The sequence below is a fragment of the Podarcis filfolensis genome (assembly GCF_964270895.1).
Source record: "Podarcis filfolensis genome assembly, chromosome: 2".
Classification (NCBI taxonomy): domain Eukaryota; kingdom Metazoa; phylum Chordata; class Lepidosauria; order Squamata; family Lacertidae; genus Podarcis; species Podarcis filfolensis.
In genome coordinates this window covers 50615831-50760009 of record NC_139605.1, presented here as the reverse complement: position 1 = coordinate 50760009, position 144179 = coordinate 50615831, and the positions used below count along the sequence as shown (strand labels likewise).

The following is a 144179-nucleotide window of genomic DNA, read 5'->3' as shown; positions in this document are numbered from 1 at the left end:
CCCCATAGTAGCCATTGACTGGACTAAACCTTCCAGGGGTCCTTTACCCTTTACTTTTACTCAGACCATAGAAATGCAATTGGTTGAGAGGGCTCAGTATGATGTCGTTTCCCTTCCTCTCCTGTAGAGGAAGGAACAGATAACCATGGTTCATGTCATGGAGGGGAGGGGAGGGTAGAGCCATGGGCATAGCCAGGGGGCGGGGGGCAGCTGCCCCCCCATCAATAAAAATACATAGCAAACTTGGGTTTTACCCTCCTAACAAAAGGCCTGCCCCCCCCCAAAAATCCTGCCCCCCGCCCAACAAAAATCCTTGCTATACCCATGGGTACAACAGATCTGTGCATGAGAGAAACACTTTTCAGATGTTCTATTGGTGCCTAAAGGCTGGAAAGGAGCTGGGCAGATCTCACCTCCTTGTGCTCATTATAGCCATACCTCAGGGAGTGCTTCGCCCATTATAGCCCTACCTGGGCCTTACAATCGTCATCAGACGTGCTTCTGCATATGCTTCCCCCAAGGGAAGGCAGCAAAGGAAAAATGGACCTTTCAGCAGTAGCCTCTTAGCCGTGAAATGCTCTCTCCTGAAGGATGCCCACCTGGCACCAGCAAAGACATTCTTGTTTTCCAAGGATCTTGCTGTGGTTTGGTCAGTTCTTTGTATTCCTTTTTTTGGGTGGGAGAGGGTTTTGTCCTTGTTATAGATTGCGAATGGATAAAACACTTTTGGTACTATTTGTTGTTTTATTCCTTTTGACTTCATGGTATTTTTAATTTGTTTAAAGGCACTTTGAGAGCCACACCCCCCCCCCCCGCAAATTGCATGAATTTACGGGGAAAATTGAATGAATCCATAAACTGAATGAATCCATAAAGTCAGAAAGAGCCCCACTCCCCTATCTGTATGATTATATGCACAGAGGGGCTTCTCCATGCAATCAGGAACTCTGCTTTTCTTGTATTCCTGGTTACATGCAGTAAGTCTTATGTTCATTGTTGAATGCACTGCCCCACCCCCTCCAGCCTGCGTTCAGCCAGCTCCCACCTGCCTGCCTTCTTTTATGCCCCCCAGCTTCTCCCTCCATAGTCTCAGTGCTGCCCTTGCAGAATTCAGCAGGGAGGAGGATGGAACAAAACTAGAATTAGTTGTCTCCACCTGTCATTCGCTCTGGCTCCACCTACCCTTCGCCTCCCTGCCTGCCACCCTATTACTCTCAGTGGGCATCAGCCACCACTGGCATACAATTGTACACGTGGGACCTTACAATGAATATTTGGGAGTCAGAGATGCTCCCTATTATATGTTCACAGAAAAGCCCCCTCCCCACAGAAGGCTAGAGAGGATCCTGGGGAGGGACAGTGTCTCCCCGCTTTAGAAATGGGCAGTGGTCTACTTGCACTTGCATTTATCCTAAAGTGGCTGTATGCATGTTTGGCAGCAGGTCTGGGTCACTACAGAACAGCTGTAAAAGCTGGCTCACTACTTTCTCTGCACAAAGTTGGCTGCTCCTTGGCTTCTCAACGCAGGTAGGACGCAGACATCCACTCTGCTCTTGTGTGGTTTACTCTTTTGTTCCACCCGGAGCAGTCGTCTGTGCCCTGCCAGCTCCAGCAAGCTGCTCTATTCACGGCGGTATTGGGTGCCAACAGACGGAAGAGAACCAAACAGACATGACCCCCAACACCTTCCTGGCGCCTGTGTCTTTTTACTTCCTGTAAAGTAAACTGTCAAGTTATGTATTCATGTCTGTGTTTACCTGAGCTTGAGTCTGGACTAAGAATTCTGAGCTCCTAATTTGATACTTGGTGTCAAATAACATTTCAGGATTTGGGCCTCTGCCATTGGCCCTTGAACTCAAGTTTAGACAGCCAATCATGTTGGGAGTGGGAGTGACCCAGGCTTTCAGGAATGTATATAAGCAGTTGTTTTGCACCTGTTTTCCAGTTATGTACAGTGGTACCTCGAGTTAAGTGCTTAATTCATTCCGGAGGTCCGTACTTAACCTGAAACTGTTCTTAACCTGAAGCACCACTTTAGCTAATGGGGCCTCCTGCTGCTGCTGCGCCGCCGGAGCATGATTTCTGTTCTCATCCTGAAGCAAAGTTCTTAACCTGAAGTACTATTTCTGGGTTAGCAGAGTCTGTAACCTGATGCGTATGCAACCTGAAGCGTATGTAACCCGAGGTACCACTGTAGTTCAATAAAAATGCTTGCTGTTATCATGGTGTCTTGCCTTGTGGGATCCAACCTACACTTCATGTCAAAAATTTAAAAGTGAACCTGGAACCGGTAGAAAATTGCTTGGGGCAGGCAAACAGTCAAGAAGCATTCCAGACCTGAGTTTTCTCTGTGTAACACTTTAGGCCACATCTACACCACTTAAAGGACATTCATACTATTTTAACAGTCACCAGGGCTTCCCCCATAGAATCTTGGGAACTGGAGTTTGCCCCATACAGAGTTAAAGTTCCCAGCATCCTTAACAAACTACAGTTCTTAGGTTACTTTGTCAGGGAGCTATGACTGTTAAAGTGCTAAAGGAGTGGTTCATATGTTTGTTGGAGATGTGACATTATTATCAATAAATCAGCATTTGTCCAGATGTTATTGCAATCAATGGCAGCTTGTCTACTAGGGCTACTGGATCACATCCCCTCTCAGTGAGACTGTCTAGCAAATATGTTTATGTCTAGCTTTGTCCTCGGCCTCTGAATAGTTGGGGAAATGGCACAAGATGTGTGCATCTTGGTCCAGCTCCAGGCCACAGACAGACAGGCTTTCACATGTGTATCTCTTGTTAGATAGAACATAGCTTTACAATTCCCCAACTCAATCCAAGGCTTAATTTAAATGCTCAGTTGGTAGAGCACGAAACTCTTAATCTCAGGGTCGTGGGTTATAGCCCCATGTTGGGCAAAAGATTCCAGCATTGCAGGGGTGTGGACCAGATGACAATGACCCTTGTGGTCCCTTCCAACTCTACAATTCTATGATTCTATATAAGAAACATGCAGTTTCCCCATGCAGCGTTCTCCTCCAAGTGGCCATGAACTTGGGCCACGAAGCCCTGCTTCGCTCATGCTGCATGAAGAAGTGAGACAAGGCAGTTTAAATGAGATAACCATTGTGCGGAATGTCGTGGGGAAGGCTGCACTTTACATGTCCAGTGACACATTTCATTGAATCCTAGCTGCTGGGACTGTGCATGTGCAGCCCTTTTATACTGTAAATAAGCCAAAATCTTTCCAATCAGCTCTTTCAGTGGTGAAACGGAACTGAATCCAGTCTCCCAGACACAGTTCCCTCCTCACCCCCTTTGGAGAATTTTTCTGGCAGCTTCGCTTGCCCCATGGAGTCCACACGCTTCCCTGCGCGTGTCTGCTGAACCCTCCGGGCCCCAGCTCCAGTTAGCAGAGATTAGCACAGCGTCAGAAGTAAGCCTTGTGTGCAGCAATAAATCAGGCAGACGCTCGGTGTCTTCCTTATCTTACAAGTAGCTTTAATCTCGTACAGATCAACAGATCGTTAATCCCGGTGACAGCGCACTCATCTCGTGTGCGGCTAGACTCACACTGCGTGTGTCTCTCTCTCTCTCTCAGAGATACTGACCACTCCCACTTCAGTCAGTGTTCTAAACACGCCCCTAAGAATGTGAGGCGTCACTCAGAACTTCTTAACCCTGTAAGTTCTGACTCTCTCAATACCCCCTCTCGCATCACATTCTGAGAGGACTTGTGAACACACCTTTACAGACCTCTGTGTGTCCCGCACCTTCCCACCTGCCTGTTGAGTCTCCTCACAAATCTCTGGTTCGCACTGTGCGAAACCGACCCACGCATTTGTGACTCGAAACCTCTCAGGTGGAATTCCCTTTGTTGCCCGTGAAGACTGTCTGGGCACAAACTGGGGTCCTTCTTCTGACCCACTGGGGCCAGCAAGTGCGTCTTCTTCATCAGACTCCCCCTCTGACTTGACCCGTCTGTGAGCTTTCTCCATCACTCTAACAGGAGATGAGGGCTCACTCTTGGATACTCCTTTCACAACCTGTGGAGACGCCTCCCCCTGGTGCTGATCCTGATCATCGACCAGATCACCATTACCTGGCTCTCCCTCCTCCTCAGATTCGGACAGACAATCTGAGACAATGTCATGGCTGACTTTGCGCCTTTCCTGCTGCTCTTTGAACTCAGCATGCTTACTGACCAGAAGCTTGGTCTGATCACCTTCTGGGTATGCAAATCTCCACCCCTTGGTAGCGGGCTCATACCCACAGAAGATCATTTCCTGGTACCTTGGACCACCCTCTTGCTGCAGACACTTTGGTACAGGCACCATGGCCCTGCAACCAAACGAGCGGAAGAAATGCACCTGAGGCTTCTGTCCGTTGAGCAAGAAATACGGGGTGTCACCTACCACTGCATTGTAGCACCTGTTCATCGTGAAATTGGCCGTTTTTACTGCCTCCCCCCAGAAACTGTGAGGCAACCCAGAGTCACCCAATAGGACCTCTGAAACTTGAACCAGAGCCTTACTCCTCAGCTCTGCCACGCCACTCTCCTGAGGCGAAGTCACCTTGTGACGTATCCCCCTCTGGCGAAAGAAACTCTTTAGAGCAGACCCAGTGACCTCTGAACCACGGTCAAACTGGAATCCCTGCACCTTGGTGGAGAGCCTCTGTTCCACCTCCGCAACCCAATCTTTGATCAGTTGCGTTGCTTCCTCCTGCGTTGTCAGCGAAAAAGCCCAGGAGTTCTGAGTAAAATCATCGATCAAAATCAGCAGATACCTGGCTTTGCCCAGACTTGGCTGAGGCATAGGCCCAAACAGGTCTGCGTGCACAAGCTCAAAAGGCTTTGTGGTTACCCTCTCCACCCTGGGATAACTGTATCCCTTGTTCTTGGCTTTCCTGCAAGCCCTGCAATTTAGGGTTTCACCACATTCTCTTACCTTGCACCCTTTGGTGCATTCTGATAACATCTGCAAGTCATCACAAGACCCATGTGCAATCCTCTTGTGCCACACGCATGCACATGAAACATGAGTGTGAATGTTTGCTTTCCCAGTTTTCCCAACATTCCCCACTCCCTTTTCCTCCAGTGGAGTTGTTTTCAGAACAAAGAGGTTGTTCTGATTTCTCTCAACACGTACCAGTTGCTTCCCCCCTCTGGAAATTGTACAGACATTGTTCTCAAAACAAACCATGTACCCCTCCTGTAAAAGACATGGTACAGACAAAAGACAACAATTCAGTCCCGGCGCCACGTAGACTTCTAGCTGCGCCTGCAGGAAAGAAAGATAAATATTCCCAGACTTTTTTACAAGCCTTTGTGACCCATCAGCAAAACACACTGTTTTCCCAGCTGAAACAGCTCTGCAGTTCTTTATCTGGACACCAGGTGACTCAGGCACAAGATGTCTATTTGCAGCAGAGTCAATGACCCAACGTAGCACATTGTCCTTCGTTGCCTTAGCAACAGAGTTCCTTCTGCCCCCCTCCTTAGGGCCTTTACAGGTGTCTTTCAAAACAGCCATTGACGCAAACAGCTGATAAGCACCTCCTTCCCCTTCCGGCCGTCCCTGTGCCTTCCCACGCTGGCCTCTTCTCCCGGGCTGGTTCCCATGGGAAATGTCCTTGGGAGTTTGCTGCCCTTTCTCTGGACAGCATCTGCGCAGGTGTTCAGGGGAACCGCAAACAAAACAGCAACGAGTGGAAAACTTTACAAACTTGCCTTTGGACTTCTGTGCCCCCCCCCCACTCTTGCCAGCAGCTCTCCTTAAAGCTTTTCTTTGAGGCTTGGGGACGTGGCCTTTGGCTTCCAGCTCTGTGGTTTCTCTGCAAACCTTCTCCAGCTCCTGCCAAACAGCCTGGCACTCAAGACCCTTGGACTGGCCTTTCTGGCCTGCACCCCTAACACTCCTGGGTGCACAGCTTCCAGAGGAACAGCTAGCCACTGCTTTCCTCTTCCCAGCTTTCAGCTGCTTTCCAGCACACGGCTGCCCATCACGTTGGCGTGTCAAAGCATCGCAGCAGCTTCCTGACACGGCTCCAGCCCCCCTTGGGCTTCCTGGGCGACCCACAGCCCCTCCTGGACTCTCTGGGCGATCCCCAGCTTCTGCAGCGTCTGTGCAGCATCTGGCCCCCTCTGGTGTGGCTCCCACTGTCTTCAGTGCCTGCCACTCGACCCAGGGCTCCTTCCCGTCCATCTCTTCAAAAGGGACTGCACGCGACTCATGGCTGTCTGCCATCTTCTCCCCCGGGGCCCAGCTTACTTACGAACAGTAGTAGCTCCTCCCGGCACCCGGTACCAGCACAGCTGCTTCCCAGCGAGCTCCTTGCCTCACGATCAAAGGCACAGCTCCCCAGCTGGCCCCAGCTGTCTTCAGCTTCTCGGCTCTCAGCTTTTCTCCACTGCCCCTCTCTGGCAGGAGATCCAGCACACACACCGGCACGGACCTGGCTTGCTTCACAGCGTCAGCTGACCCCCATAACCTTTGGAGAATTTTTCTGGCAGCTTCGCTTGCCCCATGGAGTCCACACGCTTCCCTGCGCGTGTCTGCTGAACCCTCCGGGCCCCAGCTCCAGTTAGCAGAGATTAGCACAGCGTCAGAAGTAAGCCTTGTGTGCAGCAATAAATCAGGCAGACGCTCGGTGTCTTCCTTATCTTACAAGTAGCTTTAATCTCGTACAGATCAACAGATCGTTAATCCCGGTGACAGCGCACCCATCTCGTGTGCGGCTAGACTCACACTGCGTGTGTCTCTCTCTCTCTCTCAGAGATACTGACCACTCCCACTTCAGTCAGTGTTCTAAACACGCCCCTAAGAATGTGAGGCGTCACTCAGAACTTCTTAACCCTGTAAGTTCTGACTCTCTCAATACCCCCCAAGAGCTGGCTGGTGAAATTTCAGGTAGTAATTTGGTTTCGTTTTGTTATTTTTTAAAGGGGTGGGCATGTGCTGACTGCTTCTTTCTCTCTTGAATTGGAGGCTGGCATTACTAGAAACATTATTTTTTTATTCCCATTTACTAGCATCAATCACCAGAGGGCCAACAGGTGTCCAGAAGTCCCAGTAGAAAGGAAATGGCCATTCTTAATTTATGGGTACAGTGGTACCTTGGTTCTCAAACCCCTTGGTACTCAAATGCCTTGGTTCCCAAACACTGAAAAACCAGAAGTGTTCCAGTTTTCAAATGTTTTTTGGAAGCTGAACATCCGATGAGGCTGTTGGCTACTGTTTCCAGGACACCTACAACACCAGAAGCTGCGCCTTGGTTTTTGAACATTTCGGAAGTCAAACGGACTTCCGGAACAGATTAAGTTTGCTGCTTTTTTTTTTTTTTTTTGCTATTTATTTTGAGTTTTTGTTTTTGAGGCTTTTTCAATAAATTTGTTTTTGTGACTGTGTGGAACCCAGTTCAGCTACTGATTGATTGATGGTGTGACTGTGGAAATGGATAAAAGCCCCCCATCCAAACAATGACTATCATCAGGGCAAGTAAGGGGAAAAAAAATTGTTTATCATCTTCAAGACTGTCTTATTTATTTTATAGTACAGTACATTGATTATTGCTTTCATTTTCTGGATCAGTAGTCTCATTAGATAGTAAAATTCATGTTAAATTGCTGTTTTAGGCGTTGCTTTTAAAAGTCTGGAACAGATTAATCCATTTTACATTACTTTCTATGGGAAAGACCGCCTTGGTTTTGGAACACTTTGGTTTTGGAATGAACTTCCAGAACGGATTAAGTTTGAGAACCAATGTACCACTGTACAGTGGTACCTCAGGTTAAGTACTTAATTCGTTCCGGAGGTCCGTTCTTAATCTCAAACTGTTCTTAACCTGAAGCACCACTTTAGCTAATGGGGCCTCCTGCTGCTGCTGCTGCTGCCGCGCCGCCGGAGCATGATTTTTGTTCTCATCCTGAAGCAAAGTTCTTAACCCGAGGTACTATTTCTGGTTTAGTGGAGTCTGTAACCTGAAGCGTATGTAACCTGAAGCGTATGTAACCTGAGGTACCACTGTACATGAATATTGACCTATGTTACAGCATGAACAATTAAAACGGATTTTGTCCTAATAGTGAGGTGGTTAAAAAAACACTTGAGGGCTGTATCTAACTAAATCCTACCCAGAGTAGGCCCTTTGATGGTAATGCGCCCAAACTAGTCATGGTTATTAATTTTGATGGATTTACTCTGAGTAGGACTTGCATTAGATACAAAACTGAATGTCAAAATAACTCTATTCAAATGGATGTAAAAGTCACCAGGTAGGTCACTCTCCCACCCTGAATTAATTAATTCATCTTCCTCATGCTGCTAAATTTACAGCTTGACAATGTTTATGGATCTCTCGCTGTTCTTTAAATGTGCCCCGAAACTTAAATTGGTCTGAAATGTAAGCAGCCAGACATCTAACTGGAGTTCACTGCATGGAGCATATTAACTCCTGATATTGTTCTAATTGAATTGGTTACAAATTTGTTTCCAGGCTAAATTAAAAGTGCTGGTCCTAACCTTTATAAAGCCATAAACAATCTCGGGCAAGGACATCTGAAGGTGGCCTTTCTCCACTTATCTATTCAAAACATTTATATCTCGCTCTTCCAAAAAGTTCAAGACTGTTTATAACAAGGAAAAAAGGGAAATGTTGGATGAATGGAAGGGAAGGAAAATAAAAAATACAATAAAACACAATCAAGATACAATAAAAAAAAAACTAAAACCTCATTACCTAAGAGAAGCAAAGCCCAGAAAGTTAAATCCATAAGAACAGCCATACAAAAAATACACATTAATCAATAGTTCACTGAAACGGAGCAGTTATTTGAGCCTTGCTGTTTATAGGCCGCCTTCTAAGCTTGAATTGTTTGGTATGAAGATACAAGTACCAGCTGAATTTCTTTCCACGCTCCCAGCATTTATTTGATTCACAGAGTTCGCCTCATGTGAATTTCTTGATGGGAAGTAAGTGAAGGAAGCTTTTTCCACACAGAGAGAACATTCATATGGTTTCCTCTGTGAATTCTCTGATGATCATTAACTTTGTGCACTAGCTGAAGCTCTTTCTACTTTGGTCAATATCTGCTCCTTGTTCCCCCATCTTCAAGGGTAAGGTGGGTGAGGAACAGGGACCGGATTTTCTGAAAATCTCAACATCAAGTTTGTATATTCAAGTGTGTGGTTTTTTAAATTCTCATCTTCCTCCCTTGATCTCGATGAGATGTGAAGTGTTCTTTTTTTTTAAAAAAGTGGTTGCACTAAAAATATGAAAAATTCTCACATATTAAATTATGCTATTATGCACATTATTATACATATCATATTATACACATATACATTCCAGGTTTCCTAAGGTATCACAGGGGCGCCACTGAGGCCTGTGTGTGTGTGTAAATGCGCATGGGGTATGTGTGCCAAACTGGGTCTTTGACCCGGGTGAAATAAAGCCTAGCTTTGCCCCTATGTTTATGTATGATTTTGAATGTAATTCCTTGGGTGTTTTATTAGGGAAACCAACAATGCATGAGCGGCGTGGAAACAAGCAGGCACTTGATGTGAGAGATGGCCCAGTCCTCACTGGCAAAGCTCCATTGAGTTGGGGCCACAAAATTCTGAATATAAATCCATCTAAAATAGATTCCTTATACTATCCCTAGTGGGATGCCCTACCAAGTGAGGCCCTCCTGGCTCAATGCGCTCAAAACTCGGCTCTTCACAAAAGCTTCTGGAGAGAGTTAACATGGTTAACTCTGCTTCTGGACTGATGCACAGCCTTATATTTAGTGTGGTGTTTTCCCTTTTGACTGATGCAGCTATGCTGCAGTGTTTGAAATGGTTTCATTGTTTGGTTAACGCTGGAGTCCCTTAGGACCAAAAGCGCAGAGCATTCCATTTTGTAGTATTTTGTGAGGGCGAACCTCTAAAAAGAGGCAGCCTGTGTCGTGTCCTTAACTTGGTACAGCGCCATTTTGAAGGAAGCCAGCTCCAGGCTAAAGGAAAGAGAGATTTTTTTGCCTTCCTTGGAAGCAAATAAACACAGGTGAGATTTGAATCCTGCTGCTTTTCATACCTGTGAGGCACCAGCAGGAATCAAACAGAACAACAAAGAGAAGAGGCCAAGAAAAGCACCCCACAGATCTGCTCCACTCTTTCTGGCCCGACACTCTCAAATGTGTCATCCGCAGGAAGAGTTCCCAACCGACTAACAGCTTGTGCAGGCGACACTGAATGGTGCAAGCTGGCCTTGGGGAAGACATTCTTATTCCCACCCCCACCCCCAAATATCATGTAGATCAGTGCTGGATATTGGCTTTGTCAGAGGTGCCTGAATGACGCACCAGTGCCTCACAATAGACGCAGCGTGTGCAAATGAGAGGCGGTGGGGGCAAGGAGGGGGGCACCATGAATATTCATGAGAGAGAGTTCCCTGATCAAAAGGCATAATTCTGTTTTCTTTTATAATATATCTGGTTAATACAGACTTAATGAACGAATGAATAATAAATTAGTCCAATTTTGTTTTCTTTCTTTTCGGAAGTGCAGGCTCGAAGGGGGACTTTGTGCGAGTTTGATTGATAGGCAAGGCTTGCTGGGAAATCTGCCACCCAATTGTTTATTAAATATGAAACAAATGATGGTGCAATCATTTTAATCTTGTTGTGGCAGCACATGCTGGTGGCGATAATAAGGGGAGGGGGGAGGGGGTTCCTATCTAGCGTGATCTCCAGTTCCCTTTTATTTTCTCCTCACAGAAAAGCAAGCAAAAGGGGGCAGGCTGTCCTGAGACAGGGCATTACAAAACCAGCCTGGCTAGTTAAACACCCCCCCCCAAAAAAACCCTGCCCAGATGGCAGCCCTGAAGTGCTGCTCCCTATCTGGGACTTTTTTCGAATTCCCTAAAGCTCAGAACAACACAGCAACTGTTTCCTTATTAAACAACTCAGGAGCAAGGGTCATGGTCCCAGGTGTGAGAATATTTAAATACAGATCACTGTGCAGCACAAAGAACAGTCTCTGCGCCATGGTAGATTTGGGGTGTGTGGAATTAACTGGGGGGGGGGAGACCTTCAGGGGCTTCCACTTACTTACTTATTTGTAGTATTTCTTACCTGCCCTTCACCATAAGGTCCCAGGGCGGATTACAGCAACAGCATATACAATTATAGAAGCGCAGGGGGGGGGGGGACTGTTCCAGATGGAACTGGGCAATATAGGCATTTAGAGTGGCATTGCCCCCTTTCCTTCGCTCACTTTTTATGGGGCACCCACACAATGTCCTCATCAAATCACCCAGCTTATTTTGAGAGCTTGAGGTATGAGGTGAATCATAATGATGGTGATCGCCACAATCGGCATCATTGTTATATAATTAATACTAAAGTTACCTTTCTAGTTGGCGCCACTTTAACCTTCCCATCCATGTCTTAATTACAGCTAAACTGCTTTCCTGGCTATATTACCATATTTGCACAATAATGCTTTAAGGAAAGGATGTGATAGGAATAATTAAATAATTGATTTTAACATCCCATTTTCTTTTTAACAATGTGGCTTTCCTGCTCCCCTGTAATTAAACAGTCTACACTTCCGATTAAAACAAATCACACTTAAGTGAATAAGCATCTCTCTCTCTTTCTCCCATACAGTGGTACCTCTGGTTACAAACTTCATTCGTTCCAGAGGTCTGTTCTTAACCTGAAACCATTCTTAACTTGAGGTACCACTTTAGGTAATGGGGCCTCCCGCTGCCACCACACGATTTCTGTTCTCATCCTGAGGTAAAGTTCTCAACCTGGGGTACTATTTCCGGGTTAGCAGAGTCTGTAACCCAAAGTGTTTGTAACCCGAGGTGTTTGTAACCAGAGGTACCACTGTATACACGGTATTTTTCCGTGTATAAGACTGTATTTTTTCAAGTTTAAAATTGAGGGGGGGGTCGTCTTATACATGGATAGTGCATATGGGGGATTTCTTTATTTGGAGTCCAAAAAAATAGGGGTCATGTTATACAAGGGGGCGTGTTATACACAAAAAAATATGGTGTGTGTGTGTGTGTGTGTGTGTGTGTGTGTGTGTGTGTGAATGAGACACTCTGGGAGGTGGGGAGACCTTGAGAAAGAGCTGTTAGGTGAAATGAACCTTCCCCACCCACAGGGGCTGTGTCACACCTGCTCTTGTCTGCAAAACATAGCAGGATGAATGCATGAAAAGGCTCAATATTTCAAACGTCATTTGCAATTCCCCTTGTAGCTTACAGCGGGAGAGCAATTATTAGGATTCGCCTGCCTAGAAGTACCCTTTGTGCCTGCCCTTGCCGTATTACAGGGGTGGGAAACCTTTCCAAACCAAGGGCCACATTCCCTTCTCCAGAGGGCCCACATCATGCCAGTGGTAGGTGGAAACAGAGGCAAAGCTGGTTAGTTTCACACACATGCTCCTGTCTACCCTCTGTCAAATAAAGCAAGAGACACTGTGAAAACTCAAGGGCACATTCCAGCCAGGCAAGAACATTCAGGGAGAGTGTCAGGCCACTGGGGGTGGGGGTGGAGACTGGGGAGTGTGAGTGTGGCTGAGAAGGAAGCAGAGCCCAGAGAGTTTCCCAACGGTCAGAGGGCTTATGCACATTCCCTCCCCTTCACCCAAGGAAAGCTGCTCTTTAGAGCTCAATCGCAACAAAGAGCAATTCGGGTTTAACAAAGAGCAATTCGGGTTTAAGTGTGTACTTAAAAATTGAATTTTGACTGCATCCACAGGGGAAGCCTTTATTTGCTGGTTGGCCTTCACACTTTCCCCCAAAAAGCGTAAGAGGAAAATGATGGCACAGATTTGCATAGAATTTGCATATGCTAGTATTGCAAAGTAATAGATACAAATTTAGGAAATAATTGCTGATAATTACCTGAACCTTTATCATCACAATTCTGCCTTGTTGATCAACATACAGTAGTACCTTGGGTTACATACGCTTCAGGTTACAGACTCCGCTAACCCAGAAATAGTACCTCGGGTTAAGAACTTTGCTTCAGGATAAGAACAGAAATCGTGCTCCGGTGGCGCGGCAGCAGCAGGAGGCCTCATTAGCTAAAGTGGTGCTTCAGGTTAAGAACAGTTTCAGGTTAAGAACGGCCCTACGGAACGAATTAAGTACTTACCCCGAGGGACCACTGTATTTGTCTATCCGTTTTATTTCTCTCTCATTTATATAGCAATAACCTACAAAGAGAACTGCATCAAAATGGAGGTTCGGTGGTATTAGACTTCATGGAAGAAATAAAATGGTAAGTAAAGCAGGGGATGAAAAGTGTGGAATATGCCATGAAGATGAAGGCAAAATCCCCCCCCCCCCCAATGTGGTGGAGGTGCAAAAAGGCAATGTCATTTTGACACGTGGTAATAGGAACTCTCAGGGACATGTTCCAAGTAGAGCTAAATGTGAGACAATTGATATGCTTATTAAACTGCACACAAGGAAACAGTATCATAAGAAAATGCCAAACACAGATTTTTGTGTAAAGCGACTATTATAAATGTATTATATGCTAAAACATGGAAACAGAGTTAAGCTGTTTAAAAGAAGCTTGAACTAATTAGAAAAATCTGGAAACAATTAGAAATAAAAAGCTAAATGTGATATTGCTTGCTTATAAAATTATCAGAGAGGAAATGAATAGACATCATCAATTTTATATATTAAAAAATAATTGGGTGTTACAGATATAAGTATAGAGTGCTTGCTGCCATAAATGAAATTTTAAAATGAAACTGACTTATTATTGTATATGAAAATACTGAGATTTAAAGAAATTTAACCACATAAGGATGCAAAAAAAGATATAAATGAAATGTTTAGTATCTTCTTTAGTTTCATCCCATATGCTGTTTGATTGTCTTCTTCCCTGCTGTGCTTCAACACTGCATTAAATAGAGAAATATTTACATAACTTTACATAGTATTTATATAAATTAACACTATTATATAGTAACATTGTGTTATAACGTCAGAGAAGTATTTTGTATTGCATTTAGGTTTAACTACTACTAATACATTTTAAAAGAAAATAAATGCTTCAATTGTTGACAGAAATGCAATACATCTCACCACAATGGGGAAGCCTGTGATCAGGTGACTTGTGTGCCTGCTCTCCCAATGCTCACTGTTGATGGGCAACTTCACGGACCCTTCTGTGCTCTCTTCTTTGACACTGGGGGTTCAAAGTGGCCATGCACACTATGGAAGCTGGGCTTCTATGGCCTCTGCCAAGCCCTTCCTTCAGCCTTGCGAACCTGGGCAACTGAGCAAAGCCCTACTGAAATCTATGGTGGTGCCACACCAGCAGAGAACCAGCATAATGCTCCATGCTTTATGTTCTTCTGCCTTTTGCTTGTACTTACAAAGTGGGAAGGGAGCCCTTTGAGCTCAAGTAGCATTCTGGTGGGCAGTGCAGAGTGTTTCCATTCATTTCTCACCTCCCAAAGCTTCCAGCTGCCGAGAGCCAGGATCTGAGTGCACCTTCCCTTAGCTCTGGCGCACAATTTGCTGAACCCGCAAGCTGGTTCCAATTCCATGGCTCATTAAAACCTTTTGGTTCATTTAACACCCCACCTGCAGAGGTGAAGTGGCAATGTCTAGCAGGCAAAGCTGTGGAGGCTCATACTGATGAAGAAAAGGGGCTTTCTTGGCCTGTGGTATTGAGATAGTCCTCACCCCATTGAGCATAAGAAATTCACACCCCATATTCAAGACAATGCAAGGTAAGAGGTCTCCTGCGACTAAACTGGGTGGGCAGTGAGAAGCCTAATCCAAAATTCCACTGTAATTTTACCTTAAGATGTTGTTGTTGTTGTTGGCAGAATACCAAAGCTGTCCAGCCATTTGGATATATTATACTAACACTGTGTCTGATTACTTTGGATTTGCAAACTGTCCACTAAAGATATGCTGCAGCTAACGTAGGCCTGTGTAACCAGTAAGTTCTTTATCTTCAACTTGACTTTTCCATAACACACTTAGAGGCAAACACACATTATTATACACTCATCAGACTACCTACATTTGCTTCAGCTCCCTGTCCAGCACATACAGCACATTCTGTGTCTACCCAATGAACCAAAGTCAAAAAAATCCTCTTGCGTGCCTATTCTTGAATTTGCTTTGTATCTTTGACCATTATTATAGAATCAACTTGAAAATCCTTCCTGCATGGTATCAGAATTCCTGGCAAACTCGTGTGGCTTTCCTGTTCCCTTAAACCAGTTTCAGCAAGTCTACTCTTATCTCTCCCCACCCCCCCACCCTGCCACAAGCGTACATGCTTTTCTGTCTCTTCTTTTTGACGGATATATATGCATAATAAGCAGCTGCCCTTGCCCAAAATGTCTTCTGCTTCCCTGATTTCTCTAATCACTTAAATTATCCAAATCCAGATGCTCCCAGCTCTCACACAAGGCATAATTGCCTCAGTGTCTACGAAGCTATAAACTAATCCTTTTCCTGGAGCTTACGCCAGCAGAGTGCTTTGAAGACAGGGCTGTCTCAACTTGTAGTACTGTTAGTGTGGTTAGAAGCTAGGAGGAATAATAGCTAGTATAACAGGTCTGCAGATATCCACTGAAGTCCCTCATATGGGCATTAAGACCACAGAAGAAAGAGGTGACTTTGCATAACCATGTTGTTAATTCTATCCTGTGGGCTTGGAACAAGTTAAAACCTCAGTTAAGACCTCAATGTGTACCCTTAAAAAATCTTATGTAGCAAAGGAAATGGGAATAACAGTGGATGCAGCTTAGAGGAAATTATGGTTTAACCAAACTAGTAGAGGAATTTTAAAAACAAAATTCCAGTAATGATTTATCATACAGACAGACAGTTTTTCAATGCTTGGCGATTAGCAATTTGGTCACGGAAATGAAAAAATGGAGGCCGATTTAAACCTCCAGTGTACATGGCGCTTTCCAGAGAAACATAAACAAAAAAAGATAACAAAAAAAGAAACAAAAAAAACTGCCCCAAGGACCTTGCAAGTCTAAATTTCCACAAAAATGGGACAACGAGGGAGCTGAATCGAGACAGTGGAAAGAGTAATGGGAAGAACATGCATCAATGTCCATATCTATATCTATCTATCTTGTTTTGAGTTGTTGTTGGGGGGGGGAGTAGTTGAATGCTGAGACCCTTCTAATACCTGAGCCCCCCTTCTAATTCTTGGAATAGTCAGGCTAGCTTCCTGGTGGGGTAATGGTTAAGGTAACAAAGGAAGGGGCTCTGTGTGAGACGGCAAATGGGTGAGACCCTCTCCCACAACTTGTGGATAGTTAGAAGGACAAAGCCAGAGTTTTAAGCAAAGAATTTTGGAGTGATGCGAGCTAGAAGCAAATCAGCAAACTGGGAAGCCAGAGAGACAGAATGGTGTTTGATTTCTGCTTGGCTCCAAGACTGCAGCTATGGGGGAAGCATGGCCCTCTTGGGGCGTAGCTGTCAACTTTTCCCTTTTCTTGCAAGGAATCCTATTTGGAATAAGGGAATTTCCCTTTAAAAAGGGGAAGCATGGACAGCTATGTCTTGGGGTGTTGATGCTGTGAGCTCCTCCATCATAGGCTCAGGTTTTATGTGTCTGTAAATAAACCACATATCATAAAGACACCACAGTCTCCACTGTGCCTCACCTAGAACCCCTAGAATCTCACACTTCTGTCTGCTTTGCATGCAAAAGGTCCCAGGCTAAGTCCTTGGCACGTCCAAATAGAACTGGAATGTCCCCTGCCTAAAACTCTGGAGAGCTAAAGCCAATCAGTGTAGACAATACTGAGCAAGGTGGACCAATGGTCTGACTCAGTATAAGGTAGCTTCCTATGGTCTTTCATTATTGCCCAATTGTCACCTCTAATCTTAGCAGTGGAGTTGGGTCTTTAAAAATGATAGCAGCGCCACTGGATGATGCCGCAGAAAAGCACCTCGCATGCCACTATGGTAACTTCTATAGGACATTTTACGGTGTAATATGAGGTTTGCCTACATAGAAGAAAGTACCACTGAGGTCAGTGAGACTTACTCCCAAGTAAGTGTGTATGGAATTCCAGGCTTCATGAGCAGTTAAGCTTCTCTCAAAACTTTTGAGATGAATCTCATAAATTTGAATTGGATTGGTGAAAACACTGTGATGACTGGACAAGGGAACTTCAGCACAATCCATTTATTAAGAACATTATAACTTTCAGAATTACACTGTTTTGGCTCATGCTGCTCAACTGTGCCAAGAGATAACCCTCACTTTCTAAATTCTGTCTCGCTGGAAGGCTTTGCTACCCTATGTGCTGTTGAACAATACTTGTTTCCTTAATGCCTTATCTTTACCTAAAAACCCATTGTTGAAAGTACTTTAGCACCACACCTACCAACAGGGTGGAAGCTGAAAGGAACAGCATGTACAGTCTGAATTTTGATCAGACAAAGGGAAAGAATTTTGGGTTTTGGAGCCAGCAGAGAAAGGTTGCTAAGAGGTTTCTGGCTCCCTTACCTCCCTTTAGAATCTTGGGATGCTAGAATAACACTGCTTTTGGATTAACAGCACCAGTCTGTGTGCCTACTGGGTTCCCACCTGCTCAGGCTGTATTTTTGTAAATAAACAGGTATGACACCACCACAAATATCCAGTACTCTTTCCCCACAAACAAGGATACTGGATCTGGAAGGCTGCCCTGAAATAAGGTCCTTTTAAAAAAGTATATATTTCATGCTCGCCACTTTCCCAAGTCTGCCAGTAGGTTAAAGTGAGATCCACAAAACATATACGGTATGTACTTCTTAAAAGCTTTTTGAAAGAATAATCTCTCCCTCCCTCTCTCTCTCTCTCTCTCTCTCTCTCTCCAAGTTATGCTTAAAAACAATGAAAGTAGCTTTTTTCTTTCTTCAAATGAATATAGGACTGTCCATCAGTCATGCAATTACTCACCTCCAGAATGCAGGTTGTCCCAATCAGCCCACAATTTCAACGTCTCCTGATCCGTGAACTGATCCCCATTCAGATATACATTTTCTGGCTTGTTAAATAATAGGTTAACAAGCTGGAAACAAGCATTTGGATGGCATGCTTCTCCTTTCGCCTCCTCGCTTTGTGTCCTGGGGTGTTGGTGTGATCATCCTAGTTAGTTTATTCCCACAGTTTGAACATGGTTTTAGATCCCCATTAGTTAACCAAAAGTTAAACCAGTTCCCCATTTCGTAAACTCAGCTCTGCTTTCACTTAGTAGTATAAACAAAATTTAAGGCTGCGTATCCTGTTCCTTTAAGTGATACTAAACCATGGTTCCCAGAAAATGTACACTTGAACCAGGCCATAAATTTGTGGAACCTAGCCCAGGGTGTTTCATATTATTATTATTATTATTACTATTATTATTATTATTATTTTCATTTATATACCACCTGGTGGGACACAAGGCAGATTACAGATAAAAGCAAGAACCACTAAAAACATAGAAAAATCAATCATTAAATACAAATTCTATATGTATATAGAATTAAAACTACATACATATAACAAAAACTGTTTTAAACATGCTAATAGTTACAATAAAAACAGCATGGCACCAGCCCTTTAATTAAAAGTAGTCAGTTCCCAAAAGCCTGCTGGAACAAGAAGATCTTCACCTGCCGGTGGAAGGAGAACAAGGAGGGAGCCAGCCTAGCTTCTCTAGGGATGGAGGTCCAGAGTCTGGGAGCAGCTACCAAGAAGGCCGTTTCCCACGTCCCCATCAAGCATGCCCATGAGGGTAGCAGGATGGAAAGAAGGGCTTTCCCTGATTATCTCAAAACCTGGGCAGGTTCATATGAAGGAATATGGTCTTTCAGATAGCTTGAACCTAAGCCATGTGGAGCTTTATAGGTGAATTGTGCCCAGCAACGGTGTCTTATGCACCCTATAACCAACCCTGGTCAACAATCTGGCTGCAGCTCTTTGAGCCAGTTGAAGTTTTGGAGAAGTTTTCAAAGCAGCCCCATGTAGAGCACGTTACAGTAATCCAAATAGGATGCAATTTAGGCATGTGATTAAGTTCACTGGTTTCTTTTTAAAAATTCCAGTGTGGTTGCTTCATTGTTTTCCTTAGCATTTCCTAGGCCATTACTACTGCTGGGTCAGGACAGTGGGTCAGTACCTGCCCCTTCATCACCTCATACCTGTAGCATTTCTCTGGTTTATGCTCCTATTCATCTCCTGCTTTTAACTACTGAAACATCTTTGGCCTCCCCATGTCACACCTCAGTCCTCTCACCTCTATAGGGAGAGCTTTTTCTGTGACTTATCCAGTCACACAGTCCTCCTCGAATCCCTACCCTGCTTTTCCTTTCCTTTCACACACTACACAGACTCATTGTCTGTCTTTAAGGTTCTTCACACAGCCTTTTTATGGGCATAGTCGGGGGGGCAGGGAGGGACAGCTGCCCCCGCAAATCAATAAAAATACTTCGCAAACTGAGGTTCTGCTCCCCCTCAACAAAAGGCCTGTGCCCCCCCCCAACAAAAATCTTGGCTATGCCCATGCTTGTTCTCCAATATATTCTCTCCCAGGACTCTCTGCCCTAAAGTCTACTGTTCTCTCAGTTGACTCTGCCCATTGTCTCACACTGGCCCATATGCCTGTAACTCATTTCCACGTGTTCCTCTTCAAAACTCATCTATTCCATAAGGGCTTTGGCTTAATTCTTTAATCCTCATCCCCAGCTGTAAACAAGTTTAAGTACGTGTAACTGCATTTGTTCACATTCATCAGTTGTTCACATTCATCCCCCGCTACCCTTATCACACCCTCCACTCCTTCTGCTGTTTCCCCCACTTGTTGATTTCAAATTGCAAAATCCTTTGGGGCAGAGCTTTGTCATTTAGTGCCACGTTTGCTGATGGCTAGTACCCAAGGATCATACCCACCCAAAGGGCTTGCCTATAGGGTGTTTTTTTATTTTAAGGAAGATTACATTGTGCCTCTCAGCTTTAGATCCCTTTGTTTAGCCTCTTTGCATTTGTGAGTGGCTGATTTGTATTTATGCCTAGACACATCCGTAGGGTATGTTATATACATGCCAACACCTTTTGTGTGCCTTCCCTCTCCCTAAGTGTATCGGTTTTTCTACACAATTTGGAAACCAGAGGCCCAGCGGCAGTGGAGCGATCCAGACATTGTGTTGGGCTGGGGGCAGCAGTGTTGGATTGGGTGAAGGTGTCCCTTTGCTCAGCCCTGCTGGCCTCCTGCCAGCTGCTGCCCGTGGAGTGATGCCAGTGACACTCTGCTGGTACAGTACTCTCCCTTCCACTGCTGAATGAGTCAGTGGATTGGCAGAACTGCTACCATTGGGAAGTCCTGAAATGGGCTTTTCCAGGAATGGTGCTGAGCCAGCTTAGAATCTGTCAGATCCTGTGCATGCCTTGCTTCCATCGCATGATTATATTGTAAAACAACCCTGTGATCCTTGGGTGAAGAAATTTAATAAATAAAACAAATTAATAAAATGATGGAATTGAGCCAGATCCAGATGCAAGAGCTACATCAGCTCCAGGCTGGCACAGCGCCCCCTCACCTTTCACCCCAACCAAAATGTGCTGAAGGGTTGCAGATCCTGCGGTGGCTCTGCTGTTCTGTAATGCCCTTCTGGGCTGGGGAAGAGCTTAGGATTGCTCCCTAATTTGCTCATATATGTTCTGGGGCCATTAAATTGTATCAGCAGCATGGGCTGGGATCATAGCGTCTCTGATTATGATGGCATCTGTCGCTTCTTCCTACTGGCAGTCAAATGCCACACCCTTTGGGCTTCCACCTACCTGCCAAAGGGAACTGTGGGATTTGTAGTTCTTCAGAGTGCATGTCATAAATGGTGGTGCACCTCTACGTTGTTTGAACTGTAGGTATTAGAGCAAGGCCTGAACCAGAAACTCACTGTTTAGAACTGTTTGGCTCCAGCAAAACTCATAAGATCTGTATGCTGGTATAGATAAGGGGAATTAAGTTTGTATAAACTTCCCCAAGCATATTCTGAAATATAGCCTCATTTCTGTACCTTGTGATAGTGAGCTTGCAGACTCGAGTGTCCCCACTCCACCAACCTAAGTAAAGTTCTCCATTGTGCTTGGACCATTGTGTTAATAGTACTGCACAAACAGAATTATTATTAGCATTTGGTCACCATCACTAGCCCACCCTGTTTCCTGGCTAGTGCCTGGAGCATGTGAGCGTTGATGGGATAGTGTTTTGGTCTCCAGGAGAGAAGTTGCTGACATGTTAAAACTGGAAAAATATAGGCCAGATTTAGCCTCTAGGCAGAATCAGAGGAGAGCCTGCAGCCAACTAATATCATTAGATAAGGAGAGTTATGGTGCCCAGGGGCAAAGCATGTCAATTATACCCCCAAGGGCTTCACAATTAACTTCTGCACGGTTTGTATGGCCCTTCCCTTCAGCTTGCATTGCACTAGTTTCATCCTGCCCCTTCTCCTATGGGCACACAGCTAACAGGGTGTCCCAGATACAAGGGTGCAGTCCCTAAAAGCAGCAACCTGTATACTGTATGTCAGATGTAAGCTCTGCGATTGAACTCATCAACGGTTATGGGCTTTATCAAAATATAATTATTGTAGTTCTTCCCACTTGCAGATCAATGGTAATGATTAGCACAGGAAGCTGCCTCATCCCATTGATTCATCTGTTATCTACTGTGCAGGATGCAGAGTGGTGGCAGCCCCACAGGTGTTCACAGAGCTCAGCCTGGATAGCTCAGCTGGTTAGAACATGGTGCTGATAGTGTCAAGGTTGCAGGTTCAATCCCCGTAGGAACCGCTGCATATTCCTGCATTGTAGGGGGTTGGACAAGGGTCCCTTCCAAATCAATGATTTTATGACTTGTATGACCTCACAGCTGCCTTTTGCCTTCCTGGTGAGCACAGTGGCACCAGCAGAAGGGTGCTCCTGCCACTCTGCCCATTTATGTGCCGCTGCTGACACTGACTATCAGTGGCTCCACAGAGTTACAGAGAGAAGCCTTTCTCAGCTCTACCTGGAGATGCCAGGGACTGAACCTAGAAGAACTATTTGCATGCAAAACATATGCTAGATCACTGAGCTACAGCCCTTAACCCAGTCATTGCAGTTAACTCCTTTTTTTCTTGTGGACATGTCTCTGAATCACCATATGTGACAGTTTCTTGTGCCCTAGCCAGAAACCGAGGGTCCCTATTTTCCCAAGCCCTGAGTCAAAACACAACATAGATCCTCACTCACACTCATTCTGTGGAAGCAGAGGACCTATAAAAGGATGGGTAGAGAGGTTGTGCTGCAGAAGGAGAACACTTTTTTTTTTTACCCGGAGATGCACTCCAGGTGTGCAGCTCCAGTCCCCCTATCCCACCTTCTTGGAAGCAGGAGACACCAGAGAGGACTGGAGAGACTTGACACATTCCCTATGCATCCCTATCTGAGATTAAGCAGAAGGTGCAACAAGATCCACACCTCTCTGCAAAAGTAGATTGTGTCAACAATCACAACTGCACCCATATAAGAGTTACAATACCTGGAATCAATAGCTACAAAATGTTCACTGGTGTGCAAATTATGTTTTGAACCCGCTGTCTTGAGTTTTCATGTGACCAGCACAGTTTATTTAATGTTGGCATTTAAAACATGTCTGTTAACTGGAAAAGAAGGAATGAGGGCTTTGGATAGTATTTTTCTCCTTTCTGTTCACCACATTCTAAGTTTGCAATTTTCAGTCCAAACACCAGTGAATGTTCCATGGAACTCAGTTGGATTTCTTCAGAGTACATATCCTTACGATTGCTCAGCACATGCGTTTTCAAGGATGATGTACAAACTGATGCTTAAACTTGCCACATCTCTCCAATATGATGAACACCACACTGTGAACATTAAACAGTGTAGTACATTCCCACGAATAACTTCCAGCAATGCTACACTTCAGATTGGGAGCAGCTGGATCCATGTCCCCAGGCATACCCAGCACTAGGCTCAATCACAGGCGAGTGAACAAAAGACCAAACAGAAATGCAAGAGTGAATTAAAATCGCTCTTCCAACCAAATCTACAATTAATGAATTTACATGAGTCCCTAACATGTGATATGTCCCTGCTGCATCAGGGTAGCTAACATGGTGCCCTGCAAATGTTGTTTGCCAACAAGTCCCATCAGCCCCAGCCAGCATAGCTGGTAGTCAGGGATACTGGGAACTGTAGTCTAAAATGTCTGGGAGGCACATTTGCTATGGCAGCAGCAGCAGAGTTGCAGCAGAAAGGGCTAGCCTTGGGGCTGGGCTGGGGAGTGAGCTGAAGTGACTAGTAGTACAAAGTTGTTGAGAGGCAGCTCATGACTGTTTTTGTGGACGTTCCTGGGAATGTCTGGGAACAGTCAGGCCTCTTACACTGCTAGGCTTTACAATCCCGCACAAGCCACAAATTGGCAGCAATGAAAAAAAATGAATGTGTGTGTGTGTAAAAGACCCTCCTTCCCAGAATGCTACTTATCCTTAGACTGGTAGCAGTGATCCAGTAAAATGGTTGGGGTGGGGGATGGACTTCAGAGACGCTGCTGGTGGTGACACCGTGGGGAGGGGATGCCCCCCTGCCTTTGCAGCTAAGGAAGGGTAGTTTTAACTTAAGCAACTTCTTTTAAACATCTTCCTAGAAGGGAGTTTCCACCGTGAAGTTTCCACAGGCTCCTGTTTGCCCCCAATACTCCCCTCTTGAGTTGGGACAACCAGTGTAGCTACTCTTGTTTCCCACCCACTTTATCTGTCTTAAGCTTACCATGATTTAATGGGGGAGGGGAAAGGGCCCTTTTCCAATGAGTAAAAAAAAAGGGGGTTAGAGCCACAGGACTACTAGCTGGGTGGGAAGATTGAATGGATGGGCAAAGGGTGGGTGGGTAGGAAGCGAAACTCATTTCCAATAACCTAATTCCACCCACCCACCCCCTTCAATAGACACACACAGCATTTTTCCCTTTTAAAACGCCGTGTGGGGTAACTTTAACGAGCTTGTGTATATTGACATTTACTACATGTTTTATGAAGGGGGAAGCTTTCAGGGCAGGCAGCGTTAAGGCAAGAAGATTCCTCCCTCCTCATCTCTTCTTTCCCCTCCCGCGGCGGACTTGTCCCTTTGTGGCTTGCAAATGGGCGCTTTCAATTAAAAAAAAGAAACCTAGAGCAAGAGGAGGAGGAGGAGGAAGGGAGAGAGAGAGAGAGAAATGGCAGACATTCCAGGGCGAGCCATTGGTTTTGTTCTCCTCGCTGACGGCCTTTGTCCTGAACTCCCTTACCCCCCTCTGTTACCACAGTAATGAGAAAGTATGGCCACCCCGGTCTTATTACCATATCAATCTCCTCTTGCCCTGCCTGAGTCAGCCGAAGAGGGGGAAAGGGGGGCATAAAGGCTGCGAGGAGGCGGGGAAGGGAGAGGGGAGCCCCTTCCATAATTTAGGGGGTATCCGGCATCACTTTTGCATTGACACCAAACCTAGCGCTCTCTCTTTCCTCCTATGTTCCACCCCCGCTTACTTCCTAAGAAAGGCCCCCTCTCCTTCCTTCCTTCCTTCCTTCCTTCCTTTTTATTTATTTATTTATCTATTTATTTCCTCCTCCCTCCGCCCAGAGCCCTTGGCAAGGATGGAGCGCAGGTAAAGCTCCCCTTTGATGCCATTCGCGGCTGCTCATTGGCTGGCTGGCGGGCCGGCGGTGCCTGCCACTGGCCGCTTTGTTCTCTCGGACGGAACGTTCCCCTGCCGGCCGCGCGGCTCTTGAGCGGCAGCAGCAGCAGCTCCTGCTCTACTCTGCGAAAGGGAAAGAGAGACAGACAGACAGAGAGAGATAGAAGCACCGCGCCGGAGAGAGTTGCGAGGAGAAGGAATGACAGAAAGAGCTCGTTACTGCAGGCTGCAAAATAACAGCGGGGAGGGAGGGAGGGAGGGAGCGCCAGAGAGCAGCCCCGCTCCCTCTCCCTGCGAGAGTGCCCGGCAGAAGCGGCGGCAGCGCAAGGGCAGGTGGAGAGGAGGGGGTCGCACTCCCTTCTTCCCCTCGGCAGCAGAAGGCGGCGGCGGCGGCGGAGGAGGAGGAGGCGGCGGCAGCAATCGGGGCTGGCCGCGAAGGCGCTCAAGGTAGGACTTTGCGTTCCCGCCCTCGCTCTGGCGCAGAGCCTGGCGCGCGCTGAAGAGGCTTGTCAGGTGGCTGCCAGCGACCTCGCCGGTCGGAGGGGCTCCAGCGGGGAGGCGAAACCCACGAAGCCCGGCTCCCGTTCCCTACACACCGTGACGGGGCAGCTTCTTGGCGGGAAGGAAGACAGGCGAGCGGGCGGGCGGGCGGGCAAGCAGCGCGCGCCCCTCTCCCGGGCCCGCCGCCGGAGCTGCGGAGGAGGGGCCACGCCGTCCTCTGAGGCGAGGCTCTTAGTAGGACTTCTGGCGGGCGAGCGGGAGGCGGGCGCTTCGAAAGGCGCTGCTGCTGCTGCCTCCAGCTCGGCTGGAATTAGAACGGAGGCAGATTTTGAGCGGGAGGACGAGGAGGGCGGCGGCGGCGGCGGCGGCGGCGGCAGGTGAACGCAGCGCTGCGTAGGGCGAAGATGCTGGAAAGGGACTGGCAGGTGAGCGGAGGGGAAACTGAGGGCGCTCCGGGGCGTGGAAGGAGGGACGGGGAGCGGGAAACCGGGAAGGCTGGGGCAGGGAAGTGGCTGGGCAACCAAAGACTAGCAGCCTTCGAGACGCCTCATGCCCAAACTTAACTTTCTTTCCCTTGGATTCGGCTCCCACTCGCTGTGTTTTGCTTTTCCTTTCTGCAGACTGTGAAGGTTGGGGGGGGGGCGGGTGAGAGCAAATTTCGAAGTGTAGCCGAAAACTTGTTAACAGCTGATGCTGCTCTTGCGTTGGAAGTGCTTGCAGGTAGATGCTGCTCGAGGGTTGCGGGGGGGGGGAGGGTGGCCGGGAGCACTGGCGTGTTGCCTTTCCCCCCAGACTTGGCTGAGGAGGGACAGGAGCAGCCGAGGTGTGGGATGCTGGCAGCATCACCACCTGAATGTGGGGAGATTCTCCTGTCCATTCATTTCAGTGGAATTTTGCATCTTCCAAGAATCCTGAATTGCATTGGGGTTGGTTTGTTTTTTAAGCCAAAGCAAAGGAACAACATCATAACCCTATGCACAAGAGGTTTCAGATCTGGAGCATGCACCCGTTCTCTCCTGAACTTTCTAGTTCTGTAGATGGTTTGGTGCCAGTGGACCTTATTCTGATCTCAGTTTGCATTTACACAGGAATCACTATGTCCTTGAGGTTAAGCAAGTGGACTTAAATCCTTGGAACTGAAATCAGAATCTGGCAACCTTTCCTCCGACCCTCTCTTCCTTTCTGCCTCTGTAAGGTTTTGCCCAAGAGATCTTTCTGAGCATTTGCTGCTAATATTAACCTTCCTCTTTCTCTTTCTCTTTCTCTGTCTTTGTTACGTGTTCATGTCTCTCTGTTTTGTATGTGTGCGGTTCATAAGTATCTTGAAGAAAGAAAACACCCCGTCAGTGAGGAGCATCTGCTCTCATGTGCTCATATAATCTGTTACTTGACCTCTTGTGTTGTAGGATCACTTGCAACACCATAGAGAAAGTCACAGTTTAATTCACATTGCCTCTTTCCTTGGAGGCTTGTCCGCTTCTTAGCAGGTGGGGGGGGGGAGGAGGCAAGTGTAGATTACAATTTAGAACACAATAAAATTCTAGCATGATATGTGCCTACTTCTTATTTTAAGAAGAGGGGGCATTTTCCAAGTTTCATGAGTGCTGTGGGGTCTCAAGAGCAGGTGAAAACCTTCGTTATTTAACCTGACACAATCTATCCCTGGATGTGAAAACTAGCTATTGATAACAAACCCATTGAAACCAGCACTAACATTAGGGTCTGTGCATGCACAAGCAGAGGCATTCGCTGCATTACTCCATCTCTGTCTCCATGTAATAAGCACTTGGGATGGGAATATTGCTTCTGCTGGTGCTACAAAATTAACGTAGAATGCTAAATCACTAGCCACAGTTGACCACGGAACAGCCCTTTTGAGTGAGCCAAGCAGCATCCATAGTCTATTGATTAAGTAGAGCTACATTTTCTTAACGGTGTATTTCGGGCTATTGTTATATTACATGCTGAAGCCATATGGGGTGTTGGGAATAAAGTCTGAACATTTATTTGCCAGCTCATGAAAATTAAGAGCAGGCAGCAATGGGTGCTTTTGTCAAATGTAATAACGGAAAGTACCCTGGTCGCTCCTTGTTGTGATTTCAGACTAGTTTGAAATGGAGACCTTGAGGAACAAAGAACCTTGGGCACTTGAGCCTCATGCTAGCCAGCTGTTCTGTCACTGGCGCTGTGCAGCTTGCCAAGATTGTTGAAGGCTAGTGGCACAAATGCAACTTTGTCGAACTTAAAAAGGGTGGCTGCAGGAGTGTTCCCCTGTAGTGTAGGGCCTGCTCACCTTCCTTATGTTTCCTGAGCTTTTATTGATTTCCCATTTAGCGATTCAAAGTGACTTGCCAAGATTGGGGCTGCTCAAGAGGGCATTGGTATATATCTCTCTCTCTGTGTGTGTTTAAATGTAAAAAGAAAAATTGAATTTACAAAACAGTGGCAGCTTTAACATAACATACTAACTCAAAAAAAGAACAAATAAACTTATAATGCATTACAATGAAATAAGGCAATGGAAGTTTTAATGTTCTTTTCTAGATCCAAGGACCCTATATCTACCCTGCTTTGTGTTTCAAGGATCTCTGTCTGATCCTATGTGTCACAGAAATCAGACGTCAAGGTTTGAGGGCATTCAAGGTTTTTTGCTCCCTCTGTGATTCTGTCTTTTATCCAGTAGGGATTCCTGTGCACTACATATAGCTGGGGGCAGTGCTATTTTTCTAGAAAAAGAGGTGCCGGAACTCACCATGAATGCCTCCCTTGTTCTCTTATAATGGCAAAAGCGCCCACCTGAGAGGTGCTGGAACTGATTTCCAGTTGGAAAACAGCCCTGGCTGCGGGAGATCTCCTTGCACACCTACAGAGCTACCATTTCTATGTTCTAAGAGATTATATAGAAATAGCAATGCATACATAGTTATGCAAACTGAGTGTGCATTATGTGCTTTTGGCACTTCAGCATTTGGACTGGATCACCAGACTTGGATCTTGAATTCAAGAAATAGTAGCAGTCGTCACTGATATTTATGTAGTTGTGGGAGGCATGAAGAAAGAATGAGCCAAATTTTTATTTGAGATGGCTAAACACAGAAATTGGAGTTATGTTGAGGGGGGAACTATATAGGTGTTGCAAAAATTGTAGCTATACCATTGCATTGTGTTGCATTGGAAAAATGAACCATTATTTTAAAAGGTAGAATGATGCTTCTTCCCCCATTGCTTGCAATTAATAGAAGGCAGTACATACATTACTTCAAGTTAACAAATAGTTCTGGGAATATTCAGTGAAGTTCACCATACTAGTTGAGAACCTGTGCTCAGTTATTCTCTTATCACTGCATAATGGAACATTGTTTCACTGCTTGGCTATGTCTCTGCAGTGCTTTTCCATACTATCTTCTGTACAGGCTAATATGGGGAAACTGTCCATATTACTAGCTTTGAGCCAAAGGGACAAGTTTATTTCACGTATGGCTCCAGGTTTTTAACTTAATAATATCTGGAGGGAATTGTGTATGAGACTTTGCTTTCAACCAGGGGATATTTCTAAAATTTGCCTTCGCATTATGCTAACTGAATGTTGCAAATAAATAATCAAAGCTCCTAGCCAACTATGGTTCTAGCCCATTATAGTTCTGACTTTCCTATCTGCCTAAAGCATCCTTTACAAGCCTCTGCTAATTGCCATTAACCTTACTGAGCAGTTTTGCATTTTGTCTGTTACATTTATATCTCCCTTTCCTGTAAAGAATTGTGACATATAACTTAAAGGTACAGTTGACTGAGAGAGAATGGCTGACCCCAGGTCATCCAGCAAACCTCCAGGTGGGAATGTGAACTTTGACCTTCCCCCGCCCAGGGTTTGATCCACTGTACGGACTCTGCCACATGTACCGGCAGATTAGAATACAGCCAATATTCCTGCCTATACTCACGACTGGATAGTGTTTCCAGTGAGAGATACATATTACAGAAGCAAACAATAACTTAAGGGGGCTGCAAACCTGATATGATTCACAACCATTCAGGTGTCTGGGGGGTAGAAGTATGTGAAGATCCTAAGGGTGTTATGACTTCAAGCATTGGCACTGTTGCTGAACAAAATGCTTTTGCTCTCTGGTCACCTCAATGCACCTATGCTACATTTTAATTGCGGCACCTATATATGCCTAGTCAAAACCCAAAAGTTTTCTTTACAGTAGTCATTTTTCATTTCCATCGGCATCTCTTTGAATTCTCTGCTTTTCCTCTTTCTTCCCCGGCATTGGTTTCATCAGACCCCCATTCCCCTCTGTCTTTTTTGAAGGAGCCCTTCCTGTCTCTTAATTCCACTGTTATTCTCTTTACCCTGCTTCTTTGTTTCAGCTGAAAAATTGCTCCCCTTTAAAAACAAAAACAAAAAGCCCCACCTTTCCCAGCCATTCTGGTAAGTATTTTCTCCAGAGAACCATCCTGCAAAGGTTAGCGCAAGAACCAACAGCAAGTCTTCTTTTGTTTTCCTGTCTAGATTCTCTGCCCAGGAGAAACATGGGGTCTTCCCAGTAGAACCTGCCATTTTCCCCAAAACAGCAGAAACTAATGGAAAGAGGGCGGAGTTTAGATATTATAGGGCACAGAATAGAAAACTGCACCAACAGCATCTAGCCAAAGACGCAGAAGTGAAGGATTACCCAGGTATATATGTATGTTGTTTGTTGCCTGGGTTGTTTGTATCAGGTATATTTCCTTGGATGTGTTTCTCTTGGTACATTTTTTTCCAATTTGCATCACTGTTCCATTAATATTTTTGATTTGCATTAAGTGCATCTGAGCATTTTTAAGTGCTTGTGCCAGTGTTTTAGTGTGGCTGCCCAGAGGCTTTTATTGGTGTTGCTGTGTCAATGTCTTATTATATCAGCATTATTTGCTCACCTAGGTAAAGTTGCCTTGCCTTGCGTTTTAAGGGACAGATATTCCTATCTTTAGAACCCTACAGGTTTAGCATTCTTAAAAATCAAACGTCAAGCAAGTAATACTGGAAAGTAGGTTTTTTTGGGTGGGTGGGTGTCATGGCCTCCTTTTGCTGTGCTCATATCAATGTTGTTTGTTTCTTTGTCCTGCACTTGTAGTTTTCTCTGTGCTAGTGGTCCACTGTAGCTTGTTTCTATTTGTCTATTCGGTATCCTGATGTTTTTGTAACCTTAGTTTGTGCAGATGTGTATATGTACTTCTGTATTCATGTTTGTTCTGCATGTACTGATGCAAGTATTGACACTGATACTGAATCCCAAGAGGGAATCTCATTTCAGCCTGATGCAGAAAATGTAGGGGGGGGGGAAGAGTCTGATCAGAATTGCTTTATAACCTTTGTTATATATGCTGATCATAGTACTAGAGGTTGATACTTGTATTCACTGGCTAGTTTTAGGTGGTTTGCTATTCAGTGTCTGGGGCTGAATTATTTTTCTCAGCTGACAGAGGCTTCAGATAATTCAGTGCGAGAAAAGCCTGGTGGAATCTGAAGATCAAGATAATAACCCTTTGTTTTTAACTTGAGGAATGAATGAGTAATTCTATCATTACTCTTCATCTGATACAGAGGCTGGGTTGGGAATATCAATAAGTTTTTAATGAATCTTCTGTCATCACAATGAGACGTGGGCTCTCAAAATTAAATCAAGTTTGCTAGATTGCCAACGTTGGTGTGTATATGTGGCAGAAAGAATGTCCATTATCTTCATATGTTTCCTTAAATATTATGGCTGATCCATTATTCATTAGTGCTACCCTTCCTTTCTTAAATGCCATGTATTTCAAGGCAACCGTGTGTTTAGACACTAAGGATATTCCTGAAGCCAGTGTATAAAATCACTGACAGTTTTCCTCCCACCCCACCCCATTTCTGTGAGGTCATCCATGAAATAGTTTGGATTCACAGGGGGAGAGTGGGGGAGATCAATCCTAGATTATAAGGGCACTAGTATTTCAGTCCAGAATTGAGTCTAAAGATGAAAAGCAAAACACAGACTAGTTTCTTCTTTGTGCCAAGTGTAGCTGCTGAGCTGTCACTGCTGTGGGGAGCCTTTTGTGAGATACCATCTCATTGTCTGTGCAAGCTAATACCTGGTGTCTTTCTCCTGCAGTCTAGTTCTCTGCTCATGGATAGCTCAAAGAAGGAAAATAAAGGACAGGGGAGGAGAAGTGGCTAAGGAATGTAGACAGGTCAGACTCCCCCCTAGCCTTTAGATCTAAACTCCTTCATAGTATCACAAAGGCTCTGTGTATGTGAGAGGGAATGTATTTGCATATGTTAAAGCTGGTCAAAAGCAAGAACTTACCATTTTAGAATAACAAAGAAAAATCCCAGCTATAAAATGCTTAAAAACAAAACGAAAACAAACCTGTATTTGAAAAGGTTACCTTTCTTTCTTTCCTATGTGTACTGAAACAGCAACAACAAAAGTTTACTTTCTTAAAATGCGGAAATTTAGTTTGAATACCAACACTTTATAACAACAAGAACTGGAACAAAATTATGATTTTAAAAAATGTAGTGCAAGTCATTAAATACTGTACCAAAGGATGGAAGAATATGCATTAAACTGTTTCCTCCCCCTTACTAAGCTTAAAGTTTGGTATGATTATGTTGGTTTGTAATTAGTTTTACTTTAACAGTACTGCCAACACTAGGTTTTTAATTAACAATGCCTTTTCTGCCTTTTATGTCTACTAAAGGTAAGAACTTGCATCTATGCACAACACCACACCACCCAACAACTTACCATTGTGTGTGTGTGTGAGAGAGAGAGAGAGAGAGAGAGAGAGAGAGTAAAACTGGATCATGTCCCGACTTTTGGTGGTGCTAATACACCTCCTAGTACCATACTAACCAAATTGCTAAGTGCTGTAGCTGCCTGGGCACATCCACCTGATGAGCAATTGATTGTGCACAATATTTGCTACCTTAAACTACCTGAGATGCATTGCTTTTATGTACAGTAATTATGGTCAACATCAGAGGTCTTTCTAATTTTCCTTTCCCATGGAGTCCAGTCCACTGTTGCAGATAGCTTCAGTGGACTGAATTTCATTGTGGCTAATACTTTACAGATTCCTCAGTCATGTTGAACTCTACTTAAAATCATAGAATTGTAGAGTTGGAAGGGACCCTGAGGGTCATCTAGTTCAACCCTCTGCATTGCAGGAATCCTGCCCACTGCCGTCCATGGGTGGGTTTGAACCACCAACCTTCTGGTTAACAGCCTGATTCACTGACCCATTGTGCCACATGTTATATATTATATCTACTGGCATATACTGCTTCCACGACATGGAAACAAAACAACTGCTAAACAAAACAAACAAAACTCCTCAAAGTAGGAAGCGCTTCCGGTTGTTTCTCTGGCCTTCATGGAAGCAGCTCTGAGCATGCTCATAGTCAATGTGTGATACTGATACACTACTGCTACCACATAGGACTGTCTTTGAAGCAGCCTGTATCTGCTATAGTGGCTGTGATGGAAAAGGCCTCATATCAACAGATTAGGGCTAACTTCCGGCAGCCCAATCAGTCACATGATTTGAGATAGACCTATTTGCCATAGCTATACTTAGGCGTTAGGATTGGCTGAGTGGTGAAGAGAGATGATTGGCAAGAGAACAGGGGATTCACGGAAAATTTAAATTTAAGGAAATATTAAAAATGTACGTAGGACAGAAAAGTGTACGTGGCTTTGAGATTCTGAGGGGGGGAAATTGCTTGACATTTTCATTGAGAGGGCTGTCTCTCAGTATCCCCAGTGGACCAGCCTCCATTGCCTAGCTCTCATATTCAGGATTCACTGTGTGAGGGAACTTCACTCTTCAACATACTGTGTCTGGTTAGACAAATTCAGAACTCTTCCAGTTCTGGGAAACATAGGGTAGTATTCAACTAAATTTTACTCAGAGCAGACCCATTGAAATTCATGACCATGACTAAGTTAGGTTAATTATTATTATTTATTATTATTATTATTATTATTATTATTATTATTATTATTAAATTTGTCTACCACCTTTCATCTCTAGATCTCAGGGCAGTTCATAACCCAGTTTCATTGGGTTTACTCTGAGTAGCTTTAGCGTGATCACAATTTTAGCAGTGAAAGTAAATTCATTGTGGGGTAGAGGTTATGTTTGCCAGCTACATCCACAGACCACATACTGATGCAAAATTCAGAGGCAGCATACATGCAGTTGTTCCCATTGGTACATGCTGAACAAGTGCTCTCCCTACTTTTACTCTTGGGAAGTAAAGTTTGCATGTATCCAGTGCATGCACATTGGGATGCATAAGCACACAGCATCTTAAATAATAGGAGCATGAGCACTTTTAGTTAATCATATTCCTAAATCTTTTGATGTGTTTTATTTGAAGTGAATAGAAACTTCCAGAGGCTATCTGAAATGTGTGCTCTGGTTTTTGGCACAATATGGCTTAGTTTAGGGCTGAGCCCATCCTAGCTGCCCCCACTGTTCAGATGCTTTCAGTGATGTGGGATTTTTTTGGGGAGTGGGGGGCAACAAACAGGTGCTAAGTATTCATCTTACCACAACAGAAGTTGTATTGCCTGCTGCCGGGCACCATTAAAAAAAATACTTTTGTTTTCCACAAGATGCCATAATGAGGGCACGAAACACAGCCCTCATGCTGATTTAGCTTCAAATGGTAGCACGTAGCCAATTCTCATTGGTTATCATGCGAACTCAGAAGCCAAATCAGCCTTAGCATAGTCGCAGCTGTGCCATAAACCCTTAATCTGCCTGCCTGCCTGCCTGCCTGATAGTTTAAGAAAGTCATATTTCTCTTTTAAAAGTCATCCATGTTAAGTTGTTGATTTGAAACGAAAGGACTCATCTTGGGTTCATTTCACATGAGCGAGTCTTTTCCAATTTGACATTTTGATTCAATAAATGTTTGCTCTCCTGCCAGAAAGACGGTAAAACCATCCACTTCCATGGTGACTTATTTTGGAGGGTGGGGAGAAGCAGATTCATACGTAAGGTAATTCCTTTGGTTGGCAGTTTTGTGCATCTAACTACTCTCCTTTTCTAGATGGGGAAACAAAGGTATGAATGAACTGGCGACATGTCCTAGATCACAGATCTCACAAATCATTTAGTCTTAGGTTATATAATAACTTATATATGATAACTACGGTACATAGAACAACAGGAACATTCCACTTCTCATTTTGGAAAAAAATATTGTGTACGTATGTGGAGGGACCCAGAGTTTGTATCGTTCGTGATCACAGGGCAGGAGTGAATAACAGTTGTCCTAAGCCCTTGTATAAGAACAATGCTACAAAGTAAACCCACATCAGGAAAAGGGTCCATAGAAGCAGGTCAAGGACATGCCATATCAGTACTGCCAGAAGCCATGCAGGAGAAGTGACCAAAGTTTGGAACAGGATGTTGCTATACTCCAGCCCATGTATGGGTTATTATCGGACAATCTAGAACTAGGCAGGACTAGGATTGTTAGAACTCGGTTTTATGAGATGATTGTTCACCTGTCCAAGAGGGAAGGTTCTGTATCAAAACAGTCAAACCATCGCTTTAGGGAACATGAGAGTCCAAGGTCTGATTCTTTATACGTATGTCCTGCTTTGCTTTGGAGGAGGGAGCTGTCAATGTCAACATTACTTTGTAGTTCTTTTATTCTGTCAAGACCAGAATCCTCTATGCAAGGCCAAATCCAGGTTTCTGTGGGTCTCTAGGCAAAAATACCAACAGTGCCTTCTCCTCTCCAGTTTCCCAAAGAGAGCACACTGTTTTTGTAATTCTAATTTCATCTTCTTTTCTAGTGTTCTGAGCATTGCTGGTTTCCTATTGCTCAGTTGACCAGTAGGAGGAGGGTTCCTTCCTTATTTGGAACTTGTCTCATGGACCATTGAAACACCCATGGGCCCTTAGCAGATGCCCATCCTTACTATGTGATCCTTCCAGGCTTTCCTATATGTGTCCTTGAAGCCATTTAGTTATTAGGTTCAGACTTCAGACTTGTTCAATTTAAAAAAAAAAAATAGAATCCAAAGTTGTACTAACCACAGCTAGGTGCAACAGTTAGAATTGAAAAAACAGGGTGCCTTTGAGCTGTTTTTTCAGTACCAGACAGGAACTGAGCTCACAGTCCTTTTGTACAAAAGTCCATTCCTGGTTAACACCAAGTTTTACTCATTTTAGCAGCCTAATTTAAGGGGGGAAAGGTGCTTTTTTGTTGTTGACTTTGTTAAAAAAATATGGGAATTGGAAACTATTGCCCAGAGGCGGATTTAGGGCAGTGTGACTGGTTCTGCTGCACTGGGTACCACAATTATGACATAGTGAATTGAGCAGAATGGGAGGTGAGAGGCAGGGGTGTGTGTGTTAAATTTTAGCCTCACACGGGGCACCACAGAAATTTGAAAGACTAAAATCTGCCCCTGCATTCCTAAACAGTTGGGGGAATCAGAAATCATTGCCAATCTTTTGCAAGTCACCTAGAGATCTACTAGTAGATCCCAATCTACTTCCTGCCCACTCCTGCTCTTTTTATTTACCATAACGTTGCCACATCCGGCAGAGTCATGGTATGACTTCAGGGTTAGACTGTAATATCTGAAGCAGACCCGTAGGAAGTGAGGAGGGAGATTAGACTTAGATTGCATGCAGGTGATTTTGGAAGCAACCACCATATTTTGGCCAAGTGAACTAGGTCTGATCTCTGGAATAAAAAACATTTCTGTAAGTATGCAGCAGGAAGCAGCTATGCGCAGTGCAGACCTATGACGTCATGAAAACATGTCAACCATTCACTTCATTCCTAGAGCAGCTTTGCAAATTTTTTTTTTTAATTTACTCTATTTTTAAATATAGAAATGGTGACGGTGAGTGAATATTTGGATCAATGAACGTAACATAGAGGGCTTTAAGAAATAAAAAAATGGACAGCTTTCTTGAAGCATGAATGACAATTGAACCAGTGGTTCACTCTTTGCCATTTACACGGAGAACACAGCAGACAAGTGGACTAATCAGGCAGGAGTGAAACCTGTGATGAGTCTTGTTCTCGTGTTGTATCTGAACACACCACCTCCGAGTCTCTGCATACCTCATTGGAGTTGCCTCTTACTGAAGCCTGATAGGCAGCAATCAGTAGTTGGTAAAAGTTATCTCCATCACACCATGAAATGCTTCATCTGCTAATTCCTACCTATTGAACTGTTGTGGCAAACCTGTGCTCCTTGCAGGAAGTCATGAGGCTATCCCCTATTTCACAACATTATATCACTGTGCAGTTTTACACTGGCCCATCATAGCAAAATGCTGTACATTGAGCAGTTTGGGTGGGTGAGCAAGAATCACTATGGTACAGCTCAAGGTGATGAATTGGCTAGTGCTAGAGCCCAAGGCAGAGATGGCCCAAAACATTTTAGGACCTGAGGCGGACTGCATAGTAGAAGGGAAGAAGGGGTGAGTGATTATCTACATCAGGAACAAGGGGGAATAAAGATCTACATCAGGTTCTGCTGCCCCCGTGGATCCTGCCGGTGGTTCGTCTTGCCTCATGGGTGTACCAGCCCTTACCCGAAGAGATGGTATTGGTGCCATGTTAAAATAGCCCCATAAAAAGGGGGGAACAGAACATCAAGGATTACTGGGAAAGGAGAGAAATGTCACAACATTGTTGTATTGAAAACAGTGCATCCATACCTTAATAGCATCCTCTTTAAAAGGATAACAGAACTAAAATAATAACGGGAAGCCCAACTAAAATTGTCAGGAGCTTGGCAAGCCTTCTGCGCAAATGAAGGCTAAAAGGATTAGCACTTTTTGGTTCAGTAAAAGAAACAGCTAACATCCTGTTTGTATTAATTTCCTTTAGCCCTGACGGCACAAGCTGTGGCTTGTATACCTCTGCATCTAAAGTGATGGTTCAGAGTATTTGCTAGCAGGAATGAGGAGGGACAGCAATTGTTCAAGAGTCAAAAAAATGTAAAAGTATTACTTTATCTCATAAAATCAGGAACAACTTAATAAATAAATAACCATCCTGCCCCCAAGTCAATACTGCTTACCAGTGGCGTAGCGTGGGGGGTGCAGGGGGGGCGGACCGCACCGGGCGCAACATCTGGGGTTAGGGCAAATCAATGGGTTAGGGGGCGCAAATCCACGGGTTAGGGGGTGCAAATCCACGGGTTAGGGGGCGTAAATTACTTGCCTTGCCCCGGGTGCTGACAACCCACGCTACGCCACTGCTGCTTACTGGGCCTAGCTAATTTTTTGGATAAACGAGTCCATGATATTAGATAAGTCATTGATTTCAGATAACTGCTGTTGTCTGTGTATCAGGTGGTGGCCTTGTTCACATACAATGAGGATGAGATTGTGGGAGGAAACTCAGAGTGAAAATCACAGTCCCTGGTCCTGCCACACTACTGAAAGTTAATCTTCCAGCTTGGCTTAGTGTTATGTGTGAAGGGGGCTTGTGGTTTGTCTTACGTTCAACAAGCAATGAGCTGTAACCAAAGTTTATTCTTGGTTTACCCCTTGTGGTTTATCTGGAGAAGACAAGCCATGAGCCGGGATTCGCACATGATGTTAAGGCAAATCATTGCCTGCTCTGGGTGGCATGGCAGCAACAGGACTAAGGAAGGAGCAAAGTTGCCACATGATTTTCATTCTGGGTGCCTTCACTCCTCCTCATTCAGGCTAAAGCCGTAATTTGATTTGGTAAGAGCTTGCTTTAGTTTCCTTCATCTACTTCCTCCTTTCCTTTTCCTTCTTTGCCAGTCTCTTTCCCTCCCTCTCCCCATTTCATCCCTCTTCTGTTTTTCCTCATCCCTCCTCTCTCCTGTCATCCTCGTTGGCCTGCATCAACAGACCTTTTTATATTGACTTTTCGCTTTTCATTCTACTCACTGTTTCATGCAACTCCCAGATCATGTTCTAAAGAGTAGACGTTAAATAAATACTTCTTCTGCTTCTAAGGATACAGGTCTCCATGCACTGCATTAAACTCTTACTCTAATGCCCTTAGGAGCAGGCATAACACCAGTGTCTGGCAACTTTGCACCCAAAGCATTATGAAAAGGAACTGGCATTATAGATTTGTGCCAGCCTCCATAGTATTCTGTGCATGCGAACTAGAAAGAGCCCAACCATGTCACTTTTAATGCCCTCATGGTGGCAACAGCTGGCTGGAACCAACTGTTTCTGTGTCAGCAATGAGTCTGAGGTCATGTGCCAGTACTCCAGTCTTATCCTTACGCCAGGATCTCTTGCACTTGATATTTTGAGCTGCTTTGTGAGCATAGGTGGCTCATAGGATTTCACTGCAAGAAGGGATATGACTGAAATATAGAAAACTGCAATTATATCTTTAAAAGGTAAAGACGGTTCAGTCATTTACTCTTTCTCATAATGCTACAACTAGGTAGCCTCCAATTAAACTAACAGTCAGTGTGTATACAAACTCTGATCAGTAAAACTCACTGCCATTCGAATTAGTAACTTACCTGATTTAGTTCTCAGACAGATGGAATTTAGAAGCATCTAAGAATATTTTCAAGCAAGCAGCAATAAAAGCCAGCAGTAAAACATAGGAGGTCAGAAACTGGATAGATAATTTTTTGGAAGATGAGAAATATCATCTACTGATAGGCTTGTTGCATAACAACAGCTATCTGTCAGGAATCTCATTGTCATCTTGCCTACCGCATAAATGCCTGTGGCTGAAGCCAAATATAATATTATTAATAAAAAAGAGCTCCAACAGATTCTTCAGCTGAAGTGCAAGCCCAGCTTCCTCTCATTTTAGGATCTGAAATGACAGGTGTGCATATTAGTAAGTTGATTGCTGGCTCAGTTATTTTCTTACCTCTTCTGTATGGTTCGGGGACTACTGGTATGTCTTTCATTAATGTTTGAAAGTGCTGTGTGGATATTTATCCATTCATCACTTTTTAAAAAGAGCTTTTTTAAAACATGCAAAGGTGCTCTAGGGATGGAGGAGAAGTTCCTTAGTGATATCTCATGGGGCCAGACAAGCAGCGCTGTACACATGCAGTCAGCCTCTGCTTGCAGAACTGTCTTTTCACAGCTCAATCCTGGAGAAGGAAGGTACATTTCCATCGAAAGCTCCAAAGCAGTTTGTCTTCACCCTTTGCCCCTGAAACACTTGCAACAGGGACTAGATTATTTCACCAATACCTGGCACTTAAAGAGCTTCCTGAAGCATCCAGATATGATGACTGTCAAGAGGCAATGTCCTGGGATAGGCAAGACACAGCTGGCTTTTGTTTTGTTTGTTTGTTTAAGTATTGGCAACCTTTGCTTGGAGTTGCAGCATACAATCCAATAATAGCTGCAAGGCAAATGGAGACCTTGTATGCTCTGTTCCTAGATGGCCTTGGTTCACAATCCTCATCCTGCAAGAAGCATCAGCGTGTTCTGGCTGAACAGGGATTTTGCAGAAGCTGGTTTACTGATAAGCCAAAGGTGCTGCTGCAAAGACTCGTAATGCCAGCAAAGTGCTGCAGTAGATTCCCTTCTTCTCACAGTGTTATGCTTGTGCTGGAATTAATGTCCTTGCAGGCTATCCATACCTTCTAACATTTCACAGCTGAAAATAGGGACACTTCTGTGCACTTAAAAAAAAAAATTCCACAGCAAAAGCATTGCCTTTGCTTCCTCTGCTCCTCCTTCATATTATTACACATTGCTAAAGGTATTTAAATACCCTCACCATTTACTAGAATTCAACAATTTACTCCATTGTTGAGTGAAGAAAAAATAAATGTATACCCCTGCGATTTTTTTTGGGGGGGGGGACATTCCTTTTAAAAGCTTTTGCTGTTTCTCTTGTGACATTAGCTTGCAGTGGCAGATTAGTATTTACTGCAACAAGCGTCAAAAGCAATACCATTGCTATTATCTGTTCTTTGAAAACTGGCATGGTCTTAGATTGGCAGACTGCTCACATTCACAGCCTGCAAAGTTCCCTCATTAGAAACGGGGACACACTCACAGCCAAGCATACTGACAAAGGCAATTGCTGATTCTGTCAAAGTTTGGTCAGATTTAATCAGAGAACCACTTCAGGGAAAGAAAGTGAATAGTTTTCCAAGTTCCTGCACTAGCTTAGATACTAATTTGGAGGAGTACATTGAGGCAGCTTGGAGGACTACTTGCAGTTATGTATTAAAATTGCATACATTACAGTTGATTGCTTGCACATGCAAGCAATCAACTAGGTGGTTAACAAATACTCCTGATAGATTAGGAAACCCTTCAACAAGGAAAGTATGTATTCCCTTGTTCAGCAAATTATTTTTTTCAATTAAAATACAGTTCAAAAGTTGAGTTCCCTTAGAGGGGGGTGGGGAATCCCAAAAGCTAGTCATAAGTTGTTCTCTCATTCTTGCTGGGCTCCCCAGCCTCAACTCAGAAGCAGCAGCGGCCTCGTACATTTGCTGGTTGGCTTGCCTTTGGATTTGCCTGGGGTGGTTGGATGGAGTTGCATGCCCAGGGATGCAGCCTATGGTTTATTGGACGACAGGGATCCAGTGGCTCTCAAGGTGTTGTTGGACACTGATTCCCATCAGCCCCAGCTAGCATGGCCCATGGCCAGGGTTGATGGTTAAAATTACTGATTTATTGGAATAAGGCAGGATCACTTTCAGCCTGGTAGAGCTGAAACCTGATGGATCAGCTGCACAAGCAGTTTCTCCATAGCAAACTCACTTGCACAGCAATGCTTACAGAAAGGAAACTTTGGCTCTACTTCCAACAAACTGATGGGAAGAAAAATTGAAGCCTCTGGTGCTTTCAAGCAATGTGCAGGATTCCTTTGCAAGTTTGTGTGCACTTTGAAGTCCCAACTTTGGGACTGCAAAGCACTCAGCTCTTAGCCACCATTGTGATATCAGGTGATTGACATGGGTGGCACAACCACCTCCATGCCCTGTCTTGGCCCACATGGCTCTATCTGATAAGGAACTTGTCCACAGAACCCAAAAGTTTCTCCATCCGTTTTCTAGAAAGGTATCACTTCCAAATGCCAAGGAGGGACAGGGATCTTGGATCACATCCATGTATATTAATCAAGCCCTGATGATGAATTGAAGTCTGGGTATAGTTTGCTTGGCTACAGATAGGAGCACCCAAAATGGTATACAAAATGAAAAGTAGCTTCAAGCTACCAAATCAATTCTGCACCTCATCAGTAAATTAAAACCAGGGCATGGAGGACAGTGTTTGTGTGTATGGGAGAGAGAGAGAGAATTAATGGATTTCAAGGTGTATTTGTAATATGGAAGGGGGGCACTTCATCCTCAACGTCACAACTTTGTAGTCAATATTTAATTTAGGTGGAAAACCTCTCCCAGTATTCCATCCTTAAAACTTCATCAAGGATAAATTGAGGTATCCGTAATTTAAGGAACATATCTACAGTTTTATAAACAGCGGGTCTTCTCATCCACTGCTAGGTATGAACATTTCCTAAAACACAGAAACAATCATCACTTGTTTATAATTGAAATAGATACATACTTAGAATTGATGTTCATTTTTCAAAAACCATAGTTGTTTTTTTTCATTTGGCTGAAAGCTGGCCAGGAATCAACTCTGAATTATGCAGATTACATCAGCAGAAAAGCAGAATATATTTACCATCTGTGAATCAGTCATACTCCATCTTAATAAAACAAATGTTTGATTTTGTGGCTGCATAGATTTAGCAAATTTAATAAATAAATGCAATTGTGTCTTTGTGACTTACAATACTTTGCTAGTGTTGCCCACCCAAATGTGATGAGTGGGGGTAAGATTGATAGATCATCCTGTCAGTATATGCATCTCCATGCATCTTTTATCCATATTGGTATATAGACTATAGAGAAATGTCTCACAAGAGCTATTGGCTGCCTGCCACAAACCACTTGAGAGTACAGCCTTAAAATTTAATGTGGTTCTACTCACCAGTAGGAGGTTTTGGGAACACAACCACAGTCTGTGAAGATCTGCAGTGCTGTGCATTGTGTTTTATTTGCAATTGTAATTGAGACTGAGCGAGGTAGACAAAGAGCTCTCCTCTGGCCTTTCAATGAACTATGATGAACCAAAAAAAGTAGGCCTGACTCTGAGTTTGCAACACAGAAAAGGTGTGAATGGATAAAGAGAAGTATGAATGCTTTTCTTTCCTCCTCAAAACTAAACTGCTTTTTGCTCAAAAGAAACAGGCAGAACTCCTATCCCCATCCCCCAAGAGATTTAATGTCCTTTAAACAACCTGCCTAGGGCATTTATAAGTTCATATTCACAGTGCATTCATTTATTTTTATTTTTTAAAAAGAAGTCATCAAAAGACCTTTGAAGGGGAATTCTATTAGAGTGCAGTTGCTTCTCTTCAATTTCAAAGGGCAGCTTTGATAGAGACACTGCCTAAGATGCACAGTTGGTTCTTATGCTACGCGAGAGCATTTCCATTTTAACTACATCGATTCCCACTTCCTGTAAAACTGAAGTATGGAATCTATCAGGGTTTCCATGTTGTCATCTGTAGTGACACCACATCTGCTTCTTTGCTTGCATCTTCCAGTGGACAATTCACCCACCTCATCTCTATATTTATGTGAACTGCCCTGAGACCTCTGGGTATTGTTGTTGTTTAGTCGTTTAGTCGTCTCCGACTCTTCGTGACCCCATGGACCAGAGCACGCCAGGCACTCCTGTCTTCCACTGCCTCCTGGTCAAACTCATGCTGGTAACTTCGAGAACACTATCCAGCCATCTCGTCCTCTGTCGTCCCCTTCTCCTTGTACCCTCCATCTTTCCCAACTTCAGGATCTTTTCCAGGGAGTCTTCTCTTCTCATGAGGTGGCCAAAATATTGGAGTCTCAGCTTCACGATCTGTCCTTCCAATGAGCACTCAGGGCTGATTTCCTTAAGAATGGATAGGTTTGATCTTCTTGCAGTCCATGGGACTCTCAAGAGTCTCCTCCAGCACCATAATTCAAAAGCATCAATTCTTCGGCAATCAGCCTTCTTTATGGTCCAGCTCTCACTTCCATACATCACTACTGGAAAACCATAGCTTTAACTATACGGACCTTTGTTGGCAAGGTGATGTCTCTGCTTTTTAAGATGCTATCTAGACCTCTGGGTATAGGACGGTATATAAATTCAATAAATAAACCATGTCTCAAACACCTGGAACCAGAGCCCCAATTTGGCTCTGGGATGAATAGCTAAACCGGCAGCAACAGTTTTGCAGGTCAGCTCAGTGCTAAACCCTTTCCTGATAAACTGTATATCAGGAAACCAACAACACCAGCTCCAACACCGCTTTGAGATGCGGACTTTGTGGTTCAGCTGTGCATCAGCACACATGAGATGTACAATCACATTAGTCAATTATGCATTAATCAGAACTAATTTAAACTCCATTTATAGTATTTTGGCCATGCAGACTCAGCCTAAATCTTCCTTTCACAATGTCTAGTCAGGGGATATTAACACAACAGGGCTGAATAGGCTTAATAATCTTTTCCCCCACCCTTCCCTGGAAGTTATTGAAAAAAGAGTTTTGCAAGGAGTGAGCAGGTTTGGAATCATTTCTGATTATTCCATGCTGAAAGACAGCTAAACGATGCAGAGGCAAAGAATTAACACCATGGTAAAGAGCAAAGACTTCAGCATTAGTAGTAGGGATTCTTTTGAAAGATGAAAGAAATGAGTTTGGAGGCTGGCATTGTGGATTAAGGGGGCTTTGAGAATGCATTTGAAGGTCTCCCCACCCAATCTGTGTCTAGTCACATCAAGAGCGGGCGTAGTGCACTCCTCTTCTTGGCATATGCAATGAAAAGAAAGACCCACAAAACAGTCTGTTACTTTTGGCACCTGCTTACTCTGAAGAGGGGCTGCCAGCTTTGTTGCCAATTCTGTTTTGAAAACCAGCTTGCTCATATTCCAGCTGGGCATTCACAGAGTCAGACAAAAGTGTCCTGTGCTTAATATCTTATTTGAAGAGCACTTCTCCTATGGCATAGAAATCTTAGGTTGCTCTGAAATTGGTTTTGTGTTGCTGAAGCTTCTTAGTCCAAAGTGGAGAAAGAAATATAATAATGAAGAGTAGACTGTATAGTGGTTAATGTCTGCCTTTACATGTCTAAAGATAAGTTTATCCACCAGAGGAAGAGAACTTCCAGCTCTTCCAGCTTCTTTTGAAAGGAACACACAAATGCAAGGCCTCCAGGGGAGTAGTAGAGGTATCTCACTTTAGACTCCAAGGTCACAAAGAAATTTTGTGTAAGGACAGTATCAGGAAGAGAGAAGCAACACTTTGAAGGGACCCTTTTGGGGGCTCATGAACTTGCATTGAATATATGCACCTGAATGTGATGGGCAAGGGGTGGGTGTTTCAGTTATTATTGGTACAGAGAGATAACTTTGTGGTGTGGGTGCTGAATGCATGATGCAAATGTTGTGGTTATCATATATAGACAAGATAGCATGGTAGATACTACAAGGAAGGAATAAGTGGCCATGGTTCACATTGGGAAGCATCTTTCTGCCATCCTTGAAGCAAAATTTGGGTAGAATGTTGAAATCCAGGCTGCTCGGGTAGTTTTTTATCAGAAATGCTGTATCTGTTCCATGTGCAGGGCCAGGTAGGCAGGGCCAGGTAAACCTACAGATTTTAATGTGTGGATGAGATAGTTGCACTAGAAAGAGGAGTGGACTTTTTTAGGCACTGAGGAACTGACAGACTCCGCTAGAATGGAAAAGGAAACAGGCTGCTCATGCTTAATACAGTGGTACCTCGGAAGTCGAACAGAATCCGTTCTGGAAGTCCATTCGACTTCCAAAATGTTTTGGAATCAAAGCATGGCTTTTGATTGGCTGTAGGAAGCTCCTGCAGCCAATCGGAAGTCATGGAAGCTGTGATGGACGTTCAGGTTCCAAAGAACGTCCGCAAACCAGAACAATCACTTCCAGGTTTGCGGCGTTCAGGAGCCAAAACGTTCGCCTCGGAAGGCGTTCGACTTCCGAGGTACAGCTGTATTAAAATGGTTGTAAAGCATCATTTAAACTGACCTCTAAAGAACACAACAAGAGCTCTTCTTGGGTAGTCAATTTATTTGTATACTGCATTTTCCACAAATACATTGTGCTCAAAGCATTGCACAGGGTGACAATATAAATAAAAGAACCATAGTATGTAAACGTAACATTTCCAGTTTAACAATTACAGTTCATTTAAAGCTTATCAAAACTTGGAATGAGCATAAAACATACCAAATAGATCAGTTAACAAGATCCAATACTAATAATATCAATATTTCAATACCGATAAATATCAGTGATTTACCACATTAAGCAATTTACTCAGCATTCAACTGAAGACCTTCTGCTCTAGTTCCTTAGTGTCTGGCCTTTAAGTAATTACTATACTAATAAAAATCAATATCCAGTGTTCTGCATCTTTAAATTGTTGCTCAGACAGTTAATTCAATGAACTCTGTTCATTAAACTGTACCTAATAGCTCACGCCTGTTCCATGTTTATGGAGAACACTGATCAGGTGCCTGGATTTCGCTGTGTAAAATCATTTCAGCTGCCCTGCAGGATAAGCTGTTGAGCAAAGTCTTCAGCTCTATTCAGGTTGTAGAACTGCAAAGTGTCTACACAGCGCACACACTCAGTTTTACACACCCACATGATACTTACCTTGTAATTGGGAACACCAGTTTTCCAGGGTCCCAATAATGAGAGAGCCATACACATGTAGAGTTGTACAGCTGTAGACTTCATGCAGCATTCAGTTGAATTTGTATAGGAGGTGGGGCCTGCCACCAAGAACCGTCTCCCCTCAGTGAATGTTCACACACTACAGTTAATGTCTTGTTGGTAGACCATTACGTCTGTGAATTTAGATCCGCAGCCATTTTCTGAATAATTGGCGTATACTGCTGGATGCTATGTCATAGAATCTTCAAAGTTCTTTGCCTTCCTACTACCGTTCCCTCTTCCCTTCCTCATACCATCAAATGCATTTGTTTATGTCTTCTCTTTATATGAATTCAGAAGAAAGTGGTGTCCAGTTTTTGAAGAGCCAGTCTAGATAAACATTATCACCTTTAGGCTTGTCTTTCCCATGTATTTGCTGTATAATTTCCTGTACTATGTCTAATTCACTTCTTGAAGTGTGAGAAGAGAGGTTTAGGCTGAGTCCACAGGAAACATGGTCAGGGACAAATGAATGTCTGGGGTAGTAGATAAAGGGATATCTGTGAGTAGTATTTATTTATGTTATTCCTTTGATATATTTATGCCCCACCTTTCTCTCAAGTTGGGATTCAAGACAGTTTACCACATTAAAAAACATCAGTTAAAAAATTGTTGTTGGCATCTGTCTGTCTCAAGGGACATTGGAGCGTGCCTCCAGGAGTGAAGTCAAACTGCTGCTGTTGAAGTGACCTCTCCTGGACCAGCCTGGGTTGCCCAGATGACAAGACCCCACAAGGCGCCATTCAACCACATTAGGGACTCTACTCTGGATTTGTGTAGGGTTTACTCCTTAGCCTTTTCTTCTCCTGAAGATATCCTGCAAGGCAGCGGAGGTTTAGGATCAGCTTTTTCCTTCTCCTAGATGGGCTTCCTTCCCAGGTTGATGAGCCCCATCTGCCCCTCACTTCCTCTCTAGCATGTGAAGATACTACCTTATTGACCACTGGACCCACTATTGGTCTCCTTGACCACAATCTAATTAAAAACAATAACCAAACTGCATCAGAACACATATATTCATTCCTCTAAAACAGCAACAGGGTCAGAAACATCTGTTCCTAGTTTGACTTCTATGGTTAGAAAACTGATGTGATTGAGACCAAAGGATGGTATATGAACTCTGACTCTTGTGGATGAAGAAGCAGCTTGGGGCAAGGGCAATACTGAGCTGAAAAATGGCATGGGGGGAAAGGTTGAGGCAGTATCTCTCTCCCCACCACCACTACCACACACCCCATACACAGCCTGCCCAAGCTTATAGTTTAATAAAAAAATTCAGAAGAGGAAAACATGAAAAACTGCATCACATACGGTTTGAGCCAGTGTCTAGGATTAGCTAACTGAGTAGTTGTCACCTGCCAGAGGCACATTGGGGGCAGAGGAAGAAAACTTTGCTATAGAAAAAAGTGGGGCAAAAAGGGAGTTGGAGGATGGACGTGTGTGTATGTGTTAACTGCTGGTAGGAGGCCTCAGGAGGGACAAGCTCATGTCCATGTCCCTATATATACACACACACATCCAACCTGCATTTACAGACTCCATCCCGGTTTCTGATTTGATCCCAGAATGTTCTGTTTTTCTGTAGGATGTCCCTATTTTCACCAGAGAAATGTAGGAAGGTATGCATAAGGAACCCTGTTCCAAGTAAGGCACTTAAGAACTAAATTGTGTGTGTTGTACAAACCAAAACTCATATATGATTACATAAACTTATACAGATAACTGATTTATCTGTAACTTAAATGTAAGTGATATTAAGTTAGAAATGCTGGGTCTGAAATTTCCACTCTGGGGATAAAACCAAAGTACCAGCTCAAGAAGCAGAAAAGAATGGCAGTGTGCTTATGGTCCTCTTTAAGACCACTAGTGACCCCTTCCCATTGAACATGCTGAGTGCTACTGAAAGCCTACCCATGTTGCTTAGGTGCACTAATGGAAGTTTATAATCTGAGCCCATTATATCCCCTGAGGCTGCCAAGGTGCTCATTACCATGGTGGCTTTTCTGTAACAAGGAAATGGAGTGGCAATGTGAATGGATCACTGTGCATTGTCTAATTGCTTCCTGCTTTCTACCACCATGGTATGGAAAGAAGGCAGGGGCTGTGATCCCCATGTAACTGGGTCCTTTTTCAGAGTTTTACATAGCTAATGGCAGTAAGTCTGCTTCACACATAGCATAATAATTGGTTTTTCCTCCTTAGCATGGTCTGACCTGAATAGTTTTAGAGTTCTTGCACAGAACACAGTGGCTCTGGCTTCCATTTCCTGGCTTATTAAGATATTAGCTGAACAGTTTCTATGGTGGAAGTGCGGGAGAATGTGCAATGGAGCAACCATCACATCAGGTGCCCTGCTAGCTCACTGCAGCCAGGGTGGAAGGTGAGAGCAGCAGCATATATCTTTCTCTTACCTGCCCCCCCCCCCCGCCCCATTGACTCAAATATGTCAACTTCCGGACTGGCATAGCTCTGCGCCCAGTTTGGATATGGACAGAAACCCTGAGCCAAATAACCATGCAGTTTCTGCTACGGCTTTACTAGGTAGTTCAGGAAGGGTTTTTTTGGTCCTATACTCTGGAAAGGAGTTATGTGGTCAGCAGGGTGGAATAACATGGATATTCTGTTTGGTCACTGTTACAGCTGTTGTAAACCTTACAGGTGGTCTGTATGGCACGGGGGAATGGGGGACATTCCTGTGCTTGTGGTTGTTGGAAATTCTGCCTGGTTGCTCTTAGGAAGACAAGAAAAGCAAGGAGAATGTGCTGAGTAAAGGGTAGCGTAGCATCTGGAACTGACAGTACTTATGACCAGCTGCTTATTGACTAAGTGACAGAGAATGTTTTTCCATTATGCATGCTCCAGTAGAAGCTCCACACTCTCCCAGTAATAGTCTCCACTGGGAGAGATAACAAGGCCCTTAGAACTATGCACTCATTGCATATAAGGAGTTCTGTTTGACTGGTGTCTCCAGCTTCTGTTTGCTCTGCTTCATAACATTGCCTTATCTTCTTCATCAGGCCATGAAGAAGTAAGTTACAAGTGTACTAATGCATGTGGAGTTGCTTTCATTTTCTAAAGCTTCACCTACCTATGATGAAGAAGGCAGAGGTCATAGAGTACAGTGGTACCTCGGGTTACAGACACTTCAGGTTACAGAGTCCGCTAACCCAGAAATAGTATCTCAGGTTAAGAACTTTGCTTCAGGATAAGAACAGAAATTGGGCTCCGGCGGCGTGGCGGCAGCAGGAGGCCCCATTAGCTAAAGTGGTGCTTCAGGTTAAGAACAGTTTCATGTTAAGAATGGACCACCGGAATGAATTAAGTTCTTAACCTGAGGTACCACTGTAGTGAAGTGGGAGAATGGAGAGCGTACAAAAGTGTAACCTCCACAGTGTTTAGAAGAGCTGGTGCCTTTCTTACCAGAGTCAGTCTTTACCTTTGCACAAGTGAGAATGCAGGTGGGGCTGTGGCAGCTGTTCCTCGCATCCACCACTGAGGTTGCCTACTTTCAAGGACACCTGAGCATAGAGGAAGAAGCAGCCTTAAGTAAGAAGCAGAGAGTCAGGCCCTTGGATCATCTAGGTCAGTATTGTCTACACTGACTGGTAGCAGCTCTCTGGGGTTTCAGAATGGGGTTTCTCCAGCCCTAACCTGGAGACATCAGAGATTGAACCTGGGACCTTCTGCTTGTAAATCAGATTTCCTACCATTGAGCTACAGCTGTTCATCGACAGCAGCTGCCCTGTCCAACCTGCCCTCTGAGTCTGAGGGTGAAGGAAAGAGGTGGCATGCATAGCATAGGGCAACCACAACAGCAGCACCGACCCATGAGAGCCCAAATGTCTGGGGCTCCTGTAATTGGTGAGTAGTCACTTCCAGTGGCGCTGGTCTTCCTGCAGTTGCCACACAGTGCTGGTCTCTGATGCTGGCACTGCTCACATGTAACGGTGAAGAACAGTCCCACCCTGGCAGAGCAATGGCCTATATCTAATTGGCTTTTCTCTTTTCTAATTCCCATGACAGTGAGAACCAGACAGCAATGCTAGAAGCTGGCAGTTTTCCCGTATGAAGAAGTACATTTGTTATTTCTTATCTTGGCTATAAACAAAAGATAAGCGTCTCCCTTGCCAGATTCTCACTTAAGACTGCCATTTCTATTGCTATCACACCTGTAGTTTTAACAGCCATCTAATCTCTTGAGGATGTGACCATCTGAAATCTAGCTACTAAATCTCTCTCCCCAGCAACCCATGCTTTATATATTGCTTGGCAAGAATATGCCTTATGAGCATTTGAAGTTGTTTCTAAAAAAGTTGAATATTCTTTTTAACTCACGTGGTTATAAGGAAGGAAATACGAGCTAGTGTTTTAGGTATGATGATAATGGTGCAATAAACATTATTATGGTTTATTAATGAGTTTGTTGTTTGGGCCTGCCTTTTTCTGAACACTGGAATTGACTGGTATGTTGGAGTCAGCTGGGCCATCACAGATAAATGAATGAAGGCATCCTCCCTTCTATTTAACTACTGTATTTTTCGCTCCATAAGACGTACCAGACCACAAGACGCACCTAGTTTTTGGAGGAGGAAAACAAGAAAAAAAATTATTCTGAATCTCAGAAGACAGAACAGCAAGAGGGATCACTGCGCAGTGAAAGCAGCAATCCCTCTTGCTGTTCTGGCTTCTGTGATAGCTGCGCAGCCTGCATTCGCTCCATAAGACGCACACAAATTTCCCCTTACTTTTAAGGAGGGAAAAAGTGAGTCTTATAGAGCAAAAAATACGGTATTTTTAATTGTCCCTGCTGCAGTGGCATGCTTGATATTTCTTGCTTTAGCTACTCTACCAGTTTTCCCTCTCTGTGAAAAAAAAAAACCATTGTTTGTCTTCTGCGCACAGAAGCAAGTTAGCAGAGCTGATATCAGGAGCGAGCATCCTTGCACAGTTGCTGAAGATGGCTGAGTTGGCCAGAGATGGTAGCAAAAAATCAGCTGTGATTGCCTATCCTCTCTTACTACCCAAGGAGAAGGAGCAGTTGGTGGTGGAGTATTCTACTCATAATTTTTTTTTTGCTCATCCACCAACTCTCTGGGCTAGTGAGCTGACGGGGGTGCGTGGGTGAAGCACGCCTGCCACCGCAAGTGTGAGGGGAGAGACACTCTGTGGTTGCCATCAGGAAATGGTTGCTGCCACCTGTTAGGAGTTGTTTAATGGCTATTTTGACTTGACCTATTAGTAAGCTCTATGCGTTTTTTATATATGTCAAACTGATGGTTGTTGATGATTATGTTTCTGAGTGTTCTGCTGCAGAGATCTTATGTCTCATTATGTATAGTTATTGGATTACTGTATTTAGATTTTGGTTTTTGTCTGTGCATTGCTTTGAGCACAGATTTACTTGTGGGAAATGTGGCATATAAATAAACTGATAATGACACAAGTGGCAATGCTGAAGGACATCTTGAGGGCTCAGAGGGCATCTTGTCAACCTCCCCCCACCCCCCAAAAAACCAACACCCTGGAGCCTACTGAGCCCTCAGAATTAGGTATCCTTGAATGGTATTCAACTAAGTTTTACTCAGAGCAGTAGATCCATTGTATTGAATAAAAATGGCCAGGTTAAGTCTATTAATTTCAGTAGATCTTCTCTGAGTAAAACAGAGTTGAATACCAACTACTGTGATTAATGCTTGGTGTTTTGCTGTGTTTTATTATGGAGGAAGCCACCCAGAGACGCTGGGGCAACCCAGCCAGATGGCTGGTATATAAAAAAAATTATTATTATTATTATTAACTGCAATAATAGAGGGGTGAAGCTGCGTAAGATGTGTGGTGAGGTGAGGATAATTTTTATTGTGTTCCTTGTTGCTAGGCGTACACTCAAAAATGGCAATAGAATACAGTGGTACTTGTTAATCAAAATACTTGTTAGGCCTGGCTTACACAAGGAACAGAATGAAGTGACCCGAGTTCTGAGGTGGCAAAGTGGACCAGACCACTTCAGACTGTTGGTGCAGAAACCAACAAAAGCCTCCCTGTAAGTAGTAACATAGCCCAAGATGGAACCTTCCACCCTTCTGTGTTAGGCTTCTACTTACATTCAGAAATGGCATCCCACATGCTGGCATTTCAGTATGCATATTGTGCATAGTAACTTTTAGTCAACACCACCACCGCATCCAGTTCATTTGGATGTGGCATTGTTCAAGGGTTGTTCTTTTAACATTAACCTTCTCTTAAACTCAGAGAGAGAGAGAGAGAGAGAGAGAGAGAGAGAGAGAGAGAGAGAGTGTTCTATTTTAGATTCACTTTCCAGATCTGAGGTCTCGTTGTGCATACTTCTTTGATGTGTATTTTATATGTTTTGCATATGGGAGATGTGCATCATAAAAACATGCACTTCTTAGATGAACACCTCCCAGCTATAGTCTTGATCGACGCTGATTATTTCTTGCCGTCTCCACAGGTGTGAGGTGCCGCAGGAGACTTAGAAGGTTCTTCTGTCTTCACAGATTCCAGAGAATGTGAATGGTACTAGTAGTAGTAATGGGAAACACACACACACAGACACACACACACAATATTAAAACCCTCAAATGTTCTTTTAAAACATTAAACCAAAGCTATTGTAGGACACTTACAATTTCCAGGAGATAACCCTTTACCAAGTTTTATGAACATACTGTACATCTTTTAATTACAAGTCTAGAAATACTTTGCTATTCCTCATGTGTGGGTACAACCTTATTGAGGTATCTCTACTCCTAAATTATGTACAGAATTATGGCAAGAAGGCTAAAATATTGCCCTTTCCCCTGACATGCTAGAGCCCTTCTCCTTAATGTAGTTGTTTTGCGGCACTGCCCACCTCAGGATTCATCTGCTTCATTTTGCTGCATGTGTGAAACATACCCAGGTGGAAGCATCTGAGCTGCATAAGGGGAAGTGGGGAAGCTTCTTGCAATCACAGATCTGCTGAGATCAGGCTTCCTGCAGATCAAGGATATATTGAAAAGCCCCTGGATGCTGGCCTGAGATCCTGAGCCTCTTCAACGCAGTGCATCCACATTTAGAATGAGCTACAACTGAGCAAGGCTTATTGAGAGGATAACATCCAGGATATTCTCAGCAACTGCCCCACTGAGGCTGTCTTTTCCCTCGCCTATGCCCTTCTAGATGGTTTGAGTCAGACTTTGATGTTGACAGCCATTCGTTTGCCTGGCGTTCTCCTGAGAAGTCTTCGGTTGGGTATTTCAGGTTTTATGGCTGGAGCCATTCCAGCTCTCCTAGCCTTGTGTTTGAAAGCATGGACAGTTCAGCAAAATTATCTTCCCCCCGGGGCAGCCATCTCGTACCTGCCATACAATGCTCCGCAGCATGACAGAAACAGAGCCAAGCTGGGAGAGGAGCTGGGATTGTGACACGATCATAAAATGAAAGGAAGCAGAAAGTGAAGGAGGCCACCACTAGGTCATTCTGGTTCTTTACAGCTGTTCCAGATGAGTTGCTTATTGTACAGCTTTGTTAACACTCCGTTCTGTCTCTGTGTGTTTCAAGTCCCAGGCAATGGTGCGTCTGTGCATTTTCTCAAAAAATTATATCACTGTTGGAAAGCTCTTTTTATTACCACCCCATATATTATAGTTTCCCCCATTTTAGCCTCTATAGTAATTTGTCTGTATGGCATGTATGCCCCTCAAGTATCTTCCCTATATTTGGTTAGCATTTTAATCATTATGTTCTCTGAAATTATTTCCTACTTTCTCATCTTGATCTGCTCTTTTCTAAACATCCCCCCCTACATTTGTAATAGGGCAGTTTAACAGGTTTTCCCCACCCAAAATAAAATTCTTAAGGAGATACATTTGAGTTTAAAGATTGGCCTCGAGATGCAGTGCTTCAGAAAAAGGATTACACCCCTTCAGCTGAAATAACATTAAAAACATGGAAAGTGGGGCAAAGCTATGAAACTCTGACCCACTTCCATTTCAAAAGCCTCAAGAACTGTTTGCAACCAAAAAAAAAGAAAAAAAAAATCTAGGTCAGCACCAGGCCACCCCCTCTGGCACAGCACTGTGTGTGGTAACAGAATCAGGGCTGTTGCAATAGTCTTAGAATTTGACAGACCAAATGAATATAATGTAAAAGTTACCTGTTTGGGGGCTGTGTCCCAGTGGCACTGAAAGAGTTATTGGCTGTCCCCTTGCACTGGTGATGGCATTTTGACACCAGGTTTTTTTTTAACCATTATCTCAGCACATTGACTCGGGTGCTACTTGGAGAATGAATCACATTTTCAAAAGAATTTGCTAAACACAAAGGAGGATGGTTCTAATGGAGCTCAGTAAAATTTTGGGTGTATCATATTTAAAAATTAGATACATTTCCAGTTGTATAAGCAGTGACATTTTCCAAGTTGTTGGGCATCTCCCAGAGTTGTTCGCGACTGGACTTAACAGTCAGGGGTCCCTTTACCTTTACCTTTAAACTCTTGTACATCTCACCTCAAAACACTTAACACTAACTAGACTTTGCAGCAATGGTTGCTGTGTACATTGACTCAAACTGCAATCGCTTTTGTTTTGTTTTTTGCAGCTACCACCCACCAAAAACCGACTTCTATCTAGCTTTGCACCTAATTGCATTTATCTGTTTACTCCCAAGTATATGCATTTCAAATTATTTCCCTCAGATACAGCAGTAGAAACCAACAGAATTTTGCCCTAAATAAGTACTTCTCTCTTTCACTCTTCAACTCACACATCAGAGGGATGCATAAGGTAATTAAAACATAGGCTGTCCCTAAGTGAACGTTTTGTAACCCTTAATATAAAAGAGGTTAAAATGTATCTGAAATCACTTTGCCTAATAAATTCTGGATTTTTACGCATATAAATGTCTAATCCTTTTCAGAATGTTGGTAAGCTCTTGCTCCCAGTAATATATTGTGGCAATGTTCTTAGCCTTCATTTTCCCAAGTGGAAGCTCAGCAAGGTATTACACACACACACACACACTTTTAAACTAGGCCCCTTTTGTATGAATTTTGTTGTCGGTGTACCCAACTCTTCTTGAGCTACATTCATCTGGGAACTTTATTGCTGTGCTATTTAATTCCTCTTCTGAATCATTAATGAAGCTGTTAAGGAAGATCAGTCTTAATGCTGATCCCTGTGGTTTCCCCCATAGACACATACTCTCAGCTCTACAGAAGGCTGCCATTTATCATTACTTGGGTGTTTACAGCTTCCTAACTTTGTCTCAGTCCACTTGACAGAGTTCCTATTCAAACCTGCTCAAATGAACTCTTCTAATTAAGGTTTTGTGAAACATCTTAACATGATGTCTGATTAGTGATAGAAAGGAAAGAAGTGGAGGTGAATATGACAAGAGAAGACAACACGTTTTTATCTTGGGCACTAACCTGCTGGTGACCTCTTGCATGCCATGGTGACAGGGCTCAGCAACAAGCCCCGCCATTGCACTGTGAACCCCCCCTCCTCCTGCTTTGGCTAACTTTGTCGCCACAGGAGCGTTGAATAAGTTGGGAACTCAAACGTGAATTGATCGGTGTAAGTTTCTCACGGAGATGGTTTCGCAGAGGTCAACAGTTCAGTGGTTTTCAGTTTCCTTTTGACCAAGACCAATGATTTCAAGAGATATGTCATTGGTGGAGTTTGGGGGTGGGGATAAGGGCAGCTGCTGTTCCAAATATTGGAGCTTCAGGTCAATTGTCTGCGTAGGCTCAATCATGTAGGGCTTGGACTGGTTACTAAATTGTAGCAGATAATCTCCTGGGTTGGAGCATTCAGGCTTTTCCAGAAATGAAATTTCCCACGTCATGTTTGAGGGTGGCACTTTTTTTTTAAAACAAGTTTCTCACCAGGAAAACATTAACCCTTTCATTAAGCACCTTTCTGCCTTCTGTAACAATCTGTTCCTTTGAATATTTTATCTTCATTCCTGATTCCACTTTTGAAATACCTGTACCTGTAATTTTTTTGGATTTTCTCCACCACCACCCCTTTGGTGCCATTTCAGTCTAAGTTTTTGTTGCCAAGCTTACTGCAAGCAGCAGAATGTGCTGCACACATTCCTGAAAAATAAGTGTTAAGCAGGTTGTGGCAGCAGTGTATACACCCACTATTCAAACCTAGGTTAACTCAGATTGAAGTGCCAGGATTTGGCTGATCTTGAAATGAATATCATCTGTGCTTGGAGATGCGTCATATCTTAGTTTGCAACAGGTGGTGCAGAACACAACATAGATTTCTTTGTGCAATTTATTTACACATTTGAATGATGCGCTGTACGGAAGGACTATGGGCTGGTTTTCATATTAACACTAGGCCATGGTTTTCCCAAAGCTATACCCATCTGCCATCATATGTGTATTTAAAATGTGCTCCTGATTGCTCCTTGGCAAGCAATGCTTGTATTTAGCATCTTTTAAATTTGATACCAAATGCAAGTCCTGCTGGGATTGGTTCCACTTGGTAGCTCCCAATCAGAGTTCCTGAGTGGAGCTGATCCCTCCCAAAAATGGGGCTTGAAGTCATAGAATCATAGTACTGTACGGTTGGAAGTGACCCTAAAGGTCATCTGGCCCAATGACCCGCAATTCAGAAATCTCAACTGAAGCATCCATGACAAATGGCCATCCAACTTCTACTTTAAAACCTCCAAGGAAGGAGTCTACCACCTCTCATGGTAGTATGTTCCACTGTTTAGCAGCTCTACTGTCAGGAAGTTCTTCCTGATATTTAGTCCAAAACTCCTTTATTGTAACTTGAATCCATTGGTTCAAGTCTTGCCCTCCAGAGCAGGAGAAAAAAAGTTTGCGCCATCTTCCATGTGACAGCCCTTTAGATATTCGAAGATGTCTATCATATCTCAATATTAGTTTCTTAAGGTTTCGCAGAACAAAATAAAATGCATTGTTTAAAATATGCCAAGTCTGATTATTTACAATGCATTTGGACTTTAATCTGCATTTTTATACGATAGAAATGAAACATGGCCCTGTTCCAACTAAAATTACTTATGGTTAAATTCCATTGAAATTAAGAAAGCCCAAGTTAGTGATTTGTGTTGCATTGGATTCAATAGGGCATTTACCACCATCTTATGCATGCTCATTCATAAGTAATTCCTATAGTGCTCAGTGGAGCTTTTTACCCAGTAAATTATATAGGATTGCAAACTAGCACAAAATCAGAATGTAGTATTAAAAAGAAATGTTTGTTGTGGTGAAAATACTGCCTGTTAAAGTAAACGTCCGCTTGTTCTATGAAAATGAATGGGAAAGGAATAGGAGCAAAAACCTTCGCAAGCAACCTTTGTTTAAACTTTCCAAAGCAGCTCTTTATGTGATGTAAATTGAGATCAATGGACTTGATCTTCAGCTGGAGGGGACTGATGGAGTTCTACTGAATGGGCAACTCAGTTTAATAGCAGCTGAGTACCAGCTCTTACATTTAACAATGTGATCCATTTGTCTGTGGCATGTGCTTCCCATGGGAGTTGATCACAGCTTCATTGCTGGGGATCTTTTAAACGACTCTGGACAAAGAAGTAAGTGGAGAGCAGGCTGCAAAGCACAATGCTTGTTTGGCAGGATGGGCTAATAGGTTTCCTTACATCAACAATTCTCCTATTTTCATCAAGCTTCCTAAGTATCAATTCAACAGTGTACTGTTCACCATGGCTTATTTGTGTGAATGGCACCTGGCCTATCATTCTGTTTCTTGCTTGTTTGCTCTTTAAATGCAACAAAAGGAAGGTGTTTTTGTTTTATTTACAGGGCACATGTGATGTGACATAAAACCTAGGTTTCTCTTTGCCAAAACCAAAAGACAACAGCCATTTTATTTAAAAGCATTTAGCTTTCAAGAAGGTTTGTGGCATACCAGAAGCTACTCCCACCACAGCTCAGCATCCTTCCAATTTGGCATATTGATCACCCTGGAGGTTATGATGATGATTCATCCCCCCCTCCTTTAGCCTTTCAACCCATTGTCATTTAAATTCTTTTGCAGTAGGAGGTCATGGATTGTCAGAAAGAAAAATATTGATTCATCTGTCATGCCACCTCCCCACTTGCTCTCCCTTCCACCCGTCATGCTTTTTAGCATTATCTGTTTGGCCTGTTTTAGCTATCCATATTCACAAATGACCCCTCCTTTGACTGTTTAGTGCAAGAGTTCTAGTATTGGGAGGCAGCCTGTGAATTACTAACAAACCATGCTTAAATGCTGACTTATTTCCCTGAAATAAGCTATACTTTGAGTTCTGTGGTCATTTAGCAAATGTCACATTTCCCTAGAGCAGTGCATCGGTACTCTCTCTTTCTCTTTCCCTCTCTCTCGTCTGTTCCCTGGCCCTCTGATTCCTCACACAGGGTCCTCCACCTAGTCTCCATCCCACTTTGGAGAATTTTACATTGTTTGCATACCAGCTGGAAGAGGGAGGAAAATATGCTTTGAAAAATATGCTTTGTACTCTAAGCTCTAAGCTCTCTGCAGCAGCAAGCCATAATGGTTTGGCGCAGTTCACCCATTAAACAGCTCTGAATCTAGTTATAGCCCTGTATAAATAATAATGACGCCTTGCTTCACTGCAAAGATCTAGAAGCACTGATTTCTATGTATTGCAGTGGTGCAAAGTGTCTGCAGCAAGGGATTTGGGTTGGCAGTGGTGCTCATGTCGTTCTACAGTGTCGTCAGATTGGAAAGGAAACATGAACGCTCAGAGGAAACAACCATTGCCTCTCACCACTTTGCCTCTCTGTTCTGCTCCCTATAGCATTTAATTTAATTTAATTTAATTTTGATCAGTACATGTAGTTTAAAAAGCTCACTTCCGGTATTTGTAGATAAAACATTTCTCCGCACACAGGTCATGTGTGAAGCTTCGTTCCGGGTGTACTTACATTTTTAAATCAAGAGGGTTAGCTACATGGCCTTTCTCAGCAGTGGCATCTGCATTGTGGAGATCCTTAACCATTGCAGAAACTCATGAAGTCAGTTTTCTATCAGCGTTCCAGAAACAGGACAAAGACATCCAAATTTAGATGTCACATCAAACCATGGTCTGCTATTACAGTAATGTCCTAGAGTGGGCTTCAGGCTCATGCATTTCCTCTCCCTGCCTCCCTCCTTTCTGAATTAGAGGAGAAGAGTTCAAAGGTTTTGTTTGTGGTTTGGAACAAATCAGTTTTCTCTTTTACCCCCCAATAAAGGAAACTGTGGTTGGTATAAACTATAACATTAAAAAATAGCCTCCTTCCCTTGAATCTGAAGGATGAGCACGAGGCTGCCCCATCTCCCATGCTACATTCTCATCACAATGAACAATGGTTTGTTGTGGTGTCTGGATGTGGCTTATGTTTTTTTATTTTGAATTGGCTTCATACTGTCAGGCTAGTGCGACTGATACGGCTTGTGTATTTTATAAGTTAAAAAAAATATGTTTCTAATTGTATTCCATAAAGTTTAAGCTTTTATGCATAACACTTTTATGTGAAGAGCCACTTCATTCAAAGGGGGAATATAAATGTAACAATAAATAAATATAAATAGACAAAAGTTTAAGTAAACCGTATCATCTCACTTTCTCCATGAAATAAATCATGTCACCTGTCTCTCACTTTCTGGAGTAGTCACAACCTTGAATTTCAGCATCTTCAGCTTTGTCACATATTCACGTACTTAGGCTATCACTTGTTCTTTTTTCTCTGACCTACAGAGCACACCCATCCCCAATTACTTGAAAGCCTTCTCTGTTTTTCCCTCCATAGAGAACCCGACTTTCCCTGTTGGGTTGAAATCATACTGCTCCACCTTGATAATTAATTCATTAGTTATTGCTGCAACATAAACAAGCTTGCAAAAGTACCCTGAAGCTTGGCATTTCATTGATGCTCTGGAATGATGCATGGCCAATAATAGTGAGGCCAAGGCTGACAAGGGAGAGCATGTTCCTGACTTGAGGAGATAGGGGGTCCTGGAAAGCACAGATAAAATAGGCATGCAAGCTCCCTCTCAAGCATCATCATTTCCTTTTCTTCTCCTATTCTCCCAGCTGCCATTTCCACCACTGATCCTGAAAGAGAACTGCTGGTTCTATGCCAGCCCTGTCTTGAGTGCCAGCCTAATTGATGGTGCTTGGCGCCTGGTTTTCCTTCACATCAGCTATGCCACTGCAGCTGGCATGAAAAGAAAGCCTTTGGCAAAACAAGCAGTGAGTCTCGTCACTGGTTTGTGGTGGCTAGCACAACTTTAACCAACTAGTATCCCTGTTTATCCCAACCCCTCTCGCCTATGAACAGAGCCTGAACTGTGTCTTCTAAAGAGGTTTTCATAATGCAAGGCTGACTATGGGGGATTGTGATTGAGATTTATGAAAATTATGAACAGGGTGGAAATAATGAATAGATACTGTCCTTTCCTTCTCCCACAGCATTGGACCTTGGACTGTGTTGATCAGACTAAATTTTCAACAAGTCCAGTATATTTTCAGAATACAGTTTCCCCGCATAGCCAGCAAGAAACCCTCCCATCATTTGCACTCAAACAATGGATATTCAAAGGCATCTGAGAATGAAGGTTCTAGGTGGTCATCATGGACAATCCCCATTTGCCTACCTATTATCATTGGATTTATCCAATCCCCCAAAGTCATCTAACCCAGTAACCATCACATTTTGTGGAAGCAAATTTCCTATGCTAATTGCAGGTTGTGTGGAGAAGTACTTTCTTTTGAGTGCAATCTTCTACATATTTACTCCAAACAGAGTCCCACCGTGTTTAGTTGGACTTATTCACTAGTGAGTGTATTTAGGGCTGCAGCTTTAGCCTGTTCCCTACTTTCTGTCATCATGCATAAAATTGCAAATCTCTAGCATCCTTTAGCTATTGTTTTAAAGCTAACCCACCATGCTTCAGCCTTTCTTCATAAGGAAATTGCTCCAACCCCCTGATCATTCTGGTTGCTCTTTTCTGTGCCATTTCCAGTTCAAGGATATTCCTTTTGAGACTGGACTACACAGTAGTTTGAATGTGGTCGTGCAATAGAGATTTCTATAGAGGCACTATGATATTGGCTACTTTATTTTCAATCCCATTCCTAATAATTCATAACATTTTGCTTCCATTTTTCACTACTATTGCACACTGAATTTGTCACACACCCAGTAATGCACCCCTCCATTACCACAGCAGCTTCTCTTTCCTGGGGAGTAACAATAAATTCACCTCCCATCAGAATACTGTATATGAAAAATTAGGATTTGTTTTGTCCCAATAGATATCACTGTACCCACTTGCTTCAGATCTCATTTGCCATTTTGTTGCCCATTCACCTACTTTAGAGAGATCCTTCTGGAGTTCTTCACATTCCACTTTAGATTTGATCATCCTGAATAGCTTGGTGCCATTCGCAAACTTGACTACCTCATTGCTCATCCCTGAATTGAGATCATTCATTTAAAAACTCAAGAAAAGTGGTAATCTGTTCCTTACATTGAGAAAACTGTAAGAGCCCTCCCTATTCTCTACTTGCTGTTCTTCATCAGTCACCTGTGTTCCTTCCTCTTCATCCAAGGAAGTTTCTTTAAGACAGATTTGCTGTCTTAAGGGAGGCTCTCCATTAATTAGGGTTCTTGATGCCCCCAGATATCCTCTTCTGATGCACAAATGTTTTGAGTCATATCATGCATTATAACATTGCCAAACGCTCAAAGAGATTTGACTCTCTATCTTGTAAGCCTTAACGTTCACTTGCTTTTAACTAATTCCCTCATTTTTAGATGTTTCCAGCTGGAAATAATTGTGACTGCAATGAACTTTCCTTATATATATATTTGATAGCACAGTATTCATGTTCTCAAGCAGTTCAGCAATTCATCTTGCATCAGAACCTAGGCATCCTTTAGGATTAAATCAAAGGCTCCCTCTAGTGACCTCCTGTCATAGCTCAGGGGTTGGACCCCTTATGACCAGAATAAATATCTGAGGACACTGAGAAGGGGAGAGATTGGATGCAGAATAAACCATGAAAGATGCCACTTAGCCACAGATCTCTATGTAAGGAGAACTCCAGGGACCAGCATTGTGTCTACTTCCATAGCCTCAAGACATTGCCCTGATGACTCTACTTCTGAACCTTTGGAGCAAGAAGGAGCCACTTACACTCCAGTCTCCACCAAAGTTTCAGCAATAATGGTCTGTTTAGATACTAATTCCCTAGAGAGGGTGGAGGTAAGCTGATTTAAATCACCAATTGCACGTATCTTTGGAGGAGCAATGAATTTGCTAGTCTGCTGCTTTGAATGTCTGTGTTCAGATTGACTTTTCCCCTTAGCTCCACTTGGAGCTGTCCATGGTCCCACTTCTTTGCCTGAACTCTTCACACACGTTCTCTTTTCCCTCTGCTAATACGGTAGCTCCATAATTAATTGTTTCCCCACATCTAGAAATGTTTAGACTTTATTGTGATCACTGTATATCGCTTCCAAGTAAGTGGGTATAGGATTGTAGCTTTAGACTGCAATGCTAACTCCATTGACCTGAGAGGGCGCCTTATTGAATTAAACAGGATTTACTTCTGAGTAGACATGACTGAGCTCATGCTCTTAGTCTGGATCCAGCAAGGCAATTCTTAAATCCACCCTCTGGGTATCACTCCTTTTAGGCTTAGCATTTTAGCAGTTTTTATGTGGATTTAAAATAGGCATCTTAGGGTGCAATCCTATATACCTGGGAGTAAACCCCATTGGGCTTAATGGGCCTTGCTTCTCAGTAGATGTGTATAAGGAAACAAGTTGGATGAAAGGAAACTGTGTGGCCCTTGCAGTAGTACAGTAGCATATGCCCAGGCTCCATGGTGTGTTCAGTCTTTCTCTGAGGTAGCTTCATTTTTATGGAAGGACCACCCCTCTGAGGTGTGTCTCGTGTCAACCTTCTTTTCTTTTTTGCAGCAGGTGAAAACTCACCACTTTGTCCAAGCCTTTGGGGAAGCATAAGGGGTACTAAGAGTACTTTGCTTTCCCTGCTTCTTTGTGGTTTTATCGTTCTGTGGTTTGATTTTGTTGTGAGATGGCTGTTGTTGTGTTCCCACCCCCCACCCCCACATTTTAGATTGTTAATTTCACATTGTATTTTTCCCTCTGGGACCCTTAGGTGAAGGACAGATGGTACAACATCTAAATGAATAGATATAGATTCCTCTTCTGCTTCCATGTTCTAGGGAGCTGTGCCACATTTGACAGGAGAATACACAAGTATGCTTCCCTGGCAGCTTGTCGCAGATTTGAGAAAGGAACCCTGCCGTAAGCAGCACTTGCCTTGTTTTTACTCCAGGACTTAGAATAAGCCATAAATATAAACAGAGACAGATCTGGCAAGTTGATCCTGGGTGTGAAAGAGCTAGTCAAAGCAGACACCAAGAGCTGGCCAGTGTTGCCAGTATCCGCTCAGCTTGCAGCCCTTGAAACAGTCTGTCGGCTTGCTATCTGGAAAGAGTTTGAATACGCTGCCTATTTCTGCCCTTCTTAAAAGGATGGAATCACAACTCCAAAAACAAGCCTTTAATTTCTACCCTCCTTCTACATAAAACTTACCATTTAAAGAAACTCCTCAAGGGAAAAAAAGAGGCATTCACATGAGGGGGGGGGGGAATGGTTTTGGTATAGTTGGGACATGTGATTGTTCCCTTTACATGTACTAATTTATGTGCCTGAACTACATCTACATATCTTTGTGGGTGCTGGCCACACAGTTTTATGTCCAAAATTACCTGCCTTTGTGTGCATACATATGCATACTACACCTCCTACCAATAAATGCTGAGTCTGTCCTCATGCTTTTGTAAACATTAGGCTAAGCTACAGTATTATGTTCTCATGAATGCTTCCATAGAAGATGCATCAGAAGTGTTTCTGTATGAGTTCCATAGGGCACGTATTCAGTGTACCCTGGGGTGTTTAGTTTAGTTATTTAATTTATATCCTACCCTTTCTCTCATGGGATCCCAGGGTGGCATACAATTTATAAGGATCAGTGTTTCTGTTGGGGTTATTCTGTACAGCATGCCTCAATACCCCACTGTTCATCATATGCCTTTTATGTGCAGAAGTCCTTTTCCTGCCTTTCTTCACAAACGTGATAGAGTTCAGTTTTGTAATGAGAGATGTTTCCAAATTGGACTCTGCTCTGCTTCCTGGTGGCAGATAGAAGCTATCCAAGTAGAAAAGGTTTGGGAAGAACTTTGTTTACTAGTAAAGGCACTCCACATTCAAAGTTGTCTCTCAGTGAGGAGTTATTAATTTTCAAAGACATTTATAATGATGGTTGTACATCATTTTATGTTAACGGGGTGGGAGTGGGGGGGAATCTAGTATCACCAAGTGAATAAGCAGAAACTGAAGTAAAAAAAACCAAGTACGTGTAAATATTTCAGAGAATGTAAAAAGTGCTGTTTTTATACTACTTCTGCCTTACTTCATTGTGGACGCTAAAATAATTTCCTCTTAAATTACATCTAAGAGTGCTTTCCTCGTGTTTGCACTAAGAGTGTTGAACTCAAATAAATGTTAACATGAACCTGGCTGGAGCATCTTCCTTTTGTCACTTCTGTTTGGCACAGTTCATGTGATGTATTGCCTGAAAAAAATAAATGGTTCAGGTATGGGAATATCTTTTGCAGCAGTAATAGATGCAAAGAACTCACTTCATTTATATGCAGTTTTCCCCTGTTCTTTCAATGCTCTCTTTATACCTTTGACATTTAGCAGTTCAACTGCCTCCCTATTCAGCTTCCTGCTTTTGATATATTATAAAAATGTTGCTTCTTTTGTTATTTATATTTCCAACAATGTGTTCTTCAGATTCTTTCCTGGACTATCTTTTTGTAGATTTTTACCTGATTTGCCTAAATCTGCACTCTTTTCTACTTTATTTTTAATTGGCAATGCCTCTTTTCCAGCCTCCTTAACTACCATACTTTTAAAAATCATGCTAAAAAGTGGGGGTCGTCTTATACATGGGTAGTGCATAGGGTGGATTCTTGATTGCTTGCTGCTGAGGCTGTCAGCGGCTATTGTGCGTGTTATTGTTTGCTGCATCAATGGGTGGTGTTGATTGGCTGGCGCTCCGGCAGTTGGGTGGGCGATTGGTAGCTTCTGCCGGCGATGGGACAGACAGGAGGTGGATTTTGCGAAGTGTGCTGGTGAGCGATTTTTGGCAGCCCCCCCACAAAAGCTTAGCAATCCTCCACAAAAAAAAGCTCAACAACTCTGTGTCATCTCCTCCCATTTTCTTAAATTTGAGTCCCCCAAAATAGGGGGGCGTCTTATACATGGGGGCGTCTTATAGATGGAAAAGTACAGTATGTTGTTTAAACATGTTGGTATATTTATTGTGTTGCCTGCATTTGCCAGGTGGGTGTAGGTCAACTCAAGGTATTCTTGGCACCATAGAAGAAGGGAAGATGAAAATTCGCAACTCACTTCCACAACCATATTATATGCAGAACAGTAGAACATTGACTTATGCAAATACTGTTCTCCTATATCCTAGATCACCACCACTGCACAACTGCACAACAGAGCATTGTTTACATGCCTTAAAGAACTGAGCAGTCCACATTGTATTTTTGTTACACATCAGTCGCTGCACCAGCCTCCTCCTCAATCCCCTCTTACCACTAAAAGAGGCAGTACTCCTTAGTCTAATATCTCTCATAATACAGGTTGAACGTACAAGTTAAATGTTAGCCAGGTCAAGTTCCATCCCATTCCCAGGGAGGGGGGGAAAGGACACCTCCAAATAGTGTGCCATATGGTTAGAGTGCTGGACTAGGATCTGGGAGAGCAGAGTTTGAATCCCCACTCAGCCATGAAGTTCACTGGGTGACCTTGAGCCAGTCACCATCTCTTACCCTAACCTACCTCACAGGGCTGTTGTGAGGATAAAATTGGGGGGGGCCACCTTGAGATCCTTGGAAGATAAAGGTAGTATATAGATGGAATAAATGAATGATTTGTAGGGGTGGATGGTGACTCTGCAGTCCTCCAGGTGTTGCTAGACTCCAACCCCTATTAGCCCTAGCCAGCATGACCAGTGGTCAGGAATGATGGGATTTGAAGTCCAGCAACTTCTAGAATACCACAAGTTCCCTCGCCCATTCTCTAAAAGTACAATACTAGTTCTGCCTACCTGGAGTAAGCTCTATTGAACACAGTGGAAATTACTTCTGAGTAAACATGCATAGAATTTGGCAGAATGTTAGGGTAGGGTGGAACAGCTCACTTGTTTCCAAAAGAGAAAGTGGAGGTTAAGGAAAACCAGCAGACTCAGAGAGGCAGACTTAAAATGTCAACTCCTACCGCCACCTCAAATACTCAACGCTGAAAGCTAGCGGAGCGGGCAAGTGAAGGGGTTTTCTTTCCTGGTCTCCCTTAACTCTCCAAATGCAATTTCCACTCCATTTTTCTGCCTTTTGCCACAAATCTCCAAAGAAAGCACAAGGAATGTGTGTTCCTGAAGGCGCCCTTTGAAGCTTGTTGCCCCTGGCAACCACTTGAGTGGCCTCTATTATTGAGTGAATGTCAATCCTCTTAGCTCTGATGTGGTCAGGGCAATTTGCTGATGACAAGGAGCAGTTTTGGAAGGCATCAGACTCTCACAAGGTGTGGAATCTACAGTATGGAGCAGGGGTAGGCAAACTAAGGCCCGGGGGCCCAATCCAGCCCAACCGCCTTCTAAATCCAGCCCGCTGACAGTCCAGGAATCAGCGTGTTTTTACATGAGTAGAATGTGTCCTTTTATTTAAAATGCATCTCTGGGTTATTTGTGGGGCCTGCCTGGTGTTTTTACATGACTAGAATGTGTCCTTTTATTTAAAATGCATCTCTGGGTTATTTGTGGGACATAGGAACTCGTTCATCCCCCCCCCAAAAAAATATAGTCTGGTCCCATACAAGGTCTGAGGGACAGTGGGCCGGCCCCCTGCTGAAAAAGTTCGCTGACCCCTGGTATGGAGCATGCAGGATTGTATTTCCTTTGCCGAAAGAAACAGAATTGTGTGCCCTGCGAAAGAAACAAATTTGCTTCTATTTACTTGCCCCCTGATTCTGGTAGTTGTGCAGAAGAGCAATGCAGGGAACTGAGGCACAGCAACACAGTAAACCCTGCTTAGCCCACCCAACCCTTTTCTAGTTAATGAGATTTTTTGCAGTGCGGTCCTATGCATGTGTGTTCAGAAGTAAGTTCAGTGGCTCTTACTCCCAGGTAACTGTGCACTGGTGTTTGATTATTATTATTTTGAATGGCAAAAACTGAAATTATCAATATGCAAGATGTCAGTCCAGTCCCATAATCTCAGTCTTGTTGTCCTCATCCTTACCATAAGTTCTCCACTTTTCATACACATCTTGTGAGTTCCAGCCACACTTCACAGTCTCTGATTAAACATTTGGATTCAAAATTCTAAAACTGGGAGAGGGGTGAAACACACCCAATTATTTATCTGTGGTAACTGTAAAAAGAGAGAGAGAGAGAGAGAGAGAGAGAGAAGTACATTAAAAAAATAATAACAGAAATTCACACTTTAATATTTCAGTTGCATAATTAGTGTATGTGTGCTTTCAGGAGGGGCCGGAACAGATAATATTCAGTTTCACTATCCCTGGTGCTGAAGGCAAAGCAGGCTTTACCAAACAGACAACAGAGAAGGGCTGGTTTAATTGGGGACTGCAGTAGCTCCCAATCCCTTTTCATGCTTGGAAGGTTTGTTAAACCCAAGACAGTGAGAGAGATGATTAACTTTTCCTAATGAATTTTCTTAATTAGTACTTCTTTTTATTCCAAAAGCCAGAAAGAGATAGGAGCCAATTTTCACCTCCCTGGGTTGGGAGCCATGGTTGGGGTAGGGAAACAAAGAGATTGAAACAGCTTGGTAGGAAGAACACCATTGTCTACTGCAGAAGCAAGTATAGGAGGGTTATGAGAGTGATTAATTCTGATACACCGCCAATGGCAACTCATATTACAATGGCACCTGATGGCCCTATTGTAAAAGACACTTTGAAAACCCGTATGGACAGTCCTTGTTTCAGAGAATAAGCAGTCTTAAAAGACAAAACAGAATAACCCAAGTGGTGAACTGGGGCCCAGACAAATTGAGGTTCTAATTTTTTTTCTGGCAAGGAGAGCTGCTTTTCATTACAATTTAATCTCTCATCTTCAAATTGTAAAAGTAGCAAAAGCCACATATGGCTGTGAAGCTCCCTAGTGCCTTCTCATGATTCTAAACACAAGCAATTTGGTTCAGAATTCATTTATACCACAATATATTTCTTTCTGGTGGTAATTTTGGTTCAGGTTGCTTTAAAAGGGTCCCTTAATTGCTAGGCATTCCAGAACTAAATGCCCTGTACCAGCAAAATTCTTCAGCCCTGGGTCCCCAGATGTTGTTGGACTACAATCCCATCATCCCCAGCCAGTTTAGACAGTGGTGAGGGATGATGGGAGTTGTAATCCAACAACATGTGGGGACCCAAGGTTGAAGAAATTTGGTACCATGCTATCTGATGCTAAAATAAAGTTTGGTTTCATCTGAACCTGGGCTCATGGTTTTTGCTCCAAAACAAGCCACAAGTGGTCAGCCAAGAACAAACTTTGGTTACAGCTCATGGTTTGTCTGGAATGGAACAAGGTTCAGATCTAATGTAAAGCCAAGCCATGACATAGTTTCAGTTAGCACAGCAGCAACAGGACCAGGGTAAGAGTGAAGCTGCTGTAATTTTTGCTTTGGGTCCCCATGTCCTAATTTGTTCACACCTAACCATGGTTTGACTTATCATTATGCATGATCTGGGCCATTTTATTTGCATTTTATTGTTGATATTATATTTTAAAAATATTTTGGGATATTGCCCAGAGAACTGGATGGTGTAGGGACACCATAAACAAATAAATACAGGAATTCCAGGCTTAGGAAAGCCTAGTAGATGGCTGTCTAGCTTGTGTTTGAAGACTTCCAGCAAGGGAGAGCCTCCTCCCTCTGTAATTGTTTCCATTGTCAAACTATCCATACTATTAAGAAGTTTCTCCTAATATTCCACTGAAATCTACTTTCCTGTGAAGTCTAGTAGATCTAGTCTTGCCCTCTGCCATGTGATAGCCCTTCAGATATTTGAAGAGTGCTATAATACTTTCCCTCATTCTTCTCTTCTCCAGTCTAAACAAACATAGTTCCCTTGATTGTTTCTCAGAGGACTAGTTTCTGTACCACAGACCATCTTCACTGCCCTCCTCTGAACCTATTCTGATGTGTTCATCTTAAAGTGCAGTACACAGAAGAAGACACTTCCATTAGGTCTTGGGATGGGGAAAAAGAGAATAATCTGTTTCCCACTCATTCCCAATGTCTTCTCTACTTGCTCCCCATGTTATATTTACAGTCTAATTTTTAGGCTACAGTGAACTCTAAAGCTAAGATGTCTAAGGGGGAAACGTCAATAATGAAAGTTCAAGTGTTTGTTTTTATCATCATTACAGATGACAATGGTGATTTGTTATTTGCAAACCATCTAAAATTAAGTTACATAATGTAACCATGCAATGTTACTGACTACTGTCATATTCAGCTGCAGCTATAAGATTCCTTACTCAAGAGTAGTGTCTGGAATATCCAAGAGGTTTTCCCTTTTGTGCAAGAGTTGCTCGTTGAAAACGTAACAATGTGCACTTCCATTCTAAATTCATAGCCATAAATTAGAAAGAAATTTGAGATGAATCTGAATCTGCTACTAGAACTGAGAATTCTCAGACTGCAGATCATTGCTTTCATTATAAAATGTGCTTGCTTTTTTGCTGCTTGCTTCAGTTGTTTGACAACTTTTACAAAATATGGTATGGTACAGTATTTGGGTTTGACCTATGAAATCTTAAAACTTGGTTCTTTTGTTGTTTAATGTAATGACTGAGGATCCCTGTGCAGTCAAAATTCAGGGATCTAAAGTCACTGGTTCAAACTATACATTACAAGGGAAATAAGGGGTTCTCAATCCTGTTCCCATCCCAATAATGCTGTTGTGGAGGCTAAGAACCATCAGTGGATAGGCATGTGTGCTTAACCTGCCTCCACCCACTAATAAAAAGGTAAAGGAAAAGGACCCCTAACAGTTAAGTCCAGTCGCAGAAAACTCTGGGGTTGTGGCGCTCATCTCGCTTTACTGACCGAGGGAGCCAGTGTTTGTCCGCAGAGTTTTTCCAGGTCATGTGGCCAGCATGACTAAGCCACTTCTGGCATGCAACGGAACACCAAAACCAGAGCAGTGCACGGAAATGCTGTTTACCTTCCCGCCAGAGCGGTACCTATTTATCTACTTGCACTTTTTGGCGTGCTTTTGAACTGCTAGGTTGCCAGGAGCTGGGACCGAGCAACAGGAGCTCACCCCGTCACAGGGATTCGAACCGCCAACCTTCTGATCGGCAAGCCCAAAAGGCTCAGTGGTTTAGACCACTGCGCCACTCGTGTCCCTCCACCCACTAATAGTTCTCTGCAAATCCCACAGGGCAGCTTTAACCACCCCCAGATACTTGCAAAGGAGAATTGCTGGATGCAGGAGGGGTTAAGAATCAGTCTTCTTGCCTGCTGATCCCTTCCCCTTAAGTGTGCCCTGTGGGCTTGGGACAAGGCATTTCCCCAAATATCAGCAGTTTGTCCCCTGGGATTGACACTTTCGCACTAGTTACCTACCTCTCTCATAGACGCATGTGTAGTATGTATGTACTCAGGTAGCTTTGCTGGTTTCCATTAATCTACCATGATGAATGTAGTGGTTGCTAGGAGAAGCCAGCCCTGCAGTGCAGTGATACCTTAGCAATAAAAATGTAGGAACCTCTCAGCCAGAAGGTGCCGGTCTGGTGCAAGAGAAGCAGACCGAACAGCTGTGAGAGATGCAGATCATTATGATTGAGGAGACAGGGCCCCCATTATTATGAAAAGTGTTCGAGACCGTGAACAGGTTTTGAAGGGCTAGCTTGAAAGGCATTGTCCTAGTGAGCTACATGGAACTTGGTGATTAGTGCCTGCATTTGCAATCAATAAACTGGAGATGGGGAAAAGGAGGTGGAGGGAATTGTCTGCCATTGCAGGGATGTTGCTGTCATTTGTCAGATGCTTTCACAAAGAGACTTCAGCTCTGCACAGGTGTCCTGGATTCAAAACATTATTCAGCCAGCCCTGATTTCATTAGGAAAGGTGTGTGGTTGCCAGCACATCTCACTTCTCTGGCAGTCTGAAGAGCATTAGAGAAACAAACTGTCTTTAATTAAATAAGGTAGGAACTTTCTGCTTATATCAGTGATGCTCCTGGGTTTTACCACTCATGGCTGTCTCTCGTGGGATATACGGAAGACAGCTTCAGGGAAGAGGAGGGTGCAGTGGGGATTTTGCATAGCCTAGAGAAGGTCTTGAGTTTGGAAGGATGATTCCTTTTGAGGCAATCCCCAGGGTTATTTAATTAACTGTCAAGTTCTAATTAATTAATTGCACTGAGGTCGGCCAAATCCCTTCAAAAAGTTTTTTAAAAATATCCCAGGCCATTGCGCAAAAAAGCTAGAAATGGTTTTTTGTAAAACTGCACAGACATTTCACTAGTTAAAGCATTATCAGAAAAACTGTTTCTGTACAATATAGAAACTATGTGCCAATATAAACATAAAGCAAGTTTCAATATGCATTCTGGATATGCTATGGATGTTAAAGATGAAGCTGCATTTCCTGATCAGGTGGAGAGCCCCTGGTTTATTTGCTCCATACTGCAGAATGACTACAGGCTATAAGTGCAGTCCTTTACATGCCTACTAACAAGTAAGTCCCATTCATTACAATGGGGCTTACTCCAAGGAAAGTAGGTAGAGGATTGCAGCCTCAGCTGAGTCTCCATAAAGTAAGCACAGCAGTAGCCTCAGATTAACGGCCTACGCAAAGTGAAACATCTGGGTCGGGATGTAAAAAGAATCACAACATTTTGTCCAAATTTGGGATAAAAATCCATACAGTCTTTTGTTCTATGAAAGGTAAAACTCTGGCAACAGCTTTTCAAAACATTGCATTGCGCATCTGGTGTGTTATGGTGGTATATCCCTCCATTTGAGGACATGGTCATAGATGTGTGGATTCTTCAGATGTACTGCAAATGCCATTGCTGATATTAAACTCAAAATTCAGCATCCTGAGAGTCTCCTGAGAAAGAAAGAAAAGTCTTGAAAAAAGCATATTTCTAGTCCTTAAGACTTCAAAGGTGATCTTGAAAATGTTTTGTGAAATCTCAAAACTTACTGCAGGATCTCTGCAGTATTTCCAGTGGTCATGAGAGAGGGCTTACACACTCAGCGAAAACTATTTGCATTCTTCACATCTAACAGAAGCAATTATGCAAAATGTGCAAATATATGCAATTTGCATAATTTAAGCCAGTGGCAGAAGTCAGCTTTTGCTAATGCTATGGTTAGTGAAAGTGGCTACTGGATTCTTAACTCAAAACTGCCCAAACACACCCAACATTGTACTGAATAGCAAATGCCCAGAATTACGGATTTCTTCTCATCTGACTGGTACATAATAAATTAGCTCAGCACCGCAGTATTAATCTGTAGCTATTCATATTTCTTTCCAATGCTGAATATGGCAGCAAAAGATTTAACCCATTTGCTTAACTTTTATTTCTAAAAAGGAGGATTTTGCTGCATAGCTCAAGGTTCTGTTCTGCCTGTAGGGACTCTCTCCAGCCCAGTCCATTTCCTCATTTTGGAACCAAGCATGAAAAGGGAGGGTGCCGTCCTATCACACTCAGAATTATTCATATCAAAACTTTGTTGTAGAGAAATTAATTTTGTTTTCAGAAAAAGAAAGATGCTGCTTCAGTAGGAAAACAAGCAGTCCAGAATCACGGTCAATGAATTAATTAGTATGTGGAATGAGAGGACATCAGAGTTTGTTGTTCTGTTGCCTGATCTGTAGCAATTAAAGAAACAGAATAAACACAGTCAAATTAAGAAAGGAGAACTGTTTCTGATAAATAGCACTACATCAGCAAGATTTTTTTCCCAGTACGTCTGAGCAGCACATAAATCCAAGCAGACATTAGTTGTTGCATGTTTAGATGGAAGTAGCAGATGAAAGGAGAAATTGGATGCTGAACTTGTGATATTAGAGAGCTGACCCCACAAACTGCAATATTAGATAAGAGGACACGTAGATCATTAAGGAAATAAGAAGAAATAGATGTGCAAGAAAAAGTGATATTAGAATATGCCTCTCCAAACATGATGGAGGATTCATTGCCCCAAATGTTGGTTTTTTGCTTCCTTCCAATTGCTCTTACATCCTACCTTCATTCTTTCATCAAAATACTGTTTTTTTTCTTCACATGGTGCCAAAAACCCTATTCTGCTTTGCTTCAATGTTTAGTTGGTATGGAAGTTTGTATTTTCTTGCACATCCTTCCTTGTTCACTGTATCTTGTGCACTGTTTGTAACTGCTAAATTGCATCCCACTCTAATCATCTGAGTTGATAAAATATTAATTTTGTCCTGGTTTAGTGATTTAGTTTTGTGATGTATTATGTATTTAGTTTTTCTGTTGCTACCATTAGTTGCAATACAAACAAGTTACTAATTGGAATTTGTGAATCAGCAGCAGTATATACAAGATTCGGAGATAAAAGAAATTTATAAGGTATTTAAAAACCTGTGATTTGCTTTCTGCTGGTTGTCAGGAATCAAAGCTTTTCAATCTGAAAAGGAGAGGTACTATTTAGAGTTGGGATGAAGGGGGAAAGGGACAAAAATGCTGAGTGTTCTTAGATTCTGTAATGTCCTAGTTCACCAGCCAAGCTTCTTTATGTGACTTAAGAGTTGAATAATTGCTGTAAATGTGGCTGACATCAATGCTTGCATGGTAAAGGAAGGAGGGATTTTTTAAAATAGAAAGCCACAACAGAAATTAACACAATGAATCACAATTAAATCTCAAATCCTCCACCTACCCCAAGTCAAGTCGGATTTCTGTATAGCTGCTCTCTGACAATTGCAGTATTTTCAGAAAACAAGGGGATCAGTCCAGCCAAACATAGTTGCACTTCAGTTCACTGATTTCCAATGGCATATTTTCATTATTTACTTCGCTGGATTGAACCTCAAAATTAGACTAGTTTGGAATTTGTAACCAGAAGCCCTATTTGTAACCAGAAGGATAACTTCATGTCTTAGCTATTTATAGTGCCTATTCACATTAGGTCACATTTTGTTTGTTTTAAATGTAACTCATTTAAAGTACTGTGAGAAACTCACTATGGGTTTAACCACACTCACCTTTCACCCACTGTTTCCAGGCACCGTCTGCCATTTAAAGCACTGTATGCAAGTGCCCCCCCCCCCACTTTCTTCTTTCTTTTTACTCTGGAGCTTTCTCTGCAAAAACCTGCTCTTTAAAGCTGAATCAGTGCGAGCAGCAATCCATGGAAAAACCTGAATTGACATTTGCTCCGATTCAGCTTAAAAGAGTGAGTTTTCGAATGGAAAGCTTGGGGCAAAAGGCAAACAAAGCGAAACAAAAACAAAAACAATGCTCAGACACAGAGTTTTAAATCACGGACCTCTTGCCACACTTTAAGAGCAAGGCAAAAGGTCAGTGTGGATAAGCCCTGACTAAAGAGTGACTTAACTGCATGATCGTATACATGCCTTTCTGCTCAGATGTAAGCCCATTGGGTTCAGTGGGTCTTCGTCCCAGGTAAGTGTATATAGTGTTGGAGAATAATACACTGTTGCAGAACTTTCTAAGTCATGGCTACCATCTGCACACAGTGCTCTCTGGCTACTGCGTTCCTTGCTGCTTAAAGGGAGCAAGTAGTCTCGTCAAATCTTCTTCTTGTAGCAGGGCCCATGGTAGGGAGGAGAAACACTTCCAGACAGAGTAACATAGGCCAACCTTTCCTGGCCTGGTGCCCTCCGGATGATCTGGAGTACAAGTCCCATCAGCCCCAGCTAGCATTGCCCTGGTTGGGGCTGATAGCATTTGTGGTCCCAAACACCTAGAGAGCACTTGGCTTGGGAAGGCTGGCCTGGGCTACCTGGCGCCAGTGCCTATGTTCCTATTAGCCCGGAAGGGAGAGGAAGAGGAGGGGAATTGCCTAAGGCCTCACCATGACCTCTGACTGTCAACTGCCTTATTCATATCTAGGGGGAATTGAGAGAATACATTTGTGGGTGGGGCTGCTCAAGGCAGCATAATCCCCGTGGGCAAGAATGGAGCAGAAAGACATTCATCGGAGCTGGGTTATGCTGAGCAGCAGGCAGATTCATGACCTGTCCTGCAACAACACTGGACAGCTGATGTAGGAAGTGGCTTGGATCCTACAAGAAGGCACTTCTGCTCACATATTATTTAATTAATATTATTTATTAATATTAATATTATTTAACTAATTGACAAAATTGTTTTTTAAAAAAACCTGTACGTAATATAAAACATTAATACTGTTGATTTTTAAAAACCCTGATTAAAAACAGGTATTTAAAACGTTTAAGAGATGGTTAGGAAGCAACACTAGCAAAAAGAAACAAAACACATGTAACCCCTATGTGTCAGGATAGATTCGCCTAAAAAATAATAATAAAAGTGTTAAGCAGGTGGCAAAAGTGAAAGGTGCCTGACCGATGTCAGTAGGTAGGAAGTTCTAAAGGATGGGTGCTGCTGCACTAACCAATTTCCTGCAAGTTTGGAGCAAGTATTAGCTGCTCTTATTTTATCCGCTTCGAGACTTAATAAATTGTACCCACCACAGCGCCCATTCCACAGCTCAAAGTGGTCACGTGGACACAGATTGGCTAAGTCAATTCCACAAGCCAACTGGTCCTATGCTTTATATACTGAAAGTAGCACATTGAGCTTGGCCTGGTAGCAGCTAGGCAACCAGTACAGATCTCTGATCTCTGGGGGACCTTGTTATAGATATGCTGCGCATGAGTGTTCAGTCACTAGCTCCATAATGTTCTATCTCACAACTTATCACTTTTGAGAGGAATGAAGAACCCGGACAGATCTAGAAAGAAGCAAAGGCCCTCTGTCCCTTGGTAGAGCTCAGCTCGGGGCTTTGCCCTGAGAATGCATACCTACTGTGTTGGCTCAGCCCAGGCTTGGGGGGGGCCTTTGGGGATGGGCAAGCTGGCAGAGGGAAGGGGATTTGGGAACCGAGGTTAGCACCAAAGGGGGCATCTGGTGTTCATTGTTGAAGATATGCTAGATTTAGGGCCGTGTGGGTGGTTCCCCTACACAGGGCATTGAGCCAAGGGAGTGCAAAATTGAGAAGATCCGTAATTGAGAAGATCCATTTGGGGGCATCAAATTTTGGCTCACACAGGGCACCATATTATGAAATATTATCAAAGTCTGCCCCTGGTGGAAGTATTGGTGAATAACTCTGTTCCACTATCCAAAAGGCTGCTGAGAATTTTGGATTAATCATAGCCAACTGTGAGGCAATGTTATGACCCATCGCACATTCCCCTTGCTTGCTGTCTGAAGTTTTGCTGTCTATTATTGCTAGAGAAGAAGCAGGAAATCTTAAAACACAGGGCTTCCTCTTGTTGGCTGGATGCCCAGCTCTCCAGAACAACAGAACAAAAATATTGTACATTTGCATAGAGACTGGCTAAGATTGCCTACTTGAAAGGGGGGGGCATCCAACTAGTTAATTTTCAAAAACCTAATTAGAATTCAATAGACATTCCCCACCAGATTATATTCATTTGAAGTTGGTTGATATTTGGGGCCTGCCCTGCTTCACAAAAGGTTTTATACAAAGCTCTAGTCCTTGAAAATCCCAAACCAGTGATTCACATCCCTCCTTCAGTTCCCAGCTAATCCTCCAGCTTTTCCAGGTTTTAACGTGAATAAAGCCTCTAAAAGGCCAGCAAATAGGAAAAGATATTTGACAGTAATCCCTTCATTCCCAAGGGCCAGTCTTCTCATATTACAGGTTATTAAAAACAAAATCCAAGCAGGTAGCCTCCCCCCAAAAAATCTGAAAGACAAGAAAGATTGAAGTCACTCAGCTTCCACTGAGAGCCAGAACTCCCCAGACAGCCTGACTAGGAGAATTAAAACACAAAAACATTGCAGGAAGTTAGGAGGTTTTAGTTTTGCTGGCGGTATTACCTGCTGAGTACCCAAGAAATAATAGTCTAAAAGTTTCTGGCCTGTGAGATGAATGAAATGTTTGGGCAATCATGTTTCCTTTACATTTGACATTTAAAATGTTTGTCTTTAAAATTAATTTATATACACACTTTGTAGAAAATTGATTAAATGTACTGGATTATTGGTTAGAGTGGTTTTAATTAGTAAAAGTTTGTCACCAGCATGGAAGTGTTGTCAAGAGACTCTCAAGTAATGATATGGAGAATCTTGTTAATTGATTATGAAGAGAAAGAGCAGCGCTTCCCTCTCTCTTTTGGAAGTCCTTTGGTGGTGGTGGTGGTTTTGTTTATTTTTGTTTTAACTGCTTTTCAATCTCTGCTTTTATATAAATTTAATATACTCCCTTTTTTGAATGTAGTAATGAAAGGAATGTCAAAAACTGGGGAAGACCACAGAGTCCCCATGTTTATTCTATGTACTAGTTGCATCTTCCATTTTTTCATTCCTTCAGTGGAAATGAATTTCAGAGTAGAAGCCTTGTTAGGCTGCTGTAGCAGAACAAAAACAAAAAACTCAATATGTTAATCTGTAGCCACCAGCAATTCTCTCTCCCCCCCCCCCCGCACTCTATCCAGTGTGTTAACCATAGAGAAGATGTTCTAAAGTGAGGAGTATACTTTTGCCACACCACGTCCACACATGATGCTGATCTGCAGTGACCTGGAAGTTTCTTTCCTCCATTTACAGGTCAAAGAATGTGTCAGCCACACAACACTGCACTGACCGAAAACAGTTGTGCCCCTCCTGATGGTGACAATACCATGCTGGGCTTTTGGAGGGAGTGCTTCCAGCATCATGCTCAGGCTGAGATTGTCTGCAAGCAGTCACACTTGGCAACTTGCAAAAATTAGATTGAGAGTCTTTAGAAATCAATAGAAATACTTGCAGTAACTTTAACAGCTAGACTTGGAACAACTCACTATATTTCTGGAGACTGTAACAGTTCTAAAGGAGTCTGATTTATGCTGCAGAAAGTAACTCCACTCAGCTGTGTCTGTAGGACTGTTGCTGTTGTTTTTGCTGTTAACAGTGCCCAGTGCACTGTTTAGCACACTGAACAGACACATTCGTTGCCTAGCTCCTGGCATTTCATGTGGAGTATCAGATCAAGCAAGATACCCGATTCAGCATTCACATACTCTTTGTGATTTTAATACGCATTTTGCAAAAAAAAAATAAATAAATGTGAGCCTCTTTAGAGCAGCAGCAGAAGGCGACACAGAGGGGCCTTGCCCCACACCGAATGGAGAAATTTCCCCTCTAGTAGGATTGCGGCTTCCAAGCAAGTCCTTCAAATGCCTTCATCCAAGACATGCATTACAGCACAGTTCTCTCTTTCACACATGTACACACAAACAAACACACATTTTTTTAGGCTCCAGACTGATGTCATATCTTAATGGTATATAAATGCAATCAAATTTCTATTGGGAATAACTTTTAAGTTTGCCCCTCTCTATCCAGAACAGTTGTAATTGCATATCACAATCTATCTAGCAGTCACTAATACTGTCTTCAGTGCCTAAAGTGTCCTCACTCCTCCACTGCACTGCAAATCAGAAACTCTACTAAGAGCAGCAATTAAAATTACTGTTGAGTAGAGGCTAAGCTGCTGTGATTGGGTGAAGAAGAAAGAATGCTCCAAGTGGATTTTAGTGCCCTTCAAGAGTTCTATTTCTGAATTTAATTCTGCAAACGGGTAATAACTTGCATTGGTACTTTTGGAAAAGAATGATCAGTGCTGTGCAGGGAAAACATCATGGGCAAATATGCTTTAGTTCTTTAAAGGTATGATTCAGCCTATTGACTTCCAGCGCACAGGCTCTAAGGAAAAATAGACTGAACAGAAAGACTTCAAGGGTGCTACCATAGCTGATATCAAACTGGGGTGGCTAACATTATGTCCAACTTTTAATTAATCCATTATGTGGCATCTAAATGTAAGCTGTACTTCTGACCTGTGGCACAGATAGTCAGTTGCACTGGTCTGTGAACCATTCCTTGAAACCAGGAGACATGGCTTAAATCCTATTATACCCTTTAAAGAGACTGCAAGGATATTCCTACAATATAAATCCAATTACTCCCCAATGACTCACCCTCAGGGGATGAAGAATAAATCCTATTACACTCACACACAAAAATTGTTCACTGATTCCCAAGAGACAGACAGCAGCTATCCTACCATAAAGTGATAGCGTCTGTACAGCGTGTATATCCCATTACTTTATGGAGACAGTACAGACTTAATTGCAGGACCGAAGACATAAATTCTAGCCCAAAAGGAGCGAAGCTGTACAAGGTGCAGTAAATGACTACTTACAAAAGTGGATTTGAGGCTGATTTCTTGGGGCTTGTGGGCCATTCCTTAGCAACCTACAAACACAGCTGAACTGAGTCACTTGCTACAGCATCAGACAGGCACCTTCAGGACACCGTTATCATTTCCTGAATTATACTGACTTGTTTGGCTGTGAGTCTTTCCACCGACTTCTTTGAGTCCTGGATCTAATCCTTAAAAGTGCCAAAAACATCTCATGCCCTGGTGATTCTTAGGTCTTAGCCTAGAAGAGCGTAAACCAGCATAAAACAACCCACAGCTGGCTTGGTATCTGAAAATCCAGCCAAGAACAAAATACATTCTGTGCTTAATGTATAATTGCATGTGAAATAGTCCAACTCTGTGAATGTACATTTGCACTTTCAAATCCTAGGTACAACTGGAAATATCCAGTGTTGCATCAGCAGATGTGACAGTACAGTATTTCCCCTTCCTCTCCCTGCCCCCCAGATCCGCTCCATGGAGTTTCCCAATCCTATTTAAGAGATGTGGAGGCATGTGGGGAACTGTAACGGGGCAGATAGGCTAAGGGAAGTCCCATTGCTCCAATGGGATGACACTGTTTGAATGTCAGCTGATGTATTATGAAAATATATAAATGTAGATGATAGGAAACATACAAAAAGAAGCATAAGTGGTCATTGACCGACACAGTGTATTTGGATTTTCTTGCTGTGCTCATACTTTGATTTTCTTTAAAATGCTAGAATTCTCATGTGCTCATAAATTTGTATGTTAATCTACCAGCTTCAAAGCATACATTTTAATATACGCCACTGTCAATAAAGCTAGACTGAAAAATTAAGTTGGCATTCCTACTTAAAATATAATCAATCCTATAAACCAGAATAATACTTGACCTTCCAAAAAAGCTCTGCCATTTGATCTACAGAAGCAATTGTTGATCTTCTTTAATTCCTGCATCTAGAGAGAGACTTTTTATACATTCATCAGGAAATGAAACATACAGGCTGAGAAACTGAACAGCTTCTGTTCCTCATTGGACTTGACTGCCCTACCTTTGAAAGCTTTATTCAGATAAAGTAATAGCTCATTATTTGTTGTTGTCATTATCATCATCATCATCATCATCATTTGTCATGCAGAGCAAGGCTGCAAGTTAGTAATTTGACTTTTTCAGCCCCTTACAAAGGTATTCACTTGCATGTTGACTGAACTGGCTCATCAATGAGGAACCTGCCCTTTAGTCTTACAGATTGTAATAGCACCGAAGTCTACCATGTTTTGGACTTATTCTTCAGTTCCATTTGGATTGTGTCTCGTGGCAGCTGCAAAAATCACTGTGTATGGTAGTAAAAACTATAAAGGGAAAAGAGAACCTGCTGGCTTCACAAAACAGGGACTGGACATCACTGGACACCATCACCTGTATATCACGTTTCATGGTCCTTTACATTCAAATGTTTAGCTTATTTGTGCTATCCTGTTCTTCGCCGTAGTCCAAATAAGTTTATGAGTAAGAGCACCACAGGCAGCAAGAGCTTTGTCCAAAGGATGTTTTGTTTGTTTTTAAGCAGCAGTTCCCACTCTTGAAGAAAAAAATGTCTTTTCTCCCCAGGAAAAAAAATCTAGTTTAGGTAGGCTATTATTGGGCGTTCATAAAAGATGTCCTAAATATGTCCATCTTGTCTCCTGTGCTTCATGTACTGCTGTCAATAGCCGTGCCCACTCTGTGACCTTTCCATGAATTATTCTGTCAGTTTTGCTTTGAACAATCTATGTAGAAACAGAGTCAAGCTGTACATGTTGTGTTGTATAGATTTGTTTTCCAGGGCACTGACAAGAGGATTTTGGATGTGGCTTCTAAAGATCTCAAGAGTAGTGCTCTTGCTCATCTCCTGAGACTTTTAGGCATATCACAGTCAAGCTATGATCACTGGCTCTTGGTGTCCCAGCAATGAAAATTAAGTGATATATGAAAAAAACCGTAATAGTTTTATGGAGTTTATTGCGACACCTTTCTGTCCCCTTTCCCCCTTTTCAAGTGCAGACTTCAATGTTAAAAACTTGAATGGTAAGTCTGTTGGGAGCTTTTCCCAGATTTGTTTAGCTCTAATTAGGGCATTCAGCCAATGCCCCCCACCACTGAAGCGGTTGTTTTCGAAGGGTGTTTGTTTTTCATTAAGATAATTTCAGAATGTGTTAGACAAGGGCACTGGGGAAATCAAGGGGGCCTGTCCCCCTTCCATCTCCCCATAATGCTGAAAATCATGCTGCACAGTCAACCCCAGAATTCTGGATGCAGAGACCCAGGTCAAGAGCCTTGTATGTTTTATGCTCATCAATTCGGTAGAACAGTGTTTCCCAAAACTTAGAATAATCATGTACCCCTTTTGAGAGTTTTGTCTTGCCAGTGTACCCCTTCCTGGACAAAGATGATTTGGCGGTAGTCTTAATAATACTATTTTAGCTTTGAGTTGTTCTCTGTAACTAAAAAAACACCCCTATGATAAAGCAAAATATAAATTCTGCTGTGTGCCTGTTGAAACCTTAGTCAAAACAAAAAAAAATTTTTTTTTTCTTTCCAGTAGCACCTTAAAGACCAACTAAGTTAGTTCTTGGTATGAGCTTTCGTGTGCATGCACACTTCGTCAGATAACACGGCTACCTTTCTGTGTTGAAACCTTCTCACATACCCCCAGGGATAGAAAACATCGCAGTATAGAATGCACATATAAACTTCTAAAAGGTAAAGGACCCCTGACAGTTACCGGTAAGTCCAGTTGCGAATGACTGTGGGGTTGCGGCGCTCATCTCACTTTACTGGCCAAGGGAGCCGACATTTGTCCACAGACAGTTTTTCCGGGTCATGTGGCCAGCATGACTAAGCCGCTTCTGGCAAAACCAGAGCAGTGCACAAAAACGCCATTTACCTTCCTGCCAGAGCGGTACCTATTTATCTACTTGCACTTTGATGTGCTTTTGAACTGCTAGGTTGGCAGGAGCAGGGACCGAGCAACGGGAGCTCACCCTGTCACGGGGATTTGAACCACCGACCTTCCAATTGGCAAGCCCTAGGCTCAGTGGTTTAGACCACAGTACCACCCGCGCTTCCTTCTTACCTTTCCTGGATCAGAGCCAATTGGCTCCAGTTAAAACTTCTATGAAGGCTGCGACCATTTCACACATGGGTTCTGTTCCCAGCCCCCGCATGCATTGTCAGAGTGCGCATGAGCACACCACACCCCATTATGCCCGGTCCCCATTATGCCCCAAAGGACATGCGCATCAGCAATCACACATCAGTTGGACACAACTAAAATGGCTGCTACCTGTATATGACATTGGTAGGGTTGCCATATTTCAAACAGTGAAATCCGGACAGAAAAGTTATTGAGCCAAAGTTGTTGCTATACTTCCAGCTTTTCTGGGACATTTCTCCAATTTCCGCCTGGACACTGCTGCCGACTGCAGTATTCTGGATATGTCCAGGAAAATCCGTACGTATGGCAACCCTAGACATTGGGGGGGGTGTAGGGTTAACACAGTTATTCCTTATGTGCTGTAATCCCACAACTGCTGCTCCATCACCACAACCAGACTGCTAAAACCAAAACCAATGCACACAGCAAGAAAGCAAATGCTTGATTAAGATTGTGTCTTAAAATCTAAAGTCAGAACGTAGCATATTTCTTTGAACTCAAATTTAAGTTCCTTGCATTGCTGAAAAGTAACTTTGGGTACCCAAGCGGGTGTTCTTATATCATCGGCAGCATGAGTAAGGATTTTCTGCAGCTTCAGTTTTTAATATTTATAGTGAGAAAGCACTTAGGCAAATCTATTTTAGCTATGTGTAGCTTCATAGGAAACAGATAGCTTACTTGTATTTTCAAAATGACCACATTTTCAGTGGTGAGGCCAGACTCTGGACATTAACCTGTATTCTTTAATGGTCCCTTGCTTCATGGAAACACAAAACCTAAGATTGTAAAATAGACTATACATGCCTCTTCCTAGGAATGGTTTCAGATTGAGCAAACCTTTGGGTATAAGGCATTTTCAGATATGATGGGAGATGGTGGCCACAAAAATCCCTTGTCCCCTGCAATCACACCAACACCTGCTTTCTTCTCCCATCTGCATGAATGGTCGTTTTGTGCAGCATCTATAACCTATAGCAGTTTTCCCTTCCAAAAATCCAAAGTTGATTTTTTTTTTATTTCAGTTACATTCAAATTCATTAGAAAATAAACTCCATGAAATTTCAAGCCATTTTTACACATTTTTAGTGGTGTGCTTTCACAGCGCTGGCTCCAAATTAGTGTCCTCATTTTTTTCCTCTGGCTGCTTCAGTAGGAGACAACTATTGCTGCAGGCAATTTTTCCTCAAATCAGTCCTATAACTGGTTGTTCAGTCTTTGCAGCTGCATCGCTAAGATGTTTTTACTATCTTCCTAGGTACTTTAATGTGATGTACTAAGAAATATATACACTGTGCTGTAACTCTGGTCTCAGCTGAGGTGCCTGATGTTTTAACATGGGGTTAGTGATCCTGGCTCACCCATGTATTATTCCTGCATGCTTATCTCTTCCAGCTGTAGTGGTACAAATATTGTATCCTCCTTATGCTTTGCAGGCTTGGTGGGCTGACCTTTCACAGTGTGGAAAAAAATTGGAGATTCTTCTCACTCTTCATTTTCTTTTCCACCCAAGACTCCCCTTCTCAGGGCTTCTTCCATCAGACTCTTCAGAACTTCATGGTTCACCTCCACCCTGACTGCGACTCTCAGTAACATTATTTCAGAGCTCTGCAGGTAGAAAAGTAAGGATTCAATCTCTTTTCCCTCCTGCATTCAAGATGAGGCAGAACCTTCGGAGGAATTCAGAAAGAGATATTTACTATTTTTATTAAAGAAGCCTCATTGACTTCAATGGGATTGTTATTATTATTATATTATATTATATTTAACTTGTATTTGTAACCAACCTTCAAGGTTTGCTGAAGGACCGTCTATAAAACTTACAGGGTTTTTAAAAATAATAATAATATTTTTAAAAAAGAAAAGACCAGGGACAGCAGCAGCAGGAGAGAGGAGGGGAGGCTGAGGGAACACTTGACAAGGGAAGGTGTTAAAAAAAGGGGGGAGGGGGAGATGCTGCCAGTTCGGCAAACAAGGGGTGGTATAACTGGGCTCCTGAGACCCACAGGAAAGAATGTTGTTGGTCAAGGGAGTGGACTCAAAAAGGTTGAAAATCTCTGGTATAGAGAAAGTCATGAGGTATTTTTGTCCTGTATTGTCCCCATGCTGCCACCACACTAATATTGATCCTTGACCTCTCCATTCCGTGACAGCTGTAGGAAGTACTTTTCCTTATGGGGGAACCATTTTGCAAGATTTGCTCAATGAAAGATTTCACTCCTTGCTTTCTGGTGTTCTGGCACCTGGCACAGAAAACATCACTTCTCTCTCACATGCCTTCTGATATGTTTCCTATAATTTTGCTCTCAGAAACTGAACAGCACCAGGAAACAGCTTGAAAGTGTGGAGCAAATGTCACATAGGTCTCTTAAACCTGCAGAGGTGCAATTATTGCTAATACCTACTCTTGTACCTAACTGTGGTTAATAACACTAATCATACATTTATATAATACTTTTCACCCAGCAAAATCATAACATGCATTTTCAAAAGGTTCACTGACTCCTTGTTCAAACTGCTGCCTATACCACTCAAAGGCATCCACCTCTTAGGGATTAATGCAACAGCATCACACACTAATAATGTTTTGCTTTTTAAAGAGCTAATCTCCCTTCCCTGTTCGAACCTATTTTTTTCTTTTAATCAACCCCCTGCTCCCTTATTACAGCAGCCTGACTTGTTCTCCCGCCCCGCCCCCACCCCCCAGTAACACCTCAGACTGAAAGTAATTAATGCGGCAATTAGTTCTAATGGTTCACAAGATTATCAAGCCTGGCTATTCGAAAAATATGGCACAATTGATGCTCCAAACAAAACTGGAGAGCGCAATGCTAAAAACGTGGATCTGTTGAAAATTGAGCAACAAAGGAATGTAAGATTCGTGTGCTATTCCCATTCAGACAAGACCCTAAGAATAATGGTGGAATCACATCCATTACATGAAAGCCCAGTCCATTAGCAACATCCTGATGTGAATAAATGAGGACTCTGAGCCAAATCACACGTGTTGTTAAATGTGATGTATATGTGTGAATTATTTTTTTTTGTAAAAGTGATCATTTGAAAGATTGAAAGGAAGCTTCTGTTTTCACCAGTAAGATCTTTCCTCCAGAACTAATAGCAGCATGTGAGACAGGAAGCGTTTCCATCAGAACCAGGGCACAAGGAGAAACAATTAAACACACACATAGAATGCACATATTATAAGCAAGCAATACTCCAAAGTGCTTAATTTTTGAACTTGCCATTTAAATTGTTCCTTCGTGACAAAGGTTCCTGTTTCCAAAAAGTGCAGGAGGGGTACGGATCTCTCCACCATGTTGTTCTTTGAAACGTGGAGGGGAAGGAAAGGCGGGGGGGGGGAGAGATAATGGATTTCCCCCTCCTATACCTACGGACTCCAGTGTGTGGAAGAGAGAGGTCTTGTTCATTTAGAATCCCAAACATGTGCTTATATGATGTGAACCAGACACTGCAGCTTTCTGGGCTGCTGTAATAAAAGGCAAAACAATGGGGGCAGGCCATGCATGCAGAGGAGGAAGAGGAAGCAGCAGCAGCAGCCGACAGGTTTGAGTGCCTTTCTATCAGCCGCTTCTCTTCCTTGAGCAATGAGAGAGGCTTGATGGACAGAGGAGGAAGAAGCAGTGGTAAAAGAAGCATTGGGTAGATTCACTGCCCCTCCCAGGGGCTCCAGATCCGCTGCCGAATCTTTCACCTGTGAATTCACTGTACTTTCTGTGCCATCCTTTGTCAAGCTGGTGCCCTTCAGATGTTTTGGAAAAGAGCCACCGGCCCCATCCAGCACATGCTGGCCAGGGCTGACTCTCACAGCTGCATATTCTTTATTGCTCAAAAGGCACTACATAAGAGAACTTCTGGCTGCACATTTCTCTGGGAGTCAATTATGTTGAATTTAGTAGGACTGACTTCTGTGCAAAAACGTATAGGTTTGGACTGCATATTTCTTCCCTTATCCAAACATCTCGCAAATTAACAGTGTTGCAATATAATATTGGCTAGCTGGTATTTGTTATTTGGTACATTCAAGCATGATAGCTTCAATATTATTCCAATGTTTGTTTAAGCTGTTTGCCTGCTTGACATGTGAACAATGCACAAAAGCCTTCTCTAAACTCCTGTTTGTGTAGCTTCCACTGTTTCTCAGCGAGACTAGTCTCAGTGGACCTGCTTGAACGTTTTGCATTTTAAAGTTTTTATTTTATGCCTGAGGTGTAATATTGATGGCCTGACCCACAACCTGCACCTGGGAAGATCTGTTGCTTTTATATCATTTGATGGCCAGTTTTGGTTTTGCTTTTTCTAAAGTGAAACCCTGTTCATACAAACTACTACAAACTTGTGTGACCGTGTTTTAGCTTGACCTAATTGTTGATGCGGCAGCACTCTGTCACAAATGAGTGTTCAGTGTCACAAGGCCACATCTGTGCTTATTGGTATGCAGCGCACTTAATCGGCAGGTGCATTATTATGTAGAGCTGTCCGTGCCTTTTCCTGGTGCATAACAACACACATGGAACTAAAGTCAAGTGCAGACGAAAGCTGAATGCTGAGCAGGCAACAGTGACAGAGCTCACTCTCTTTCTTCTGACTCTGTGTATGAGGGCAGCTTTTTACTGGCAGCCGCTTCTATTCAGGATGTTTTATATTCTTTAAATAAGGGAGGGAGGACCCTAAACTTCTGGAACCACACTTTACAAACTCCAAGGTTTGGAGTGAATAAAGGTAAAGGGACCCCTGGCCGTTAGGTCAGGTGGCGGACGACTCTGGAGTTGTGGCGCTCATCTCGCTCTATAGGCCGAGGGAGCTGGCGTTTGTCCGCAGACAGCTTCCGGGTCATGTGGCCAGCATGACTAAGCCGCTTCTGGCGAACCAGAGCAGCGCACAGAAACGCTGTTTACCTTGCCGCTGGAGCGGTACCTATTTATCTACTTGCACTTTGACGTGCTTTTGAACTGCTAAGTTGGCAGGAGCAGGGACCGAGCTCAGCTCATTTTCTCTGTTATCAAGCCTAAACAGTTTGTTTTTGGTGGGGACAGAATATTTATTTTTAAAAGTAATTTGAGGCATGGATAAAAATTGAACAGCTGGTGGGTAACAGGAGTGTGTAGAGTCAAGGAATGATCCTCTTTTAAGGAGCAATAACCTTGGGGAGAGGGGCTGTATATGGGTCTCTTGACCCATTAATTCATGTCAGCAAATACCTGCCTTAGATAATCCAGAGATGGGCAACTGTTTTCTGACATTCCCTTTGGGGTAATCTGTGTGTGTATGGCCCTAGACGAGTGGTGGGCCAGCCAAAGTCAGCAGTAGGTGGGGTCAGGGCCAACATTTGGGCAGGGCAGCCCCTTTTTTTCCTCTATCTCCAGCTCTTACTGTCACTCCCCACTTAGCAGGCTGCAGGGGAGAGCCAGATTGCCCTTGTCAGAGGTATGAACTGATCACTTCCTTTTGAAATTAAACCAAAGGCCACAGGTTGCCTCCGGTGAGGCAGTTCATTGCTGCTGCTGCTGCTGCTGCTGCTGCTGCTGCTGCTACTGTTCTCCTCAGAGGCTGAATTCTTTATTGAAAGCCAGAATTCACCAGTGAAACAATTATAGATGTTCTCCAAAACAAAACATTAGGCAGCACCACGGTTGCCTGGAATCCTCCCTTCTCTTTCCTACAATGTGTAATAATGAAAGGCATGATAAATCTTTTGTTCCACACTAAATCACTGGCAACCATGGGATGAGAAGTCACATTACTATATATTACAGAGGGAAAAGAAGAAACCAGACTGTGTGGTTAATGTTTTTGGCACCACCACTATGTTTTTTGGTGATGTCTTATTCCACCCTCAGGCTCCTGTAGATCTTGCATCTTAGACCGATGATCTACATATGACTTCTGCCTTTGCCTGAATTCCTGTGCCTTTGAAGTATCTTTGAAATGGGTGCTGCTTGGTCTGAAAGCTTCTCTTCAAAGAGAGGTTTGGCAAGGTTCTCCCTCCTCCTCCCTTTTGAAACAGTTATTTTTCTCTGTCTTATTGCTCTGCAGAGAGAAACAGGGTTCCAGGGAACTGCCCCCCCCCTACACACTTCTCAAAGTACCCCCCTCCCCATTCAAGAGTGGATTGAATCGGGGCCAAGGCAAACATGTCCAGAGGCATCAAAGCAACAGGTTGCCTGGACAGCAGCAAATCCACTGAATTTCACTGTCTTCAGATTCCCTGGGTGGCAAGCCAGTGTGCTAAGAGACCTATCACATCTAAACAAACTCTTGAATGCAGTTATAGCCAGAAAAAGCCACTGCGCCAATATGACACTTTTCTCCTTGCAAGCTCTGTTCCTTGTGTGTATCAGGGTCATAACAGCCATCTGCCAGCAGCCAACTTTGTAACCTCTCTGTTGTCCATGCAGGGGCAGTGTAGCAAATTGTTTTGCAGTTTATGAAGCATCAACAAATACCTGACGGTTCTGTACCTTCCCTCCTGCCCTGCCAGATGCTTGGAAAGAACTGGAAGATTGTGCAGTGTAGCAGCTCTAAGAGAGTCCCCAAGTCGACCCTCACTTCTGCCATGAGCTCATTAAGTAGTCTATTAGGCAAGCCTCTCCCGCGGACTCAGTCCTTGACACACAAACGCACAGACACGTGTGCATGTGCACGCACACAGGAAAATCTGCAATATGGAGGATAATATTTGACCTGCCTTACAAGATTGTTGTAAGGACTATGGCTATATAATGCATGTGAAGTGGTCTGAACACTTGAAAATGCGACACAAATGTTTATTGCTGCTATTGCTGTTATTTACCCCATTTAAGGTGACTATCTCTTTCATATTGCGGAGAGAATAATTCTAGCTAAGGTGTGTAACGCTTGTTGTGTAGTCCAAATGTGCTGATGATTGGCATGGATGGAATCTGAGGAGGGGGGAATTCTCTTAAGACCCAGATGCTACAAGACAAAACATTTTGCTGAGTACAGAAGAGAAGCCGGACACAGCACCACTGGGAACTCTCAAGAGATGCCCCTGCCCCAGGGTTCAAGGGCCATATTTTTTATATATCCTACTGAGGGAGGAGGCTGCCTTTTATTTTATTTTTTTGCCTGAGGACGTTTCATTCAGTATATGTATTCTTGTGGAGGTCACACATCACTGGGAAATGAATACGAAAACTGCCTGGAACATGCTTTGTATACAGAGTGGAATGGTAGCATATTTTGTTGCTGTTTATCACAGAAAACAGATGTCATTAAAAAACACTTATGCCTTGCATTTGCAGCTGCAACCTTACTTCTTTTAACAGCAGGTTCTTAAAATTGTGCTATTGTTGTGTGTCCCCCACCATGCTGGAAAAAAGGGCCTGTTTATTTCAGCTTCTTCCCTTTGGAAGCACAAAATCCATCAAATTTGTTTTGACAGTATCTATCAAAATGACCCTCTTTAGAAGAGACTAAGGCTCAGTCTACACAGGCAGAAGAATGACGAGCTAGAGTTCTGAGGTGGTACATCAGACTGCTTCGGGCTGCAGGAAGGGGGTGCCATTTTTGAATGCTCCCTCATGCTTTTTTAATGCCTGCATGTAAAGAAACAAGATTCAGATGCTCTCTTCTTGCTCTTCTGATTTTCAGCTTACTGAGACTTGTGTGTATGTGCATGTTTTTACACAGGTGAGTATTCAAAAATGGTATCCCTATCTGCAGTCCCATTATTCTACTTCAGAATTCTCTGTACTTGATTCTGGTTTAACATTAAACACCTTTTAGTTTAATATCAAACACAGAGCCACTATTGATGTATAGGTTTGAGTGTTGGACTAGGACTTGGGAGACCAGGGTTCAAAACCCCACTCAGCCATGAAGCTCACTGGGTGACCTTGGGCCAATCACTGTCTCTCAGCCTAACCAACCTGACTGGAAGTTGTGAGGATAGCACCGTCTTCCCACACACAACCCCACACACTGCTTTTCAAGGTTAGCTTAGCAACCACAGTGCCTCTCATTATTAGGCTCAGTACTAAAATACATCTGTGCTAAGCTTTGAGCTTGTTATGTATGCCAGTAACATCAGAGGAAGTGTAGATCATAGGACAGCTTTGCGCATCATAACTGCTGTGATGTATTGCAGATAATGTTCCCCAGGTGTATATATGTGTGCCTTTAACATGTATGTATTCAGACATTACTTCCACACTTGACATGTTTCCTGAGGAAAACACTGGTGTAACAATGGCATTTCTTCTCGCAGCTGTGGTAAGGTGTAGCACTGTCTGTGGGGAAAGAGGAGCAGTCGTAAAAGCCAGTACAAGGAGCAAGAAATGCCTGTAAACGTTTGCATTCTTTATCAGGAAGATGAAACGGGGTTGGAGATGGCACAAAACTAGCCTGTACCAACCAAGCTGAGTTATTCACCCAAAGCCACTGATCTTTGTTAACTCAACAAAGCGGAATCCTGCAATGGCTGCTGTAGAGCTCAGTGTTCTTCCAATGGGGCAAGTGTTTCCTGTAGGCCCCTCTGAGTAAATGGAGAGAAAATGACCTGCTCTCCCTTAATTAATGGGAGGCCCAAGCTCAAAAAGGGAAGAATGAAGGCATGTGTGTGTGTGTGTGTGTGTATTTGTTAAAGACTGTGTGTACATGTGCATATGGGTGCATGTGCAAACATGTACGCTCACATGGGAGTCTCCCCCCTGCTCTGCTCCTGAAAATAGGCAGCCCCATAAGTAGACATCAAACGGACTCTAACAGAGTAATAGATCCCAGATTTCATTCCTCCCCCACACACCTTCTTAACAGAATATCTGTGTTTGTTCACTCTGTTGTCTGGCTTCCTGTCAAGATATCCTGCAGCCAGCCTAGAGCAGCTCCTAATGGGCTGCCAGGGGATTTAGTCTGATACGAGTGTGTACCAGGTGCTGACAGCTTGCTGGAGCAGCTCGCTCTGCTAGCGTGATTGGAAATTGGTCTCTCATTTTCACCCTGTCATAGTGAGTAGATAGCAGAGGGATGAGCAGGGATGCTCTCTTTCTGTAGATTTCCACTACTGTGCAAGGTGGGGCATGGGAAGCTTCTTCTGCCTGTCAGGGATTTGCTCAAGCACATTTCTTCCCCTACCTCAGCACCTCAGCTCTTGTCATAAGGGGGCAGCTCTCAGGTTAGCCTTATCAAGCCACACAAAGCAGTCCCCCTTTGGGCAGCAAGATTCAGAGGCAGGTGCCATTTTCCTGCATCCCTCCTCTATCTCTGCATGCCATTTTTTAAAAAGAAAGAGAAAAGGTCCCGTCTTGAGGTTTTGTGTTTGTGTTTTCAACATTTTCGGATGGGAAAAGGTCTCAGGCCAGCAGTGGATGGGCCATAACATTTAAATATGGCTGCCAGGTACTGTCAGCTTGCGCAACAGGGGAAAAAATCTCTCCCCAATAGCTCCTTACATGCACCGATTTAATTTTTAAATGTACCGAAAGAAACCTTACTGATAAGAGGAGCCTTGTAAAGAGCTTCTTATGTGTTTGTCTATAGCAAATAAGAACCATTGCCAGGTGAAAAGGAGGGAACCAAAACACATAGGTTCTTTCTTTTTTAAAGGTGATCATGGGCTAAGTGATGGTCAATGAAGCTAGTAAAAAATTGTCTTAAAATGTTTGTGGGCTTAATTTGCAAGACTGCTGACAAGGGTATGGCCCAGGGCTCCCCACCCCCCAGGCAGAACATGCTGGAACTCAGTTCCAGCACCTCTCAGGTGGGTACCATTGCCATTCTAAGAGGTGTTCTTGATGAGTTCTGGCACCTCTTTTTCTAGAAAAATAGCACTGGTATTGCCTTTTCGGGTCTAAAGAAAAAATGGCATATAGGTCTGGGTTTGGGTGTCTGAGATTGCTGGCAAATCCCACATTTCTGGTATTCAATTATTTTTGAGATGGTAAGGTTTTGCAAGAATGAATACAAATTTGTTTGCTTTAATGTCCTTCTGGAATATCTCTGAAGGGCAGACAGGACATTCCTTGGTTGTTTTTGTCTCTCATTTTATATAAAGCTGAGAAAATTGCCACTCTAGGCTACAATCAGCATGAGACTTGTATAGTCAAGTGATAGGAGGGCTCAAATAAAAACATGTAAAAACAGAGCTGAACCGCAGTCTTTTGTGTGTGTTTTCTTCTTCTTTTATTTTCAGGGAATTGTTTCTCATGGATCAATACCATGTAAAATTCACTCAGGAGCCATATACAACAATACTTATTGGAAATGCACATATATGTGGGAGCAGAATAGTGGATAGAGATTTTGCAAGTAACTCTAGCTTTGCTGGCTGTGGGAATACTGGTGTTTAATTTTTAAAAACCTTTTTAAGCCAACTAATATCTAGATTCAGTTGTAATGTATGGAGTTGTTTTGCTAATTTAGTTAATATAATCCCTTGCTGAATGAGATGAAGAGGTGGGGCCTGAGCCTGCTCCCCTTTTGCATGTATTTCACAGAACAAATCCTCAGGTCTAATCAGTTTCACTTTTCTTTTTTCATTATTGGACAAGGGAGAGCAGCTGCAGTTTATACCTAGGAAAATACAGCAAATACCACATCCTGCAACAACAAGGACACAAACCATTACAGTGGTACCTCAGGTTAAGAACTTAATTCGTTCTGGAGGTCCATTCTTAACCTGAAACTGTTCTTAACCTGAAGCACCACTTTAGCTAATGGGGCCTCCTGCTGCTGCCGCACCGCCGGAGCACGATTTCTGTTCTCATCCTGAAGCAAAGTTCTTAACCTGAAGCACTATTTCTGGGTTAGCGGAGTCTGTAACCTGAAGCGTATGTAACCCGAGGTACCACTGTATATTAATACATACTCAAGAAACCAATGCAAGATCTGTGCTAATGTCACCGCAGCAGCAAGCTATTAGATGTTAGGAACCTTAAAAGTCGCTTTCTTTGTTTTAGAGACACTATCTACTGTATTCAGCCACAGTGAACTTTCCAAAGTCAAGGTGAGGGAGAACCTGTTTGGGGGTGCAACAGGTTTCTGTTCACACAACAGGACTTCACCTTATTACCCTCCCTGCTACAGTCCTCAGACTCTCAGGGTCTGGAAACCAAGCCTTATGAGGGAGTCAGGTATGCTTAGCCTGGAGAAGAGAAAACTGAGAGGTGATATGATAGCTATCTTCAAATATCTGAAGTACTGTCACATAGAAGATGAAGCATGCTTGTTTTCTGCCACTCCAGGGGGTAAGACCTAAACCAATGGATTAAAATTACAAGAAAGGGGATTCTGACTAAGCATTGAGAAGAACTTTCTCACTGTAATAACTGTTTCACAGGGGAATGGGCTACCCCAGAAGGTGGACTCTCCTTCATCTGAGGTTTCTGAACAGAGGTTGGATGTCTGTCTGTCAGGAATTCTAGCATAGTGATTCCTGCATTGCAGGGGGTTGGAGTAGATGACTCTGGGAATCCCTTCCAATCCTACAATTCTAGTATTCTATCTGCTCTGGGAGCAAGCCCCACTGAATTCAATAGCACTTACCTTTGAATAGACACGGTTAGGATTGTGCTATAACACTCTCTTAGGAAAGTGATTTTTTATATATGAAATTATTAATCTGAAATATTTTTGGTATTTTTAATATGAAGTATTTAAACTATCTAGACCAAAATAACGACCTTTTTGTTTCCTTTTCAGAGATGCCAATGGATAGTGCGTCAAGACAGCCCCAAATTATTTTGGCCGCATCAAGTTTAAATGTCTGCACTTGAGGCTTCTGGAGTGCTGGGTAACAAGACTCCAAAATGTGACTCCATGATGCAATTCCAGGGTGCACATTAAGCAGAGGTCTGCTTGGATTCTTTGGAGAAAGCCCTTCCTTAAGGTTCCTATAGAATCCAGAAAGGGATGTCACAGGACAGCAAAGCTGTTCCGCTGTTCTTTTAATTTTTGCTACCTTTTAGGGGTCTTCTCTTTATTTCTACCATCTTGCCAAATGTCCTTTCTTACATCAAATCTTCCTTTCACAACTCAAGAGGTTGCATTACCCCGCAGCACTTTTGGCCCAGGGATTCTCCATGGTGACTGACTGGACCACTTCCAATACAGCCTACACCTGCCTTTTTGATCAGCTCCGTTGAGAAATGCATGGTGAAGTCTGTGTAGCTACAACCTTCATGTTGGGAAGAGAAAAGGGCATCAAGGAAGGGTTCAGACAATGGTTATTTCTTCTCAGAGGCTCATCTTCTTACCGGATGCATCATTTGCCCCACTGTCTTCTATGGCTTTTTATTCCTATGTGATTATATTGCTAATTTCATATAGGGATTGAAGCCGTGCAGTACGCTGGGGGTTTGCAACAGAGGCTGCTCACCTTGTTCAAGTCAAAGCCTGTTGGAACAGCTCAGTGTCATTCATAAAAAGGAGAGAGCTCTCATAGGCAGCCATTCACTAGGGACCATTCCTCTTCCTCCTCCTCCTCCTCCTCCTCTGATGTTGCTGTAGCTGCTTCCCTTTGCATGCTGCCCGGGCAAGAGTGGTGCTAGGCCCAAGTACAAGCAGTGCCTTATTCTCCTACTCCTTCAGATAACAATTTAGAAGTGATGACCATGATTATATGCAGTGATGACCTGCTTTCCAGTGTGGGGTGTGTGTGTTGCATTACGTATGCATGCAAACATGTAGCATTCCACTATTTAAGTGCATAAGAATGGCTGCAGTATTTGCCTTTAGTAAGAACCCTAAAGACTATGGAGGGAATGGATGCAGGGAGGACGTGGCGGCCTAAGATATTTTGGTGCCTGAGGCGAAACGCCCTGCTGCTGCCCCTGCTATGGTGGGGGAGGTTCTGCAAGAGTTTCTTCTGGGGGTGGGAAGAGATTTGGCAAGGGTATGAAGAAGCCCTTGGCAATTATCCCTTCCCACCCAATGGCAAAGCTAGGTGGTGGAGTGCTGCACTACTCTGCCCCCATTGAAGCCTCTGTTACCTGGATTGCTTCTCCAGCAGTGGTGTTTCAGGGCACTCGCAGGGGCGCCACCTGTGTTTCCGCCACCTGAGGCAGCTACTTCACCCCGCCTCATGAATGGGCTGGCTCTGAGGGAAGAATATTTTCACCTGCCTCTGATAAAGGGCTGTCTTCCAAAACTGAATGGCAGTGCAAAAATGTGATAAACCATGATGTGGGGTGTGTGGGTGTGTGAATGGAATCCTAATATACAGCAACATGCTCTCCAGCCACTTTGAAGGGCACCTATTTTGTCACAAGATGTACTATGTATATAAAGATGCTTTAGGGTTCTGCAACTTCTACTGCAGCAATTCTTAAAATAAAAAGGGGAAATCTGAAATTATTATTGTGCGAACTCAGTTCAGTTTGATTGAGAAGCAGCCCCTCAAAGGAAGAATTGTCACATCCCTTTTATGCTTATTTCTCTCTCTCTCGGGGTAATTTTCTTCTTGGCCTGTCATTTGGGGCCAAGAATAAACTGGCTGTCTTACCCCGAGATAATTGTCCAGGGCTGGTGGGAATGGTAAACCTTCTGCCTTGTCTGTTAGCTTTTTGGAAGAGAGCCTTCTCTAGTCAGATTCTTTCATACCTGGCCATCTGCACAGGTACACCTTAAGAAGCTTGGCTTTTTAACTACAGAAAGCGTGCCTGGAGCAGTATATTCAAGCCCCTGCTTCTAAGCAGTTTTCTGAAGTATTCCTCCATCACCACCGGAAGACAAGCACACTCTGGTATTACACATGAAGAAAGGATGAGAGGCAACATATTTAGGGGTATGTGTGAGGCTGAGGAGAAATGGTTAAAACTTTCACATTCTTGCTGGTGTCTTTGCTACATGCCTTTGTTGTAAGGCAGGTTAAGTTGCTCTCTAGTTGAAGTTTTAAGGTCATAGAGCCCACTCTTCTTTCTAAAACTTCACGTAGCATGTCTTACTGCAGGGCTGATTCTGTGTGTGTGCGTGCGAGAGAGAGAGAGAGAGAGAGGCTGCTGACAAATTATTGTGCCCGCGCTGCAGTCTGATAGCCTCAGCCTCCATGCAGGTTTAGGTAGCATTACAGAACTAGGGAAGAGGTGCACAGACTTTGATTTCTCGTCAGGATTATATAATCTTCCTCCAAGTTTCTCAAGGGGTATTTGGGGCTTTTTTTAAAGCATGTGTTAAATCTGTCACGTTGGTGCAAATGGGTAGAATTACTCAGTTTGCTGAAGAGATTATAGGAGAACCTTTTCTGCTCACTTCATAAAAGGAGGTCCCATTAAGCACCGTGTGAAATATTAGCCATTAATCAGCCTCTGCACAGAATAAACTATCCATACTTATCATTATCTGATCCTTAATGAAGCGGTAATAGGAATGCCGTGGAGCAGGGATATTAATGTCTCCTAAGAGGCCCAAGCAATGGTAAGGCTAGAAGCCAAGATTTTTAATTCAGTTCCAAAAGCTTCCATAGTTAATAAGGTTGCTACTTATCCCAACCATTAGCACTTGTTTGGCCACAAGTGTTGCTATTACAAAAATGAGCTCAGCCCTCAGGAAGTGCTTTGCCAGCTGTTACATTGCTCATCCTCTTTTCTGTCTGACTACATACTTCCTGGGGCTGAATGTGTGCCTGGTTGGCATCCCCATTCAAGCCACTCCTTGCTTTGCTTTCTTTTTAGGCCTAGATACGATGTCAGTCATCCAGCCACACTGAGAACCGTTTCAGAATGTAAGCTACAACTCTCCATGCTGTAATACAGTCATAACCTCGGTTTGTGAACATGATCCATGCGGGAAGCAGGTTTACAACCCACAGCGTTCGCAGCCTGAAGCGCTGTGTCTGTAAGCATGCATGATGCGTGTCTGTGCATGATGTCATTTTGTGTTTCTGTGCATGCACGAGCGCGTAAACCTGGAAGTAACCCGTTCCAGTACTTCTGGGTTCGGCACAATCCGCAACCTGGAAACACGCAACCCGCAGCGTTCGTAACCCGAGGTATGACTGTAATACTTTTATTATATATATGCCGCCCATCTGACTGGTTGCCCCAGCCATTCTGGGTGGCTTCCAACAAAATATTAAAACACAAAACCCCCCTGAAACAATTAAAATCTCCCTGTATAGGTCTGCCTTCAGATGTTACACGCAACCCACACTTCTCATCCACCACTATCTTACATTCTGGCCATAAAAGCTAAAGATACGCTTCTAATATTCTTCCATGCCACAAAGTCAGCTTTAGCAAGGGCCAATGAGCTGTCTACTGCTCCTGGGACTTACTTAGCAGTGTGAAAGATTTTGGCTGGAGTCTGACAATGGTTTTTCAAACGGGTGAAGGTGATAGAAGAGAGAGAGAGAGCCATTATTGTGCTCTGGTCAAAGCAGTTTTGCAGATTTTTGAAGCTTGACAAAACTTATCAAAAACTATTTGCATCATAGTGAGAGGAGAGTGTCACACAGGTATGGAGGACTCCATCATACCAGAATGGAGAAAATGCTGGCTTCTTCAGGAAGCCAGAAGCAAAGTTCAGCCTGCTACCTATTTGTCTTTTCCCTTACATAATTGTAGGTTCCCAAACTGCTCTCTCAGTCCACTTGAAAATTGTATTGGTAGAGAACTTAATGGTGTTTTTTCTCCATTGTAGAAATAGTACTGTGCTGTGCTAGATGCTGTGTGGTTTTTACTTGTATTTTTGGACACACCGTGGGCTACCCGCATGAAACTCCTGGATCATCAGCTGTTCATGGGCCAGCTGAGGAATCCTTTCCTTGGGATATACTCATCTCCTCCCTTGCTGGGCTGGTTTGGAACAAATCATAGAATTCTACAGTTGGAAGGGACCCCAAGGGCAGTGTTAGAAACTGAGATATGAAAGCTAGGGGTTAAATGGCACCTTAAATGTAGCTTATGGGCGCAACAATGGAATGTCTAGGTGTACTTTTTTTATAACAAGAATACAAAGATGAAAATGAATGAACTGCAGCTAAAATACTATGTTCATTTTTCACACTGTCTAGTCCTTCTCCTGCCCACCCCCTAATATTCATAAGAGGGCCTCTTCTCTAGTCTTCAGAGAGTAGCTGGAAGTGGGGAGGCAGAAAAAGGTCCTCCTTTCCTTCTACTCTGCAGTTTTATTCTGAAATCTTAGGTGAAGTACTGTGCCCAGAGCTCAGAAACTGCTCTTGCTAATGAAATTCCCTGTCGCAAAATGCGCCATGGGAGTTTCGAACACTGCCAAGGGTCATTTAGTCCAACACCCTCCAATGCAGGAATTCTGCTCATAGCTGTCCCTGGGTAGGCTCAAACCACCAACCTTCTGGTTAACAGCCAGATGCATTGACCCACTGAGCCACAGGAGGGCTCTTATGATAATACTCTTATGATAGCTAAAGTAGGCAACATGACCTGCTTCATTCACATGGCCACAAGCACAAATGAACGGTGGGCATTCTTCTAATCTCTGTGTTACGTGTATACACACACATTCTCTCTCTTTTACTGGGGCATCTACATGTCTGTTAGTGAATCACTTCCCAAGAGGCATCCTGAAGCAATGGCCATTCTTGATGTTAATTTCCTCTTTGCAGGAGCTATATAAAAGTGCTGTTAGTCCCTGTTACACTGGAGGCAAATGAAGGCCTCAACAACACCTCCCTCCTGGATTAATACTCCTGGAAGCTCTGTGGTGCTGACTGCTTGGGTACATGATTTTAAATGTTTGATAGTGTACTAAAATATTTTCGTTGTTGTTGCTTACATAGACCTGACCATCCCTCACAAAATATGTTTTGGCATGTGATGGTATTAGGTACAGCGTGTGTTCAGAAGCCTGCTCTTTCCCTCTTTCACCCACTGCCCCAAAGGAAAAAAATCCCGCTGGTGGTTGTTATGGGACGACTGTAGCTATCAAGTTCTAAGAGATGTTTGCTTTATTGTCTGTATTTTGCATGGCCTTCCAGTGAGTGTTAAGTGCCATGCACACACACACACACACACACACACACAGAGAGAGAGAGAGAGAGCGTGTACATTGGAAAAGTGAAAGTGTTCTTGCAGCCTCGTTGTCCTTGACCAACTTCCCCCATTCCTGCCGTTGCCTCATTAAAGAAAAGGAAGCTGGAAGATAAAAAGTATCCAGGGAGAAAAAGGAACCAACTGAACACTGATGTGAAGTGTGCTTCAAAAAGCAGCCTCCTTTCATCTAACCGTTGTTTAATGCGCCTTTTCCCTTTAACAAGAGGAATTTATTTTAATCATCACTGAAACGTTCCATTAAAAAGAATAAAAAGACAACAACAACAGCAGCAGCAGCAGAGGGATGTTGCTAGTGAAATCTATGCAGACTTAACAGCTCAGGGATTACCCTAGAGAAGTGAATGCTGCAAAAGCTTTGTGAACCTGTCTGAGAACGAGAGCAAGCAGCATCTTCAAGGATTAATGAAGAACTCTGCCGATATAAAAGAAATTGTTTCTTTTCTGGGGCCGCTGCTGTGGGAGATGCAGAAAGCATGGCGAGGCCAGATAATCAGTCGGCTCAGACGCTCCTTTTTCAGGGAGGCAGATTTTGGTAAACTTAAATGCTTCGGAGTGATTTCAACAAAAAACCCTTAATTTTTTTTCCTTCCCCAAAAACACAAGCTGCGCAATCACAATTATTTCTTAGCAAAAAGCTCACATTTTATTTGCCATTAGACACCTGCATGATGCTAAATCGTTCAGATGTGCTATGCTTTCTCTGCAGCTAAATATACTAGTACAAAGAAGGAAAAACACATTTGTCCTTGGTACCTCAAAATGTTCCAGATAAACCAGGTTAACACATATCCATTAGGAATACTCTGAGCTCTCCCAGGCTCACAACCTGCAAGGATCATACACCCTGTCCAACATGCCAGAAGGATTGCTCTGGCTACATGCGTCGTGAGCCATTCTCATAATCTAGCTAAATGTGCCACTTGATTGTAAACCTCAACGTTAAAACCAAGCAGCTTCCCTTCTCACTGTGATCTCCAAGCTATGGGGATTTCTTTGAGGAAATCAAGTTTGAAGTTCTTCTCCCCGTATTCTGTCCATATGGAATTCATGTGATACACAACCTCTTGGGATACTTCCCCACTCTTACAAGGGCACTCTAAATCCTGTTGGGATTCAGTCTTGCATCTTGTCCTTTCATGCGCTAAACCACAGAAGCAGCCTCCAATTGAGATACCTATCTGCATGCCTTTGATGCAAAGAACTTCCTCCCTGTAAGTATTCCCACAGTGCAGGGCGGCCTAACTTTTAATACCAACTGGGCCACAAGAGTACTTCAATATAGAACCCACAAGCCACACACTGCCTTGTTGTGCGGTGCAGGGGGCAGGGAGGAGCAAGACCAAAAATTGATGCCCCCACAGCGCTCATGCCGCTTTCCCAAAGCCATTTAAGCAAGGAGCTGGGCTTTGGGAAGGAGGCTTGAGGCTCTGACAGGGCCCTAGAGCCCTCCCACCTCCTTCCCAAAGTTGGGATAGCGCCACTAAAAAGGCATTGAGGGCTGCGTGCAGCCCTTGGGCCACATGCTGGAGCACCCTTCCATAATGGTAAAGCTTTTCTGCCTACAAGCCTTCTTAAGCTGACTCTGCCACACACAGATGTCCATGCTGTAATGCAAGCTGAACTTCTGGCTGGGGTGGGATTACTAACCTCCAGTATAAAATGCTCCCTTATTTAATGCTACCTTAGCAAGAAACCAATGTTTTTACCCTGCTGTTTTACATATTGTAAACAATTATCAACCTTGTTTAAATGTATCCTTTTCTGAACTGGCTGGATTTTTTCAGACTAAGTCACCCAAGAATTGAGTGGGAAGATATAATATAGTGTGTGGGGAGTCCCTTTCAGACATTTGCATAGCTGTGTGGAAATATTTTCATGAACACCACCCATGCAGCTGGGTTTTAACAACCTAACCGTGCTCAGAAAGCCAAGAGTCTTTTTTTTTTATCAGAGGTGGCAGATATAGATTTCAACAGGTGGTAGCAAACAATGATTTGGAAGTGTTTTAGAATGAGTAGTAAAGTTGGAGTAACTAAGACAATGATCCTCAGCATTTTCATGTGTAGACTAAGTGACACTAGGATCATTTTGAGTCTTGCTTCCAAGTAAATATGCTGAGGAATGGATTGCAGTACTAATTTATCAACCACGCTGGGGAAAGGGATCACACAGGAGCAAAATCCAGGTCTATGACAATGACCCATTCACATAACCCCCATTATGTGACAAAATATGATGAAAGACTGGTTTTGTTCATTGTTTTGTTCAAGTGGACACGCAAACTTGGCTGGCGACACTCGAATAATGGCCTGCATTTTGCAGCGCAGCAAATTGGGATCAGGACGGTCGCCTCTGCAGGCTTTCTTGCTTTTGTTCTGTGGGATTAGAGGAGTTAATCAGAGTGACAGTGACTTCTGACTTTATACTGTTAAAAAGGTCACAAACTTGAGGCTGCATTGTTTTTTCTGGCCAGCATGCGAAACAATACATGGGAGAGCTTGCAGCATTCATGTAGCACAGTGCATTCCGCCATGAAATATCAACCAGGAAGAAAATGCCATCTCAAAAGGGTGAGCAAAAGGTCACAGGGTCAGGTTACATTTGTGCTGGTACATCTGGACTATTCATCATGCCATTCTTCCCATAACAGGTGATGACACTCTCCCACTTCAGTGTTAGTAATGTCTCCAAGATCAATAGCTACAATGCACATGCTCCCTGAATCTGGTCAATTAGATTCTCAGTTCCAAGCTCTTGTCAAGGACCCAGAGGCTGGGCTGTGGAAACTTCTGTCAGATTGAGGCTGGGGAAACTTAACACAGTAGGCTAACCTACTGACACCCCCATGCAGGGAATCCTAAGAAAAATGCTTATTTGGGAAATGCAAAACAAACCCAAGCATACTACAAAATAAAGGAACACAGGAGAATGTGTCCCACCTCACTACACCGATTTTGCTTTAGTGATGGTAAATACAACAAATTCAGGGCCAATGCATGAAATTAAGAAGTTACAATATACCAACATCACTAAATTGAAATGCTTTCTTCTTCAGAGTTTCAAAAGGCTTGTGTCTATAGTCACGAGTTGCTCAGTTGTCATGCAAAATGTGAAGACAAAAAGTCAGAGGTAATCCCTCTTATAGAAAGAAGAACTTCATAACCATGTGAGTTAATTGGCAAATATATTTTTTTATTTCATAATGGGCAGTGCATTAGACATGGGTGACTGCGAGAGAGGGAGCATGGAAGGCAGTTTTCCTGTTAAAAATAAGAAGGTATCACTTAGTAGGTGGTGTCTGGGTAGGATGTTTAGCCTACAGCAGACTTAAACAGATGTAGAATCTATAGAACAGTGGTACCTCGGGTTAAGTACTTAATTCGTTCCGGAGGTCTGTTCTTAACCTGAAACTGTTCTTAACCTGAAGCACCATTTTAGCTAATGGGGCCTCCTGCTGCTGCCGCGCTGCCAGAGCAAGATTTCTGTTCTCATCCTGAAGCAAAATTCTTAACCCGAGGCACTATTTCTGGGATAGCAGTGTCTGTAACCTGAAGCGTCTGTAACCTGATGCGTATGTAACCCGAGGTACCACTGTACATACATGAAACAGAAGACAGATCTGATACAGTGATCCTTTTTCTGCTCCCCTCTTCTTTCATTCGGTCTTTTTTGGAGTGGGGAATGTTCCTAATGGAAGTACTATAGAGCTGGTGTATTTTTTCTCCTGTTCTGGGAGTGAGTCAGGGGAATGGGAGGGCAGCTCCAAAGCCTTTCCCAACCCCAGTCCCAGAATGCTCCCTTTTTTGGCCTCTCCATCAGAGCACCGGTGGCAGAAGAGAAACAGCAGCAGACCCTTCTGTGGTGGCTGGGCTGGGAGTGTGGAGTATCTGCAGAATCCTATGTCAAGGTCTCACTACTGCCAGCAACTGTGCTGCAGTGTCCTTCACTAACTGTAGCTTCTGGATCAAATGCAAGGGACGCTCCACACAGAGTGCATTTATCCAATTAAAGCACTTATCCTCTTTTAAAAAATCAATTAAAAGATACTTTTAAAAAACCCTATCAGGGGGAAAAAATACGTTAGTAGTCTTAAAGCAGGAGGTGCTAATGCAACCTTAATATCCAGGATTATGATTATCTTTTGCCTTGGAAACATCTACCATGTGTCTAATTGCAACCTTTGGAATCTGACATTGACAGTCTGGGCAGCAAGGCTCCCTACTTCATGCAGCCTAGACTTGCCCATAGTTCTTCCTTTGTAGTAAGAAGAATCTGAATGTCTGGTGCATCGCTAACCGCCTCTAGCTCTGATTAAAACAGCATGAACGTCCATGACATTTGTGCCTGTCAGGCCCGTCATCAAAAGGTGGTGCCCTCTTTGGAACTCGGTGAAGAATGTGTATGAATCATTATTGCTCAGAAAAGTTTCCACGTTGAAGCCTTCCTGCTCAGCCTCACGCACCAGCTCCTGGCTGCTGAAGGCCCCGGCAGCCTCTGTCGGCCCATCTTGTCCGTCAGTTCCGCCACTCAGGAACACGACTTCGTATTTCTCCAGGAAGCTGCCGGCCTCTGTGGACTTGGCTCTGTGCAGCTCCAAAGCCACTCGCAGAGCCAGCTCTTGGTTCCGTCCCCCCTTCCCACTTCCTCGAAGCTGCACGGTGGTTTCTCCCCCGGCCAGAAGGCAAACGGGTCTTCCTGCTTGGGATTCTTGCAAAGCTTTCAAAGCGTCTGTACAGTTCAAGCCCGGGATCGCCAGCTGGGCTTCCAGGCTGGAGAGTGCTTCTTCCATCTTGTCTTTCAAAAGGTCGGTCCGGGCACCTCTCACGGTGCTCAGGCAAATGAGCTGAATCAACAGGCTGTAGAGACGAGCCACTGTGCCAACCTCTCCACACACTGCATCACTCAGAACCAGGGTCAAGTAACCCAGCTCCTCTGCCTGGCACCGGGCTTCCTCCAAAGCTAACCTGTTCGAGCCAATGACAACGTTGAAGACGTGGGAATAGTCTTTGGGAGTGTTATGCCCCGTGGCAGAGCCAGACAGCACGGTCTGCACCGACTGCGGCAAGCTCTCCAGCATATTGTATCTGGTCAATATGTGAAAACAGTCCTGGGCGCTGTGGGAACTGGCAACAGTGGGGCCGCTTGCAATGATGTCCAAAGGATCCACAATGACATCAGAGAGGATGAGGCTCAATACCTAGAAGCAAGAAGGGCAGGAATGGCTCATTAACATTCCACTGTGTCTGCTATGAATTTGAGTCTTAACTGCAAGAGGAGAAGGAGGAGGGTGTGATCCTCCATGCATGCTGATCACACGGGGACTGCAAGATCGTGCGATGACTTGCAAAGGGTGAAATAGCCCACAGAGGGGGCTTCCCATCCCCTAACACTTCGGGAGCAACTGGTTTCAAAGCAGGCACTTTATAGATTCAGCTGTAAGTCAAAGAGCCTGCAATCCTAACCAAACGATGCAGGAAGTCAACCCTGCTGAACTCCATAGGATTTATGCTGAGGATTAGGGCTGCAATGTTTAAATAGATTCATGCGTATTTATAAAAACCGCAAATAGCAAGCACCATCTTTGAAACAAGGCATTTCTCCCTTTAGAGGGAATGCTTCTGAGATGACGCCTGCTGCAGCACGTGCGCATTGCCTAAATACAAAGTATACTTGAGAGCTGTGCGCAGATGAACGTAATAGATTAATTTGGCGTTTCTCAACCTGGAGGCCACAGCACTGTTTCAGATGGGCTGCCCTGTCCCCTCCCAGGAAGTTGGAGGCACTGCCATGAGCTGGCTGCCTTTCTCCGCTTACCACTGCAGCTGCACCAAGGGAGGGGGGCGAGGGGAAGCAAATGGCTGGAGCTACGTTATCATCAAGCATCCTTACTGACCAAGGAGCAGCCAGCAGCCTCTTTCTCCTCCTCCTGGCCCAGGTGGAAGACAGATATTGCCAGCAGCTGCTGCTCCAGTCCAGCAGTCATTATGGAGTGGGACAAGCTTCTTCTTTACCATCACCCTTGGCTAGCACGCTGCTCCTGCAGGACTGCTTGCCCCCCAGGACTTCATTCTCCAGGGGAGCTGGACCCAAAGGCAATGCCTTTTGAATCCCACTGTTGCTGCTGTAGGAGGAAGTGTTTAACAGTGTTGGTATCAAGGCATAGGCTGTGCAAGTGCCAGCAGTGGCAGTGAGTCCTGCAGAAGCAGGCATCACAGCAGCAGAGGGTGAGGGGGGAAAGGAGGCAGCGAGAAAGCTAGATGAGGAGGAGAAGGGCTTCTCGGTATGTAGAAAGACTCTTGATCAGGGTTCATCCTATTAAAACCAATGTCTACAATCATTCACATTCATTTATCCTGCATGTCTTCTGCAAAAAATAGAAGTGAATGATCCAGCCATGTCTTTAAACACTGCACTGAATGCATCAGCCGTGCCACTGGTGAGCAACTGCATTTGAAAATGACTCCAAGAGTAGCAATCTCTTTCCCACCACTCAGACAGAATTGATTTCTGCCCTTCGCTTTTCTTTGAGAAACAGCTGACCCTTCCCAGTCCATGATTAAAAAAACATATATTAATGTATAAGACTTCTGGAGTTGTTAAATATTAAAAGTATTCTACCCTCCCTGCCTCTTACCCCCAACCAACTATGTGCAAATTGTGTGAAATGTGAATTAAGAACTAGGCATATACCTAATTAATTCGCATAATCCACAACTGCTGTATAAATTGGGATTTTGATTGGATACTTTGGGATTTTAAGCACAGAATTCCATTATCCTGCTAAAGTGGTCTGTTCAATAAAGAGACCCTAATCTATTGCTTCTTTTGCATTCATTCATTTAAAAATGAAACATGAGAGCTCTCATGGTTAGGCAAAGGCAGTGTAAAAAAATATGGAAGAATCCTCTGGTAATGGCTTCAGAGCTTAAAAAAAAAAGGTTTCACCAAGGTTGGGCTTCTACTAATTTCTAGAGGGGCACATTTTTTAGGGATTGGGAGACAACATGGTACACTCCAATTGCTGCTGGACTACATCTCCCATCACCCCTGACCTTAGGCCATGAGGACTTCAACTGATTGGAAGTTGGGAGTCCAGCAACGTCTGAAAGGGACCACGTTAGCTTGTCCTACTTTAGTGGCTTTTAAATACCCTGTTGCCTTTCCATTTCCCCACCATCCTCCTTCCTTTCCAAGCTCAGCCTCACTCCTGCACAAAGGGAAAGGGGAAAATAGAAGAAAAGAAAAGCAGACATATTTTAAAAAGACTTCCTCTCCAATTTGTGTGTGTGATTACATAGTTCATTCTGGGCGTGTTATTTGGGGTTTACCACTTCACTGTCCCCCCAGTCTTGAGCGCAATCCAGAAGCAGATCTCTCATGAGTGCTAATCAGACAGATGTTGGTCATCTTTCAAGGTCAGTAGCCCACCATTCCTCAGATGCTTTCTGACTACCTGCCATCTTCTCTTCAGCTTCACTGAAACTGAGCTGGCCAAGTTTATGCTCACTGATGTTAAGGAGGGCAAAACAGCAACATTAACAGCAAACAAACAACTTGCCCACTCCTTCTGCACTTCAAGTCTATCCATGCCACCCACATCTGACCTAGAGTTACAAAAGATGTTCCTTTCTAAATGTTCACAGAGTTGCTGGGCAAAGTCAGACAGCATCTCATACCCACCTGGGCAGGATAGGCAGCCCGTGCCAACCCCCCACCTTTCAACAGGGAGAGGGCCTTTCGGATGGTGTTCAGCTCGTGAATGGTAGCTCCCTTTGAAGCAAGTAACCTGGTGATGGTTTCCTTCTCTTCCAGGGTGACTGGCGGGACGGGTGCAGGTAAAAGTGCCGACCCTCCTCCTAAAATGCAGGAGAACTTCACAGTCAGTACATTTTTACACAGCGGGGCTCCTTCTCATGACCACATACAGAGCAGTCCTGTATCAGAAAGAGAGCAATGGGAGACATTTTGCAGGCAGCTTTCCCCTTTCCCTTGCACTGGAAGCATATTTTTTTCCTAATTCTTTTTCAGCTGCACGCATAGCTTATTGGAATGACAACTGGGAGTGCTTTTTACCAAGTGGCTGAAGCCGAGATTCGCATAAAGACTCCTGAATGCATTAGTCCTCCTTCTCGAACATACATCACTGTTCCATCAACGACTCAGTACAGTTCTGAACCTGTAAAATCACAGCATAAGTAACTCCAGCAACTAATGGAGAAACTGTAAAAGACTGGACAGGCTCTTTGTCCTTCAGCTGATATCAAAGGAAGGTGTTTAAATATGAACGTCAAGACAATCAGTTTTGTAATGTGTAAGAAAGGAAAGGGTTTGGGAAATGATGGCGGTAGCAATATAGTCTGAAGGACAGAGGGATCGCTATGGTGAGTGGTGATTGACAGAAATCTGCAGAAAGATTGTCCGGGGGGAACAGGAGTGCGCAGCGGGGGAGAAACAGGAAAGAAAAGATGAGAAAGTGAATGAGAAACAAAATTGCTGCTTTCAGGGATAAGGAACAAGGAGGCAGAGGCTGAAAGTGAATGGGAAAAGAGAAAGGAGGGAGATATAGCAACACTGGTATAACAAAGGTGGGGGGGGAGGCTGGAATGAGAGAAGAAGTCAAGGTTCAAAAAGAGAAAACAAAAAAGGTGGTGGATGATACAGGTCATTGCGAAGAGGAGTCTTCCAGTGAGACAAACGGGAACCTTCATTCAAAAGTGTGATGGAAAGAAATCTAACATTTGTAACACCACCAGAAAAAAAGATGAGCCTTCTCCACATATTCTTAGCGGTCTCTTTGGATAGCTTAACCCACTGCTGACCTGGAATCTGTAGAGGACCTTCCAATGCATAGGCCACCATCTCCTGCCACTGAGCCAAAATATGGGCCAAAAATATGTGGCTGGAGGAGGGAGGTGGGGGGAGAGACTGAGGAGGACAGCTGGAAGGCAAAAGGATTTGGGGTGTCCTAGGTCCCGGAGATGATGAGGCATGTAGTGATGAATAGAAGTCAGCAAAAGCATTCTAAAAGAGAACTTTTGTCTTTGGATTTGGGTTTTTTTTTGTGTGTGGAAGGAGATGCAAAGCTGTTTTAAAGAAGCTGAACTGACCGTCTTTGAGGGAACTGGTTTGCTAAATGAGCGGCGAGAACATTTGCACAAACATATTGGTAAAAAGGATGGCGGGAGTGCCCACATCTCTGACCTCCTTTGTAGCCACGAGCAGGGCTCATTTCCTCTGCTGCCGCCTTTCCATTTCTGTCTCTGTAGGTCAGGTGGAACTAAATGGTGGCCCTCCAGATGTTGTTGGACTCCAACCCTGAGCAACATCTGGAAGACCAAAAGTTAGCCACCCATGAGGCAAACCAAGGCAGCCAAGCACCACCATCTGCTGGCAATTCTTCAGTACCACCAGCTCCATATGATCAGACTTGGGCTAGTCACTCCCTCACCCTAACCTGTTGTGAGGATAAATGCGAGTGGGGAAGAATGAAGTCTGTTCCCCTCAGCTTCTTGGAGGAAAGGTAGGATATAAATGCTAGCAAGCAAGCAAGCCGCACCAGATACCATTTTCTCCATGTCCCAGTAGATAGGAGGGGGCCCTGCTCTACATAGGTGTGGTTGCATCTTATTCTTGCCCCTTGCTTCTCTTTCAAGCCAGACAAAACGTAGTTCAGGAAAGACTTGAGAAAAGAAGAAGGATCCCAGACAAGGCTGTCAAACGTAAGGCCTGGGGGCTTTATTAGACTTCTTGTGGTCTTCAGTATGGCCTGCGGCATCCCTGCCACACTCCACACAAGACTCTGGGGCTAGGGAGCAACACTCCTGTCAGGGCAAGTGGGTGTTACCACATGCGCTTTGCATCAGCCTCTTCCACTATTCCCTTTAAATTAGCAGCCCAGATGTCAGGGAGGGTGACGTGTACAGGAGAGCGCACACGCATGAAGCAGAACGGAGTGCAGAACGGACAGCTTGCTGGCATTTGCAGCTGAGAAGGAAGGGTGCGGAATAGGCAGCCGTGGCCCACAGAGAAATTTGCAGAAAAGGAGTCGGGTAACAACAGGGATATTTAGACAGGCAAGGTGGCAGGGGGGTGGGTCTTAGAAAAGGGTTGCTGGGTGATGAAGTCTGGTTTAAGGAATTCCAACTGGGGGCAGTGCTTGCAAAGAGATTTTGTTATGCAAGATGGAGTGGGAAGGAAACTGGTGCTAGACGGCAGACAGTATTTTTAGAAGTTAACCAGCAGACCTGCTACTCCCCGTGCATTAGAGTAGGGGACTTTTCAGTGGACGGTTATGGCTCCTGGGAACCTGCCGGAGGGTAGAGGGCTTTGCCCTGTAATCTGTTTGAATTTGCCCCCCCTGATTTACAGAAGGAAGCAGTTTGCCAGGAGAGAACGAGCAAAAGTAACACTATTGCAACGCAGAGCAATCTTCGTTGTTTTATTGACCTCGTTCATAGCGAAGAGTGCTTAAAAAACAGCACCAGGCTATGCAACTTAGAGAAATGAAGTGAACTGCAGATAAAAGCTTGTGGCAAGTGACACAAGGGGATGGGAAAGGGAGGAAAGAAAAACAGCTCAAGCACCAGACGTATTTGCAGCCCGCGTGACGGATGTGCGATCACAACTAACAGGACAACCACAGAGAGATATAATCAAGAGGATTGTGAAAAGAGTAGAGGGCAATCTTGTACCGGAGGCAGCTCAAAAAGCTACCATTAAATGATAAATGCTCTGAGATTTGAGACACAACATCTGGCAAATATGACAAACCAGAGAAACAACTAAGTAGGCATGACATTTCTTCAGTCACCAGCAATCCAATCAAGAGTAGCCAGAGGAGGGAGTGTTCTCTTAAATGGGAGTTTTTGAACCAGCTTCCAAAAACACAGAGCTGGCTACAGTAGGCTTTGAGGGTCTAGAACTCTTGCCAATAAAAAGGTAGCCAAAGGGCAAGGAGATTCCCATCATACAACACTTTCATTCAGGTAGATCCATTTTTGGATGGTAGAATCCTCTCTCCCAAGCATGGCAGATTGCTTGTACACTGTGAAATGGAGGGACCCAGCTGCCAGGGACCCACAGTGGATAATGAAGTATTTAGCTCCCTGTTGAGTTGATTATGGAAACACTGAGGGATGGTCATGGGAACATTTGTATGTATTTGTATGTATAAATGTATGTATGTACATATGTATAAAATGCATGTATTTTCCATGGTAAGAATCAGTGGATGTTTCTGCACATGAGCAGTGAGAATATTTTGGAGACCACATTCTCCCCACTAAGTTCCCTAACAATTGCTCTGGTCGAACCTCCACATATTAAAATATTATCAGGCGTCCAGGCCAGTATTCTTAGTTGGTGCCTCCCAGAACTGGAAGTTCTTCCTCCTGCAAGCCCACAAATCTCTGACCTAGTGTATTCATACTTTTCTGTGTTAAGGAAACACTGGATTTTATGTTTGCGTTGTGTGGATATCTGTGCTTTACTACTTTTTATATTGCTGATTTTTTACCTGCCCTAATCTTTAATCCAGCGGTACCTCTGGTTACTAACGCTTCTGGTTACGAACCCTTCAGGTTATGAGCTCTGCTAACCCAGAAGTAGCTGCTCCTGGTTGCAAACTTTGCCAATGGATGCGAACGGAAATCATGCACCGGAGGCACGCGCGCAGCGGGAGGCCCCATTAGCAAAAGCGCACATCAGGATAAGAACGGTTTCAGCTTAAGAACGGCTCTCCGGAACGAATTAGGTTCATAACCAGAGGTACCAGTGTAATAGCATATAGCAGACATCAGTGCTTAAAATAAATAACTTACTGCACTAGTATCAAGTATGTACAGCTATACAAATTTAGCTGAAATGCATTCTGAATGATGCACAGATAAATTACTTCTTGTTCTATCCTTCTTTTGCCCCTGCTCATCCATTTCTGTACCAGCTTTGCATTACCACAAATTTGGCATCCATAACAGTGGCAGACACAGTAGGCGTAGGTCTACACTCTGAAAACGTTCATACGGGGAAAGCAGGTATAGCAGTTCTTCTGAGCCATATAAGATTTTAAAGGTCAAAACTAGCTCTTTGAATTGCACCCAGAAAAAACAACAACAACCTGGCAGTCAGTGCAGTTGAGACAGAATCGGTGCAATATGCTCATGCCCTCCTAGTTACCAATTTCGCTGCTGCATTCTGCACTAGCTGTAGCTTCTGAACCATCTTCAAAGGCAGCTCTGTGTACAATACACTGCAGTAGTTGAACCTGGAGGTTGTCAGAGCATACACAGCATAAGCCAGGCTACTCTCACTCACATAGTGTCACAGCTAGCAGAAGACGCTGCACACCACTAAGGCCAATTGTCCCTCCAATGACAGTGCTGGATCCAAAAATAACTCAGGGCTGCACATCTGTTCCTTTAAGGGAAATGTAACCTCATAAACAACTGGATGCATTCCACTCATTGAGACAGAGGAAGTGTCCACTAACAGACTTATCTGGATTGAGCTTCGGTTTGCTGGCTCTCATCGAGTCCATTACCAAGACCAGCACATCTACTGGGGGGGGGGGGGGGAGAAGCAGAGTCGCATGTCATCAGCATGGGGACAACAGCATGGGGGGATAAAAGCAAACCATGTAAAACTCACATCGGAGGCTTCATGGGTCTGAAAAATATCCCCCAAGCACCAATTCCTGAAGCTGGCCATCCAAGCAGCTCCCCTGGCTTCCAACTCAGAGACACTAAGGAAGCCATAGTTAATGGAATCAAAAACTGTCAGGAAATCAAGGAGTCGACATGGACACACTCCCCCCGCCTCCCTCCCAAATGTAGGGGAACCTACAGGCCACCAAGGCAGTTTCAGTGCCAAAACCAAGTCTGAACCTTGTATGAAACCGACCTAGGAAACCAGTGTCATTCAAGATACGACTGAAGTGCCAAGCACTACTTCTTAGGCCAGCTTCCATCTACAGGGCAGTAACACAATATGGGAGTGAATCACAGAATTGCAGAGTTGAAAGGGACCCCGAGGGTCATCTACTCCAACCCCCTGAAATGCAGGAATCCTCCCCACAGCCATCCCTGTTTGGGCTCAAACCACCAGCCTGGTTAACAGCCAGACCCACTGACCCACTGCACCAGACTCAGCATGCAGCAATACAACAATCCATATAATATTGAAAAGCTAGTGTCTTCCTGTTCTGATATCACTTAAGCTCCTTGTCAAAAGGCAAGTTTCATGACAGCACACCAAATGCAAATAAAAATACAGAATATTTCATTTTCTTCTTAACTCATTCAGAGCAGATTCCAGACAACTTTCTTTAACCCTGCTCTATGTAGGCTCTGTGCCCCCTGCCAATTCCACAGCACTTTAGAAGAGCATTGCTTTTGCGTTTTCTGGTTCAGGGCTGCCATCTCCTGGAGAAAGCGTACCTTGCCACCTCAAAGTACATGCGAGTGTTGTGAGAAACAGAGGCAAGAGTGGTGCTTTGAGAGAGCCAGGAAACATCAGTGCAAGAACAGAGATCTAACGCAGAGATTAATCGCCAAGTGAGACCCACAGATCTCAAACTACTTAACAAGAAAGGTGAGGCAGGAAGACTGAAACAGAGAAAGAAAGAGAACAACTGATGAAGATCACACTGCAAAATCTATTTCAGCAGAGTAATTTATTGATGCAGAGAACTTAAAACTAAATGTTAGCATTCCACATTACGCTTTCGTCCACTCCAGCAGGCACCATTAGGATTCCCAAAATGCAGCTTTCCTTGAGATGGAGAAACAGAGGCAGATGGCAGACAGGACTACCTGGGTCAACAGTGACACTGTTTCCAAAGCAAGCAGATAGAGGAGAGGAAAATGCAATTATCCTGCTTCTAGAAGAGCACATTTGAACACACAAGCTACGAAGCTGCCAGCAGCGTGGGAGTCACACTGGGGAACAACTCTGAGCCACTTTACGCTCCAGTTCTGCTTTCTTTGCACAGACAAATTGACCTAGTTTGTTAGGTAAGCTTGTGCAGTGGCTTCTTCCCTTCACAAGTGGGAGGAAAAAATATATATAAATCAGATCAGAAAAGGGGGAAAGAACGGTAAGGAAGCTAATGGAGGAAGGGAGGACAGGCTCTCTCTGTAAAACCCGAGTCCCTGTCCTGGAATCCCAAGGCATTACCTGAGATCAGCACCAGGAGAAGGTCCCTAGCTGTCAGGCCCTCGGCCAAATCCCGGATAGCGTTGGCTGCCTTCAGAGCTGCTCTGTCAGGAAGGTTGTGCTTAGCTCCTTCCATAACTTGGATGCGGCTCTGGGGCTTCAGCAGCATTGTCCTGTAGAGGTTAACAAAAGATGAACAGGTTATCTTCTGGCACATGCTCGGCCTACCATTGACAACCCCTGCAAGCGAAGAGCTACAGGGCAGTTCCTTCTGAATGTCTGTGAGATGCCACCATTTTAATAGATCCATTGCCCAGTAGGCTGACAGTTGCTCAGCTCTGAGGCCTGGCAGTGTCATACCCTCAAGAGCTAGGGGGTCCTAATGAATGAAATTACAGCCTGATTCCAGCTGAACAACCAACCAGGGTGATCAAAAGCAGGACAAACATCATCACTGCCAGACCTAAGATGCGCATGCACATGCGACAAAAAAGCAACAGAGGGCAGTATCCTCCTAAACAGGTCTGCTAGCGCAAGCACTTTTAAACAATCAAAATTCCTCTCCCTCTCCTTTTGAGCACCCCCTAAATACATCCTGGGGGTTCTCCAACTCTCTAGATTTAGGGGGCACATAGGGAAAGGGGGGGACTTCTGTTGTGCAGCCCAAAGTGCTTGCATTAATGGGGTTGTGAAGCTGGAGAGGCTGCTATTCAGGCATAACAATCCATTCTGCAGGGGCAAATGATCCCACAGCATTTCAGCTAAATGTGGCTGCTGTCTTGGATCTATCACAGATCATGGATCTATCACACATCTAGTTTCCCTAGGAAATACAGTACTCTAGGAAGCCCTAAGTGGCAAAACTGTAACACATCCCAAACAAACAACAACAGCCCTTTAACAGCAAAACTAGGTAGGAGTTTAAAGTGGTTAGTCCACAGTAAGAAAAAAGTCTGGAAAATTTCTCTCTAAAGGATCTACAGAGCAAAACCAAAATGGCAGCACGGACTGTTGTTTGTAACAGGGACATTCCTCTACTGTCTACTGTTTTAAAAAGCCTCTGGGCCTGGCTTTAGATGGCAGATACTTCTGACAGAAAAGTGAAGACCAGATTGTTCAGTACACAACCAAGAGTGAGGAAGAAGTTATGTCAAGTCAGTAAGGGGGACCTTGAGGCTGCTCCCCTGGGCCTGGTTGTGTATTTAAATCACCCTCCAACAGGGACCTGCTTCCTCACACCCCGCTCTAGGATTTTTATCATTTTAAACAAAACGTGGACTAGAAATGCCCTTAACAAACCAATACCTCCTTCCTGTGTTCTGCAGAGTTTCTTGGATGCCTTGAGGAACACTAATTACTCCCCGGACGAGGTAGTCTCCAAGGATGTCCTCTGCTGCAGCTGCCATGCCCAGAACAGCCTTCCCAAAGCCGACCAGATACAAGTTCCTCCTCAGTTCAAAAGGCCGACCGTGCAACACAAGCCTTGGGCATTCGCCTGGCTCCAAAACCAGGGCCCTTTTCAGCATAGGCCCCGGCAGGACTCTGGCAACAGCGCTGCGGAATAAATGAAGCCCATGCTCCTGGAGGGCCATGTCAGGGGAAGATGCCTCACGAGTGAAGCAAGCAGTGGAGCGCCAGCAAGCTCTGCCAACAACAGGCCAAACCTTAAAGAGAGAGGCCATGACCCAAGTTGTTGACCAGCTGCAGTTTTCCTGCAACAAGGGACAGGGAAAATTAATATTTTGAGCCGCACTATGAAATCAGGGGGCGAGAAAGAGACAGAGGACAGGTGGTGGGTTTCTCTCCACTCCTAACTTACCCATCTCACAGAAGCTCTGCATGTACTCTTGCCTCAGCCTCTACAACTGAAGAGCCTACTCACTACCCCCTGGGAAAGTCCAGAGGTCTTCTCGCCTACCCAATTTGATGGATCAAGTGAGGAAGTTAATAATTTACGGAGCAGGGCTTGCTTGAAAGTCATTTGCCTTCCATTAGGTAACTAGACAAACTAGATGAGGCAAGTTAAGCAGAACGGTATATTTAGAAAAGGACAGTATACCAAACTGCCTTCTCCCACACCAAAAGCAGAGTGGGGTAGACTGGAAGGCTACGAAGCCATTTCTCTGTGATGTTAGGGTTGCAAAGTAAGAAGCTGCAGTGACTAGCTAAGGAATGGAAACGATCAAGCTAGCCAGGGAGCTCAGTCATTGGAGAATGAGGGGGGGAAACAAGGAGCTTCAATGTCCCCACCCAGTTTTGATCTGTAAGCACAGCTACTCTAAAGTAACATAATGCTGGGGCAGGAGGTAGCTCAGCAGGGTCCAGAAGCCAAGAGCCACACATGGTGATAGAACAATGGAGTCTTCCTACACTGAAGCAGGGGTGAGGAAACTGTGGCCCTCCAAATATTAATGGACTACAACTCCCACTGTTCTTGAGCACTGGCCATGCCAGCCGAGGCTGATGGGACTGGGAGCATGGGCAGACTTTGGTATTTCAAATTTCAGTGGGGCCCTGTGCTGGGCCAAAATTTCACGTCCCTCTCTCTCCGCCTCTCATTCTACTCATCATAGTTGCAATGCCCTGAAGTGCCCCCAAGGCTCAGCGCCCAGTGCGGTGGAACCAGTTGCACTGCCCGAAATCCGCTTCCGTTGGGAGTCCAACATCAGGAGGGTGGCAGGTTGCTTGCCCTTACAGCAGGGGTCAGCAAACTTTTTCAGCAGGGGGCCGGTCCACTGTGCCTCAGACCTTGTGGGGGGCCAGACTATATTTTTGGGGGAGAAATAAATGAATTCCTATGCCCCACAAATAACCCAGAGATGCATTTTAAATAAAAGCACACATTCTACTCATGTGAGAACACCAGGCAGGCCCCACAAATAACCCAGAGATGCATTTTAAATAAAGAGACACATTCTACTCATGTAAAAACACGCTGATTCCCGGACCATCCGCGGGCCAGATTTAGAAGGCAACTGGGCCGCATCTGGCCCCCGGGCCTTAGTTTGCCTACCCATGCCCTACACTAAAGGGTGCCTTTCAGAAGCAGATGAACCGTACTTCACCTCCTCCCCTTGCCTGAGTTGTAGTTTCCTTGTCAGGAGGGAACAATAGTTTTGTGTTTCTTTTGTGGTATCCATCTGTAAATGAAGAGGTTGAACAGGTGGCAAAAAGACAGGCCTTGCTAGCTGCTAAGCAACAGAAGCCTCCAAAGGCAAGAAGAGCACTCCAGATTTCCCTCACCCAATGCTGTCTGGCAATAAATTCCAAAAACTAGATTCTGCCCCAACCCAACCCAAAAAAGAAATTCGTAAGTGCATCCGATTTTTAAAAATAGCAGCCTCCAACCTGCACTTCAGGTACCTTGTGTACAGGGCAAAAGCACTGAGATATCATCCACAGACTGATGACACCCAATTCTGTCATCAGGCAATCTAGAAGCACCAGTGACAGTTCTGAAAACCAACGTCTGGAGGTCAGGGTTGAATGGATGGTGACTAAATTGAGACAAGGCAATTACTACTTTGGTGTGGGATTCTCAGTGCTCTGAGGAGGCAAAAATGCTTCAGATAGGAAGGGGGGATACCGTTTACTGGCTGGGCTTGCATGTGGCCGTGCTTCCTGACCCGGTATACCTCCTGGAATCTCAGGTTGCCGGTTTGGCAACAAGAGATTCCATCTGATATGTCAACTGAGCCCTCTCCTAGATACAGAGGATCTTGTCTATGTCACGTGTCCCTTTGTAACCTCCAGGACGGACAAGTACAACGTGCTTCACGTGCACTGCCCTTGAAGACTGTTTAGAAATTCAATTTATTGCACGAGTTGGGAGGTGTGTGTTCAGCCAGTGCTGCCAAGTGCACCAACTAGCCGTGCATTCCCAAGGTATGGGAAACTGCCACACGAGGTCATACAAGGCTTTATAGGTTTAGAGCTATAAAGCCCTGTATGGTTCAGTTTTTTGGCTCCCACCAGCCACTTGGAAGTGAAATGCATGGTCTTTGAAGTCCGCCTGAAAGCAATTTGAACACAAACTGTTTTGCAAAGGGACTTCAAAGGCAATGTGTCTTAGCATCCACCAGCTGATAGGCAGTGAGACCTCACTCTGAAGTCCATTTCCAAAGGGACCTCAAAGGCAAGCCCCTTTTCAAGCTGTCACCTGTTGTCATGTGACTGAGAAGTGGGTGTTCTTCCACAGTGGATGGGGGAAGGATCCTGCCGATCCCCATCTCTGGTTTAGACCTTTTATATCTTTTAGACTCAAGGCTAGCAAATGTGATAGCCTCCAGATATACATAGCTGGACTCAATTAGTTTCCACCAGCGCAGAGGGATGATGTGTATTCCAGCAGCATCCTGAAGGCACTGCTTTGGGTGACACAGAGCAAGTGACACAGAAGACCAGGGAGCTTTATCAATCTGCTGGGGGAGGAAAGAGGTGGGAGCATCTCTTCTAGAACAAGCAGAAGACAAGATGCAAACCTCTCAAGGTGCTGAAGGAACCGGCCTGCTTCATTTCCAAAAAGCAACCCACAAGACCTTTTACTAAGTAGTGTTAGCAGAGAGGCAACCATTTTTTACTCAGAGCAGCTCATTGAAATCAAGAGACCTAAATGAGCCATGGCCATTAATTGCAACAGGTCTACTCCAAATAAAAGTTAGCTGAAAACAACTGGAATCTGCCCTGAGGAGTTTTTGCAAACCAACTTGCAACAGTGGAAAAGACCACAGAAGAAGGAAAGGGAAAGGACGAACAGGTGAGGCAAAAGTAACAAGGGGCAAATGTCATGGAAGTCCCAGTGCATCAGCTTAGCCTTGTGATAATTTTGCTCCAAACTCTGGATGTGTGTGCTGTATTAGCTGTTTAAATCTATTGTTATCAGAGTGTACATTTGTGGTATTTAGTCAGCTGCTTTGCTCTACAAAAGGAAAACCAGGCTATAAATATGGAAAACCCTCATTTGCTAGCAGACCGAAAACGAGCGCAGCTCACAGCCCCACTGACATTTTCCCGCGGGGAAGTGAATGGCACTTTCACAGCCACCGCCCCTTTGCTTGCGCCTGCTACTGCTATTCCCTCATGAGCAAGAAAAGGAGCCATGGCAAAACTGAATTTAAGTTGCCTTGGAGAAAGGTTTGACTTTTTGGCAACAGCTCCAGCCAGGCCAGACTGCAAACAAAGTTTCCTTGTTTTCCCGTTCCTTCATTTCCAACTTTGAAGCCTCTATTTGGAACGTAGTCCAGAAGCCCTCATTAATCTTGGCGGAGATCTGCTGAGAATTGCTTCTTCCGTGACAGGATTGCTTGGGGATTGTGAAGGGCTTAGATTAATCTCCTTTAAATGAAAACTTCATAAGCTGCCATTAATGAATAATGGTCCTAATCTGCATATTAATTTGAATAAATCATTTTGATATGTTCTTCTGAATGTTGCTTCTGACTATGGCTTGAGCTCCACTATACAAGACTGGAGAGAGTTCCTACTTCCTTATTAAATCCACTGGAGGAGGTGTAAAGAGGTGTTCAAGTTAATTACAAATCGACATACAAGCATATATTAACTGAAATGATTCACTGTACCTGGAATTATATCTATATAATACCCATTAAATCACCAGAAAGAAACACAACATTCAATAATGAACACGGATTAGTCAACAGTATCTCCAAAATCAGTTTCTGGGCCACCAGTGCTGGTTGGAGAACTGTCTTTATCATGAGATGTCCTAGAATAACTTCTCTCAACCTGGTACCCTCCAGGTGTTTTGGACAAGAATTCCCATCATCCCCACCCAGCATGCCCAGTGGCCAAGGATGACGCTGGAAGGCAGCAGGCCGGGAAAGGCTGCCCCAGAATTACGTTTGGCCCTCAGCTATTGCCATTTTGGTGCAAAATGCATTTAAGCATGCTAAGTTCTGAGCCCCAAGGGACAAGTCACATACAAATAAGGAACCTGTCCTATGACTCAAGGGCAATAGCCTTAAATCAGGGTAGGCAAACCGGTAGCCCTCCAGTTGGTTGTTGGCTCTCCCAACTATGATCATCCCCAGGCAGCATGGCCAACCATTAGGCCGTGCTAATGTGGTTCACCAACATCTGGAGAATCAGAGGTTTCTCCACCCTGCACTACATGTTAGTAGTTTGGGGCCCATTCGGAGACTGCTTTAGACTCCTAAATGGTGATCTTCATACAATTGGCTATTTGTACCTTTTCAAGGCAAAGCTGAGGGTGCATTGACAGGGTATTTGATCAGACAACATCTCTCTCAGAGACTCTTGCCTCAGCACACGATCTGGCTTCCCTGAGGAGTTTAGCTGAGGTGAATGCCCCATCTATGATGGCTGCTTTTTATGTACTGGTTGCCACTTGAAGCTGTGGTAATGCCATAGTACACATATTGATCACATTACCTTTTTTTAGGTGTAGGTTTACAACCATGTACATACCACAATGTAAGATGTTACAATGGACCCTAAATATAAACCTCTGAAAAATTACAGGCCCCTGAAAACTGCCACCTGGTGATGAAAAGCAAGGAAGTCTGCACAATTAATGTGAGGTAATGTAATCAGCATAGCTGGGCGGACTTAATTACAGGTTCACTCACAGGGCATCGGGACCGGCAAAGGATGTAACCGATATGCAACCTTCTGTACCAAAGCTGCAACCTGAGATTCCAGGAGCTGCTGACATTGCTCCAAGGCTGTCACTCCCCCAAGCCCAAGGAGGGTGATCCACTCTTCTCTGCAAGCCACTTCTCAGCTATCCCAGTCTTGACAATCCCAAAGCCCATTTTTTACCCCTCTACACTCCTACCCAACTTGCCTGCTTGCACAGAATTCAGATCTTGGCCTGCTCCTTCACCTGAGATCCTTCACCTCTTCTGACTCAAATTCCTGGGCTCATGTCCCTTTTCCAGAAAGTTACCTCCCCCAAGCATATAAACACAGAGCCCAAGGAAACTGAAAAAGTGTTCGGTAAACTTCTCACATCCAGAAATATCTTATTTCTGTTTTGTTTTTTCTTTTATGGAAAGATTTTCATGGATGTCATTTCTGCTATTACGAGGGAAACACAGGAAATGCCATGCCATCACTGCGTACCGTGGCAATGTTCCTGAGGTTATGGGGAATGAAAAGTGGTATGTTAGAATTTGGGGTGACAAAGACAATATTCTGGGTCATCATTTCCTATGTGGCAAGATGGGAAACGCTGCTGTATGAAGTTAGAGCCAGTGTTAGAAACTGAGATATGAACTGAGATACAAACCTAGGTTATGGGCGCAACAACGGAATGCCTAGGTGTACTTTTTTATAACAAGAATACAAAGCTGAAAATGAATGAACTGCAGCTAAAATACTATGTTCATTTTTCACACTGTCTAGTCCAGGGGTCAGCAAACTTTTTCAGCAGGGGGCCGATCTTCTGTCCCTCAGACCTTGTGGGGGGCGGGACTATACTTTGGGGGGGAAATGAACGAATTCCTACGCCCCACAAATAACCCAGAGATGCATTTCAATAAAAGCCACACATTGTACTCATGTAAAAACACCAGGCAGGCCCCACAAATAACCCAGAAATGCGTTTTAAATAAAAGGACACAGTCTACTCATGTAAAAACATGCTGATTCCTGGACAGTCCGCGGGCCAGATTTAGAAGGTGATTGGGCCGGATCTGGCCCCCAGGTCTTAGTTTGCCTACCCATGGTCTAGTCCTTCGCCTGCCCACCCCCCTAATATTCTTAAGAGGGTCTCTTCTCCAGTCTTCAGAGTACCTGAAAGTGGGGAGGCAGGAAAAGGTCCTCCTTTCCTTCCACTCTGCAGTCTTAATCTGAAATCTTAAGCACAGTACTGTGCCCAGAGCTCAGAAACTGCTCGCGCTAATGAAATACCCTGTCGCAAAATGCACCTAGAACAATGGGAGCTTTGAACACTGGTTAGAGTCACCTGGTTCCTACAGAACCAGAATATGGAAGCAGAGTTACTGCCTAACTTGAAAGGGAAAGGGATGAAACGGCTGTCTCCCTAACCAAGGAGCTAAAACCATCATTCTGGCATGGACGCTTTTACTTCCCTTATATGTACATCTTGTTGAACTCTCTCTTCCTAGAGAAAAGAGAAAAGAGAAAAGAGCTGATCAAATTAGTGGCCGTAACACCACCTTATTGTGCTTTCAGAGGATTTACCTTGAGTTACCATTTGTGCAGCAAAACAAAATATAAGACTTCTCATTAAGATTATTTAGGTTGCAACCTGCATCTATGCAGCTGGGAGTAAGTCTTGGTTAACTCAATGGAACTTGCTTTTGAGTAGATGTATAAAGGATCGATCTGCCAAAGTACAATCTGTGAGAAAGGCTTTGCCAACATTTCATTATGAAAAGATTAAACTTGCACAAGGCAAACTGTGCTTTTCACATGCGTCTCAACATGCTATGAAGCCTGCTTCTACAAAATCAACCGAGTCATCCCGAGGCACCTTAAAGATTAACAAAAATATACATTTGCTAAAGTGCCCCTAGGCTTAATTTTTGGTTTTGTTTTGACAGATTAATGGAAATCACGTTCAATAATTCATCACCATTTTTACTTCAGTTAACCAGGAGGAAGATTAAAAACAAAGCACCTGACATACTGTAAACAGAAAATATCCCTCAGCAAGGAACTGAGAGCAAAGCAAGATAATATGAGAGCAGCCCCAAATTTACGCTTTTGTGTCAGTAATATCTAAGCGGTAAGAAAAAAGTGAGTTTCAATTGCTCAGGCAGTACATAGGTGTCAATTTTTCATATACTGTATGGGTGAGGAGAGCTCAACCCTGCCACCCACCCCTATCTCACCATACTCTTGTTTCAAGCATAGAGAAGCTTTCTGTATTCTGAGTGAGGCTGGGATAAAAGTGCCTGCAGAGATGAAACACAGAGTCACACAACAAGGACAGGGAAGAGAAGAACCTATCAGATGGAACTGTCACTATTTTTAATTCCGTTTGGGGTGAAGCACTTTATTTTACTTGCTAACAAAGAAAGAATTTTCTCATTCACTTTCTTAAATGTGACTATTGGGTCTTTGGAAAGCATTTTGATTAAGAAAATTATTCCCTCATTGACACAGCATCGTCTGTTCATTTAATTATACATGGGGACTTTTTCTTTTCTTGCCAATCATCCCTACACAAGCCTTGGTGTGACTAACAAAGACTGAATCACTTCTGTCCAAAGAAGAAGAATGCGTTACCCAAAATATATCCAAGCAGGATGGCGCTATCAGAATATGCATGCTAGCAACTAACAATCCCAACTGACAGCAGTCAATCAGCCTAAGTAAGCAGCCATGATGTAAACAGGACCAAATAGTCACAGCTCACAAAGAAGTGTGAAGTAAAGTGTTGTAATTTATCCACATGTATTAACAGAAGTGGTCCTGTTCAGCCAGTCAATGGGAGGAATGCAATGCAGTACTAAGTTGGGCATGTGTGTGCAGAATGAGGTCCGCTCACGCAATGGGACTTTCCCCTCTCTCCTCCCCTGCATGCCCCCTAAACCTTTTCTGGGGGTTCCCCCAACTCTCCAGAGCAGATTTATGGGGTGCAGGGAGAGGGGGGAAATTCCAATACGTGAGCAGAGCTAACTCCTTGCGCGCAACAACTTAATTGAATCCCACCCAATCTCTCCAAGCAGGACAATCCAGAATCCCAGGTTTTATCTTATCTTTTTTTTTTTTTTACTTTGGCAAACCCAGGGTTCCTCCAAGCATGCCGGTACCTTCTTGTTTCTTAGTGTCCCGCATTTTGGTGCCATTTCCAGTGGCACTCAACACACTGAGTTCTTTATTAGAGGGAGCAATGATGCATACGCTCAAGACAAAAATACACTATCATTTTTTATTATTATATTAATGTCTCTACCACCCTTCATCCAAGGATCACAGGGCAGTTTGCAATATAAAAACACAAAAACACATACCATAATAACAAACAAACAAAAGCAATCTCCTTCACCCAGTTTAAAAGGCTGTAGAATGTTTAATTAGCCAAAGGCCTGGGAGAAATGTTTTTGCCTGGCACCTTAAAAAATGCAATGAAAGCACCACAAGTGGGGAGCAACTGCAAAAAAGGCTCATTCTAGTCTTGCCACCTTCCAAACGTATCGTGGAAGGGCACACACGAAGACACTAATGTGACCATTCAAATGAGCAGAGGGCACATACTTGGGAAATGCATCTTTATTTCAAAAAAGACATATGAAGTAGCCTTGAAAATTGCAGAGATGTACAAAGACTTGGAAGTCAATCTAGTTCAGTGCTCTGCACAAAGGCAAAATCTCTCATGTTCAAAGTTGCAACTGATCAGCCAGTGTCATCCTATGAAAGCACACCCTAAGAAACCAACAAGAACAATCGCACCATCAGTAGCTGCAAGACTCAGTCTCCATTATGACTCCACTTGAGCTCACCATCCCTTCCACAGCACTACTCCTTCTGTATTCAATCACCTGGATTGCAGCTTGCTTTCTCTCAGAGGGACATACTGGGCAGGGAACATCATGCATTAAACGTGTCAAATGTGGGATATACAGCAGGAGGAATGTTAGCAGAAACAAAGGAAGCTGCCTTACAGGAAGTCAGACCAGGGCTACATCCAGCTCAGCATTGCATTTGCCAGAAACAGGGAACACTCAGCCCCAGGGGCCTTTCTGATCTAGCCCTTGAGACCCTTTCCAGGCAACACACACTCCCAAGCCACACCCCTCACCACCCCTCACTTTATAAATAAATAAATAGCCAAGAATTCCAAGATATCCATTACCTTTGATCTTTGAGGAAGGGCTGTAGCTCAGTGACTGGCACTCACAGCACTCTAGCAAAATGTGCCGCTTGGTCCAAAATGGGTTGGTGACCCATGGCTTAAACCAGGGGTTGGGAACCTAAGGCCCACATACGGTCTGGGAAGCAGCATGTTTTTACATGAGTAAAATGCGTCCTTTTATTTAAAATGCATATCTGGGTTATTTGTGGGGCTTGCCTGGTGTTTTTACATGAGTAGAATGTGTGCTTTTATTTAAAATGCATCTCTGGTTATTTGTGGGGCATAGGAATTCGTTCATTAATTTTTTCAAAATATAGTCCGGCCCACCACATGGTCTGAGGGACGGTGGACTGGCCCACGGCTGAAAAATATTGCTGACCCCTCGCTTAAACTAAATGGCGCTTGCTCTTTAGGCTTTCCGACAGAAGACCTTCACCATTCTACAGGGACTTTAAACTGGGAAACAGCATAAGCTTTGCCACTGAGTGAGAACCCTTTCTAATTATAATCTGAGCAGCCTCCCAAAACAGGCCTTCTGTGTGATTCTGCTGGAGGCACACTGGCATCAGGATATGACTTCATAACTGGATGTGAGCCTCCAAACGCACACCAAAAACGAACTATGGTTTTGGAGACACTTGTCTGATCTAGAATTGTGAATGCGGGGGGGGGGGTGAGGGCTCAGAAACATGGGGAAACCGCCTCTCCCTTTTTCCGGATGTTCACATTTCTAGTCTGATCCTAGACAGGTCACCCTTCATACTGCCAAGAGTGCCACACGCAGCGTAGTACGCCTGGGGTTATTTTCTTTTGCAAAGCGTCTCCCGCCCTGCCTGGCGGCTGTGTGTTGAGAATCTTCTACCGCCCGATCCCAGTTCTTGATTACTAGCAAGGCAATTACTGGCAAGGCCCAGATTCAAGTGTGCACGGTGGCGGGGGGAGGGCACTGCCAGAACCTGATTCTTCCACCGACACTGCAACTCATGGGGCAGCCCCCCCTCCTCGCTTATTTTTATTTTTCTAATGTGTATGCCGCTTAGTACCATAGCCTCTCAGCGGTGTACAATGAGGGTGCATGACGAAAACCTGCTGAAATTAACAGCGCGAGCTGGTCCTCGTCTCCCGCAGCTCCCCGTTTCCCGGGTTAAGGAGGGACTTGCGAGACTTGGCTATACCTGAAGGCATCACCGCAAGGTGAGCGGGGGCGGGGCTCTACACTCAACAGGGATTGGCTGGCTGCCCACAGAGGAGAACGTTCCCGCTCGACCGTTCTATCACGCGATTGGAACTGAGCGATTGGAAAGAGGCCGCGCACGAACGAGCCTGCCTCTTAACATCTAACGCGGCTGGAACGCCGGCTCCCACAATGCACCGCTGCCGCTCCCCCTCCCCCCTCAAGCCGCCTCTCAGAGAGACTTGCTTGTATCCCATGAGCCACTGCTCTCCCCCTTTGCCGCCGGCGCACCTGCGCCTTTAAGGGTCGCCTCCTTCCGCCTTGCTTCCCTCCGCTGCCCCACAATTCCGCGCGGCGCGCTCCCCTCCTCCCCTCTCTCCTCGCAGGGCCCCCTGGAGCCGCAAAATGGCGGACACAATGAGTAGCCTCCGCCGCTGCTGCAACTGCCGCCGCCGCCGCCGCCTCCTGCCGCCCGCAGCTTGACTCGAGCCCGCCTGAGGGCGCCGTCGACCAGCTTCTCCGCCCCACCAGCGTCCCCTCCCCGCGGCTTCCTCCTCTCCCTCCGCCGCCAGGCAGGCGCTTTCCGCTTTCCCCGCGCCCTCTTCGGCGCGCAGGCCCCGCCGGCTCCCTCCCTCCTCCTCCTCTCCCGCCGGCGGCGGCATGAAGCTGACGGACAACGTGCTGCGGAGCTTCCGCGTGGCCAAAGTGTTCCGCGAGAACTCGGACAAGATCAACTGCTTCGACTTCAGCCCCAACGGCGAGACCGTCATCTCCAGCAGCGACGACGACTCCATCGTGCTCTACGACTGCCAGGAGGGCAAGTGAGTGTACTGGGAGGGGGCGGGCAGGCCCGGGCAGGCGGGGGGGGGCAGAGAGAGAGGCTCTCTCTGAAGCCGGGAGGAGGCCCTTCAGACCTCTCGCACGTGAAAGGGAGTCAGTGGAGCGGGGGGGGGGCTTGAAGAGAGAAATTTAGAACATTAAAAATAAACCGGTTCTCGGCATCTGAGGATGCTTGTGGAGGAGGGTGGCTTGGGGACCGGTGTGGGTGTGTTGTTGGCAGGACCGGCTGAAGGACAAGAAGCGCCTCGGGGTTGGTGGGATGCCCCGACTTCCAAGGAGGGAGGAACCGAGGGCATAGCGCCCCCCCCCATTTGTATCCCGCCGCCTCATCACACTGTGAAATCTGTGAGTAGGGCCTGCCTTATCTTCTAATATTTTTGGGAAAGTGCAAGTGCTCTATAAGGATTGGTGGTGTTTCCTGCCTTAGAGAAAAGCAAGTTGTACATCTTAAAGGAATCAGCTAAAGGGCCCCTCCCCTTGGTTTGTCAGCCTAGATTGCTTAGATCGTGGTGCTGATAACGCCAAGGTTGATCCTGGTATGTGGCAGCTGCTTATTCCTGCATTGCAGGGGGTTGGACTAAATGATCCCTGGGTCCCTTCCAACACTACAGTTCTATGATTGGGTCCCCCTCCCTGCCTATGTTGACACTTGTGCCCCCTAACCTTTGTATTTATCTATGCAAATAAGCAGTGTGCTTGGTCCTAGGGGTTTAGGAGAAAATCTCTGTTGATGGTGACTTCAACAAGATAGCATTATTGTGGGATCTTTAGCACATGGATGTGTTAGGGATGTAGGTGTACTGGGGCTGAGTGGAGAAAGGCGTGATGTATAAAAACAGTACCTCAGTTGGAATATGGTTGTTTCAGCAGACGAACATGAAGTGAGTCTAATTGTCCCGTCAGTAGCACCAGATATAATGCTGTAGAATAGATAGACTGCTAAGTAGCTGCCCTTTCATTTTTATCATTGTGAGAAAATGAAGATGAAATTATACCGGCAATCGGGTCAGACACGACTCCATTTGTGTTGCCCTACTAAATGATTTGGTGATTATAAGTATTCTTGCAAATGCAATTTGCTGCTTCTGTTAGTAGGTTTCAATTAAATAAAATGCATTTATAAAGGTTTATGTTCAGTTTTCTTTCCTTCTCACTCAGTGTCTTGTTAAAGTTGATACAGAAAGCACCTTTCTTTGACCCACTTCCTTGTTTTTTTATGTGAGACCAAAACATTGAGACAATGTGAATGATTACCAAATCCTAGTGAATGTGATATTTTCAGCATCACACCTATAACAGAATTTTCTTCAGCTTGCCTACTAAAAGTCTGGTACACTAATAAAGTAGTTCCTACCCCACTTCCAAATCTGTGCTTCTGTGGGGTAGAGGTGTACCTAGGGGTTGGCGACATTTGCCCTTGCTAGAGGCACAAAATTAACCCATCAGGCAGAATCCTCCTGTTATACTTGGAGTGCCAGGTCCTGCCTTGCCAGCTGATGGGATCTCAGGAAAGGTTGTTGCTGCTCCAGGTGCAGGAGGGGACGGAAAGGGTCCTCAGAGCAGCTACCAGGCAGAAAACAGTGCAGCTGCCCCATTCAGCCCCAAGGAGACATGTTCCTCCTGTCCAGGCAACCTCACCTGCTGCTCAGATTTGTTGGGGGCGGGGGATACAGCTCAAGAGCACAAGGGACCCTAGGTATGCCTCTGCTAGAGGGTAGATTATAAGGGAGGTTTTTTTCTGCCAGAGGTTGTCTTCTGTTGACAGCCAACCACCAGTGGTATCATGGAGGCGGGGCAAAGAGGTTTTCCCCTTTCCTGCTGTATCTAGCTTGCTTCACTTTGTTGGGGGATGGGTTGGGTGTTAGACACATTCATTTTGCATATTTAATCCATGTGGTCCCAGCACACAACTTGTGTGTGCTCCTCATGTGCACACACCAGATGTTGGGAACTGAAGTTGTGCATAGTCTCCACACAGGGAAAGGGATGACATGGGTATGCAAGACCCTAGGCCACATCACATTTGGGTTGTGTGTGAGTGAGAGTTAGGGGGAAGGGTGCCAGGTGCCAGTTGTCATTTTTTATTTTCACCTTGCAGCTGTGTTATCACGTCTTTGGTACTGCTGATACCATTACAAATGTAAAATGTTGATTTATGTTGCATTTTTAGGCATTTTGGACTGTGACCTTCCAGTTTTTCTATGTATATCTTTGATCAGTAATGTGCAGCTGTGTTAGGATTGTTTTCACATTAGCTGCTAGATACCTTGAAGAATCAAGAAGGGAAACAAAATTTCCAATACTTTTAAAGACACATAATAATAAATTATTAAAATTCAGTGAGATAGGGTTTTTCAAAATAATTGTATTAATAGTATTTCTTACTATACATAGATATATAATCTGTCATCAGTTCTACTCCATGATTTATACTCTTGTCTTTTGTAGACAGAGTTCCCATATTTGCGGCTCTCCCGTGTGGTGTAGTGGTTAAGAGCGGTAGTCTCATAATCTGGGGAACCGGGTTCGCGTCTCCGCTCCTCCACATGCAGCTGCTCGGTGACCTTGGGCCAGTCACACTTCTTTGAAGTCTCTCAGCCCCACTCACCTCACAGAGTGTTTGTTGTGGGGAAGGAAGGGAAAGGAGAATGTTAGCCGCTTTGAGACTCCTTAAAGGGAGTGAAAGGCAGGATATCAAATCCAAACTCTTCTTCTTCTTCTTCCCCTCTTGAAGAGTCTGCTCTTTTCCATGTATTTTAAAGTACTTAACTCCATTAGCTGACCCTATCCGGGCAAAGTTTAGAATATTGGCGGGGGGGGGGGGCAGTTCCAATTCATTCTACTGCTTGAATAGGAATCATGGTTTCTGTTTTCATTCTGAGAGCATCAAATAATCTTTCGCAGTCAACCTTGAGGATAGTGAAATCTTTGCCAAGAATGAAGCTATCTTTTCTATTAAAAAAAAAGTTTCTTCTATTGAAACCCAAATTATTTTTGCATCTGTCTGATTTAGGTTTAAAGCAATTTTTCAAATTTCAAAGGAAAAAATCATTTACTTGTTAAATTGGTTGCCCCTAGCAAGAGTGTCCAGAGCTTATGAAATGAGACATCAATGAAAAGCACACTCACATGTAATCAGACTATGTGTTGTTGTGTAGCTGCAAGCTTTATTTTCTCCTTGTTTAAGGCAGTTCTTAGACCAAATAAATGCCTTTTTAATAATTGACTATCATGAAAGCAGTCCTATGATCTTGCATGCTGGCATTGGTGACACATACAGTTTGTTCCCTCCCTTTCCCCAAGGGGAGTGTGTATCAAGCCAAAAAGAGTTCCTTACCTTCTCACTTCTTTGTGGGCTCAATTTTATGGAACTCCTTTCCAGCTGAGGTCAGACAGCCCCCTTCCCTGTTGAACTACTGAAGACATTTTAATTGAAGTATTTTTATAGTTCCGACCAATTTTATAGTTCCATCAAAAAATTCCTTTTTGTGTATTATATTTCTTGTACACTGCTTAGAGGTGGTTATAGTTAAGCAGTATATAAATTGTTTAAATAAATAATAAACAAAAAGGGGATTTTGCCACCTGTTGTTGAATCACTGTTTACATGCTCTTTTTGTATTTGTTCTTCTACTCTGTTGATTCTCACTCTGACCACAGATAGACGAATTGTAATTAAGTGTCCCACATTCACCTAATACTTCTGTCAGTTTGAAGAGGACATAACATACCAGAGCGCAATGAATTTTTGAGTGCTAGATGTTATAGAAGTGGCACAGTATAGTGGTACCTTGGGTTAAGTACTTAATTCATTCCGGAGGTCTGTTCTTAACCTGAAACTGTTCTTAACCTGAAGCACCACTTTAGCTAATGGGGCCTCCTGCTGCCACCGTGCCGCCGGAGCACGATTTCTGTTCTCATCCTGAAGCAAAGTTCTTAACCCGAGGTACTATTTCTGGGTTAGCAGAGTCTGTAACCTGAAGCGTATGTAACCTGAACCCTGTAACCTGAACCCTTTCACTTAGCAAGAACATAATTTTCATTCCCCTACCTATGTTACAGTATCAACAAGTTTGAAAATAAAATGTATTTGTGTTTATTGCTTAAATACTATAATCTACCACTATAGGCCATGGTTTAGTGTTACAGGAGCAAACCACAAACCTGGGCTTATGCATTCCCAACATTCCTTTTGCTGTGAGAAGGATGAGCTTGAAAGCTTCTGCTTTCAATTTTAAACTAACTACAATTACGTCCAAAGTTGGGACTCTGATTAAACTCTCTAGCCATGGTTTATGATTCTTGCATGAATCAGTTGAATCAAACCAGAGATCCTGGAGTGCGGACAAGGAGGAATCGTAATTAAAATTAAAAATACAGTCATACTTTGGTTGTCGAACGCCTTGCAACTTGAATGTTTTGGCTCCCAAACTGCGCAAACCCCGAAGTGAGTTCTTTGGAACCCAAACGTCTTCTGTGGCTTCCAATTGAGTGCAGGAAGTTCCTGCAGCCAATCCAAAGCTGCGTCTTGGTTTTCTAACATTTTCAGACGTCGAATGGACTTCTGGAACGGATTCCGTTCGAAAACCAAGGTACGACTGTAGATGCTTCTGGCCACCCCTTCCTGGTGTATCCCATGGCTCATCCCTATAATACTAAACTATAGTTTACTGGTACATTCAAAGTGACTTAGCCTATGAGATGCAGTATCTAGGCTGGGTTTTGATGCGGAAGGCCCAAGTTCAAAATTGACTCATCCATAAAGTTCATAAGCTCCTGGCCAATAGATAGTTTTTATGATGAGACAGATAACAAATCTCTTCTTGCAGCAAGCTACAATGATTGCTTTTAAATTTCCTGGGTAAAGATTCAGAAATACTGGCATGACTCAGTAGCCAAACATGTTTATGACTTCCTCTGAACCTTCCCCTCCCCCACGTTTTCTCCGTGTGTTATAGGAGAGGTCTTCTATATTGTGCTGAGCTCTGGGCCAGGCAAAATAAGTGCTGACTTGTTGTGCTACTTCTGCCTGGCTATGTGTAAAGTAAAGAGCAAAGTCCTTTTGCGTATGTTACAAGATTTGACAGATGTGAGGGAATTTCTTACTGTAGTGGAAGATTAGATCTAGGGCTCGGATTTGGGTTGTGTCTGCACATCATGCTAACCCATGGTTTAACATGATACCAAGGAGCTGAAATAAGGCTTATGCACTGCCACCGCCTCTCCCCTACCTCTGTGTAGCCAGAAGGAAGCTTTTGACTGCATCTGGTTTCACTTTTCTCTGAATCTTTGCTTGTTGTGTCGTCTGGGCCAGGATTTATTATAAACTCTGAGTGGTTTAACAAACCAGCTTCAGACACCATGGTTTGAAGTGAGCTTGTTTTGAATCTGACCAGATATTCATTGGAACTGTTTCTAGCCCCACAATCTCTTTATTTAATGGCATACACTAGCATGTAAAAAAAATCATTTGTTAGTCACAGTTCATTTTGTGGTAATCAAAGGTGACAGAAACAGCAGTCTTAAAATGGCAATTGTCTTCTTTGAGTGAAGGTGTTCAATTGCTTTTTTAAAGGTTTTGATATGGCTAAGCGGAGTTCTTGTATGTTGGAACAAGTATAATCGTTCTTGTATTTCTTCCTGGCAGACCTAAGAGAACACTATACAGTAAAAAGTATGGAGTGGATCTCATCAGATACACGCATGCTGCCAACACTGTGGTGTACAGTTCCAATAAAATAGATGGTAAGTGATCTATTCATTGTCTCTGATATCTACCTGCTTTTTGGCAGGGATAGATAATAAATACTTGAGCAAAAGATTGGGCTTGACTACATTGAGTGGTTTATTCATTCAAGCTTTTAGAAGGTAAATGAATATTTTCCTGCTCTTAATGTTTAATCTCTAAATTATTATTTTAAAGAGATACCTTTGTCAATTCTTGACTGAACTTTTAATCAGGGTGAAATGAAAGCCTGAACCATTGATTTGATGCAAGCTAAACATGTATGCAGGTGTCTCTTAACTTTGCTATTGGCTTATGCAATTTTAACCATGTCTACTTAGAGGTAAGTCCTATTGAGTTCAGTGTGACTTACGTCCAGGTATGTGAGGTTACAATTGCAGCCTTAGAACTTGCCCTCATCTCTTGTTTTCCCCAACCGTAAATGTGTTATGTTTACTTAGGAATATATATTGGGGTCTGTAAATTCATAAATTCATTCCTAAAAAACATTACAGTTCATTTGACATGACTCTATGTGGTTAACGATGTTGATTATCTTTATCAGACTGGGTTCTGTTGGTCACATCAGATGTACATTTTTTAGTATTTGAGCTTGTCTTGAGCAGAAACGTGAACCTGAAAGACATTTATAAATATGGGCTTTGATTTTTTCCCCTACTCATTCTATCCTTCCCACACTTTTCCTGCTTCTTTTTCAGTCGCATCCATTTCCCCAAACTACTCTCCTCACTTCTGTTGTTGTGCTTGCTCTGCAGATTCTGCAGTTCCCACCTTCAGTTTATTTATTGAATTTATATCCCAATCCTACCAGTGCAACCCTTTCCTCAACTATTGACATGTTTGCTCCTCTCTCACAGCAGCTCTCTCATCTCGAAACCTGGCTTGTTCCATCCATTCAATATCTCTGTTCATACTCTAATATCTAGTGGGTAATCATTAATTTCTGACTTTTAACTTGATAATGTTGTCTCCTTAAGTTGACATTCAAGCATTTGAACAAACCATGCTTGATTAAAACACTGAACAAGTTTTCTAGCTTGCTTTTCATCCTCTGGAAGTGGTGAGAAATTTATTTCCCCACCCCCCTGTTGGATGCTTCATTCCCTCGCCCACATACCCCTGTGGGCCACCCTCCAATTATTGGCAGTTACAGTGAGCACCTTTAAAGTCCATTTGTGAGTATGATTTGATTTAACACTGCACCTGCAAATGGACAAAGCTGGGCTCAGTGGTGAACCCCTTAGTGCAGGCTTCCTCAACCTCGTCCGTCCAGATGTTTTGTGACTACAATTCCCAGCATCCCTGATCACTGGTCCTGCTAGCTAGGGATCATGGGAGTTGTAGGCCAAAAACATCTGGAGGGCCGAGGTTGAAGCCTGCCTTAGTGCAACCAATTCTAGTAAAGCTTGATGGTGGTGCTGATTTAAGCTCCCAGTTGTTATTTTGTAGCTGCATCCTTACCTGTCCCACACCTGTTTTCATATATATGCCATCAGTTGTGGGGTGGGCGGGCATGTTTGAGGAAAGCAGCCTTGCTTGCCATATTGGGTCCTGTGCCCGCAGGGTGGAGGTTTTTCGCCCTTTGTAGGGCAAGCTTCTAAAATTATCCTTTTTAAGCTGTAAGTACAAGGAATTTATTTTATACTCATATCTATTTTGGCTCAATGTAGTGACATCTTGAGTAAAATAATAAAACTTTTGTCAAATTCAGCAGTTATAACCTGAGAGTAAGATGTTAAGATATTTGGTGTCCTTTAAAGAATAGTCAAGTTTATTATCAAGGCATTAATATTCTAAAAATTATCTGAGAAGAATTGTAGGCATTCATAGAGGGTAATAAAAGTATTATGAATAATATCTTGAGGTTTTTTAATCTAAAGCTTAAAATTCAGAATATTTTCAGAACTGGCCAGTCTTTCTGGCCTCTGCATAGAGGTGATAACCACATCCTTCTCTTGCTGGGTGTACAAAATTATGATATGGCTCCTTAACTTTTCTTTTTAAAAAACAAAATGTGTGTACATTCCTTGATTATGAAACAGTCCTCAGCCATGGTTGGCAGTGTTAAAGTATGCAGTGATATGGGTTTTCCAGAACCAGCATGGTGCACTGGTTAGAGTGTTGGACTAGGGCCTGAGAAACCAAAGTACAAACCCCACTCTGTCTTAAAGCTCAGTGGGTGCCCTTAGACTAGTTACTACCTCTCACTTTAACTTACCTCACAAGTCGATGGGATGATAAAATGGGAGTTCAGGGGAGAACTATATGTACCTTAAGATCCTTGGAAGAAAGATGGGATATAAACAAATAAATTAAAAATAAATAATTTCCAAACCCTAAATCAATTGAGTCTGATTTTACATAATTGATTGTTTTAGTAAAAATAAGAAGTGGGGATTAGGTGAATCATGTTTGGGCTAGTTGAGGCTCATCTGCATAGCACTACCAGGGTTGCAAGCGAACTTAGCCATTGAAGCTGTAATGCTGTATTCAAGCCAAAGCTTTACTTGAAAATACTTTTTGAGATATAACAGCTTGGCAACATACACTTCCTTACATAGGGCTGTGTCCAATGCTAGTCCTTTTCAGAGTAGACCTGTTGAACTTAATGGATGTTACTAACAGGGGAGGAATTCATTGTCGTATGAAGGATGTTGTTCTGTCAGCACTAGTGTTTTCTGCTTGTCTTATGGAATGATCTCCCCTCTTCTCCCACGACATGCTGTTCTTAGTGTTCTCCCGCCCCTCCGGAGCAGCTTTGGGGTGGGGTCCCATTGCTTTAGTGCGAGTCATTGTTCTGACTTCTGCTAGTAGTATGGAATAGTTGACACTGACCCTAGGTTTAATAATTTCAGTTGGTCTACTTTGAGTATTACTAGGCTTGGCTACAACTCAGGGTTTGAAATTTAAAGGAAAACAAACACAAACACACAAAATATGTTTATATTTATTACATATTCATGCACTCTTCTGAGGGATAGTGATCTACAAAATGTTAATCACAACTTTGAAACTGCAGAGTTTGACTGTTTTATGTGTAACTAATGAATTTTATGAAATAATGGATTTTTACAAATGGGGGGAAAACATTAGAAAATTTTTCTACCTTGCATCACTGATATGTGCTTCAAAAGGTATCTATCTTGAATGTCTGAAGCATTTCAAGAACTCATACAGTATGGACATGTTCTTGGAAGAGGCAGGCAAGTCAAAGTCCTTTCCTGCAGGAGGCTTGCCACAATTTGTGTATTTGAATTAATATTTAGGTGTTTCTGAATTTCTGCTTGAACCAGCTCTGCTGATGTACTCCTCTATGAAGAATGTCTCAGTTTTCAAGCCTAATTCTACCTGCCTGATTCCAGGCTGAGGTAGTAGTTTGTACAGTTTGAGGGTCTATGATACCACCCGGTACAGGAGATAACTGTACAGGCCACTGCCTTGCCTGGGACAGAGCTTTATCTGCTAAAACAAGGCGCTTCCTCCCTGCATTCGTTTGGTGCCAGGTAACTGTTGCTACTTAAAGACCATCAGTCTCTCTCAAATGTGTGTGTGTTTAAACAATAGATTCAGGAATTTAAAAAACCTGTGCATTGCAGTGTGCATGGTAGAGAGTTGGCTCTTCAGACTAGCATGTCTGTCCTGGGCATTCATTTTTGGCTTGCAAAATTGTTCTTCAAAATGTGTCTACGTCCCTCTGCATGTTCTTATCAGTTCCACTGGAAAATACTTAAGCACATTATTTTTCATGCGATTAAAGGGCTGCAAAATGTGTGGGTTCTGCATCCTTACTTTCCACTTGGGAGTTGAAATTCTCATCTTATTTGCTCTCCCACTGTAGTTTGTCTTTTGAAAAAGCTGACTTACTTACATCAACATTTATAAATATAACTTTGAGTAAAGACTGAGAAATAATTTTACAAGATTAGTTTTATCTGCTGTATAACTTACTTAGCTGTAATTGGAGTACAAACCAAAAAAGTATGTTGAAAATACTGATTGAGAAATACTGCAAATATAATGCAAGTGATCAATCTCAATGTTCTATTCGTCTTTATATACATGTAAGTATTGCTATTTAGTTGTCTTTTACTTGTTTACTTCTGTTCGTTTATTTTTATCCAGAAGTAGTTTTCAGAGTTCAGTATCCCAGAATTCTCATTTTAACTGCAGTTGTTGAGCTGAGGTGGTTGGCACTCGGATAAGGTTTACATGACTGCTAAATTCTTAACACAGCTAAAAGTTAAACAAACTGCAGGTAGAGAAATGGTTATATTTTTTAGACAGAAAGTACAGTATATTATTCCTACTGGCTCAAACCTAAAACAATTTCACGCTGGGTCATGCAAGTACTGTACTATTTTGCTCAGGCTCTGCCAAAAGACTGTACTTCATGGCTTCAATTTTAACCCACACAATAACTGCGTTTCAAGAAAAATAACTGTCTCTATTGAAATAAACAAACTGTTATTACTGGCCAGGTGATGCAGGGTTGCTGTATAATATTGTTTGCCTTGTTGATTTCTTGTAGATACAATCAGATACCTCTCTCTGCATGACAATAAATACATCAGATACTTCCCAGGACATAGCAAAAGGTAAGATGAGTAGTGCACTCGTAATTTTGCTGGTAAAGAAGCAGGAATAACGGTGCATTTTGTTGAATTTTTATCTTGTTTAAATTGGCAAGAATGAAAGATGAAAAAATAGTTTTATGTCATTTATTTTTATCTCACCTTCAGAGTTGTTGCTCTGTCCATGTCTCCAGTGGATGATACCTTTATTTCTGGGTCGCTTGATAAGACCATCAGACTTTGGGATCTTCGATCTCCAAATTGCCAGGTATTGAGTATTGGTTAATGGGTAGTCGGCATAAGGTGCACTGGAGGGCTGCTTCAGAATGTAGAATAGACTGTAGAGCATAGTATTCAATTCCACTAAAAGATGGTGTGTTACCAAAGGAATTACAAGCCTATACATCTGTTCTGTGCATCAGTTTGAGCCTTTTCTCTAATACTAATTGCCAGAATTTGTGGTGGTTCAGCATTGGAATCACAACTGGGGAGGGAAATGTTCACCTCCCCATGTGTTGTGGTCCCAAAGTACATTCTCCCTCCATGCACACACTTCTTAGTAATATTTTTAAACCTTATGCATGGTTGTTACCCACACAATTATAGCAAATATTCAGCCTTTGGGTATGTATCCAGTTTCTTCCTCAGAAGCTGCAGCTCTGGGATGAAGAGAATTATTCTATTGATGAAGAGCAAGGTAGTTGTCGGAAGCACTGGAATCTGATTGGATATCTCTGTTACGTTATTTGATTTCTAAATATATCAAGGACACAAATAAACATTAATTTCTAACTTTGATTGCTATCTTAGCCTTTGATTTAGTAAATAAGGACCAGCTGTGGCACACAAGTTCGCCAGTACTAATATTGACAAAAGGTTACTGTGACTTGTACATACTCTGCATTAGAACACTCCCCTGCAATTAAGAGTGTGTATTAATGATGTTTTAATATAAGCAGTTTCGATAAAATCGGGTAAAGGAGAGCTATAGTTTGGTCCCACTTTTCATTTTTTGCATAAACAACATTGTTGCAGAAATGTCTGCTTTGGTGGAATGAAAGATTTCAGCTCTGCTTTATGCCAATAACCTGGCATTGTTATCATGAAATAAGATACAGTGCTACCTCAGGTTAAGTACTTAATTCGTTCCGGAGGTCTGTACTTAACCTGAAACTGTTCTTAATCTGAAGTACCACTTTAGCTAATGGGGCCTCCTGCCGCCGCGCCACCAGAGCCCGATTTCTGTTCTTATCCTGAAGCAAAGTTCTTAACCTGAAGCACTATTTCTGGCTTAGTGGAGTGTGTAACCTGAAGCGTATGTAACCCGAGGTACCACTGTAGGCTTAACTAACATTGTCTAAATTTGAATCACTGTAGGAAGTAATCAAGCACTCATAGGTTATGTTTGCTTAAATATCCCAAAAATGTAAATGGCTGCTTGATGGCCAAATGTGTAAACACAAACAGGCATTTAGATACCTGCGACCTTTTTCTTGGTGAAACGTTAACTGGGAAATTTCAGATAGCTGCTGTCAAAACATCTGTTCAGATTCAAAAGCAGATAGTTCCTATTTTGAGTATTTTCTCTGCCAAGGCTTTAGCTTAATTATTCTTTGAGGCTGAGCTTTGGGGAGGAGTAAAATCAGAACTATAATTAAATAAATTTTAAACAAAGATCTTGGGACTCCCTATATGAACACCATCAATTCCTCTTAGATCCAACTTTAGCTTATCTTTTGTAGCTGGACCTAACGGTCAGGGGTCCCTTTACTTTTACCTTTACCTTTAAACAAAATGAATATATCTTAACTAAATTGTATTCATTGGAACACCTAAGTGTCAGATGGCGAGGGTGGCTGCTCACGAGTAAGCAGGCAGGACTCCAACCTGTCTTTTACAGGTTTTATTTTGGTGCAAACTATTTACAGTGCAGAAACCCAAAGTTCATGTCTGCCTCAATCGCTAGCAGAATCCAGGAGTGCTGTTTCCTGGACCTCCTCCAGCATAAAAGCCTTGTTACGCCCAGCCTTTTCCGTCCCTCTTTGCGCTTTAGACTTCTGTGCAGGGTTTTCCTCATCACCAGAAGAAGAACTGCTTCGCAAGATTTTCGGAGGCTCCCTGTAACACAACTGCCCCTCTGTTTCCCACCCCTGTTCTGATGCAGTTCCCTGACAGTCATGTACAGAGTTGTCAAAAAACCAAACTGTAATTTAGCAATTGTTTATGAGGTCCAGAAAAAATGGTGTAATTTATAATATGTTTCTCATAAGATTATGCCAAGGCACGTTACCTATAAATACTAACCTTCCTTGGTTCTTCACGGAGCTTAGACTCAAGTAATGCCACCCATATATATTGAATGGAGTTTTACAGGTATCTGTGGCACCAATGAAAATGTGGGTTTGGCTGTAATCATATAGAAGACATAATTCACAACTAAGTTTTTTCAATTATATGTTGAACCATGGAAATTTTAAATAATCTCTTAACAGTGTTGTGATAGAGCAATACTACATATTGTGATATAATTGTTAATACATAGTTTTATATTTATATGCTGGCATTGCTTGCCACAGTAGTTAGGAAACTACATGCATACCTGTTAGTGATTCATCTTTGTTAATGATTCACATTTAATCATTCCAACTCAGTATTCTGGTTTAGAAATATAGTGGGCATGAATTCTATTATTATTATTATTATTATTATTATTATTATTATTATTATTATTAAATAATGTATAATGTATATTGTTGATGTGTTCTTGCTTGTATTGTGATTTAACAGTAATAGAAATAACACATTTTGTTTTACGTGGAGTAATTTATTTTAATTTCCCAAATTATAGGGCTTGATGCATCCTCAAGGGAAGCCTGTGTGTTCATTTGATCCAGAGGGGCTGATTTTTGCAGCTGGGGTCAATTCCGAAATGGTGAAGCTTTATGATCTTCGCTCATTTGATAAGGTATGTAATGTCCAGGTGCATTTGAGATTGTAAACATTCCCAAGAGATCTCTATAAACATGTCTGTAACGGGCAGAATTCCTGTGATTCAGATATAATGCATTTAACTCTAGAAAACAAAAGTCATACTCTAGATCTATTAAAGTAAAACGTAATTTTTGTTAAGTAGTCCTGAGTTTTCATTCATGTTGGAAGAATGCCCTATCTGATCAGGGTCTATCTAGACCAGCATTCTTTGCCAGCGTCCCAGTGACCAAGAGATGCTCACTGGCTCCCTTCAGTCTTCTCACAACAAAAATAATTCTGTATGACTGTTTGTGCAGGTTTATATTAACTTTCATAAATAGAATGATTGAGATGGTTCCGCTATATGCCCTCATTTGGTTTTCTTTCTTGAAGGGTCCATTTGCTACCTTTAAGATGCAGTATGACCGAACCTGTGAGTGGACTGGTTTGAAGTTCAGCAGTGATGGTAAACTTGTTCTTATATCAACCAATGGAGGGTTCATCCGACTCATAGATGCCTTTAAAGGAGCTGTTCTTCATACATTTGCGGTGAGGCTGCTTTCCTTACTTTCTGGGGTGCTCTCTGTCTTAAACTTCCTTAGTTATAGGTGAGATGTACCGTATTTTTCGCTCCATAAGACACACTTTTTTCCTCCTAAAAGGTAAGGGGAAATGTGTGTGCGTCTTATGGAGCGAATGCAGGCTGCGCAGCTATCTCTGAAGCCAGCACAGCAAGAGGGAGAGCTGCGCAGCACCTCTTGTTGTGCTGCCTTTCCAGCGAAGCGGGAGGAGGGACAGAAGGGAGCCCTTATGGAGCCCCTTCCGTCCCTCATCCTGCTTCACTGGGAAGCCAACAGACCAAGAGGTGCTGCACAGCTCTCCCTCTTGCTGTGCTGGCTTCAGCGATAGCTTAAGAGGCTTTGCACAGCAAGAGGGAGAGCTGCGTAAGGGCACCCTTCCGTCCCTAATCCTGCTTCGCTGGGAAGGCAGCACAACAAGAGACGCTGCGCAGCTCTTCCTTTTGCTGTGCTGGCTTCAGCGATAGCTGCGCAGCTTGCTCTGGTTTTCAGGGAGGTGGGAGAAGGGACAGAGGGAAGTCCACCAGTCCCTTTTTCCACCTCCCGAAAAAGCCAGCAAGAGCCACTCTATCTTTAAAGAGCCGCGCCAAGCGAGCGTGTCTGCGGCTCTTGCTGGCTTTTCTTGTTTTTCTTCTCTAAAAACTAGGTGCGTCTTATGGTCGGGTGTGTCTTATAGAGCAAAAAAATAGGGTATTGCACAGATCCACTAGTATTGTTTTAAAGATTTCTCAGCTGTTCATCTTTCAACAATCATTCTGTCTAAATGTTTATGCTACAGACATTTTTAGGAGGCGCTATCAGGCGCTTCTTCCATAAACCTATTACTGTTTGGTGGAAATCAGGGTTCTATATTGCAGCCCAGCAGACAAGGCTTAAACCAATAAGAGTGACAAGTGAGTCAATAGTGCAACTGAAACAGTAATTTATTAAGCAGACTACCCAATGCAAGTGTAATGGATAAAGAAAGCAGATAAAGCATGAATTCTTTACATAACAGTACTTGGTATTGCATTGCAACGTCCTCCTACAGTCCTCTTGTTCATCTACTTAAGACGTGATTATTCTAAGTTCCATAGTAGTTCATAATTAACAGTGGCCATCAATATCAATGGATCTCATGGTCCTTTCTCTATCCTTTGAGAGACAAAGTAAGCCTACCCTACTCCTGTCCTTTATAGGTTTTTATATTGAGCATAGGTGGGAACAATTTTTTCCACCCACTTTGTTTACCCAGTTTTCTCCTGTAATGTCATCTTAGCTTCTCTCATTTAGTGGCTTCATCATTCACCAAGCCACCAGACAAGACCTTCCTCATTCTCTTATCAGCCCAAGGTGTTGCACATGCTGCTTCTGTATGACACAGGTTATGCTGAGCCAAACTCTTTTACTGCAGTAGTTCATCAAGGGCCCAGTAGTTCTCTAGGTCTGGCAGGATTAGATTGTCAGCACATCAGTTTCTTTTATTAATATCCCTTTAATTTCAAGTATACTTCAAATATTTACAGTTTCTGCCTAATTGCCATTTACTTCCCAAAATCTTCGATCACTCTTTCTAACCCAGGTAACTAAAGGATTTCATGTGTATCATCTTCTGGACTCTAGTGGATTCTTGCTTCTTAGCATGAGGCATTGACTTGCTTTTCTTGCCTCCAAACTCACTTTTCCTTTTTCTTTGCAGGGATTTAACAACACAAAAGCTGTTACACTGGAAGCTTCATTCACCCCAGACTCTCAGTTTATAATGATTGGTAAGAGAGCCACACTCCTTTATGTAACTGGGGAACACCAAGTTTGAAAAGTAATTTCAGTGTCACTTCCAATGCAGCCTATGGCCTGAAAAGATTTCTGCCCTTCTGGGGTGTATCTGGGTGTTTTGTATATATTGGCTGTGCCATCAGTTAAAAATCAGTTGGGTTGCTTAATTAATTGGTCTCCTGTTGGTGCTTCATACTAATATTGCATAATCCAATTTACAGGATCAGAGGATGGGAAGATCCACGTTTGGAATGGAGAGACTGGAATGAAAGTAGCAGTGCTAGATGGGAAGCACACAGGCCCTATTACCTGTTTACAGTTCAACCCAAGATTTATGACCTTTGCCAGTGCATGCTCCAATATGGTAAGGAGACAATATGTTTCTACAGAACCCCAGCCAAATTGAATATGTGCATGCTTCGGACAAATGGGCACTCCTTATGGGTGTTTGAAAGTGAGTACAGCTTTTTGTAGGGATGAGGACCTTGTCAAAGCAGAGTTGATTGCGGAGAAATCTACTTGCATTCAAGCCCCCTGCAGGGGAAGGTCAGGGACCCTGTGTGTGCATACGATGCTGTGAGGCTTGTGTGTGCACTCCTGTCCCCTTAACATACTTACAGAACAGTGCACTTCAAAATGCACATGGACTATGTAAGCAGGAAGTATAAACTCTCAATTTATATTGAACAGTTCTTTGTAATTAGAAAATTGGCAGACATACTAGAATCACACTGATTTTGTTTCTTCTTTCAGGCCTTTTGGTTACCCACTATAGATGACTAATTCCGGATTCATCTTTTCCATTGGACAGTTTTCAAATTGTACTGACAGCAACGTATTTGTGAAGACTGTAATAGAAGTACTGGGATTACATCGCAGACTTGAATGCTCCCATGCAGCACATCCTATTTATATTTTGGTATGCCAGGCTCTTTGCTGCATCCCTTCAAAAGGATTTTTTCATTTGGCTGCGCACCTACCAGTTCAGGAACTTGAGATCCTAGCAAGTATCGTCCCGAATTGTAGCAGAGCTTTGGTTTAATATTGGCACAGCAAATACATGTTGATACATCAGTCCCTTTTGTTTTTAAGTGAGGGTTATCAATTGTAAGCTCCTAGGATTCTGGGCTTGTTTAAAAACAAACTTTCCAGAATGTTTTCTCTGTTCTGAAATATCAACAGTAAATACACTCTGCACTCCTTTAAGTGCTTCTCTGTGCCACATAAATCTTTGTGCCATATATACAGCAACTACCCCATTCTTGGAGAAAGCTTCTTATGCTACTAATACTCCCATGAGACTTTATAGACATTTTGGATTCCTTGACATGGCAGTGTCGAGGACATGCAAGGACTTGGCGTGGATGATCCTAAGCAATAAAGAAGTTTTCAGCTGTAAAATGCATTTAAAAACAGACTGGATGGAAATGCATTCTCTGTACCCCTTCTTTCAGTGTAATTGCAACTGATTATGTAAATATGGGGAGGGGGTGGATGGAGCATATTTTTTTACTTTTAGATATTAAAAAGTAACATTTGGACCAATACAGTATTGTGGAATTAGTCTTGGTTCTTCACCTGCCTTTCACACATCGGTCTTCCTGTTCTCCATACTTCCATTCCATTCCTCCAAGGCTAGGCACAGCTTGTACTGCCCCCTTCCCTAAATATTTCCGCCCATTGTGAATGGGGTCATTCTGTTAGTGCAAATTTAGTTAACTCTGTCAAACTAACTTGATGGGACTGCAGAATTTCCAGTTTGTTTCCAGCTTGTTTGCTTTC

General features: G+C 43.5%; 2 protein-coding genes and 1 long non-coding RNA gene across 14 annotated transcripts; 2 read left to right on the top strand and 1 right to left on the bottom strand.

The window, feature by feature from the left end:
• Nucleotides 1-66476: 66476 nt before the first annotated feature.
• LOC310757871 lies at nucleotides 66477-97674 on the top strand. Of its 4 annotated transcripts, none has more exons than XR_014545523.1 (3): nucleotides 66477-66707; nucleotides 92971-93119; nucleotides 94479-97674. It is a non-coding gene; the product is annotated as an uncharacterized lncRNA (long non-coding RNA). The 4 variants fall into 4 exon arrangements; XR_014545524.1 differs by lacking the exon at nucleotides 66477-66707 and adding an exon at nucleotides 88353-90470; XR_014545525.1 differs by lacking the exon at nucleotides 66477-66707 and adding an exon at nucleotides 90493-90773.
• A 5302-nt stretch (nucleotides 97675-102976) lies between these two features.
• GLYCTK (glycerate kinase) lies at nucleotides 102977-126261 on the bottom strand. Of its 8 annotated transcripts, none has more exons than XM_083603423.1 (6): nucleotides 126229-126261; nucleotides 115262-115668; nucleotides 113978-114129; nucleotides 107486-107661; nucleotides 103395-105002; nucleotides 102977-103149 (listed from the first exon to the last, which is right to left on the bottom strand). In XM_083603423.1, the coding sequence occupies exons 2-5, from the start codon at nucleotides 115636-115638 to the stop codon at nucleotides 104097-104099; spliced, it is 1611 nt and encodes a 536-aa protein (XP_083459549.1). In that variant the 5' UTR covers nucleotides 115639-115668; nucleotides 126229-126261; the 3' UTR covers nucleotides 102977-103149; nucleotides 103395-104096. The 8 variants fall into 8 exon arrangements, with proteins under 8 accessions (XP_083459549.1, XP_083459548.1, XP_083459554.1 ...); XM_083603422.1 differs by having other exon boundaries at nucleotides 102977-103166; nucleotides 103407-105002; XM_083603428.1 differs by lacking the exon at nucleotides 126229-126261 and adding an exon at nucleotides 125939-126210.
• A 336-nt stretch (nucleotides 126262-126597) lies between these two features.
• WDR82 (WD repeat domain 82) lies at nucleotides 126598-143944 on the top strand (the record flags this gene model as incomplete). 2 transcript variants are annotated; one of them, XM_083603551.1, is made up of 9 exons in its annotated part: nucleotides 126598-126758; nucleotides 132425-132522; nucleotides 137052-137118; nucleotides 137263-137362; nucleotides 139943-140059; nucleotides 140458-140613; nucleotides 142321-142390; nucleotides 142619-142761; nucleotides 143151-143944. In XM_083603551.1, the coding sequence occupies 9 exons, from the start codon at nucleotides 126598-126600 to the stop codon at nucleotides 143178-143180; spliced, it is 942 nt and encodes a 313-aa protein (XP_083459677.1). In that variant the 3' UTR covers nucleotides 143181-143944. The 2 variants fall into 2 exon arrangements, with proteins under 2 accessions (XP_083459677.1, XP_083459676.1); XM_083603550.1 differs by having other exon boundaries at nucleotides 137263-137365.
• Between the last annotated feature and the right edge of the window lie 235 nt (nucleotides 143945-144179).

Coding starts and splice junctions, on each gene's coding strand:
- GLYCTK (XM_083603421.1), bottom strand. Junction 114,130..115,261: donor CTGCAGAACACAGGAAGGAG/GTATTGGTTTGT, acceptor TAACCTCTACAG/GACAATGCTGCTGAAGCCCC. Junction 105,003..107,485: donor GGGCTGCCTATCCTGCCCAG/GTGGGTATGAGA, acceptor TCTTGCTTCTAG/GTATTGAGCCTCATCCTCTC.